This window comes from Nomascus leucogenys, chromosome 18 (assembly GCF_006542625.1).
Source record: "Nomascus leucogenys isolate Asia chromosome 18, Asia_NLE_v1, whole genome shotgun sequence".
NCBI classification, from domain to species: Eukaryota; Metazoa; Chordata; class Mammalia; order Primates; family Hylobatidae; genus Nomascus; species Nomascus leucogenys.
In genome coordinates this window covers 63,579,783-63,723,961 of record NC_044398.1, presented here as the reverse complement: position 1 = coordinate 63,723,961, position 144,179 = coordinate 63,579,783, and the positions used below count along the sequence as shown (strand labels likewise).

Below are 144,179 nucleotides of genomic sequence, written 5' to 3'. Positions count from 1 at the left end.
CATAATTCATAGCATCTGAAGTTACTGCCCAATATCTTCTGTGAAGAAGCTCTGAAAACTTTTGAAATCTAGTGCTTAGTGGAGTATTCTACACATAGTGCACACCTAATGAGTATGCAATAAAGCTGGTGATAAAAACATAGGAGATTTACTATCCCCACCTTATTAAAATGCATGTGAGATTTTTAGCAGGTGAATACTATCAGGAATGTGTTTCTTTAGCAGATAAACGACTTTCTTTGCATTTTTTCTTTCCTGTTGATGTGCAGACTACTGAATACCAGCTAAGCAAACATAGAAAAAAAATTTTATGTCACCTTTCTTGTAAAAAGTTGTAAAATACATACGAAACTAGATGTCAAAGAGAAAAGAGGATTCTGTTTTAAATTCTCCCCAATAGTGACGACAACCTTTTAACACTATGCTTTTTTAGTTTTTTTAATATCATCATCTCATTTCCTCCAAAGAACACTTAGTAACTCCTTTAACTTGACATGTGTCTTCTTATCTTCACAAAAATATTAAAGGTAACCCTGAAATTTCTTTATCGTCTCAAAAGCCCAAAGGACTTTTGGGCAGCTGGATGTGTTATAACTTACATATGACCAGCTTTGTCCTGAACACACTTTAAAAATATCCAAACTACTCCTCTACCTCATTAAAATTAAATTCTCTACGAATAAATAATTGATAATTATGGTTTTAATATTCTGGTTACATTTGTCACATATATCATAATATCTAGCAAAGGTAAGTTTAGCTTTATCTAAAGGACAGCGACTCACTTCAGTGTTTATTTTAATGTTAGACCTCTCTACATTCAACGTTTTGCAACCCAACTTTTTCTATCTCACTCAAGATAAAAATAAATTGAACTAACCTGGGGGACAGAGGGAGCTTTCCCAGCAACTACTCTCATTTATTCCTATTGTCTCTGCATAGTAATTATTAATTCCTCTCTCATTCCAAGAAGTGTTGGGATAATTAATATTCATCCTTACCATACAACTACATCAAAATGTTGATGTTTCTCTAAATACTTTTGATGTTGATGTTTCTCTAAATACTTTTAAAGTGATCTGTTGAAGTTGTTTTCAAAGTTAATCATCCAACCTGGCTTATCAGGATATTTTTTTCATAATTAGATCTCACTTTAGATCAAAATAATATTATAAAACGTTATCACCCATTTAAAAATAAAGTAGCCTAAATCATTTTCAGTTGTTTCTAATAACCAAGTACACTTTCAGAAAAACAAATATTTATTGCTGAGAATTTCAAAACATGTAGCAACTAAACTCAAAAGGAACTACAGCAGCAGTAGAAATAGAAATAGTAGTAATAACAGTCATAGCCACAGTTAAATAAGTACCATACATTATTTAGTATTTTCCAGTTATTGTGTGAATATCATATTTATATATAGATAATCTCATAGATGGATAATCTTCATATCAATCCTGAAAAGAGTGATATAATCCTCATTTTATAGATGAGAAACTGGAACTTGGGGCTTGATTATTTTAGGTAACTTGACCAGGTCTCACTACTAGCAAATTGCAAAGCAGAGACTCAAGGCCTCCATTTGAATTCATTCCGAAACTCATGGTCCTCAACACTGAGCTATACTTCCTCTTTAGTCTCTTATTCCAAGAAGATTATCAAATGTATGGATAAACTTGGTAATTTCTGGGAATACTGGTGATACAGTATGGCTGGAATAGAAGATAATGAAAGGGTGCGTGCTATAGAAAAGAGGTTTGTGTCCCTTCAAATTTCATATGTTGAAATATAGTCCCCAGTGTGGTGGTATTTGCATATGAGACTCTGGGAAGTGATTTGGTCATGAGGATGGAGACCTCATAAATGAGATTTGGGACCTTATAAAAGAGACCCTAGAGAACTCCCTTGCCCCTTCCTCCGTGTGAAGTTATAGTGAGAAGATGGCCTTCTATGAAAAAGGAAGTGAGCCCCCACTAGACATTCAATATGTTGGAGCCTTGATCTTGGACTTCTCAGTCTAGCACTGTGAGAAATAATTTTCTGTTGTGTATAAGCTAGCTAGTCTATGGTGATTTTATAGCAGCCTAAAGAGACTAAGACAAGGAAGTATAAGACAGGCAACATGGAGCTTCCTTATAAAAGATCTCATGAGTCAAGTTCAGAAATTTTTATACTATCCTGTATATAATAAGGATTTAATGGAGCTTTTCAAACAGAGTAGTGAAAAGATCAAATTATTTTCAGAAACACAAGTTTGGGAGAAGAAAAGGGAGAAGATTAGAGAGATACTAAATATAGTAAGCCTAGTTAGGATGCTAGTTCTAGAAAAAAGATAACAAGATCCTGAATAAAACCACTGATAGAACAAGATGAAAGAAACTTATAAAAGAGATTTTTAGGAGACAGACAAGGCTTTAGGACTTACTGGCTGAAGTAAACAGAGAGGAATAAGAAGGGAAGGGTGATTCAGGTATGGCTTGGGTTCCTGAGCAAAAGGTGGTATTACCGACCAAGAGAATGTGGATCCGTTGCAGGTCAGATCCTTTTGGGGGCAAGATGGTTTTAGAGTTGAGTTTAATAATTGTTAAGTTTGTAGCTTTTAGTTTCTATATCAGATTGACAAGGCAAGATTTGAGGGGAAGTCTGGAAGTGCTGTAATAGAAAAGATCATGAATTAAAACAGTTTGAAAACTTGAGTACAACAAGTAATTAAGGCTTAAACAAGAATGTGAAAATCAGGCTGTGAAATTTAATACCAACCTTCACCTATCTGAACTACTATTTTGTGTCACAGACTTTATAATAATTCTTTGCTGTTCCACTTAGAAGTAGAAAAATGATCTAACTTTTTTCTATTTTACCTGATATAAAATATAGAGGATGCTACTCAACATCCAGCAGCGTTAGTGCATTGACCCTTTAGAGCCAGAAATAGTATGCTTTATGTTAACTGTTGAGTATTACTGTGATTTGTTTTATCAGTTTTTAAAGCCACTTTAACATTTCAAATAATAATAGTAACCTTATGACTCTACCATGGCTATCCTTACATTTTTACATTTGTGTGTTATGGTATAGCTTCCCCAGAGGAGTAATATTTAGAGTAGGAACAAACATAAAGCAAATGAGGCTGATTTGTTTTTTCTAATCATTTTTTATCGTTTTAAAAAGGCGTGGTTGGGGGGAAAAGTAAAGGCTTCTCATGTATTAGCATCAGATGGATTTGATACCAAGCATTGTACTCTTTTTCACCTCAGTGCTGCTCATATTCTGTACATATTCAATTGCTGGCAACAGGCAATAGTGGATGCTGGGAAACTGTAATTCCAGGTGTGTGTTTTATGGCTTTATTGTAGTAAGTATATGGCTTAGCTGAGCTAATCTCTCAGATTTAAGTTTATGTTTGCTTAAAATGCTGACATTTCAAATAATCATGTAAAATTTGGAAGTTATAGCTTGTAAGAATGTAATCATAGGTGCAAGGATAGAGACAACTAGGTCTATTGTCAGATATCTGTTAGTTTATTGATCTTCACAAATACAGAAAAAAATGACAGCTGTCATTTAAAGGTAATCTAAAATGGAAAACTTAATAAGAGTTCTGTTCCTTCTGTTCCATGTATTAAGAAAGTATGTACAAAAAAAATGAAAACAGGAACATATACAGGACTTAAGTGATAAACTCATAGCATTGTGGTCTACTCTGGTTGTCTTTTTATAATTAATTCTGATCATATTATCCAGAAATAGATTCAGATGTGTAAACAGAATTGATCTGATAACAATATTATCTTTAAGGCATTTTCAATACAAAGAAAATGAGCTATTTACTTTAAATCTATGTTTCTGTCACTGTATCTACACAGTGTGGTATAATAAAAATAAAACCTGTTGAGAATTCAGTTACTGCAATACATCTGATTCATATTCTTGAGTTTCAATTTTGTTAACTATTATGATAGATTTTAAAATAGAAGATTCTTAAAAATCGTACAAGTGAGTCATACATGAACCAACCCAGTGGAAATTAAGCTTTTTGTATAAATTGTGTTCCGTTGTTAATATTGGATCTGAAATAAAACACAATTACACTTTTCCAAATTATTTTCTCTCACATTTGGAATTCATCTGTGGAAACAAAGATTTCTATGCAGTCATGGAAGACCTTGAGAAAAGTGTCGAGAAACTTCTACAAAACACTAAATTGACTGCATTTTAACAACCTACACCCAGCAAAAGCCTAGGGAAGCCTGAAACTCTACTCTGATGGAATGGAGATAGCACTCAGATCATCGAGTTTGTGAATAATTAATGGATTGGTGTAGAAATAATTAAAATCTCTTCCTAATCTGAGATGTGTGGGAAGAAAAATCTCCATTATGGTATTTTCTATCTTCTTCCATCAGGGTCATGACATTATTAGGATTTCCATATACTGAAACAGACTGATAATGAGTTCTATTTGTTCTAAAGCTGAATCTGTTTTAATAAGGTTTACTTTTAGACTGTATTTTTGTTTGACACTTATTCTATATATGTATATATATATACTTCTTATAAAATATTTCAGTATCTTTGATCACATGAGAGTATTATCTCAATACAATTTATTTTGTTCATTTGGATGCCATGTATTGTCTACTCTGTGTGAGGCATATTAGATATAGTGAAATGCAAAGTAAATTCCTGCTGTCTATGATTTAACTGTCAAGAAGGGAAGATTGTGCAAGTCTTCAACTGTTCAATTATGATTGATTGTGCAAATCAATCATAATTGAATAATAAAAATATAACAATAGGGATACATGAAATTTTTAGTTATTCTGGGAAAGGGAATAAATAACTGCCTAGGAATAGAGAAAAGCTCAGTGAGTAGTTAACATTTGAGATGAGTTTTTGAAGGTTAAATAGGAGTTTTCAGGAGAAGAAGTCAGAAAAGCGTAATCCAAACTGACTATATGGAAGCAATAGAGATACAAAGGAATGTGGTCCATTTATTATTTAGGGTAAATGCTGAGTGCTATTACAAGAAGGTTTAGAAATGCAACCAGGCACCACCGGTGGCTCATGCCTGTAATTCTAACACTTTGGGAGGCTGAGGCAGGAGAATTGCTAGAGCTCGGGAGTTCAAGACCAGCTTGGGCAACAAAGGGAAATATCATCTCTACAAAATTAGCCAAGTGCGGTGGTACATGCCTGTACTTCCAGCTACTTGGGAGGCTGAGGTGGAAGGATGGCTTGAGCTTGGGAGGCAGAGGTTGCAGTGAGCCAAGATCGTGCCGCTTCACTCCAGCCTGGGTGGCAGAGCCAGACCCTGCCTCCAAAAATAAATAAATAAATAAATAAAAATAAATTTAAAAATGTAAAATTTAAAAATTTAAAAAATAGATACGCATATAAGTAAAAAGAGAAATTCACTTCTCGTTTACATAAAATGGTGGCTTTTTTCCACACAATGATTTGGAATTAGGCTCCTTTCTTTATGGGTTTTTCTGTGTCTTCAGGTGTGGTTGCTTTCCACATCCGCCCAACAGAAGGGGCAAGATATCTTAAAGGGTCATATCTACTAGCCCAGAAATGGCACACTAAACACCCATTTATATTCCATCAGCTAGAGCTCAGTCATATGGCCACAATTACTCACACAGAGTAGACAACACATGGCTTCCAAATGAACATAGTAAGTTGTACTGAGTGAGATACAGTCTCTTGTGACCAAAGTCACTGAAATGTTTTTGTAGGAATGGAATATATATTGAGTAAGTGTCAAACAAAAAATACAGTCTAAAAGTAAACTTCTAGGGGAGGCTGGGAACTATAATGTAGCTTAACTACTATAAAAAAAACTCTTGGTGATTTTTTGCAGTAATCTTTCCTTCTTGCTTATGTCACGACAGTGAAAGTTGTCAAAGAGGCTTTGTTGCTTGCAGTCATTTAAGGATCAGCTTTTTTTCCATATGATGCTTCAACAATATCCTAGGACCTCAAAGCTTCTGTGTGATCCTCTACAGTGGCCAGAAGACAAAAGGAGAGAGAATTATTTGAGGCACGAGGCCTGAAAGTTGTAGACAACCCCTTCAATCACATCCTGTGAACAGAGCTTAGTCATATGACTCCACTAGCCTCTGCTTTCCCCAGCTCCAGCTCCAAGATGGGGAAATCCTTCACCAACTTCAAGTGCAAGAAGGACTTTCATCCCACCTCTAAATCTAATATCAAAAAAATATGGAGGGAAGAATAGAAAATATCATATGGTAAGAAGAAATAAGAAGAATTAATGCAACAATATCTTTAAGAACAAGAATCGTACGATAACAGCTTGGTTATGGGATATGAATCTGTAAAGAATGGTCTTGATTTCATGTATGAAGCCCCACCAGGAGTTTAAAAAGTAGACAAAGAGAAAGAAGAAACAGAGGAGAGACGGGATACAAATTTGAATGGCAGAAAGGAGCACTACAAGAAAAATATGCCAAAGATGACATGAACATCAGAGATCAACCCTTTGGTATTCAGGTTTGAAATGTGAGGGGCATTAAATGTCACAAATGGGGTCATGTCAACACAGTTCAAGAATACCCTTTGTTGGGTCTTTCCGGAATCAATGCAAGCTCAGTTCCCAGTGATGGTTCAGGGCCATCAATGCACCCCCTCAGAGCCAATAGAGGAAATGAGAAACAGTGGATTTGCCCTGAAATGTAATGTACTACGGAGAAACTTGACCACAAATGATCCATCACAGGAGTTTGCTGTAAGTGAGGCTGAAGAAGATCCAGAAGTTGAATTTTTAAAGTTATTAACAACCAAACGAAAGCAGAAACTCCTCAGGAAATTAGATAAACTGGAGAAGAAACAAAGAAAAAGAGATAGAAAAAAAGAAAAAGTTTCAGAAGAGCTGAAGTACACACAAAAAACATAAAAACAAATCCTCTTCTTCCTCCTCCTCCTCCTCCTCTTCCCCTACTGAAACTTCAGAAAGCAGTAGAGTGAGAGTGACATTAAAGAAAAAAATATATTGAAAAGAAGAAAAGAAAGAAAAGCAAAAGCTCATAGGGCATAACAACAGTGATTCTGAAGAGACGGACAACCCTAAAAAGAGAAAACTTTATGAAGAACTTTCTAGCAGTTACCCTAACCAGGAAAAAAGCCAAGGAAAGGCCTGAGTTCTTAAAACACGAGAGTTCTAGGGAGAATGGCAAATGGAGCCATTCCGATTCTGACAAAAAGTCCAGAAGCCATAATCATGGCCCAGAGAAGAAAGTCTCTGAAAGAAAGGAGGGGAGCAGCAGAAGCCATGGCAGAGAAGATAGGAGCTGGGGAAGCCAAAGCAGAAGTTCTGTAGCTATAAACAAAGAGAGATAAGAAAACAGCCACAGCTAAGTCCCAGTGAAGAGTGTAGTAGAAGAAATGACACCAGAAGCCATGGCACAGATATATACAGAGAAGAAAAAATGTACAGAGTACCCAGGAGATACGCATACTAAAGTGACACAAAGAGAATGAAGCAGAATGAGAGAATAAAGAGAGACTCTACGTGATGATTATCTGGGAATAAAAATATCTCCACTTTTTAATGAATACCTTTATCATGGGCTAAATGATGTACTATTTCTTTCTAATTAATAAAGCTCTATTTTAAAAAAAAAGAGGCTGGAAAGTAACGTCTAGCTGTTTGCAAATTAAAATAGATATTTGTGTACAAGCCAGTCTTTGACTTTTATTCTCCACACATGGAACACGCTTGCCACTTCCGTAAAAGAGACAGCCAATGTCTCATCCAGTCTCTGCCCCTAGCTCAGAGTCTAGAACCTTTAGGAGCTATGCAGTCCTCAAGCACAAATGCCATGTCTGGTAGTGCTATATGAACTGTAAGTCGTGTTTATTTGATCCCCTTTTTCACCAAAAAGTATATGTATGTTATATGTATACACAGAGTGGAGCAGAATAACTACGATAACCATGCCCATTTGAAGAATGGCAGAATGGAAGTAGTCATTTGGCTGTAATGGCTATGAAATCTTGTTGGGCCAGCTTGGTGAATGAAGGTTATTTTCCTGACACTTGGTAGAGTTTCCAAATTAGACCCTGACTCTGTTTTCTGGGAGTAACCCTTCATTTCCCATTATTCTCCACTGGGGATGTTGCCATCCTTTGGGGATGCTCAGCTTTTACAGCTCATTTAGTTCTGGAGAAAGCTTGATGAACTGAAATGTGTTTAATAGCTTGAATATTCAAAGGTTTTTTTTTCTTTGACATTGTCTCATTGGCAACAGAAGTCCCTCAAAATTTTAGTGGGTTTCTGATTTATTTGCTTCAAGTCACTTTCATATGACAGTAACCATACTTAAAGTATTTTTCTAGACCTAGTTTTATCTCTGCTTGCTCATCCTCAAACCTCTTCTCTCAACTTGATAGGGTATCATGATGGCAGCTGGATAGACCTTCATGGAAAGGTACCTTTAATTTGACTTTCTAAAATGTGGCTGAGTAAATCACTTCAACTGAAAAGTCTCACTTGAGTCTTCAGTGCTCAAAGCCATTTTCTCGATCTCATCTTTTATGTCTCTTATTTTGGAGTTCAGAATCAATTGGCTTTCCCACTTTAAAAAAGCCTCTAAATTCCTCCTGTTCCTTTTTTGCTACAAATAAACCACTTATTTCTTGTGATCTCTTTCTTGCAATGCTTTTCGAAACTCATCCAATAGCAACCTATACTCATGAATAATGTTCTGTTTTTCAAGCTCTCTTCATTGTTATATGTGCATGCTTGTGGTCTGCCTTTCTAGTTATCATATTTTATTTTTACCAAATATTTTGCCATAGTAAAGGATGGATCTCAACTGTCAGCCTTTTATACCTGCTTCTTTGTAGCTCATTGCCCAACCACTCAGCCAATGACACATTCTTTAGGTTTTATTGCAGCAGCAACACCCCTCGATATCTGTGTTAATGTGGCAGGCTAAAAGTTATTAGAATCAACAATAAAATATCAACGGATTATCACATACACACACAAGACATCATTCTTGTTTACATCACAGTACAATGGAAATTGAGGGTGGAGGAGCTGCTTCATGTAATCATTTAGGGATCCAAGTGCCTGTGATCTCATGGCTCTATCATCCCTCAGAGGCTCAGAGTCCTCCACTGTATAGTTCACATCTGGCCTGCAGATATTGTATTGTTTACATCTGGATGCCAGGAAAGAAAGGGAGTGTGGAGAAGTAAGTCGGGCTTTAAGGATTAGGCATGGAAATGGCACATATCACATCTATATATGTTCTGCTACCCACACTCAGAAACATAGCGCCACTTAATACAGAGGATTAGATCATACAGTCTAAATGGGTATATGGAGAAAGATAACACAGATATTGTTTACAGTTGGCAAGTTTCTGCCACAACAAAAAAGAAAATGGATTTGTGGTGAGCAACTGGCAATGTCTGCATTAGCTTATTTCCAGGATGCTGTACTACTTAGAAGTTGAGCCTTGTGGGTTTTGCACCAATGGAGTTACTACTATAATTCAGACCCATCAGCTGTGCCTAAGAGTGGAAGGAGATTTAAAAAAAAAATAAGTCAAGCCATTGAAGGCCTTTTATGCCATGGTAGAGAATTTGCTTTCCATTCTATAGTAACTGAGAATTTTTTTTGAGATCTCGTTTGTTCATAATAGAGTGACACAATCAAATTTTCGTTATTAAACTACAGCTCTAGAAATGTAAAAGAAAGAAGGAAACTAACATTAATTGGACATTATTTAGTGCCAAAAATTACCTAGGTTTGATTTCATTTAACTCCAGCAGCAACCTTATAAATTAGATAATTTTATTGTGACCCATTTCTACAAGTGAGGAAAGTTCATAAAGCTTTATCTTTTGTCTTACAATAAGTCTCAATGCTGATATGCCAATTGAGAAATATCTGACTCCAGAATCTATGTTTTTTTCAATAGACAAGCAGATTAATTGGAGGTGATACTAAAAACATAAAAGCCTTTTAGAAAATTGTTTCAGCATCTCATGCAAGTAAAGAAGAGAGTATGTACTAGGCCAGCAGTGTGGGGACAGAAAAAAACAGCAACCCATTTGGGACATAACTTGAAAGCATAATAGACAAAGCCTGGGCATCTATTGAATCTGAGAGGCAATGGGGAGGTAAGAATTAAGAATATCTCTAGTCTCTTGCTTAGGAAAAAGGACAGTGAAGAGCAGAAGCATGTTTATCAAGCTGAAAAAAAAAGATCTTAAAATAAGAAAGGAGTCAAAGTGGAAAGTTTACTACTGTGCTATGGAATTTAAGGAAGATTGTTAGCGAATTCTCGAATATCTTCAATGTCTCCAAATTGTCCCTTCACCTTCTTGCTTAAATAAAAACGCAGATGCCTTCTGTGAACCTCATTTTCCTTGAAACCCCTGAAGTAAATTCTGATTTTCCGCTCACAGTTCTTGGACCAGTAAATAAAGTAAGTGTCCTTGTTTCTCACAGTGGGATCCCAGATCATTTCCCTCCCTCTTCCCTGAAAGAAAAAACAAAAAGCTTTAAATTCCATATCTTCAGAGTAGTTCACTACTAGCCCTGCTTATTACTGTCATCTACTGTTACCTGATGTATTAAGCAGCTTTTGCTGCTAATGCTGCATGACAAACAATCTCAAAACTTAACAGTTTACAGAAACAATCATTTATGTTCCACCTACTGGTCTGTGGATTGGCTTTAGCTGGACGGGAATGAGCTAAACTCACTTGGGCTTAGAACCAGGTTATAGATTAGTTTCAGATCTGCTTCACATGTCTTCACATTCCAAATCCCAGGCTGAACGAGCAGCCACCATCCCAGCATGCAGTTCTAACAACAGAGGTCAGTAGGAGCTCAAGAGGACTGGCTACATCCTGTAATAGCCTTTAAAGCCTCTGTTCAGAACTGGCACATTTTCACTTATCGCTACATTCACTTGGCCAAAGAAAGTGACATGGCCAAGCCTAATATTTACTAAACAATAATAAAATCTAATAAAATCTGCCACAGTGGGTCATGATCATTGATTAAACATTTTATCTCTTGGATCCCCAAAGCCCTCTTATGTTGATTTCTTTTATTATGCATTAGGTCCTGGGATACATGTGCAGAATATGCAGGTTTGTTACAAAGGTATAAACGTGCCATGGTGGTTTGCTGCACCCATCAACCTGTCATCTATGTTAGGCATTTTTCCTAATGCTGTCCCTCCCCTAGACCCCCATCCCCCAACAGGCCCCAATGCATGATGTTCCCCGCCCTGTGCCCATGTGTTCTCATTGTTCAACTCACACTTATGAGTGAGAACATGCAGTGTTTGGTTTTCTGTTCCTGTGTTAGTTTGCTGAGAGTGATGGTTTCCAGCTTCATCCATGTCCCTGCAAAGGACATGAACTCATCCTTTTTTATGGCTGCATAGTATTCCATGGTGTATATGTGCCACATTTTCTTTATCCAGCCTATCATTGATGGGCATCTGGGTTGGTTCCAAGTCTTTGCTATTGTGAACAGTGCTGCAATAAACATATGTGTGCATGTGTCTTTATAGTAGAATGATTTATAATCCTTTGGGTATATACCCAGTAATAGGATTGCTGGGTCAAATGGTGTTTCTGGTTCTAGATCCTTGATGTTGATTTTTAAAGTAATGGTATGGGCTATATAATTATCCTTTCAAAATGATAATTTCAAAACTGAGGTCTATCAGTTCTTTAGACTACTCTCTTCCTTTGGAATTCATTCATTCCCATAATAAATCTCTAGACCCACTACAAAATAACAATTTCAATTTCAAGCTTCCTATTCTTCAACAACTTCTTTCTATATACATTTTCTCTGTATACATATATACATGTATACATATTCTCTCATCTCCTCCCATAATTCCTGCTTACTACTTTCAATATCTTGTGTTGGGCAGAATAATGACCCCCAAAGATGTCAATGTCCTAATTCCCACTGTTACATGACAAAGGGAAATTTAAATATTAGACAGAATTAAGTTTACTAATTAGCAAATCTTAAAATATGAAGATTATCCTGGAATATCCAGATGGGCTTATTGTAATCACAAGAGACTAAATGAGGAAGGCAGAAGAGTAAGAACCAGAGAAAGATGTGAACAGACATTGCTGGCTTTGAAGATGAAAGGGGGCCATGAACAGGGAATGGGGGAAACCACTAGAAACTGGAAAAAATACAAAAATATATTTTTTCCCTAGAGCTTTCAGAAAGAAACTCAACTTTATCGTCACCCTGATTTTAGCCCAGTGGGACACATTTTGGAGTTCTGACATCCGGGATTGTAAAATAATAAATTTGCATTTTTATAAACTATTACATTTGTGGTAACTTGCTACACAAACAATAGGAAACTAATAGACATCCCAACTCAAAACTCCTTTAACCCCAGAAAAACAATACTTTGATATTACCACATTTTTACTGTCCCTCACTTTCCTTAGGGCTTCATTTTATTCACGCAATTCATCAGCTTAGATTCTACGGCCAGACATTATAATAACCCTGCTCTGTTGCTTTGTGGTACCTCACTCAGTAAAACTGAAAACACTATCTCTCAGCCCACTCTAAGTCTGCACTCACATGTCAGAATGTGACAATGACAGTGATTATGCAGAACACAATCACCTTAAATTCACTGCGTCTTTCATCAAGAGGGTCTCCAATACTGTCCAGCTAAAATATTGTTATTTCCCTAATGCATTCACTAATCCACTTTCTGAATAACTACTTTATATCTATTTCTCCTGAAAACTCCCACACCAATTCCCGCATTACATTAGGTCAATGACCTTGTTTCATTAAATAAAAGGAAACAATCTGAATGTTACATCCACACTATCCCACCTTCCCACCTGTGTGCCCTGTGTTTTTTCTCCTATTGCTATGGAGGGTATGACTGTGCTTTTAGCTAAAGCCACATCTTTCACTTGTACTCTATGCCTTGTCTTCTTTAACCCACTCGAGGATATCAATCAGGAAGTTCTCCAGTCTCTCTCAAGTCTTAATTTTCTCTCTCTACAACCATTTCACATGAACATAATATCATTTCTTCTGTATTAAAAATATTTACTTGCCCCCCAGCCTTATCCAAGGCCTCCCATGTCCTTTCTCTTAGCTAAACTTCTCAAAAGTCTTGCCTACAATCATCGTCCTCTATTTCTTATCTCAAATCTCTCCTGCATTCTTTCTTGAACTCATGCCATTATTTTCCTCAAACACTAAAAAACAATAGGTTTTGTTAAGTCACCAATGGCCCTGTATTCCAAAGTCCAAAGATAGTTATCAACCCTCATTTTGTTTGACCTATTAATAGCATTTGATTCTTCAGATACCTCTTTCTTCTTTAAAGTAATTTTTTCACTTGGATTCCAGATCACCATCTTTTTCTGGTGTTCCCCTTTTCTCAGGGAGAGCTCCCTCTCTATCTCCTTTGTTGTTTTCATATTCCTAATCTCTAGAGTGTAGTGTCTCATATCGAACTCATGGGACTTCTCTATTCATGCTCACTCTCTTAGTGATCTCATGCAATCTCTAAGACACCAAGCTGAAAATGTTCAAATTTACATGTCTACCCAGGAACTCTCCCCTGAACTCCAGCCTCTTATATGCAAGACTATCTACACGACATCACAATTTGGATTTTTAATAATAATTTCAAACAAAATATTCCTCTTGACTCTCCCTTTCCCTGATACAAGCACACACATACATGCACACACACCCCAAATATGTTTCTTTTGAACTCTTTACATATCACATCTCAATAGTAATTCCATTCTCATGGTTTCTTGGCCAAAACTTTGTGTGGTAATATCAATTCTTCCCTTTTGTTAATATCCATATTCTGTTGTTTCTACTTTCAGAATATGTTCAGATTGTGACCATTTCTCCTTTATGTCTACTGCAATCTCCCTGGTCAGAGCTTGCTTGGACAGGGCAGTAACCAACTAACTGTCCTAAGTTTGGCAGCCATCAACTGGCTTCTCATTCTACTCCATGAGAGTCAAAGTCAATGATTTTGATTGCTTCCCCAAAGCCAAGTCTAGCCCATTTGAGCCTTTGTACAAAACATTATAAACTTCTCCCTCCTCTAGTGAATTCAGCTGCATCTACCTAGCACATGGCAGAATAAGTCTTTCCCATCTACCCAATTTATGCTTGTGACTCTTCTCCCCATCCCCACCTCACCAGAACTCACTTAGTCTTTTCCTCACTTTACATACATAGCGTAGTATTTGGTTTTTTTTTTTTTGTTTTTGTTTTTTGTTTTTGGTTATTTTCTCTCTCTTCCTTCTAGAATGCAAGGCCCATGAGGATATATATGTTTCTCTGTCTTGTTTAATACTCTATTCCTAGTGCCTAAAAAAAAAGTCTGATACATAGCAGGTGCTCAATTATGTTTCTTGAATTAATGACTTGAATTAATTGTATCTCCTGAGCAAGAAAACCTAACATAGTTGAAATATAATGAATAAGAGCACTCCAAATATTTAGAATGAGAAAACTTTTCCATCAAGACAAAGAAGCACACTGAGAAGGAATAAATATAATAAAATATGTGACTTGATTCCAGCTCCCCAAACTCAAAATAAATCAATTGCTTCATGAGGTAGCATAAATCAGGCCAATAATTATTAAAGTCATCAAATTACTTCTAAAATATATTATACAAAGACTATGTATATGTTATTGTGTATATGTTTGATGGGGAAGTGAAAAAGGGAAAGAGACACTAACTAATTTAGTTTTACCTTCAAAGATCAGACGCTTTTTGGAATTCACTCCAACTGATAGACTAGCACAAACATTTGGGAGACCTCAGACTAAAGAAAACTTTAAAAAATGCTCAGTTTTATTCTTGTTTATCTTTTCTCTGATTGCTGTGAATTTCTCACAAAGTAGAAAAACACAAGTACTGGAAATATATGTCGACAGCTCAAAAATCAAAGCAACTAGTGTTCATTTTGAGAAACAAAAAATAACCCCTGCCATATCATTTTCTAAAATCTAAAATTTGAGCTATATTTGCTTTACTAAAATTTTATTCCTGTGCATCAGGGGATCTTTCTGGTGCTTAATTCCTTTTTAGATGGTCACTTCACAGAATATTTTAGTAAATTCACTTAGAAAAATCTATGCTTTCAGCCGGGCATGGTGGCTCACACCTGTAATTCCAGCACTTTGGGAGGCTGAGGTGGGAGGATCACCTGAGGTCGGGAGTTCGAGACCAGCTTGAGCAACATGGAGAAACCCTGTCTCTACGAAAAATACAAAAATTAGCCAGATATGGTGGCATGTGCCGGTAATCCCAGCTACTCAGGAGGCTGAGGCAGAAGAATTGCTTGAACCCAGGAGGCAGAGGTTGCAGTGAGCTGAGATTGTGCCACTGCACTCCGGCCTGGGTGACAAAAGCAAAACTCCATCCAAAAAAAGAAATAAAATCTATGCTTTATGCTTTCGGTGCTCTTCTATTTTCACCACATAGGAAGTATCCTGTCTTCTTGAATGTGTTTACAACCTGAATATGTCCAGTACACTGGAACTTCATGAATCAAAAGGCAAAACTATCCAGTTACACAATAGTATGCATAATTTATCAGATCAGCTTCTTCCTATGGAGATAGTCGTAGATTCTCTGTTCTATACTGTCAATTCCCAGGTTTGTATTATTGGCCATTGTGTTATTACTTGCTGAAATGAATTTTAAAAGTATGACTCTTTATCCTATGACATTATAGTCCAACTGCAAAAATACCAATTGGCATGAACAGCATGCTCTGGCTGTTTATTCACATGGCACAGCCTGCTCTGGCCAGGTCTTTTCCTTGCCCTTTCCATTTGTCTAACATTTGTCCTCTTCTACTAGCCAACCTGCATAAAATTAATTACTTAGAAATGGCCAAATGATGTTCAGATTACATAGAGAGAAACCCAGTAATTGTTTTTCTACTTAAAATTGTTCATTGGACAAACACATTAGAAAAGACATTATAGGGATAACTGGCAAAATTTACGAGTGGATAGAGTATTGGAAGACATCAAGAAATTATTATTTTCAGATGTGATAATATTATTTTAGATGTATGTGTTCTTATTTTTGTAAAGATGCACATTAGAAGTACTTAGAGATAAAATGTAATGATGTATGTAATTTATTTCACAATAATTAAGCAAATAAAAATGAAATTATAAAGTGAAAAAGCTGTCAATGTCTGAAGTATCACTGATGATTTACGTTAACACTTATATTGGCATATATTATTCCTGTTATTAAAAAAATTACTAAGTAGCAGTTATTGAGTGCTTATTATGTGCCAGGCACTCTGGTAAGTATTTTATATGCACTATCACATTGAATTATCCAACAAACTTATTTGTTGGGTAATAATATTTTCCTTTTAAAAATGAGAATATTACCTCATAAAAATTAAGTTATTGTCCAATGTGACAGTGTTTAAAATATCTTACACAGAAGCAAAAATATATTCTGTCAAGATAAGGCAAATTAAAATAATTGAAGAAAAATAAATGAAGAAAATTTAGTAATAGGAAAATAAAGTAGAGCCAATAGTGAGTTTGGCAAGATAATTTAAGGCCTTAAAGTGGTATACACTTGTGAAATAAACTCCATAAATTTGATTCTAAGTTTATCAGCAAACCACACAAAGAAGAAAGTACTACTAGTTACAAAATTCACAGCATTCTGAAAGTTAAGGAAAAATGTTTAGTAAAAGCCTAATTATCACTGTTTCCAAGATGAGCTCAGAGAACAGTTTCTATTGGTTCTGAGGACACAGGTTAATAAATAGAAAAGATCCTTTGGACCAGTGATATTCAAACTTCATTGTTCATAATAATTATCTACATTTTTGCATTAATAAACTTTTTTAGAGCAGTTTTAGGCTCACAATAAAATGGAACAGAATGTCCATTTTACTTTTTCCAGAATGTCATATAGTTGAAATCATACATTATGTAGCCTTTTCAGATTGGCTTCTTTCACTTAGTTATATGCATTTAAATTTCCTCTGCATTAATCAAATAATTTTATGTATAGAATTCCAGGCTTCACTACCAAAAATTATGATTTAGTAAGTTTGAGATAAGGCCAAGGAATGTGCATTCCAGAGGATTCTAATACAAAGGTACATTATCAGTTTTTGAGAAACACTGTTCTAAATGTCCTAATAATAATTAACACATGATGCTGTTTCCTATAGAGTCAGTCATGCTCACGGCAATATGCCAAATGCAATCAAGCAAAATAAATGATGTGTTACATTTATATATAACATAATACAGTTTCAGGGCATAATTTTCTGATAATGTGGCTATTTAATGATAGATTTTAGAGTATCTGGGTGTGGAAACTAGGGCCCAAAGGATAAAATGAGAAGGGCACATGTGCCTTGTGTGGCCAGCACAGTGTGTTACAAACAAGAAAATCACATTTGATAAATGTCCTTGGAAATTATTCATGCTCTTGATATATATTTTGTATGTATATGTACATGTATATGTATATATGTATGTATATGTATATGTATAGAAATACAGACTCATCTACCTTTACTTGAGTGGGCCCCTAAAGGCCTTTGGGCTTGCAACCTCAATTATAGCAATGGTTTTCAGATTGTTCATTGCACAGCTGTGGGTTCCACTAAAGACAACAGGGTTCAACAGGAGTCCCTGGGGTAAACTCTTCTTTAAATCCATTTTATTTACTGGACTGTGTGAAAAGTCCCATTTGATAAAAAGGTTCTGCTACTTTAAAAGATGTTTGAAAAATATAGATTTAGTTGAAAGAATGGATGATACAATCTTTATGCAGTCTTCTATAACTACTGTTTATCTCAGCCAAGTTTTTGGAAGCTATTGACAGATAGCAAGGTCAAGAGTATGTTCTTAGGAAGGATCTTGCATATAGTCGCTTTTACTGTGGGAGTTGAGTGCAGTGCAATACGCTTCAATAGGCAGTTTCGCTGGGAGTAGGCTGCCATTCTCTTGTAAAAATTAAGAATCCTGTAAAGGATGTGTAGCTGACTAGGTGAGGGCTGCTCACCTCTAAAGAGAGCCAGGTAATACCTATTGGTAAGAATAAAGTTATTATCAAGCAGCAATTCCAAGTTTGCTCTTCCATAGCAACAAGTGAGCAAAGAAGCCTTCACAATTCCAAGCTATGAAGCATGACTGCAACTTAAATCATATAAAAATGCCCAATAAGCCATGAATAGTACAAGATGAACCTCCAGGTAGTAACTGCTGCCTGCCAAAAGTTAAATTAAAATCTTGCCTGATATGATAATTTTCATTTTGGAATATTTTAATTGTAGCTCCTCTTTCTGCCAGGAAACAGGTAGTAGGAGCTACTTTCTCTTAAGACCCCCATTCTGTCCTGGTAATAAACTAATTCATTTTCATACAACAAAATGCTTATCTTTCAATTATCTCTATCTGGGGATATTCACTTAAAGATGTAAAATATTTGTAGAGTGTGTCAAAAAGTGGGGAAGAGAGAGAGAGAGACTGACCAGGACACATCTCTATTTTCTTTCCTCTGGAAGGCATTAATAGGCTATTCTGATTGACTTGGATTTCATTAGTAGTACTGTATTACAATGTAAATCTTTATACATTGTTAATCGTTGATACTAATCAGTGAGATATAATCCTTAGTAATCTTTATCCACAGATTTAAAGGCTGAAAAAACATCAATGAAGGCTATAGTCTTCGATTACTATGGAAATGTTTGGTGATAAAGTGATATCAAATGTAACAGAGGTTAGTCCTGGAATAGCAATACATACACACAGCCTATCATTCCTACAAAATGTTGGCCTGAGATATCCAGAGGTTTACTAAGCAAGAAAATAGCATATATTTTACATTGAAATCTTAATGGATCCATAACTTGTGTGAAATAAAGAGCTACCTTTTAAAAAACGAGGATGATTTACATTCAGAGTTATACCAAATAAGAAAAATAGTGATAAAAGCAACACAGTTATGAAACATCCTTAAATAGTCATTAAAGAAAGAACACCACCACCATCACCAGCACCCCCCACCCACGCTGCACATATGAAATGCTGCTTGCCTCAATCTTATTGTTTCAACTCAGCTACTACGTAAGTAACAATCAGAGTGTAGCCAAGAATCTGGCAATTGGTATGCCATACTGAGAAAATTAAATCACTCCTTTGTGAATTTGTATCTGAGCTTCAACAGCTTACTCACCAAGTTCGTGTTTGGATGACACGAATCCTTATCTGTCTTCCTAACTATATATAGCCACTAAGTTTGGGTTTTTTCCTACAAAACTATTTGTAACTAAATTACATAGTAAACATGTACATTTTTACATTTAATCAGACCCTGAGTTATTGCTTCCAGTTTTTACCTTTCTCCGGAGTTTACTAATCTGGTTGGAAGTTTTTCAGCTGCCAAAAGTTCGTCAAAAGCAAATACTAAACAAAAATTTCCTAGTTTCCTGGGATAAAATGAGTTTAGGTTATTGACTCTCTATAGTGGTGAAAGAAGAGAATCTACCTCAAGTTCCTAGAGTTTTCAGTGGTCTTCACCGAAGAATAGCAGTAAATCTCAAATACGACCTGAAAGCACCTGTCCCTCTTAGTAGTGTCGGTGCCCCATCCCTGTCTTTCTCAATTCAAATCTGTATACAGAGAGAACCAAGACTGTGAAAAAAATGTGCTAATTAAAATTATGCTCAAAACCACCCGAACCCCTTCATCTGTTCTGTCTTAGATAGGTCAGTGTCAATATTTTTTGTTTCTCAAAATAATAGAAGAATATTCTTGCCAAGTGTTTAGCACACTGTAGTTATTCAATAACTATGTGTTGATTAATTAAGTCGCTGAATACATGAAAAAACTGCAGTTAATCTGATTGTCCACAATCCAGTGTATGCAAGATTTTCTTATATTTTAGGGGAAAAAGACAAATTCATATTCCTAAACTTCACAAAACCCAAAACATTGTTTGGAAAGCAAAAGGCAAAACTAAGAACAAATGAATAAACTCTTTGGTGTAGGTGTTTTTGTAAAAAGAAAACAAAAGTTTAAACAGATTTCCTAGGGGTATTAAAGCCTCATACACACATTTTGTTTCCAGTTTTATGTTTGTTAGTGATTTCTTTTTTGTTTGTGTTCATTTTTGTATTTTTCCTGATTCACTTTGGGTTGGAGACTATCTGACATTTGAAGATATATTCTTTCTGCCATCGTAATAGTCAGGTATTCAGTATGAGCTAGATTTATGTTATGGAGTTTAACTCCTTCATCAAACATATAAGGAAATTAAAAATGTAAGAAAGTGATTTGTTCCAGGTCACTGAATTTATTAGTAAGAAAATTATTGATTTATTCCACCCTATCAATAGTTTAGTGCTTTCTATTTTCTCGTGATTTTTAAACTTTTTAGTAAAACTATTTTTATTAAAACTGTTTTTTCCCTTCATGGTTAATAGAGAAGTTTCACTTGATTTAACCTCTTAGTGCAATGACTCTGTGAAATAGGGGTATGTTCTGGTAGCATAAATCTATTGCTGTAGAGAATTATAATTTATTTCAAAATTTTCATGCCAGTCACCAGTATTGTGTTCACTGCATTGCTCAGGTTTCTTTCCATTATAAACTACAATCATAATAATAATAACTACAACAATAATCATAAGCCTATCTTAAACTAACTTAAGTACACAAATGAATGGATTAACTCATGCACCTAATAAAGCTAGATCAGGTGCAGCTGGATCCAGGGAACCAGAGCCATTGGGTCTAAAACTCCTGTCCTATAACTTTAGCAATCCTAGCAGAATCTGAAAAAATAGCTCCTGCTTGGTTTGTATTCTGATCCCTGCACTTGTCACTGTGGGCGGGAGATGACTTACTCAGACTAACCAGTCCTGGATCACATGCAAATCCCTGTCACTGGAGGAAAGAATTTCACCCACTCAAACTACGTAGAACCCCCCAATAAGGAGGGGCTTCATTGTCAAAAGAATGAGGAGGTGTGCTGAGTAGGAAAACACACACACATGTGCACACACATACATACACACACAAAGGTGTCTATCCCGGTCCCTTTTCAAATTTTTTCAATATGGCTCAGTCTAAATTATCAAACTTATATGGTTTTGAAAAAGAATGCAGTCAATATTCCTGGGCAGAATACGCATTATCTTCTGCTGACAGAAAAACTACAGGCCCGAGGTTCTAATTTCCACTGACATTAATGGCTTTCTAGAAACATTCATTTACACTGGCTATGATTTACTATACCAGCACTAATAGCTCTTTAAGATTCTTTTAATTGTTAAAACACATCTAACTATGCAATATTAGAAAATCAACCAAACGTTGACTCAGCTAAACTCTAAAATATTATGGGGAAAAATCTGCAATAACTGGTTCTCTTTACTTAAACAACGTATCTTTTATGTTCATTTTAAGGTCCTAAATATAGTTATGTATAAGCAAATGATATTTATTTACTTAGTGATTATATCCTGATGAATTAAGAAACAAGTATTTTCTTGCAGGGAGAAACCTGCCACCAAACAAGCAACCACAACAAAAAGATTACAACTGAAAATTTGGGGCATATTTATACAACTATGTTGAAAATTCTAATACTGTCTTGAAGGGACGATACAGAGATACAAATTTACATGGCTTAAAATTAAATGAATTCTTCAATGTGAAAGCTCTCTTAGAAGCAGCATAAATAATAACTCTTTTTTAGCTCTTCAAAGGAAATAAAATTTAATCTGTCTCTCCATTGGATGTCAGTATTGTACTACTAAAATATCACTGCCAGCTTTACCTTGGGAAAAAAAAAATGAACTGGACACCTTACTGATGGACTCAAAAGTCAAACTGTTTTACATAATTTTACCTACAACTCAATTAGTTATATCATTGTTGCTGCCTGGTGTATATGACTTTGTGATATTCTCTTTCAGCAGCTACAAAGTCCTGTTGGTTCAGAAATGAATGCATTTGAAAAACGACTTGAAAATGTCACTACCACTTTGAATAACCTTCAAAACTGCTTACAGGAGGTCAGTACTCTCTCTAGGTTGGTGTACAAGTGAGGATGATTAATTTTTTAAAAGGATAATAATTCAATTTTAAAAGACACACAGTTACTCACCTTGTGTGCAATAGCCTATTTGTACATTTTGGAGGTGGTTGGCAGGAAGTTACACAATGATTTCTAAAGCTGCAAACGGAGGTATATAGCATATCATAATATATTTATTAAGGACTAATGCAAACCACATTGAGTTATAGGAAGGAAAATGTATTCCCCAGTGCTTAGAATTTACTGAACATGAAGAATTCGAATGAGATTGTTTAGTGAGAAGGGGAGGAATTTCCATGCCTACTTCCCCAAACAAATAAATCACTGCTTATATCCTGGGAATGTTTCCAAATAGTCTATGTTTAATGATATAAGGAGTATTTATAACCGAGTTTATATTCACATGTCTTTTCTGTCTTACTTTTCAAATGTATACTTCAGACTGAGGCTGCGAATACCAAATATATGTTCACGATAGAATACTAGGGTATCAAGGTCAGTTGTCCTTGCATTGTTCTTTTACGTTTTAAGACAACAGCAGCGTTGCTCCACTGAATAGTTACCCTGTATTCATCCACAAACAGCCCAGAATAATCCATAGAACAGCATAAGAGTAACTTTGAAATCATTCTTATTCCATTGCAGAAAAAAAAGGATCAGTGGACTAAACAGAAAAAAGAAGACTTCCTGTCTTAGATCGGCCATCTGTTCAGGCCATTTCATTGAACACTTTTTTTGTTGTTTTTGTTTCTGAGTCAGTGTCTAGTTGCTAATTGGTAAATGCTAAAAGCCTCACAAAATATGTGCTTGGAAAAAGTGCTACATTGTAAAAGTGAAGCTGGATTTTCAGAGTCCTTGCATGGTACATCTGAGATCAAACATATTTAGGAGAGATTTGAACACAATTACATTGAAATGAGAAAAGGAGTAAGTAAAATGTAAAAAAAAAAAGCAGATACTTAAACTTGATGAAAGGAGGTTTGAATGTCAATTAGTTTATCAGGTGATAAAACGTATTAAAAATTATAGCCATTTATTCAGCTAATATTCATCAAAGTCAGGATGGGGAAAGCACGCAAAAGTGTAAAACCTAAGCAAGAAGAAAAATGTCGCCCTAAACAAGATAAGGGTCCTGCTGAACATAAAACTTTATGTGACAAAGAAAACATCACCACAATAGAGTGAAGAAAGCCTTATATAATAAGCAGTACTGGGATAATTATTTAAAATTTGGGAGCAAATTAATTGAGGTAAATATTTTACATCAAACACAAGTAAATGTAAGTGGATTAAAAGATAAAGTTTTAAAAATGAAATAGCATACAACTAATAGAAACTAGACCCAAATATTTTCAATATCCTGGAAGAGACAGAGGTGCCTTTGTACATTTGAAAACAAGAGGAGAACTTATAAAGGAAAAGATAGATAAGAAAAAAATTAAACTATCATGCAAAAACAGTAAAAGGCAAATAATACAGTAGGAGATATATCTGCCAAAATTTTCAAAGTTTGTATACATCCTGAAGACAAATTTTAAATAGCAACAGAAAACACATACAGATATCTTTTTCTATTAAAGAAATGAAAATTCAAATCAAAATGAGATACAGACTTCACTTAGCAAACAAGCAAAACAAGAAAAAACAAGTTTACTTCATAATAATGATGCATGGTAGAAAAACAAGCACTAGTGATATTGTAAACTATTAAGTCTTTTTGGAAAGCAGTTTGGCAATGCCTACCAGAAGCTATGAGGTACTCTTACACTTTCATCAATTCAATTTCAGTTCTAGGACTCTATCTTAATAAAACAATGTGAATATTGCAGAATTAACAAACACAAAGATATTCCTGAAAGCATGTTTTCAAAACAGTCAACAACTATGTTTAGCTGATGTGATTATGCTCCATTTCTGTGTATAAGCACCACACTTGTTCTGATTAGGTGAATTTCAGTAATATATGAAAACATATTATATATAGTAATATATGGTAACATATATAGTGATATATAGTAAATATGTACATATAGTAATATATGGAAATATATTTGGAAATATATGAGAATATTTAAATGAAATTCAAGAGAAAACTTGTGTATATATTTTCCTTTTATGATAACCTATCATTATTTATATTTTTAAATGACTGAATAGACATGTCCTTATAATTACTAGCAGCAAATTTTGTTAACCTAGGCTTATTTTATATGCGTTTTAAGCAAAATAACATCACAAACAATGAAGTCTGATTTTTGCTAGGTTTTCAGGAGCAAAATTATCTATACTTTTAACAAATCAACTCAGACCTTTAGTCAGCATGGTTCAGTGCCACAAATGTGCTGGAGACTGCTAGGGAAAAGATACCACAAAATAAATTTTATCAATACAAAATTTTTTGCTGAGCACATAGTTGGTACTCAGTAAATATTTTTTGAATTAATAAAAATAACTGACTATAACATTTTGATCATGTATGTCAAATATTTTATTGTTCATTTACAGTGTGATTAACACAATAGAGCTTATCTGCTGTAAAGAAAACATATTTCCCCTGAGAAACTATACTAGTTTACATTGTTATGTACTCTCTTATTTCTCTGTCAGTTTACAGGCTAAGTCAACATGGCAAAGTGCAGGCTAAACATTTAATTTAGTCAATATAGACACGATAATGTAGGTAAATTAGGCTACGACAAATTGAGTCTGGATTTAAACACTAATTAAATTAACTGGATAATTAACAAAATTCCAATTTCACTTGTAATTTGTAAACAGAGTCTTAGAAATATAATTGTGACACTTTCCCCCTACTCCTTGGTAGAATTTTGTTCCAAAGAGTAAATAAAGCATATAGATGATCATATGAAAATCAAAGAATGTTTGGATTCAAAGAGAGCCTGGGGTTTAATCCAATATATTCATTCTGAAAATAAGTTTCAGGCTTAATGATATCAAATAATTTGCCCCAATTTCTGCTTGTATATATATGTCTGAAGACAAGCTTTGACAGTCCCCAGCACGTTTGTGCTGCTGAAACATGCTGACTAAAGGTCTGAGTTGATTTGTTAAAAGTATAAATAATTTTGTTCCTGAAAACCTAGCAAAAATTAGACTTCATTGTTTGTGATGTTATTTTGCTTAAAACACATATAAAATAAGCCTAGGTTAACAAAATTTGCTGCTACTAAGTATAACGACATGTCTATTCAGTCATTTAAAAATGTGAATAATGATATTTTATCATAAATAGAAATAAATACACAGGTTGTCTCTTGGCTTTCTTTTAAATTTTCTTAAAAGTCCATATATTACTGAAATTCACCTAATCAGAACAAGTGTGGTGCTTATACACAGAAATGGAGCATATTCACATCAGCTAAACATAATTGCATGAAGAAATATATTCATAATATAAGCTACAGTTTTAAATTTTATTCTCTACACAAATTTCTCAGAATTAAAATGTAAAAATATTTACTGAAGGTTGTTTCTCTCTTTTCTGCCTACCCTTTGTTCTTAACCATTTTAATATATTTTTGCTGAAGCCAAAAATTACCAAATTTCTCCATTTTATTCAATCTCCAACTTATCTCAATGTCTCTCAAGATATATACATTGACATCTTAAAACTTTGTAAACAGTGAATAAAGAAATCTACATTTCACCACTAGATGTCATCAAAGATCTGTTCATCAAACATCAGCCATCCAGCTTTTGGCCATTTGACCTCTGCTGGAAAAATTATTCTATTTCTTAGCATCATCAGGAAACGATAATTTTAGTAAAATAGTCTATCTAATTCCTCAGTGTTTAAATAATGAGTTTCCATATGCAACAATATCTTAAAATACATAAAAACAACCCAAATGTATGTTAATAGAGAAGTTACATTATCATTTCAAAACTCCTAATAGATCTGATTAATAGGCATTGCCAGTGTGAAAGTAATTTTATAATTTATATATATATTTATCAGAAATATATATGCATGTAATTTCTCTGCCATTTTTATTGGAAAATAAGTATAAGTTGTCCTCTTTCACTCTAAGAAAACTCACCAGTTGCGAGGATTATAACACTATTAGCAGTTGAAACTGTTCATATCATTTGTAACTATTATTATCAGCCCCAAGATGGAGAATCTGATAATTGATTTTACATATTTAATTAGCTTAAATAATTTTAATATATACTCTTCATTTATTGTATTTATTCCCACAAGAAATAATAATGAAATAATTTGCTTCATATAGTTTTATGGTAGAATTCCTTTAAAAAGCAAAGTTTCATGCAACATGTATAATTTTATCTGAAAAACCCAATCTAATAATCTATTTTTATTGCTTAGAGTAAGTAAGTTGATGCTCATCTGAATTGGCATACTTCCAAACTGAAAGAGATCAGGAAGGAAAAATTGATAATAAAATAAATAATGAATATATTCTCTTCAATAGAGACTTTTTCTTCATAAGGTGCTATCAAATATCACTTTGGGTATTAAATATGTTCCCTGAATGTGCTTTGTAGTATCTTTTTTTTTCAAGATAAAATGTAATATAATTGGAACCATTTTGATTAAGCATTTTTACTCTTCTTTTGAACACACATTAATTATACTTTGCTTTCTAGGACCTGAATGATGTTTTTATTGCAAATTTCCCAACTTAAAGATAATCTCTATGTTTTGGAGAATACATTGACTATGACCAGGATGGAACATTTAAATTCATACACTCAATCGCCAACTCAATCCTTCCGAGGAAAAGAAAAGAAATCATGTATTCCAAGTCTGTCATATATAATGCTGACTCAAAATTATGATATTTCTGATAGGTTCATCATTGGTTACACTAATAATTTGCTTTAGTATGATATTCAGAAATGGGTGGGCATGGTATATATGTAGTTCACTGCATATCTTCAGATATATTTCCTGTCACACATTAGATATTCTGTATGCATCTGTTGAAGAAATGAATAAATGCATGAATAATACATGGCAGTAATCATGAGAAGAGAGACTGGCTTTTTCTATTAATCTCTAATTCTGCAAGTAGTACCTATGCCACTTGTAATATTAATGATAGTAATATATTGGCAAATTTTAACATAGGGACATATCTTATTTTTGCAGCTTATACTTGCAGGTAAGCAGAGATTATTATAAACAATTCAGGAGTGAAGAAAATAAGACAATTGACGAACTACTCACAGCAACCTGAGATAAATTGAGAAACTAAGTTACTGTTTTTAACAAACCTTTCTTAGAAACTTTCATGTGATATTCCATATTCCTTATAACCCCAGTATTTTATAGTATTCAAGTCCATGTTTACAAAATGTAGGGGTTGGCAGAAATTGTCATGCTTTTATATTGTTAACCTATATTTAAGGAAAGGATATCTATAAAATTCAGTTTTATCAACAGAGAGGATATATGAATTGCCCTGGGTTACTCTCACACTTTATTGGGAACATCCCTTCCTAAACATTTACTTATTCAACAATATTTATTTAGCAAGTGCCATGTGCCAGGCATTGCTCTGGTCACTGAGGACTCAGCATTCAAAGATCTCTGCCTTCGTGGAGATTGCCTTCTCAGTGAGAGAAGTAAACATAAAACAAGTAAAGAAAGAAATACATAAGTAACATGATTTTAGATAACAGTGAGAGTTATTAAGAAAGGGTGATCCGATCATAAACCACTGGAGAAGACCAACTTAAATTGGTTAATCAGGAAAGGCCTCTCTGAACAAAAGAGGCCTGAAGGAGAAGAAAGGGCATCCACATGAAAAACTGAAGAAACGGTATTCCAGGAAAAGTGAACAGCACTGCAAAGGCCTCTCAAAGGAAACTGGCTTAGCATACTTGAGAAAAAAAAAAGGTGCAGTAAGGCTGAAGTGTAGTGAGTAAAGACAAATGTGGTAGAATATCAGATTGAAAATACAGACAGTGGCAAGAACAGGTAGACACCCGTACGCCTCGGTGGGATGCTTAGAAAACCCAAGCGTTTTGAGAGAGAAGTGAAATGACAGGTTATATGGTTTTTGAAGAGGGCTTTGGTTGTTGAGTAGAAACTTAATATTAGAAAGCCAAGGATGGAAGGTGGGAGATCCTCTAGGAGCTTTGTGCAGTAGGCCAGGCAAGAGATGAGCATGGCTGGGGGTGGCAAGAGATGAAGTGTTTTAGGAAAACTTATAGGGGTAAAACCAATAGGACTTAATTATTTGATTGTATGTGAAGACTGAGAAAAATACAGCAGTTGAGATGTGTAAGTAACTGGAAAAATATTGGTATCATTTACAACATGGAAAAGTCTTGGGGGAAATTATGGATTCTGTTACGGTATTTTAAATTTGAAATCCTTATTAGACTTAAAACAGAGATGACAAGTATTTAAGTTGAGAACTCGAGAGATAGATGAGAGGTAGAGATATAAATTTGGGACGTTAATGTACATATAATAATCAAAGCCATGAGGCTCTGCGAGATTATACAGGGAGGAAATTAAGACAGACAAGAGAAGTGGGCCCAGCCCTGAGCCCTGCTCTATTTATAGGTCAGGCAGCAGAGGCACAGCCAGAAATCAAAACTGAAACAGTCATTGAAATAGGAGGGGGAACAAGAGAGTACCTATTTTAAAAACAGTAACAGCTTTCATTTTTTGAGAAATATCACGTGCTAGGCACATTTAATACTGTTTATGTATTAGTATTAACTCCTCCATCCTCACAACAGCCACATGATGTAGGTAAACATAGGTACTTACCTTCTTTTATAGAAGAGGAGACTAAGAAAGAGAAAAATTAAGAAAAGCATTTTAAGAAAGAGGAAACTATGTCAAACATGCTGCGAGGTTGAGCTTGACTAAGACAGACATAAAAATGAACCTTTTATTTGGCAAGAGAGGTCATTGGTGACTTCAGAAAAAACAGGCTCAATAGGATGAATGTGAGAGTTCCACAAAAGTGTGCTTTATAAAAAATAGTAGTACCTTATTGAGAAGTTTTGCTATAAAAGAGAAAGAGAAAACATAAATTTGTTGGAAGGAGACACTATATTAAGAATTTGTTTTCAAGATATGAGACATACCAAGAAATATTTTTATTCTTCTGACTATTATCCTATATATGGAGATAAATTACATAGGAAAGATAGTGATTAATTACTGTGGCAAAACCTTGAAAAACAGGAATGTGATCCAAACTATAAATGGAGAGGAACTAACTTTTTGTGGGTGCTGAGACATTGTATATTTTAACAGGAATCCGGGCAAAAAGAATATAGGTACTGAAACAGGGAGGGTGGGTAGGTTTGATGGTGAGTGTAAGAGGATGTTCATGACTATTTCTATAGTCTGAAAGAAATATGATGGTCATCATTTGAATACGAGAGGGAAGAGTGTAGAAAGACTAATGGAAAAGGTTGGGTGCAGTGGCTCAGACCTGTTATCTCAGCACTTTGTGAGGCCAACGTGGAGAATTGCTTGAGGACAGCAGTTCGAGATTAGCCTTAGCAACATAATGAGACACTCATCTCTAAAAAATGGTTAAAAAAAAAAAAAGTTGGGCATGGTGGCACATGCTGGTAGTACCAGCTATTCAGGAGGCTGAAGCAGGAGGATCACTTGAGACCAGGAGGTTAAGGCTGCCCTGCACTATGATTGCACCACTTTATTCCAGCCTGGGTGACAGAGTAAGACTCTGTCTCAACAACAACAATTAAAAAAAAGATTAATGAATTAATGAAAGAGAATTTAAAAATAGCAAATCTATTAAGAAAGGGAAAGAGATGGATAGCAGTGTTGAGAGGCCATTTAAGATTGCAGTCATAGGTATAATGAGAAAACCAGTCAGCACTGTGGAGTTCTCTAGCAATATTCAGCTGTTCTGGTGCAGATGTACAGTAGGCAGATAGTTGGGTTTTCCCAGGGAATTTTGATGAAGAGCCACACCTGGGAGTTGGTGCAGTGATTAGCCCAATGTATAACATTTAGAAGTGTGCCTTTGCTGAACTAAAGTGAGATTTTCTTGTCTTGAATACCTGATTCTGAGCAGGAAAAGTTACATTTTGTAGGCATGATGCTTATAGAGCCATGACTCTCCCAAAGTCTGGCATTAGAGTAGTGTTGTATTTAACAAAGTTTGGGATTTCAATTTTAACTAATATTACACGAAATGAACCACAGCAAATTATTTTTTCTTATTCTCTACCACTCTTAAAACTCCAGGGGGTCTTCCATTTCTTCTGGCCTAATAGGACTGTTTTGTTCATGCCACATGGTATTTTATATTTAGTCAAAATTTATTTTAGGGTTCTCAAATGATTACCTGTTGCTTCATTTCTTGAGTACTTAAAGTAATTCTTTTTATGTTTTTCATTGTTACCATGGCTCTTTTATCAGAGAGTTGGATGAAACTACCTTTGAGAATATTAATTGCACTAGAAATCTCAGTCTGGGCCTTTTCCACACATTACACCTTCAAAAAACTCTTGTTGTCAAACTTATCATTAGACAATAGGGTCTTTGTGCCAAAGACCATGTCTTTTTCGGCCTGGTCTCCCACAACACATAGTCCTGTGCCTAGCACAGGGTGGGTGCTCAGTACATGTGTCTCCGAATGAACAAATACGCGTATTATCCTGCTGAGAAGTCTAAATAACATACACAGACAAGCACTAAGCAAGAAGAGAGAAGAAAATGAAACATTAACATGTGAAAATAGGTAGGTTTTTGATTCTGTTTACAACAAAATGAGCACGGAATTAAATATTCTGTTCCAGATTACTTGGTGAGATGATTATAAAGTGATAATTTAGACCTACAATTGTTTGCATGGACATACTACACCAAAAATGTGACTATTCATTTTCTCACATCTCTTGGACCAGGGTTACTGATTGTGTTGTTTTCTTTATAAAAGCTGTTCCAGAACCAGCATCAACAGATACTAAAGACATAGATTCTGCAACATTGAAAGAGAAATCCAAGATAATTGTTTCATTCATAAAGAATATTACAGGTAAGTTTCACGATTTAATAACAAAGTGGAATATCCAAGCATATCATCTGAAAATGATTTAATAAGTATGAAGTAGTCTCTCCACATTACTTGCCTTATTCTAACTAATATTTATCCTTTAAATATTGTCAAATACTATTATTATATAATGACTGTGTGTTGCCTGCTTTTGACAGGGATACAGGTTATTATTTTGAGCTTTCTCTATTGCATTAAAATAACATATTTGTATGTGTTTCTGGTTTGGTTTTTAAAAATAACATCCTTGTTGAGCTCTAATTCACATCGCATATATTTTAACACATAGGTTATATATGTCATATAAAATCAGTGAATTTATGCTTTAATTTGTAAGGGCAACAAGAAAGAAAGGCAACTACTTAACAAAGATTCAGAAATAAGTTTATCTATGAAGGATCGAGAACAACTATTCCACTAGACTTTCTCCATAGGAGAATCAATTATTTAGTAAATCTCATAGCCTCTATTGAAAATATCCTGTGCCAGACACTGAGGATAAGTCACTGAGCCTGACAGACGTGGTTCCTGATGTGGAAGAATTTACAGCCCAGAAGGGGAGGGGGGAAATATATGTATATGCTAAGTACTCAGAGAAAGCTAGCAAGGGGGTCTTATTTGGGTCAGAGTGGCCAAGAGTTAACAGTTAAATATATTTTGTCTCATCTTACATAAATTTAGCTTTATTTCTACCACAAATTCTCATCCTAAATCCTAACATATACAGATACAGAAGCAGTAGAATAAATAATGAACCAAAATGCTTCTTTTGTTCATTCAGCAAACATTTTGTGTACTTCCCATATCTTAGATCTCTACTAGGTGCTTGGAATGAAAATTAAAAAGTCGCTGACATGGTTTCTTCTGTGGATAAACTAATGTGTGAGCAATTATAAAGAGCCATGAGCACAGAAAACCAGAAGAAAACTTGGGAGCAGGAAGCATAACTCAGACTGAGAAGTCTTTCTCTAAAAGAGAGTATTAGGGTTATGATTTGAAGAGGAAACATTTGGTCAAGGCAAGGGTGAGGACAGAAGTGGGAAGAGGTGAGAAAAAAGATGGTAGGTAGTGGGAACTCAAGAGAGAAACAGATACTAAAGCATATGTTTATTAAAAATAGCATAATACATATGAGAAATTGCAAATGACTATATTGAGCAGGTAGGAAGTGTAGAAAGTAAAAAGAAATGAGTTTGGAGATGCAATTAAGCACCAAATAATGAAGGGTGCTATGTGCCAGTCTAGGTTTTATCTTACTGTGACTAGGGAACTACTTAAAGACCTTGAGTAATTATAAATAGAATGATCACATTTGCATGTGTACACAGATAATTCAATAAGTGGAAGGAAAATAGGTTGCAAGAAAGACAGCCTGGAAACAGAGCAAACAATTAGGGAACAGTGGCAATAAGCCAGGAAAAACATGCTAACCAGCTGCATGAAGGCAACAGCAACAGAGCAGATACTCAAAAGATATCAGGGAGGTAAACTAACAAGACTTCGTTACTGGTCGAAGATGGTTGGTGTGGAAGGCATCTAAGGTGACACAAGGATTTATTGGCTTGAGTGGTGGTATTAATTCTGGTGTCACTATTTAAGAAAGGAAATGAGGAAGAGGATGAGATTAGGGAAACAGGGACAAGCATAGACTGATATTATTGAGTGTATTATATGTGCCAGCCACTGTTCTTCTGCCACAGTTTTAATGCATCTTTATTTGCTGCTGAATTTCAAACATGAATCTCCAACCAGGCTTTCTTGAGTTCCAGATTTGTATATCAAAATGCCTCCTAGATATTTTCACTTGGATATCTTGAAAAATGAGATTAGATTTAGGCACTAAAGAGAATATGTGTGTGTTGTTAATTTTTGCTATATTATTTTTTTCACTGAAAGTATAGAAAATAAGAAAAATAGAGGTATGGATACAAATAAGTTAGGACAAGTGGCAGCAAGATGAAGAAACATCTTTGGGAATTATTTCTTTCAGTAAGTAAAAAGAGATAACCTGCTGAAACCAATGGAGGTAAATTGGCAAATTAAAAAAAAAAAAACTGAGGGGAAAATGGTGAAGGTTTGAAATAGGTACGGACAAAAGAGAGGGAGCCAAAATGGAACATATAAAATGGTGTGCAGGTATCATTGACAGTTCAACTAAGATGAGGACCTTGACCTGTGGAATTTCAATTTTAGTAGCACCAATCCATGTGGCTATTTGATTTCTGTAAAATTTCTTATGAGTCCAGGTACAGGAGTGGAGAACACAGGTGGTTATCCAGGATTGGACTTTTGCTTCGTGAGTGTAGCAGGAAAGTAGAGTCAAGTTTTGTGGGTGTAGACAATAACTGCTTAAGTTAGAGATCAAAGGCCCAGAGTGATTATCAAATAAAATGTATCCAGGAGGAATCTTTCAGATTGGCAGGGAAAAAAAAGGAGCAGTTATGAGCTGAACATCAAGACAGTGTAGTGGGAATGGGAACTGGAATGTTAAGAGGCTAAGAACACAGAGGAAATTTTAGAGCAGAGTATTTCAGAAGTGGGGAGACCCTGGGTGATGCAAAGACCCAGGTTTGGAATGGAGTTGCTGACTGAAGAGGAAGGAAGGAAAAGTCGAGGGCTTGGACAAAACCAAGGGAATCTGATATTAATTTGTCAGATGGCCCACCCAGTATTGGAAGGACTTTCAAGGCCACTAGTCCAACCTCCTTAAACAGAAAAGTATATTAAAGTGTGACCTTCAATAAATGTTGGCCACAGAGCAGGCATCCTGAGCATGAAATAGTCACCCATCATAGAACATCCTATGCAAATGATTTAGCTTAAGTTCTCTAAAGCAAGTATAAGTCAGTGATAACTTTCTGTTTTTTAAGTATTATTTGCATACAGTAGTTTGTGTTTCTTACTTTTGTTTTTAGAAGAAAATGGTTGACATGATTTGAAGGGAAGGAGCTTTTGATTCCCTCTTGGACAAAAGAACTTCAGCAAAAATCCTAGAGGGAGAAGCAATAGGGGATGTAACAAATATTCTCTTAGAGTTGACATCTAAATGACTTTTCATTGTAGAGGCATGGAACCAATCTAAATTCTCCCACTTCATCTTGTGTTACCTATCAGACAGTTAAATCCTATTGTTTTAATCCTCATATAAATGTAGCTCTGGGCTTAATATGGAAACATTTTTTGAATATGGATTTAAAAAAAAATCTGTTTGCAGTTTTTAATTTATTTGATTGTACCATCATCTGCCTCTAGTGGAAGAAAATTCAAGGCTGTTTGCTTTCCTGGCCTCCTTTTCTCACTTTCTCTCCAAAATGAATCAGGATCAAGGAAGAAAAATCATTTCTTTCATCCCTAAGGAGGAGTAGTATTGGTTATTGCCAGCTTCTAGGATATAATAGACTCAGTGAGCTAGAACAATCTAATCAAATCTCTGTAAAAGGGGTTAGAAGGTACTGTATCTGCAGGGGCTCCACACACAAACCTGAAACTTTTCCTAATTCTATTACTTTACAGTCTGTGTTATTTACCTGTTGGTAGAGAAAAGATAATGAATCTGAGAGCTATTAAATTAATAGTCAAATGTCATGATTACTTATTTTACCACATTTCATTATTGCTCTCGCTTCAGCCATACAGAAGTTTGGTTTACCTATCCCTTTCCTTTCAAACATTTGGGAAGCTTTAGAAACCATACTTGGTATAATTCTGGGATGTGGGTTTGGTATTTGGAATGCATACTTTTGTGAAATGAAGACTAATAAAAATAGAGTAATAACTACTCAAGCAAAACCAAAAATTGCAGGAAGAAGCAAGTGCTAATTGAATAATGTGTATGGCTACAGTTAAAATCTCTAAAAAATATAATACATGACATTTGGTTATTATATTTCTTGTGTAGTAACTCCTTAATGTAGTGAGTTCTCTTTCTGTACCAAAGACAACATTACATAGTAACCATGCACACCTATTTAATTCATGACTGCCTAGATAATTGTAATATTATACTTACTCTGTCACTGTTATTTCTTTTTTTTTTTTTTTTTTTTGAGATAGAGTCTCACTTTGTTGCCCAGGCTGGAGTGCAGTGGTGCGATCTCAGCTCACCACAACCTCTGCCTCCCAGGTTCAAGCGATTCTACTGTCTCAGCCTCTCAAGTAGCTGGGATCACAGGCACCCACCACCGTGCCCAGCTAATTTTGTACTTTTAGTAGAGATGAGGTTTCACCATGTTGGCCAGGCTGGACTCGAACTCCTGACCTCAGGTGATCAGCCCGCTTCGGCCTCCCAAAGTGCTGGGATTACAGGTGTGAGCCACTGCACCCGGACTGTCACTGTTATCTTGAACATGCTGTCAGTCAGTACTCCTAGGCATTTATATTTATTTACTATGTTAAGTAAAAAATGGTTTATAAATTGTTGCAACTGCTGGATTCTTTTATTACCAGATCATATTCCTTTTCATATTTTAAGAAGAAAAAATTCTCATTTCTCTTCTGCAAACTAGCTAAGAAGAAGCTGTACACACTAAAACTGTTTTGCAGATTTCCCAAGCCAAGAACAAGTAAACTTGAGTGCTATCCTTTTGTGTATCTACAATACAGCTCGAATAGACAGCCTTTACATTACATCAAATCATCTGTAACACAAGAAGCTTAACACCAGCTGTTTTGAAAGTTGTGCCATATGGCCAGGTATCGAACACTCAGGAACATAAACAGGTATCTTGGGGAAAGTTACTGAATAGTTAATGCAAAGCAGATTGTGTTACAGTAATAAACTAAAGAGCCAAAAGTAAGACTGAGGTCAGTTAGGAAAGTTTTTTGTTGGTTTGTTTGTTTTTGCTTAGCATAGTGGTCACATCTGTTCATCATGTATACTCCTATCAGAGCAAACTACCTGCAGTTCCCCAATGTGCCACACTCTTCCATAACTCAATGCCTTTGACCATAGGGTCATGCCTTCCAAAAATTATCTCTATGTATTTCTTTACCTGGTGAGCTTCTATTTTTTCTTTTTGACTCAACTGAAACAATCCCCAGGTGGAAACTTCTCTCACTCTCCTCTGTTTCAATAGCACATTGTCTGTACCTATATTACAATATATATTCCCTTGCTTATTGAAACTGCTTACTTGCTGGTTTTGTCCCCTGGAAGTCAGAAACTATGGCTTCTTCATCCCTACATTTCCAGTATTACATACAGAGCCTGGCACTTCGGAAACAGAAAACAATGTTTGTTTGTGTTTTAATAAAGGCAGTACTTAGAGCAGTGAGATCAAGAGAATAATAAGAATACTGACAAAGGAATATTATTTGGTGGTGTTATAAATGAAGAAACATATGATTTTGTATAAACTAATAAATTTTACTAGCTTAGGAGTGTAAGAGATATCAGTATGTTCAGAATTATTAGCAAAATAAGTAGGTCTCTTTTGATATAATATTAAGAAATATTAGACAGAAGGTAGCAAATGAATGTAAACAAGGGAAGTGCAAAGACTGTGATAAAAAGGCCATTAAAATGTAGCCAGATGGAAGTTCTTATAACAGTTTTAGGAGAGAAAGAAGATCCAATGAATATATCAAAAACTACACTACCAGTGAAGAATAATATTCCATTACAGTGCTTATGTTAAGGAATGAGGCAAACAGAAAATGAAAACACTAGATTAGGTATAAAACGTCATGAGAATACAGATCACAGAAGAAAAATTATTAAAGTAAATGATCAGATAATTCAAGTAGAATGAAGAAAAGAGGTAAACTGGATGTTGAAAGAAAGGAAAGGAGCAACTGAAGTGGTAAAGCGATGTGCAGTGAAAGCCAAGGTGGAAGCAAAAAATGATCTAGGTATGTTTGAGGACTGGAAAGAAGACCAGCCCCAGGACAAAATGCTGTTCTGAAAGGTGTAGATGTTTGGGTTAACATTGAAAATTTGAGGTGAAATATACCAAACTTTGTTATTTTCATAGACCTTGAAGTCTTTTTCTATGGGCTGACAACAAAGCAAATGGTTATTTAACTTACAATGAAATCCAGAGCCCTCTAGGAGCAGAGACACCCCAACAAGAACAAGTGGAGCTATTTGATGCTGATAATAACAAGATGTACTCCTACCTGGAACTAGTAAGAAAATTTGGGCTGACTGGTAAGAGGATTCAAGGGCCGGAATATCAATAATGTTCAAGTGACAAGTAGTCCTGAACAATGTTCTGCATTACAGCCCAAAATTAACAGGCAGCCCACATTTTCAATTGTTAGTTTATAACTGAAATCCAAAACAAAAGTTTATAGAAAAACCTGGAAAGTAGCAATAAACATGGCATCTCAAGCCATACACAAGGATAATTAGAGTTTTAAAAACTGACAATCATTGCTTAATTGCACGAATAAATGGGTTATTTGCAGGCTATGGAAAAGCATATTATTGCATATTGTTTAGTCTCCTTTTGTACTTGATAATAGGATTTTAGGATGACACTGTTAATACTGTTAATTTTTTTTTTTTTTTTTGAGACAGAGTCCTGCTCTGTTGCCCAGGCCGGAGTGCAGTGGTGCGATCTCGGCTCACTGCAAACTCTGCCTCCCGGGTTCACGCTATTCTCCTGTCTCAGCCACCCGAGTAGCTGGGACTACAGGCGCCCGCCACCATGCCCGGCTTATTTTTGTATTTTTTTAGTAGAGACGGGGTTTCACCATGTTAGCCAGGATGGTCTCGATCTCCTGACTTGGTGATCTGCCTGCCTCGGCCTCCCAAAGTGCTGGGATTACAGGCGTGAGCCACCACGCCCAGCCAATACTGTTAAACTTTAAAGCCTGAGTATTATAAAGTGGTGATGTAAGGCTACTACTCATTTAACAGAAATAAGAAATTAAAGCAACAGAAATAAGAAACTAAAGCAACAGAAATAAGAAATTAAAGCAACATAAATCGCATGAAATCTTAAGGAATCTAAAATACCTTTTAAAATTGTACTATTTCCCCCATCTGCTTCTTTTCTATTTAGTTTTCACAGAATATGTTGTGCAATTTGAACAGATTTACTGTACCTATCTAGGGGCAGTTTCTTAACCAGTGAGGAAGAGCAAACATACTAGACCTGGCATCTGAAAGCTGGTAGATGAATAGAACACACAACTATAAAATAAAATTCCGTGTCACCTAATGCTAAATTTATTTATGATTGGAGAACAAAAAAAATTTAAATTTCTGTCATTTACCTCTGATATAAGAAACGATAGCCAGCAGAGAGATGTTCTGCACCTTCCGTCTTGATATGCACAAACATGTGAGTTGATGCCACCTACACTTCCAGTGGTATAGCCATATTCTCAGGTAGGACACCCATTTATGTTGAAATTTGCATCACTAGAACATGCATGACATAATGTGGTCCATATGCTTATAGATTCCTAGATATTGGCAAAGTCTTGCACTTGCCAAATTCCACTGACATCTTTGTGTCTTACATTCAAGACTTTTAAAGGTTTTTGCTTGATTTTTGCTCCTTCCCACCTTATCTCTGATGAAATAATAATTTAAAGAAAGATGGATGACCATTCCAAAATATAGATTGCATAGTTGGGGACCCACCTATCCAATTCAGATAAGCTTCTCCAGAACATCACTGAAACACACCAGATGGAATAAAAATACAGTTTGAAAAGTATGAGAGGAATTCTGAGGTAGTTTTTGATCTGTAACCACTCACTGCTGCTTCCTTCCCAGGTTGCCCTTGCCTTTGCTATCCACACCTTTCTGTTCGTTGTTACAGGAAAGACAATTACTGCTGCAATCCTAGCTTCAGATACATTTTTGAGTACCTGCCACCTATCTGTCTTGGGCTTTTATCGTGCCCTAGTGAACAGATGGCTGCAGTTCTAGCACATTTTAACATTAGAGATGTGAGTGATGTTACAGAATCAGAGACAGTACTCATTTCCTGGTACCAAAGGATCCTGTTAGGAGCATCAAGAATGAATGTTTGAGACAGGCGTCCACAGGGGAAAGCCAACGTCTCTATTTGTACAAGGTAGTCGTCCAAAAATTTTAGCTGACCAAGTTGGGGATAAGAAGATTATATGTGGCTTGATAGTTTAGTGATCATTGAGCTATGCCCCAAACAGTTCATTCAGTGCCACATCCAGAGCGTCACACAGTGCCCTGAGGGTGTGCAAACTCATTCAGTGGTAGCCCTCCTCCCAATGCCCATAAGAAGCACCATATGCACATCCATTGTTTTTGATTTTACATACTAAATGGCATTCATCTAGTACAGATAAAACATTTTTTTAAAAAAACAGCTAGATATTTTCTTAGTTTGCTTTTGTAAATTACAATGTTTGAGTTTATTTTATTTCCACGTTGTTAAAAAACAAAAGCATCTGGCTGGGCACAGTGGCTCACAGCTGTAATCCCAGCACTTTGGGATGCTGAGGCGGGTAGATCACTGGAGGTGAGGAATTTGAGAGGAGCCTGGGCCTGGCCAACATGGTGAAATCCCGTCTCTACTAAAAATACAAAAATTAGCTGGGCGTGGTGGTGCATGTCTGTAGTCCCAGCTACTCAGGAGGCTGAGGCAGGAAAATCGCTTGAACCTGGGAGGAGGAGGTTGCAGTGAGCTGAGATTGTGCCCTCCAGCCTGGGTAACAGAGTGAGACTCTGTCTCAAAAAAAAAAAAAAAAATCATTGGATACACATTAGATAGATAGGCACAATCTATGCACCATAAACTTGAAAAGGATAGGGCAGCTTGGAAAATACCTAAGGGTAATAGAAAACCCAAGAGAGGAAACTGAAAGCTTGGAAGCAAGAAGATGGGAGAGAACAGGTAAGGAAGGTTGTGTCATGTCAGTAGTACGAAATCTGGACCTGAAGTATGGCATGTTCAAACTCAAAATTAATTGTGCTTTCTCAGATGGTGCAACTGGTGTATCCATTCTCTTGGATTCATACAATTTATTCAGAGGTACCCAAAGTAAATTTCTTTCTTGCCTTCATCTTTGAGATTGCAAATAAGTCATTTGCCAGTTGTAAGAAAAATGTTATTTATACTATAATCTAAGTGTAGTTTAAATTTCTAAATCTCAAAATGTTTTCCATTTTAGAGTAAGAAGATGGAAATACAAGAAAGAATACATTCAAAGCAGCAACTTGATTTTATTTTGTAACATTTTCATCCTATTTATTCCTAATATTTTAGCAAGAAGTGTTATGGAGGGTACATCTGACCAAGTTTCTAAACTTACTAGTCCTTTTGAATTTTATTTAGTTTAAAAAAGCTAGTTTTTGTTTCTTAAAAGACTTCAAAAAGTTCATAATACTGTCATTCTTTTAAAAAAATTGAGAGACCATTTTAAATTTTTAAAAAATCAAATTTCAAAAGAATTACGAGGATAATTTAAATGCTAACTACACACATAAATATATATAAATGGTATTAATAATACATATTTTTGTTCAACTTAATATATGTCTTTAGCATTTGTTTTTTCTACTAAAAATACAAAAATTAGCTGGGGATGGTAGCACACGCCTGTAATCCCAGCTACCTAGGAGACCGAGACAGGAGAATTGCTTGAACCTGGGAGGCGGAGGTTGCAGTGAGCTGGGATTGCGCCACTGCGCTCCAGCCTGGGCTACTGAGTGAGGCTCTGTCTCCAAACTAATTAATTAAGTAAATATTAAATTGACACAGTGGAACTGAAGTCACCTCTGCTATCAGGAATATGGAATAATCATTGCACAAAATAGGGTTACTGAAAAGTTAAAACTAATTGTAGATAGAAACTAACACAGAAATAAAATACTTTCAATTCTATAAAATTCAGCAAGAACTTCAGGTTTTATTGGCTAATAAATGAAAAACCTGAGATAATATATTACCTGAGATTAATGTTGATGTTGGACTTCTTTGAGTAGACAGACATTATTATAATTGTTTTCTTTGAATAACATAATTCTACAAGTAGTTCTGATTTTTCAGTCTGAATTTGGATTATATACTACTATATTGAAAATAATCTGCTGGTTTTATTTATAATAAGGAAGATCACTAATCTTGCAGGATACAGTATAAATGAATTATCTCTTACATCATGTCTGCCTTACCCAAAAGTGAAGGTATCAGTCATAAAAGTATTGTGTTCCTTTGGTTTCCATATTTTAAAAGCTAGGAGTCTTGGTACCAATACCTCTTACCTGCCCTGCTAACCCCAACTCAGCAACCCAAACACCCAAGTGATCGGGGATTTTTAACACTTGCAGGACTGGTAGAAAAATGACAATATGAATACTTTAATTGTGTGGACATCTAAGTCCCTTCTGATTAAATTTGTTGGAAAAATGTTTTTGCTGTCAAAAGTATCAGTAGTATCTTCACATGAAATACATGTCTTCAAAAGCTGGCTAAAATGTTACCATCTTGGAAACATGATAAGCAGCTCTTTAATGCACATTTTGGAGAAGTTTCAATAATAGAACTCCTATAATTCTCAAACTTCATTATATGAAATGTAAAATGTTTCTATTTCAGACTGTTTTTGATTATATCAACTGCAAATAACCATTCTCTAATGTGATTTTATATTTACAAGCTGGTTGAATTACTTAGAAGCTAGAATGAAATATGAATTATACTTTCAGTAAAACAGATTGTTGGATTATCCCTTGAGGTTTTTCTTCAACTTATTTTGGTTCTTTCATTTATAAACCTTTTATTTTTGAAGTGGAGTCACTCAGTTTTAGTAGCATTTGGGACTGAGCCAGTAGCTGAGTTTTGAAGGGAATCTCTAGCTTCAATCATAAACTATTACTTTAACCCAAACATTAGCTCTTTTCAACCCTGGACATCCAAATCCTGCCCCTGTGTCTATGTGGAGGGATATTAGAAGCTGCCACTCTAGAGGAAAAATGTCTTAATTCTCATTTGTGTTTGACATGATGATAACCAGTTATGGGAATATTTTAATAGTTGCAGAAACTCTTTCTAAATAATAAATGAATAAATACTTTCTTGAAAACTTTACTTTATTATAGAATCTAGCCCAAGTGTGGAAAATTTAAAAATCACCCTATTTACCAAAACTGTCTAACAATAATCTTACTAGAAACAAAAAACAACAACGATCAGTAAATACCTACACTTAACATTCTTAATTCTGGAACAGAATTTTAAGATCCATGTTGATGTCCTTGTAAGGTAAATCCCTCTGTTTAACAGTAAAAAAAAAAGTCTCACATTTAACACATTTTTCCAACACTCATAAATACATACAAAATTTGGGAGACCTGTCTTAGAAACACGTTTAAAATGAATATATATAATATTATGAAATAAAATCTGAATAAAAATTTTATTCCAACAACACTTCTCTATTTTAAATCATGTTTATTATTTAAGTTTTTATCACAGTGGAGATTAACTTATGCTTAATCATCCAATCAGTGCCTACTGTCAACTTAATCAAATTCCAAAAAAGTAAAATCAACTCATTCATACACTCTAAGTCCTCTTACTATCCCACCATTCATTGCCTGTGTCTTTTTTCCCTTTTAACGGCAACATCGTAATAAGATTGTGAAAAGGTATAACTAATAGGTTTCTATGTATGTATAATACCATTTCTTCAAGTATTCAGAGAGCAGTACATTTGTCTGCATTGTACATTAGAAAACTACTTGTGATATTATTTCTAAGTGCAGGAGAGCAGCTCCTGGTGGGAGAGTAATGAAGTTGTTTGTCATAGTGTATGCCAAAGATTTACAGCACTCTAGAATTTTCACAACTCTTCCATGTTAGTGAATGACATTAGGTAAATGTTGTATTTGCCTACTCTCAGCTATCAGATGTGGGATTTCAAACTACAAACAAATAAAGCATACACTCAACCAACAAGGGTAGTGCAAGTGCTAAGTAAACAGAATGACATGGAATAAATTCATAGTTGCCAACTAGAGAATGCTTCAGCAGGGAGGCCCTGATTTTATGATGTCTGTGACTTGCATCCCTGTTCTCAAATGAATACTGTCACTGTTCCATGTCAGCCACAATGACCGGAAAAGGCTGCTGGGGTGAGGGCTGAGGGAATGAGGAAGATAGGAACTCATTTTCACAAACATGTGGTTCAATTTATCTGTGACGTCTGTATATAGTGTAAAGTCTGATTTGTTAACAAGATCTCAAACCTCTCCAGAAAAAGCAGGTACCAATATGGAAAACTGCAAATGTTCCATTTAAAAGAATTAAATGTTGGCACCTATGTAATATAGATTGTGTGGCCCAGACAATAAAAGGGATCAGAAGATGGTTTTTTAAAAGTAAAACTTTGGAAATGTAACACCTGAACATTCAAAAGTTACATTATAGAAAAGCCATCAGTTACATAAACATTCAACAATACAATGGTGCTGTTTAAAAATGCCCTAGAAGCAATAATCTTCAGTACTTTGAATAAAGTCAGAATTTCATTGCTTTGTCTTAATTATGCATTTAACATATTGTTACTCATTAAAATGAAATAGAAAAAATTATAAAATTCTTCCAGAGGAAAATTATTGGTAGTGGGAAAACAAAAGTAAAATGTGAAAACCATTGTATACATTTACTTAATTATATGTTTTTCCCCCAGAAGTGGCCATACTCTATCAGAAAAGAAAAGCAATAAAAACAACAACAACAAAAAAAAAATAACTAAAACAAAAAATACAAAAAACTGTGCCATTTCTTTTTTTTTTTTCTTCTTCTGCATCCAGTTTTTTGGGGAAAATGGTCTTTCATAGTAGTGTTCTGAGTTCACACATATTAAATGCTAGAAAAGAAACATCTGGATCCTGACTATCCTTTTACTTTATTCTTGGGTGTGTTGTACCCTCAACAAATGTAACAAGCAGCCAGTAAAAATTCTCTTAATTAGGACGCACACACACACACACACACACACACACGTTATTAAGAAAAATGAAACCATTCCTGATCTGGGACACACACATATCAAGATTTAAAACTAAGGTCTGACACAGTCACTTAATTGATTTAAATAATTAAGGCTTCTAAAAGGTTCAGTGCCAAAACTCTCTACATCAGTATTTGAATAAAATACATTTCTGCATTTTAGGTTTGTGCTTTTTACAGCCATCTTAATTCCACAGAATTGCATTAGTAGATCTCATAAGGGCATGTTAGAATTGTTTACTGATGTTTTACCTTTAGTAGCTGTTAGACTAAATAATAGCAATAAAAATTCAATGAGTGAACCAATTTATTTCTATCACCTGGGCTGTTGGCTCATTTCACTTTCTTTTCATGTTTAATATGGCCATTTCTTTTGTACTTGCCATTGAGGATTCCATTGTGGTAATGTCCATTAACTGTGCTATGCTTATTTCTAGACCACAGACTTTTGATTTTTCTGTAGATAAATTTTGTCACCCAAGACAAGAGAAAGTATAACATGGCAGCACCAAGCAAAAGCACAAAGGCAATATCCAGTAAAAAATACTGACAAAAGGAGATTTGATGGACAGCGGCACGTAGGTGATGGGCTCCATTGTGACGAATAATATAATCTATCCAATAGATAGTTCGATTGACAGGGTGACCAGGTTGATCCTTGTGAATTTCCGAAAGCTTCTGGGCCCTCTGACGGTAGCTATGGAGAGGGGACAAAACACAGAATGATGATGTTTATAATAAAGTTCTATATTTATGCATATCTTCATTTAAAAAGGGGAAATAATTAAAACAACTATTCTTTGTAAGTACCTTGCATGTACAAGCACTGTGTTAAGTGCTTTAAACACATTATCTTATGTTAACCCAATAAAATGTATTTTAAATTGGTGAGAAAAATGAAAATCAGAGACTAAGTAACTTGATTATGTTACAAAGTGAAGACCCAGAATTTTCTGACTCCAAACCCTATGCTGTTTCCACACTACATTACATGTAGTTCTTCTCTCCACATACTTTTAAACAGTATAAATCAACAAGTTTCAACCAGGATGGAAACTAAATTTATTAGATTCTAAAAGAAAGATGGAGAAAAAGACACAGAACTTCATTCTACCACTTTTTTAAGCAATAATATTTAATTTTGTTTTAATTTAAAATAACGTTAAATATGGGGTGAAGATATATTAAAGAGATAAAGAGTTGGGAAACACCATGAAGTCAGATTTGATGTTATATGCAGTATATATGTATAGGTAATGTATGCATGTATATATGTATAAAGAAAACACCCTCTTAAATGATTAAAAGACCAAGGAAAATGGGGAATCACCAAGTGATAAAATATAAGCATTTTATTTTAATCTAAAAACATGTGACTGCGCATTCGTGTGCCAATCTTTGACAAACGGCTAAAGCCTCCTTGCATGAATTCATGACTGAAATTTGTATTGTTTAGACACAAGAAATAATTTCCACCTCAAGAGATACAAAATCTATCATGGTGGATATAGCACTACTGAGTTGTGCATTATAGAAGAACAAAAGATTGGACATGTGTGAAGACCTGATAAACTCAGAGAAGAGTGTAAACTAAATCATAAAAGTGGGAGAGTGAGAATATGCCCAGAACAAATTCATTTGGAAAAAGTATGAAGTTTAGTTAGAAATTAGATTGGAAGAAGATGAGTCTTCCCCATGGGTATTCTGAATGACAAGATATAATAGCTTCTTTCTTAGAACCAAAGAGCCATTAGATCAGGGAGACTGGCTGTTAAAGCAGAGGGAAGATACTCGTGATGGAAAGTCCGTTAAAAAGACCTCAATAATGGCCAATGAGAGACTGACTAAAAAAATGGTGGTGGGATTAGACAGAAAAAGGGAAGGGAAATGGTGTAGTAGAAGAGTTGGCAGGAGTTGGTAAGTGTGGATTAAATGTGAAGGTAAAGGGAGAGATCATATGTAACTGCAGTGTTTCCATCTTGAATGACTCACATGGCAGAGTTAATTAACAGGACACAGTAACACAGAACACGGGGCATGCTGCTGGAAATGATTACAGTTTGGGATGTAATGAAAGGAAAGGGCCACAGAGCCACTAGAAATGTGAGGATGGAGCTATGAGATTACAAAGCCTAATGAAAAATCTACTCAGATATTTATGAGTTGATTTGATGAGCCTTTATTTTTTATTATTTGACTCTAGACCTAAACATTAAGTTTTAACAATTATGCAACTAAATTTGAGAGGCAGTGAACAGAAGGTTGTTAGGAGTGAGAGAAAAAACAAATGAAGGCTATTACATAAGAATATGTAATTAACAGGCATGTTTTCTGTCTCATCAATGCCTCATAAGAAAATTACGACCAGATAATAAATCTAGTTGTATTAAAAGTATAAAAACCTCACCAAATATTAAAAGGCCATCCTCAGTTGCTTTGTAATTTATCATAATTTCTAACTGATGGCAAAAGGGAAACTAGAAAGTTTCTACTACTCCATTTTATGAGAAAATGCTTATGGGGCAAAGGAGTATCTTTAAAATACAAAAATGAAATGTGACATCTTAGAAAATAAAATCCAATCTTTTATTTTAACAAAGATGGAAAACGAGGATAAAAACAATCTTAAGTCTTCAGGTACCTTAATGTCACTGTGTATATAACCCTTTCTCTAGTGATGATTAAACAGATTAAACAGATGCTTTAATGGGAAATCTGACTTCTTGTACTCTTGAATAAATTATTAACTCATATGGAACTCCAATATGTTCACTTGGTCCTAGATAACTAGTTATCAGAAAAGCTCTTGATATCTGACTCAGCTTATCTGAACAGGGACTTTCATCAGTCAGAATCTTAGTCCCACCTAGGAGTAGACTTATAAAGCTGTATTGCTTACTAACCGATTTCATTTTGTATGACTATTCTGTTCAGAGGAGGTCCATGGATCAACTGGAAAGGAATATTGGAGAATTCACAGATAAATTTTTGAGGGGCAGGTATTTTCCATGCTGAAACTTGTCTCAAATTTAGTGTAGTGGCACTGTCCCATGAGCATAGTTTATTTTACAACTCAAAATTCCTTCCAGTAAGAATATGAATATTGCAAAAAAATAGTGTGATTAAAATGGTCACTCCAGACACCTCTAAGTTATTCCAAGGGATCTCTTAGATAAAGCCTCTTTTAATAAAACAATTACCTTGTAAGAGGTTCACATGTACATTAAATTTTACAAAAGTATAAATATCTTCTAATAAAAGTTGACCACAGGTTGGGTATGTGCTAAGTTAATAATGATCAACTCTCCATCTTTCTAACTTATTTTGTAATAATAAAAGCTCCACACTCAAAAGAATCCTCCCAAACAAACAAAAAAGCAATAGGCTTTTATTAAATGAATCCAAAGCATTAGGAAGTAGAGATGTAAGATGTGTAATTTTACTGAAGTTGTGGCTTAAAAAAAGGAATACTTCTTGGGGTTTTTGTTGTTGTTGTTATTTCTTCTAAAAAAAGAGAAAACGGAATACATGTGCAGAATGTGCAGGTTTGTTACATAGGTATACATGTGCCTTGGTGGTTTGCTATACCTATTGACCCATCTGCTAAGTTCCCTCCCCTCACCCTCCATCCCCAACAGGCCCTGGTGTGTGTTCTTCCCCCTCTCTGTGTCCATATGTTCTCATTGTTCAAGTCCCACTTATGAGTGAGAACATGCGGTATTTGGTTTTCTGTTCCTGTGTAATGTGCTGAGGATGATGGCTTCCAGCTTCATCCATGTTCCTGGAAAGAACATTACCTCTTTCCTTTTTAATGCTGTATAGTATTTCATGGTGTATATATACCACATTTTATTTATCCAGTCTATCACTGATGGGCATTTGGGTTGGTTCTATGTGTTTGCTATTATAATTGGATTGCAATAAACATACATGTGCTTGTGTCTTTATAGCTGAATGATTTATATTCCTTTGAGTATATACCCAGTACTGGGATTGCTGGGTCAAATGGTATTTCTGGTTCTAGATCCTTGAGGAATTGCCATACTGTCTTCCACAATGGTTAAACTAATTTACATTCCCACCAACAGCATAAAGCATTCCTATTTCTCCACAGCCTCACCAGCATCTATTGTTTCCTGACTTTTTAATAATCACCATTCTGACTGGAGTGAGATGGTATCTCACTGTGGTTTTGATTTGCATTTCTCTGATGATCAGTGATGTTGAGCTTTTTTACATATGTTTGTTGGCTGCGTAAGTGTCTTCTTTTGAGAAGTGTCTGTTCATATCCTCTGCCCATTTTTTAATGGGGTTGTTTACTTCTTGTAAATATGTTTAAGTTCCCTGTGAATTCTAGATACCAGACCTTTGTCAGATGGGTAGATTGCAAAAATTTTCTCCCATTCTGTAGGTTGCCTTTCACTCTGATGATAGTTTCTTTTGCTGTGCAGAAGCTTTAGTTTAATGAAATCCCATTTGTCAATTTTGGCTTTTGTTGCAACTGCTTTTGGTGTTTTAGTCATGAAGTCTTTGCCCATGCCTATGTCCTGAATGGTATTTCCTAGGTTTTCTTCTAGGGTTTTTATGGTTTGGGGTTTTACATTTAAGTCTTTAATCCATCTTGAGTTAGTTTTTATATAAGGTGTAAGGAAGGGGTCCAGTTTCAGTTTTCTGCATATGGCCAGCCAGTTTTCTCAGCACCATTTACTGAATAGGAGATCCTTTCCCCATTGCTTGTTTTTGGCAGGTTTGTAGAAGATCAGATGGTTGTAGATGTGTGGTGTAATTTCTGAGGTCTCTGTTCTGCTCCATTGGTCTATATGTCTGTTTTGGTACCAGTACCATGCTATTTTAGTTACTGCAATCTTGTAGTATAGTTTGAAGTCAGGTAGCGTAATGCCTCCTGCTTTGTTTTTTTGTTTTTCGTTGTTTGTTTTTGCTTAGGATTGTCTTGGCTATAGGGGATCTTCTTTGATTCCGTATGAAATTTAAAATAGTTTTTTCTAATTCTGTGAATAATGTAAATGGTAGTTTGATGGGAATAGCATTCAATCTATACATTACTTTGGGCAGTATAGCCATTTTCACAATATTCATTTTTCCTATCCATGAGAATGGAATGTTTTCAATTTGTTTGTGTCCTCTCTTATTTCCTTGAGCAGTGGTTTGTAGTTCTCCTTGAAGAGGTCCTTCACATCCCTTGATAGCTGTATTCCTAGGTATTTTATTCTATTTGTAGTGATTGCTGAATGGGAGTTCATTCATGATTTGGCTCTCTGCTTGCCTATTGTTGGTGTAAAGGAATGCCTGTGATTTTTGCACAGTGATTTTGTATCCTGAGACTTTGCTCAAGTTCCTTTCAGTTCAATAAATTTTTGGGCTGAGACGATGCGGTTTTCTAAATATAAAACCATGTCATCTGCAAACAGAGACAATTTGACTTTCTCTCTTCCTATTTGAATACCCTTTATTTCTTTCTCTTGCTTGATTGCCCTGGCCAGAACTTCCAATACTATGTTGAATAGGAGTGGTGAGAGAGGGCATCCTTGTCTTGTGCTGGTTTCCAAAGGGAATGCTTCCAGCTTTTGCCCATTCAGTATGATACTGGCTGTAGGTTTGTCATAAATACCTCTTATTATTTTGAGATATGTTCCATCAAGACCTAGTTTATTAAGAGTTTTTTACATGAAGGGGTACTGAATTTTATCAAAGGCTTTTCTGCATCTATTGAGATAATCATGTGTTTTTTTGTCTTTGGTTCTGTTTATGTGATAGATTACCTTCATAGATTTACATATGTTGAACCAGCCTTGCATCCCAGGGATGAAACCAACTTGATCATAGTGGATAAGCTTTTTTTTTTTTTGAGACAGAGTCTTGCTCTGTCGCCCAGGCTGGAGTGCAGTGGTGCGATCTCGGCTCACTGCAAGTTCCCCCTCCCAGGTTCACGCTATTATCCTGCCTCAGCCTCCCCAGTAGCTGGGACTACAGGTGCCCACCACCATGCCCAGCTAATTTTTTGTATTTTTAGTAGAGACGGGGTTTCACCATGTTAGCCAGGATGGTCTCGATCTCCTGACCTTGTGATCCACCCGCCTCATGCTGCTGGATTCGGTTTGCCAGTATTTTATTGAAGATTTTCACATCGATGTTCATCAGAGATATTGGCCTGAAGTTTTCTTTTTGTGTTGTGTCTCTTCCCAGTTCTGGTATCAGGATAATGCTGGCTTCATAAAAGGAATACTTCTTTTACAGTATTAGTTACTTGGTTTAAACTAGAATATCTCGGACACAATATTAGTGAAGCAAACCAATATTTTCAATAATTATCACCTGTTAAATGTGGAATATTATCACATTTGAAACAAAGATAAATGACTTCAGTTTATATAATGACTTTTAGCAAAGGACATGCTACACAAATCATTGGCATTTTTACATTGACTAAGACATCTTTCCATGTACAAAATCCTTTCAGTTAAATATTTAAGGTTTTCAAGTTACATGCAATTAACTCATCTGATATGTATACTTTTGGGAATGATATAAATTTATTCACTGCATTGAATAACTCTTAAATTAAGCACTTACATATCTTCAATATTCTATAGCTGGAATTTAATTGCCATGTGACCTAAGATTGTAACTTGTTCTTGCTCTAATTCAGCCTGGTTCATGCCTCACAAAACACGGCTGGACTAACTTCCTGTGAATAACCTAGATTTTTGCTCTTTCCTTTTTATCTGACCCAATCTCAGCAGTTCTGCAACTGTTTCCCCATAATTCTGCTTAGGGCTATATTTTACAAACTTTCCTGAAAGACTGCAGATAGATACATACATACACACACATATATGATACATGTATAATGTATATGTATGTGTGCATATATATATATATGAAATAACTCCATGTTTTGAAAAGCACACCTTTAAAGAAAAACTATAGATAACAGAAGAAGGGATATACTTAGGCAACCCTAGTTATGGAACACATTGCTCCAATGGCAGAGCTGTATCCGACACTGGATCCTTTAAGAGTCCAGAGCATGAAGGTCACCCCTGAGCTCACATAAAGGCAGCATAATGAACTTCAGTTGAATTCAGCATTTTATATGCAAGCTGCACCCTTTTATATGAAATAATTTTTCTTATTATTGGTTGTTCCTTAGAATGTGGCAGTGTTTCTCAAGTGTTAAGCCATATCCCCTAGGCATAAAAAGAAAAAGCTTATACGCTTCTAATATTTAATGCTATTGGAAATGCAAGATAAATTAAATATAATGTCTACACATGAAGAAAACTGCTGCTTTGTTTTAAAATTACACAGGCCAGTTCTTCACCCTTTGAGACTGATTTGTGAACTAGCTTAACTCAGGACCCATCGATAATTTAAAAAGCAAAATAAAGATTCTGATTAATCATTCACCTGTGTAAATAAATCTCTGTATTTCTGCAATACTCAGTGCTAGGGAAACCCAGCAACACCAGGCTTACCATGCAGTACAAAGAGCACTGTCTTGGGAATCAGACAGTCCTGGCTTCTAATTTTGACTACAATTGCTGTGTAAGCCAAATTACTTAAGTTCTATGAATATCGAGTGCCTTGCCTCTATAATGTGGATAATAAAAACTGTGATATACAGCTGTTATAAGTATGAAAATGAAATAAAGTACATAACATTTGACACAATGTAGATATCCAAAGATTATTCCCATTGCAGTTTCTCCCTGTTTGGAAGATCCTTGTAGAATATTATCTGGTGTCATAACATAGTGGTCAAATGACTGCTGTTTTCATTTTCTAAATTATAGAAAACATGCATAAAGCATTATCACAGGAATCTAAAGGATATTTCCATAATTTGATAATTTATTGAAAATAATTGGCTACTGACAATATACTGTGGTATGTACGTTCATCAGCTTTAATGTTAATTGAAACCTTACCTGGGATTATTGATAACTTTCACTAGTGCTTCATAGAGCTCTTTTTCAGTAACTGTCTTCCATTCTAGTAATATCCCCATGCCTTTTGCCTGTACTCTGGTCATAGTATCATAATGGTCTCCAAAGAGTGGAATTCCCACTACAGGCACACCATGATACATAGTTTCAAAAATACTGTTCAAACCACCGTGGCTCAGGAAGGCTTTAATCTTTGAATGCCCTGAAGAAAGATGAAAAAGAAAACAACTTACAACATTATTACTCTACAGAAGAGATTTTCCCAGAAATTTATTAAAAATCGACACTACAGTAAACATGCATTTCAGATAAAGGATTCCTAAAGGTGTAATTTCACTGATTCCTGCTCTACACCAATTAAAATATTTGTTATATACATAATTGTCAGATTTTGATATATCAATTAAAAGCCATTTTTAGGTAGTTGAAATGTACATTACTATTTTTAACACAAACTTTGCACGACTAACAACACATATTTAAATGGCCAATAATTATTATGAAGCCAACGAAAGCAAGAAATGCCAAACAATACCAGAGTGAAAAAATAGACATCCACCTTCTGGCTACTCAAATGTTTATCAATATTAAAGTCAAAAACACTTTTTAAAAAAAATGTAAAAAAGGGCTGGATTCCAGAAGTCCATGAAGAGTTTGTGTGCTTCTCCAAAAAGAAATGTTGTAATCACTATTTACAACATTCAAGTTCTATCAGCATTAATATTTCACAATTTTAGGGTTTAATTTTACATTTATGTGCTCAAACATGTAGAGATAAACATTTATAATCATTTATAAGACATGAGACATCACATAACATTTAGTTGTTATAAGAATAAAAGAGATAATTTGTCAAAATTAATATGGAAGTTCAAAACCAAGATTTGTTCTCCTGGTAAATGGCCTACATTTCCATAAAAGGGATTAAAAGTTGGCATTAGAGTTGTAAAAACAAAACAAAACAAAAACATTGTATTTAGGATATATGTTATTGGCCACAAAGAAATTATAGCTAGCCAAAATGTCGATCTTTTAAAATACACATGTGCCAGGTACAAAATTAATATGTGTGGGAACCATGGTCTCAGTGGTGCTCCCAGAGCTCTTCCATTCTGAAGTCTAGTGGAATTGGTTAGTCAGTGTCTCTAGCCCTTACCCACAAGTGGCTTTTCTGACTCTTAGGTCCAACTAAAGGATCTGCCCTAGAAGTGGATTTCAAACTTTATTTTTAGCAAAAACCCCTCTCTTTGAACAAAACCTAGAACCAGGCCCAACAGTAAAATAAAGCAGAGCTGCTGTGTAAAAAGGAGGGGTGGCTACGAGGGGCGGGGAATGACATTGATTTGGTTCCTACTTCTCATCCCGGAAGAATCTTTTGATCATAGTTAGAAGCTATTAGAGGACTCACAAGGATTATGCCTATTGTTAAAAAAGATACTGATCTTGAAAAAGTCAGAGAGCTGACACTGAGAAGCCTAGAGCAGCTATCGACTTGAGAGTTTTCAGGCCTGGACCTTGCATTAGAGCCTCACAGTCAAAAAAAAGAAAAAAAGAAAAAAAAAACGATAACAAATGGAAAACCCACACACAATAAAAGTTTAGATGTTCATACATAACAGTGTCACACTGTCGCACTGAGATAGTTGATAGGTTATCTTACTTAAACTTCCTGCTTCTTTCCTATCTTCTAAGGAATCTAAGTCATAATAGTAAAGCCATAAAAGATTTAAAAATAAAAAAAATACAAGGATCAAGAAAGGTAAATTGCCTTGTATTCTTTTTTCTTCAGTTTTAGCATTTATAGAATAGTATTATAATAAGCTAGACGAAAATAAATTATATACATAAATAAAATTCTTTACTGGTTTTCAGTTAAATTATCTAGATTCAAACACACTTAAAAGATATGCATACACTAATTATTATTTTAATTTTGAGAATCAAAATCCCCAAGATTAAATAATATAAAATGCTTCAAAAATGCCCAATGATTTAGGACTAAACAGAGCAGATAATCCAATTAAAGTTAAAATAAATTGACTGTTCCCGTGGTCTTCTGCTTCTCTTTGGTTTCAGACAAATGAATAACTTCTAATTTCTCTTGGTTCTCAGACCATCTGTAATAGACCTGTAACCTAAATCTACAGTCTTATTGTTTTAACTGTTCTACTTTCACCTGATTACTCTAATTAGGTATATCTTTTTTTTTTTTTTTTTTTTTTTTTTTTTTTTGAGATGGAGTCTCGCTCTGTCGCCCAGGCTGGAGTGCAGTGGCGCAATCTCGGCTCACTGCAAGCTCTGCCTCCCGGGTTCACGCCATTCTCCTGCCTCAGCCTCTCCGAGTAGCTGGGACTACAGGCGCCTGCCACCACGCCCGGCTAATTTTTTGTATTTTTAGTAGAGACGGGGTTTCACCGTGGTCTCGATCTCCTGACCTCGTGATCCGCCCACCTCGGCCTCCCAAAGTGCTGGGATTACAAGCGTGAGCCACCGCGCCCGGCGGTATAATCTTATTCACTACTAATTTATATAGTTCATTAAGTACATAATTTCCAGATAATTAAAATTGATGGCTGGTCTAAAAATTTTAATATAGAGGCTCAAAGGTTCACATTTTGCAAAATGTTTTCCAATAAATAAAGAGTTAAAATTTTGGCCTCAAATTTAAGACTTGAGATACTGGATAAAAAACATAATAACTCTACCATATACTACACACATACTGTATGAACCTCTCAAGTAAAAAAAAAAAAAAAAAAAAAGTCACATTTATGTAATTAAAACCTAACAGCCAAGTAAGTAACCACACATCACTGACTTACCAAGCAGGTCATTTTGTGGTAACCATTCTATGAGTTTAGTGTTGCTTCCTAGATTCTTTGGTTTGGGTCCAGAAAACCTAAAATGTACACCAGACAATTAGTCTTTTAAAAATCAAACCTTACTCATAGTATGGGCTCTCTGATTAAAGTATGAGATTTAAAATAAATGTTTGATGATCTTTTGTTGATATTCTTAAGAATGAAACCATGCTTTGGTAACAACAAATATTTGATTAAGTTTCTTTTTAATAAAAACTTTCACTGGTTGGAGGAAAAACAAGAAATAATTTGCTTACATAGAGATCTATTTTCCATTGGTTCCTCATGCCTATACACATACAGAGATGGGAAAAACAAACAAACAAACAAAAAACAAACAAATAAACCTACACTAGACGTTATTCCCCACAAGCAGCCAGAAGCTGGAACAAGAAGGGGCAAGGAGGGCTGCCACTGCTATGGCAGTCAATATCCCTAAATCCTTAACACCCTGAGTCTGAGGGAAGGCACAAGTATTGAAAAAAATCAGAAACTTCTCTTCTTTAGCTTCACCAGAAATAAAAGTTTTGTGGGGCAAAGCACATAATTAGGTTGTTTCCTGCCTGATCTTTAAAAGATAAAACATAAATATGCTTAACAACTAAAAGGGTGACAAAATAGTCTGAATGGAGTAGACATAAACTGTCCTAAATGAAGCAGAAGAGGTACTTTCTAGAGTTAAGCCTAACAGAGGAAACCCAATGGGACTGGAATCTGAAGAGAAAAGTCCTGAACAGTTAGAATAAAATAAATATCATTGCATAGTTCAGCCAGGAGAAGTGGGAGCTAATCCTTACTCATATGTTATAAAGGGAAAATCTCTATTACTCAAAGCCTACTTGCAATGGCTTGAGGGGCACTTTCTTCCATTCATGGTAGTAACTATGAGACTAACATTGTATCCCTAGAGTTCAACAGTGGTAGTACGTGTTCAATAAATACACGCTAAATAAAGTGTTCATGTCTGATATTTCACCACTGGGTTGGAAATTCCAAAGACAGTCACATGTTGGCAATGCCTTCCAAAAGCAGCTGGGGTCAATCTATGGTTCTGTCTTAAACTGTGTTAAATGGTAAGTGATTGTGTTTTTAAACGCTGGGTTTCTTAAATAAAATAAATCAAAAACATATGTAAAGGAGACAAAGTGGGAGCCCAAAAGAGTCCACGGTATTTTAGGTATTCGTTAATCCATCATTTTCTTCCTCATTTCAAAACTGATTTGAAGGAGTATATAAAAAGGCATGCAATTAAAACTAATTTTTAAAATCATAATAAATAATAAAAGAGTAAACGAGGGTAGAACGCTGAGAGAAACATTAAGTATGCATCTGACACAAAGAAAAGTCATTCTGAATCATATCTTCTTTCTGTGCTATAGGTCAGAGGTTTCTTTATCCATCATAGAGCCTTATGAATTAATTCCTAGATTTCAGTACGCTAAGAAACAAAATGAAAGTCAAGGGCATCTTGCTAATCTTGTCAGGGAAACAATGTGCTGTGCTTTACTGGGACCTGTGGACTAAACAAGGAGATATTGAATGTCAAGAGCAAAGAAACAATCTACATTGTTACCTTACCTCCAAATCACTTTTTGAGGCAATCTCCCCAGAGCTCCTGCCAGTTTGTTAGCAATGTCTTCTGACAGATACTTGACACCAGCTCCAAAAGACACCAAGACAAAGCCATGTTCATTAGCACCATTTACCCATCTTTGGAGATCCTGTAAATCAAAACATGGCAGTAAGTTTTACGAAGACCAATCTAGTTTATAATTGGTGTTATTAACAGCCCAGTTAAAAAAAACACCTTTTAAGTAATTTTCTTAAACAATTAGAAAGTAAAGGATACGATATTTTCTTCTAAATAACTGCTTTTGTTTACAACATTTCATCTGATAATGCTAACTGAAATGAGGATATATGGTTTATTTGGTAAGATCAATAAGTAACAAAAACAACTTAAAAAATCAGTAGCTAAAGGCTTAAAATCTCAGAAAAAGGGCAAAAATTGGAAATGACAACTGATGCATGGTCAGAAAAAAATTTGTATGCAGACACAAGCAAAATATGTGGATTAAACATATGAAAAATCAATCATACTGGCAAAAATTTGTTAATGCATCATTTACAAATTTTTGCCAGTATGATTGATTTGCATTGAAAATCAAATCAGTTCATTTTAAGAAATACCATCCTTACTTCATTTTATTCTATAGGCACAAGCTTGTTTTTAATGATGTCATCCCTTTGAATAAATCTTTGCCAAAGACACCCAGCTTCAGTTTCCCATAGGAAAACAGATAGAGACATGGCACATTGAGGAACACATTAATTCCACTGTAAGAATGACACACTTGCTGTCCATTGATGACTCCTATGCCATAATGCAGTATGAAAGCAGAAGCCTGACTCATTGTGTGTTCATAATGTGTAGAGTGAGCTGCCACAGTTATATCTCACAGACCCTGCAGGTCTCTTGCTCAGTAAGAATGAGTTATTGCCATGGCTGTGTCAGCCATGCTTCTGCATTTCGCACCACTTTGTAGCATAACCTGATTTGTAGCTAAGGAGTACTGCACAATAAGAAGTATCATCACGGCCAGGCACGGTGGCTCACACCTGTAATCCTAGCACTTTGGGAGGCCGAGGCGGGGCGCATCATGAGGTCAGGAGATGGAGACTATCCTGGCTAACACGGTGAAACCCCGTCTCTACTAAAAATACAAAACAAAAAAAAAAATTAGCTGGGTGTGGTGGCGGGCACCTGTAGTCCCAGCTACTCGAAAGGCTGAGGCAGGAGAACCTGGGAGGCGGAGCTTGCAATGAGCCAAGATTGCGCCACTGCACTCCAGCCTGGGCGACAGAGCAAGATGCTGTCTCAAAAAAAAAAAAAAAAAAAAAAAAAAAAAAAAAAAAAAAAAAAAAACAAAAACAAAAAAAAAAAAAAAACAGGGTCACAATGGCATCACTGCACAGCTTAATTAAGTATTTAATGGAACATTAAGCCTAAGTTTTCCTTCCTTTCCCTTTTTCCCTTTTCTATTCATTTTATCACCTAAAGAGATTTGTATTAACTTTCTCTATTGCACTCAGCAGGGGACAGGAGACCACATTTTATGTCCCTCAAAAATTAGCGAATAATGTCACTGCATGACGGAGAGTGATGACAGAAAGGAGGTACATCCTTCTAGCTACTGAATGAGTAAAATAGGCTACCATTATTTGGTAGGGAAGAAAACCTTACCAAAACATCGTATTTTCCAGGAAGCTCTATTTATAAATACAGATAATCTTTGACTTATGATTTTTCAACTTTATGATGCTGTGAAAGCGATACTCCTTCAGTAGAGACTGTACTTCAAATTTTGCATTTTGATCTTTTCCAAGGCTTGTCATATGCCTGGGACAGTGACAGTGAGCTGTAGCTCTTAGTCAGCACTGCAGTCATGAGGGTGCATGGCCAAACACAACTGTATACTGTCTTGGCAGATGATTTTCTCCAAGTGTAGGCTAATGGAATTGTTCTGAGTACGTTTAAGGTAGGCTAGGCTATGACGTTGGTATGTTAGGTGTATTAAACACATTTTGACTTAAAATATTTTCAACTTATGATAGGTTTATCAGGACAGATCCCCACTGTAAGTCAAAGAACATATGTATATAAAAGAAATAGAGACTATATCAATTTTGAATTAAAACTTTTATATTCTGCTACATTTACCAAGTATATGTAAGATGCTGAAAATTTAAGTGTTATCCGTAGGTTGAAAGTAATAAACAAGAGCAGAATGATTTAAAATTTTATGTACAGTCCTAAGTTAGATGCACTTAAATATAAATGCTACACAGTAAAATTATATGAATACATATGGTGTACGTAAGCACCATATATAGCCTCTACTGATACATAAAAGAGTAGAAAAAATTATATTCATCATGTTTCCTTCAGGAAAAAAACTCAGTACTTTTAGAAGATATTATTCCACTTGGCTTAGAAGGAAGAGTGGGAATCAAGGTGACATGCAAACTCCTATTTCCTGAGTTAGAGATGAAAGGCTAGAGCAGAGATAGTGAGCAAGTGGATGCCTTACTGTCCCTCAATGTAACCCCTCCCCATGATCTCTAATCTTCAGCCTAAATTCACAGAACATTTGGTGTGATGGATGCTTTATGAGAACATTGAGGGGGTTGGATTTTGGATTCGGTTGACAAGCAGGTGATTCTGCAGTCATGAACAGATGCAAGAGCCAGAAGTTGAAGCAATCTTAAATTTGCTGAACTCACGGCAAAACTTTGATATTGGAACTTCATGAAAAGTATACTGATATCTTCCAGTGGTTTGGGAGGCCCTCAGGATATCTTAGCCATATATAAAAATACAGGATTTTTTGGAATGTAAGACCCAGTTATAAAAGGCAAATTTATTTAATAACAACTCTTAGAAAACAAACTCCATGGTAAATGTGTTCAACACACACACACGCACACACACACAAATCCAAACTCCAGAAATGTAACATTTTTAGAAGTAAAAGTACTTCTGCTCCTGGTCAAATATCTTCTGCTCCTGGTCAAATACCAAATTTTAAAACTGGACTAAATAATTCATTTATAATAGCAACAAAACTCATAAAGACCTAAGAATAAACCTAACAGAAATATACCAAATATACCAAATATACACGAAGAAAACATGAAAACTTTCCTAAAGGACGAAGAACGAAGGAAACCTGAATAAATGGGGACAATGGAACATGATGACAGAGACAATCAGCTATTGATTGAAGAAAAAATATGAGGTTCTATCCCTCCACTAGTAGAAGTCAAAGAGGGATTAAAAGTTAAATTGGATTATAATTTTTTTTTTTTTTTTTTTTTTTTTTTTTTTTGAGACAGAGTCTCGCTCAGTCACCCAGGCTGGAGTGCAGTGGCGCGATCTCGGGTCACTGCAGGCTCCGCCTCCTGGGTTCACACCTTTCTCCTGCCTCAGCCTCCAGAATAGCTGGGACTATAGGCGCCCCCACTAGGCCTGGCTAATTTTTTGTATTTTTACTAGAGACGGGGTTTCACCGTGTTAGCCAGGATGGTCTCGATCTCCTGAGCTCGTGATCCGCCCGTCTTGGCCTCCCAAAGTGCTGGGATTACAAGTGCAAGCCACCACGCCCGGCCTAAAAGTTAAATTGAATTATAATTTTAAAAAGACACTTTAAAAATCAACAAAATAATTAATAGACTGGCAGAAATATTACAATACACCTAATAAAGGATTAATACTAAAATAAAATGGGGGAATAAAACCACAAACACCAGAAAACCAGAAAGCACCCCATTCACAGACGACAACTAAATGGCATAAACATTAAAAGAACCTTTGTTTCACATGAATAATCAGAGAAACAAGTTCAAATTGTTTTCATATTGTCTATATAGTACTCTGTTGATACTTAATATTTCATTAATATTTAATTCATTTTAAAGAATAGAACCTAGAATTTACCCTTTAGATACTATTTTTTTGTAATTTTCTTGTAACTGTTTTTGTTTGTTTGCTGGAAGGATAAATGTCTTTTCTTAAATGACCTCTGGGTTTACTGTTATTAGCAAGCTTTTCCCACTTCAAGATTATCTTTTAAATGGTCCATATTTTCTTTTCATAATTTTACAGCATCATTTCTTTAATGTTTTAATCTTTTATCCAATGAGAATTTATTTTGAAGGAAAGAATAACAGTGACATCCATCTTTATTTTTAACCAAACGGTTAGCCAGTCTTCTCAACATTAGTTATTTAATATCTCATCATCTCAATTATTTGAAATGCCACCCTCACAGTCTGTTTCTGAATTCTATTCTGTTCCAATGATCTATCCATCTCTGTGCCAGTACCAAAGAATTTTATTTTACATTTTTATATTTGCAATGTTAGATTTTATTACTTTTCATTTTGGGGATTCTGTCAGTTACTCTTATACTTAGCATATTTTTTAAGGATCCATCTTTTTGATAACTCACAAATGGCCATTTACTACCAGTACTACTACTTCTTAAGTAAGTTATGAATATTTGTGCATAAGCCACAGAATAGGCCTTCCATTTCACTCAATACAGGAATTTAGAAATTGCATCGTCTTGTACAGTAGACCAGCACTGCATGCACATTTCTCCACTAGATGGCAGGAGAGGAATGGAGCGACATCTGGGCTCAACCTGCTTACATGCCCAATCCCAGACTACCTCTATGGGTACAGGGGAACCTACACCAAGGGGAAAAACTGACATTTTCAAATTGAAAAGAAAATGATCACAATAAGGCACAAAATACCGAACTGGAAATCATCAACACCCATAGGCACTCCCCTCACTATATCAGAATGAATAATTCCATTCCTATGCAATTTAAGTAACAGATACCTACCTATACTTAGCTATAAAGTAATTTTCTATGTCTTTTGAAAAGACAACCTCACAATAAAAATAATCATTTTATCTTCTTGTAGGATTAAGTCATCTGTTTGAAGTCTTTTATGGGAAAAGGTAGCATAATAAGGAAATATGAATAATATACATTCTATTTCCTATAATCAGTTGCTATATGTTAAGTATTTGCATTTATTTTAATGATCGTGATCCGGATAGACACTGATTTGTTTCTAGTATTGCCAGATTTCTTATCTTAGAGTAATTATATACCAAACGCCTTGACTGGACCACAGGAAGAATGAAGTAGTGAGGAGTGTGTTGTCCTCCCATGTCCCTCCATGTGGTGCTGTCCAGCTTAAGCCAGTAAAGCAGCCTGGCTCTGTGAGGCTGGAGATGGGGCAGAACAGAAGCTAAGTAATGCACCAGAGTCAGACTCGGGGAGCAACTACTCCCAAAGTATAAAATTTTCATTATTTTCAGGTAATGTTTTGATATTAGGGATGCCAAACAATGGAAGATGGTGAAAAAATATTCAAAGAAGTGGAACGCAAGATCTTGAAACTTTTAAAGTTGGGTAATGCCTTCTTAAAAATATACTCATTCCCCTATCCGAAAACAAATTTTTTTTACTCATTGTGGCCAATGTAAAACACATCCCAATGCAAGAAAATCATAAGTAGCTTCTTAAAAAATGAGCTTCAGAAACAGTGCAAGAATAATTAAAAGTTGAATGGTGCAAGCCCACCTCCATCCTTGCTATCCTGGATTCTGAGGACATCAGAGTCTTTTAGACCTCTAGAGAGGATAACAGGTCTGAGGTGTGGGGACACACTAGGCTGTCATGTTTGCACTCCAGATCTCTCTTGATACCAGCCTGCAACCCAAACCCACTCTTTTCTCTCCTCCAAGAATGGGAGCCTTGAGAAGGGGCCAGCACAGTGGAGAAACCTATAACACTGCATCCTTTGTTGGCCCCATCCATTCTGAGGAAAAGAATGCCTGGACTGTGAGAGAATCCTACACAGAGATGATAATGGGAGATGAGGGGGGTGGGTGTTGGAGTTCCTTTTCTTATTCCCAACACCAACATCAATAGGCCTCTTTTCCCATTTAATGTTTCTTATATAAAGAATGCTCTGCTTTGGTCAGGTGGGTTGCAAAGAATTTCATTCTGCAAAATTTAGTAGGTAAAATGACAGTGAACATTTTGATAGAAAATGCTCTTAAAAAATCTTGGGATATCAGATGTGATCTCTGACTACTGCTAATATAGTTAACCAAGACTTATTAAACAACAACAACAAACAACACTGAAAATATAAAGGTCACCATTCAAAATAAAAATGCACCAATCATTGTTTTCACTGATTTGTTTGGCAAGAGGCTTGCTTCAAACCCCAATTCCACAATTTGCTGTATGATCTTAATGATGCCACCTATTCCCTCTGAGGCCCAGCTTCCTCATCTCTAAAAATACTTATGATACTTTACAAGGACATTGCAGAAATTAAATGAGATTAAATATATAAAAGTGCTTTGTCAACTAAAAATTATGCTGTTCTTTTCCCTGGCCATGATATCTGATAAGTAATACACAGATTATGGAATGAAATGATATCCACATTGAGAAAAGGAAAAAAAAAAGGTCATTCTGCACCAAGATATTTTCTCTCAGTTATATTTGTTCACTATGTTTTAGATTTTTCAGAATAAAGCTGTTTAAAACACATAAATGAAAAGTAGTACAAAAAATGTTTACATGCAGCATCAAATCTAGTTTTCAGTTTTTCAGAAAACTCAAATGATTTCCCAGATCATCTAGAAAGGTATAAACTACAATTACCCCATAGAAGCAATAGAGAGATCAATGTCAAGGCAATGGTTCTATTTTCAAAATCTCAAAAGATGCCTTCAACACAGTGAAAGTTCAGGAGAATGAAATAAGCGCCCAGAAGGGTGTATTCATTTCCACTGAGATTCTGCAGTATCGGTTTTTCTTCATTGTGAGCTTGATTAATTTTGCCAGTACAGTTACAATTAAAAGAAGTAAGCAAAATTTGAAACCCTGATTTGACTTTGAAAAGTTAAATTTTCAAGGTTCTTAAAACCTTCAAGGAACTGAACACAAGCAGCAGGGACATCCCGAGGATATGATGACAGCAAGGTACTGAGGAGATATGGAAAGTTAACCACGAGATAGAAAAAAAAGGACAGAAATAATAAACGGAGGTGAAACTTTCACCAGAAAAAAAAAAACGCTAGGGAAATGACATCTAAATCTTTCTTATGTTACAAAAGAAAATTGATTAATGGACTTGGAAACCCACCTAATTTGCTGGGTCACTATTTGATAAATGATTATTTGATAGCCATGACCAGCTGCTATGTACTATATCTGACACTTAGGACATATCAAAGAATAAATAAACAAAATGTTCTGCCTTCAGAGAGTTTATATTTTTTAATGAGGCCGTACCTACAGTAAGTAGATACGGGGAAATGAAGAGCAGATAAAGTATTGAAACTTGGCCTCAGATTCATCAGGTACCAATATTTTATCTACTCTTCACTCCCCCAAATACAGCCTGCCTTGGGTGCCTGAAACTTCCCCCTCACGGCACAGTTCCTTACCAAGATCGCAACAAAGTATCACCTCTATTGTTCTCCCCTGCGAGACCTGTTCTTTGAACAGGGCACCTACCACACTTCTTGTAGCATGTGAGTTTATGCACAAGACTTTTCTTCTCCTAGGTGTAAGATGCAGTAGGTGCTCAATACTTATTTCTTTTAATAAATCAAGAAAGCTAATAGTAATCTAAGTCTTTGAAAGGATAAACAACAAGTACACTGCTTTATTTTGCCATTCAGTTAACAGGATAAATAACACTGTCTTTTCCCTAGAACTTAAAACAAACTATTGAGCACTTTAAAGAAATGTCTCCTTTTAAAAATCAAGCTTAGCTACTAAATTATGTGACCTACATAAACAAAAGAAAGGCAGTCTTGCTAGGTAATCTGTCTGCCTTCTTTCTTTCCAGAAAAAAAAAAAAGAAAAAGAAACCCAACTTTTTTCATGATAATCAGTATTATGCCATAAACACACACAGATTTACATAGCTTCCAATTCTGACTACCAAGGAAAAATTAGTAGTGTGACAGCAAAGAAGTCTTGTACGTAATGCCTTAATCAAACGATCAAAGTGGACATCATCAATAATGAAGCAAGTAAAAATCACATACCACCTAATCAGATGCAACATGCAGAATATAGCATCCCTTCTGTGATATTCCTGTAAGGATGCATAACCTGAATCCAATTATGAGGAACATATGATAAACCCAAATTGAGGGACATTCTATACAACAGGCCGATATCCTTCAACAACATCAAAATAATGAGAATCTAAGAAACACTGAATAAGTGTTCAAGGAGAAGGAGCCTAAAGACATAGCAAATAAAGGCCACTGATAATTCTGAACTGGATCCTTTCCTTATTAAGGACATTATTAGTGGATCTCACAAAACTTCACTGAGGTGTAAAACTTAGATGGTAGTAATATATCATTGTTAATTTCCTTATTTTTATGGTTTCTATTGTGATTATGCAGAAAAATGTCCTCGTGTGCTATATATATATATATATATACATACAAAATGTATATCAATGTATATGCAGAAAAATGTCCTCCTGTGCTATATGTATATACAAAATGTTTATCAATGTTTTGGAGGGTGACAGAGTATCATATAGAAATCTTATTGTCAGATGGTTCTGGTAAAAAAGAACTTTGAACTGAGTTTGCAAATTTCCTGCAGACTTAATACTATTTTAAAAATAATCTATTGGGGGATTGTTATATTACAAAAGAAAAATTAAATAAAAAGAATACAGCTTTCAATTTAACAATTCCACATGAGAAACATGGTTTACTATCAACAAGCATTACTACCAAGTAACAAACACCACCACCTAGAATAAGCCCCTGTAACCAATAATCTTCATTTCAAAACAAATTATGTGGACTTCTTTTTGTCTCTAAAAGCTTCCCCTTACTCCAAACCCCTCAGATGCATGCATGGTCTGCAACAATATGCATATCCAGCATTGCAGACCCTTGCTATTCCCAAATAAACTGTTTTAGAGAAAAAACACACAAAACAAACAAAAACAAATATCCCAGGATTCTGGATGATGCAAACTAAATAAATAAAATTTTATTGTGGAAAAATCTAGATAATCGATTAAATTTTATTTTTAAATTTAAACTTCCCTCCAACAATTTAAGCATCTGAATAACATAATGAGCTGCAAATTACTTTACAAAAAAAAAAAAAAACAAAATAAAAAAAACTAGGTACCGGGAATTGGTAAGCGTTCTACTTTGTAAAAACAATGTAGGGAAATATAAATTATCAGTCATACTTGAAAATTATAAAGCCATTGCAAAAGACATAGGAATTATATTGTGTGGCAGACTGTATGCTCCCATAAACAGCTAAATTAGTATTTCCAGTCCCACATGTGTTTTCAGAAAGTCCCCATCAAGAGGTGCTATGCCTACACTGTACAAACTTGGGCAGGTGAGCTTTGGCTGACTCGTGACTTCTCTGGTCAATTGATCACGGAAGTAATCCTATGTGACTTCTAAGGTTAGATCATAACAAAAGATACACTTGACACCTACTTCTCTCTCTCTTGCAAAACTCACCCTTCTTTTCCAAACACTATGCTATATCAGTAAAGAAGGCAACATGAAGACAAGGGAAGGTGTTGTAGCTAATAGCTCAACTAAAGTCTCAGCCAATAGCTAATTTTAACTGCCAAACATGAGATTGAACAAGCCTGAGGATGATTCCAGCCTCTAGCTCTCAAGTGTTCTAGCCAATTCCCCAGACAGTATAGAGCACAGAAAAGTTGTTCCTGCTATTCTGTCTGAATTCCTCACCTGTAGGTATAATAGATGGTTGCTTAAACGTTACTAGGGTAGATTTTGCAGCTCTAGGGGCTGAAATGTCTCAATGCATGTTCACTTGGTTTCTTTCTCAGGAATCATAAATGGGATCTGAAAAACAGCACTAAGAGATCCACATGAGGTCCCTAACATTTTTTTTTCTCATAAAGATCAGGGAGAATAGAACATAACCAACAGTCACTGAATACCTACTTTGTGACTTTAAACCCATTAAGTTATCTCTTCTAAGAAAATACGAGAGTGGATAAAGTTGAGGCCCAATAATACCAAATAACCTACTTCTAATCCATTAACCTATGGTCTTCATTAATACTCCAAAAAAGAAAATGTAATACTTACTACACGTCCAAATTAATTCCCAAAATAATTCTGGTAGCTATATTCCCTTTTGAAGTCCACTGATATTACCAACAAAGACAGAGTGCACTGCAGATCTTGTTTAACCTGCATGCATATTCATCAATAATTCAGTATCAGTTAACAAACTTTTACTGGTCACCTTCTATGTGCCAGGCACTAGGTGTCAGGAATATAAGAGAGCAAGATATGGTTTCCTCCTCAGAAGTTCACAGCCCATTTCAGATTCATGAGCTTCATTAACAGCACATTAATACTGCCTCTGCCTACTTCCTCCCTGAAGACTGGGGAAATAAAGAGCCTGAAAATAAATAATAAATTTTCCAAAAATGCACTTATATTAAATCTCTGTAAATTATAGCCCAGTTTTCTCTTGATTTCAGAGTTGAATTTCTAAAGGAACAGTTTAGTGACAGGCAATTAAAGGTCGCACACCAACATTTCCAAACCAATTAGAAATACATTTATAATCAGTTAAATTATATGTCAAAAATTCATTGGCAACTAAAGAATCCCTTCTTAAAGAAAATTTCTCTTTTTCTAATGTAATACTGATATTTAGCATTTCTAGATTATACATCTATATAGAGAAAGACAGTAAGTGCAGGACTTGGCTAAAACAGGTCAAATTCACATAATTTCCAGGGTAAATCACTCAAATAGATCCTTCCAGGTCAATGACAGTATCAAAGTATACTTGAGTCAGCTTCTCTCAAATGCCTAATGTAGTATGTATAAAGCTAGGCAAAGACCACAATATGCAATAAGGTCATATCCTATGACTATAACCTCATGGATATTTCCATTAGCTCTAGTGTTTCTATCTTATGAGCATGAATAGCATATATGTTCAAGGGAAGAGAAGTCTTTAACTTTTATGGGGTAAGTGATTATATAGACTAGAAAACTAGGAACTTGATCACGCCTTCTCCTTCATCTGACTCCCCACTTTTCATAATCTATTTCTACAACTATTCAGGAAGTAAACTCGTTTGCAAAAATGTCAATGATCCAGAAGGGTACGGGCAATGGTGCATTAATCCTGGGATGAGTGACTTAGTCATCTCAAGGAAAGATTTTGTATCTTGGGCAGAAACATGCAGAGCCATGATACAGTGCCTGCTAGACTGTGTACACTTCCATGTGCTACCTTATATAAAAACAATTTAAAAATAAATCTTATTCTTTTCCTACATAAACAATGAGATTAGAATAAGACAAAAATCCTAACTGGACCCAGCAAAGACTCCAATGTTAGAATAAACATCAGTTATCAAACATAGCTATTTGGGGTTGCCATGACCCTCAGCCTCCCCTAAAGGAACTGACCTGCCAAGAGCACTCTTTCGTCTCATTATATTATATACAGCCAATTCTGTGGAACTAAAATTTGGATTTATGTGCTCTTCTCATCCTTCAGTACCATGACTTCTTTCCATTAATACAATTTGTCACTATGCTCACAGAGAAGTCTGTAATAGAAGTATATCTTTGAATAAGCAGCCCAAAATGTACTTTCTCACCAATTTCTTATCTTAACTCCTAGACCCACTCATAAAAGTGCACTTCCCAATGCCAACCAGTTTATTTTAAAAGTCCTATTAAAATACTCTCCATTCAATGCCAATGCTCAAGTTCTCTACACTAGTTACTTAAAAAAAAATACCCACGAGAAAAATCTTGAAATTTTCATTGGTCCAACTACCAGCTGACATCCAAGGTCCTTCTGTTTCTTACTTCCTACTTTGATCAACACTACATGGTTCTACATTCCCTTAGCTTATCCCTTCCCTGACCACTCTGGTGACTTTATTCTCTCTGATTTCCTTTGTTAGAAATACTTCCATCTATTGAAATTCAACAGGTCCTTCAAGCTCAGCTCAAATGCTAACTTCAACAGATCCTTCCAGGTCAGTTGAAATGTCACTTACTATATCAATTCATGTCTAATTATGCCAAATTTAAGAATTTATCTTCTTTGAGAGTAATTTATAGCTTCTTTGGTTCTGTTCATATTTGAACGTGTGATAAAATTATTTGTATACATATGTCTTTTTTTTGCAGACTATAAATTCCTCTAATTTCAAGGCATCCAAAATAGTGTATTCCCCATAATTTGTGTACACTCAATAGTCATCTGATAGCTTATAATTTTCATTGTTTGCTAAATCAAATCCATAAAAAATCCATCAACTCATAAGAGTTTATGCCAATAATTCATTTGTAAATCTTTTCAGAAATCTATGCACATTTTCCCAAAATGTTATTGTTATACATGATAATTTAGGATAAAGTTACACTTCAGTATTTCAGGTATATTTTGGATGGACGATTACTTCAAAAGCCATCTGGAAGATAATTTAAGGTCCTGGGTACCACAAATTAATATTCTCTACTTCTAATCCTGGGTGTCAGAGAATGACAGACTCTCTGCATATGCTTAACAGTGAGCATGTTAAAGAGCTTATGAATCTAAGATATGTTTGTAACAGAAAGGGCGGAAAACCCATATCAGTGTAGTTCAGCAAGAGGGCAGAAGTGGTGTATATGTGGAAAACTAGTTTTTCTTGCTTTTAATCTTGAAATTGCCTTAAATTTCACATAAAATTAAAATGAGATGTGAGACTTCTATATTTATAAAAGAGAAACATGTATAAAGAAAAAAGCTTAAGTAATACTAGAAAATAACACTTGAAGTATTCCCAATTGTGGAAAAATGGAAAGAGCCAATCGTAACTTGTCAAGTCTTTTCAAATCAAACTGCATATTTTCTTGGTGTACTTTATTTTACTACGTAACTTCACAGGAAAATTGGTAACAGACATACTCACTAGAATGAAAATTGAAAAAAATGTGGAAGTAATTTTTCCCCGCTAAATTAACAGCTACAAGGAAAAACTATGCTGGGAAAGGTCTCAAATATCTTGTCAAGTTCTAAAAACCTGAGTCTAAGATTAGGCAATTGGAGAACACAAGTACAGAAGGAATGTTAAGTAAAGCAGAGATAAGATCTTTCCAGGATCAATCAAGTAAGGAGTTTTTGAAAAGGTGAGTTTCAGGTAGGAAGTCTATATTAGAGACAGGAAATGGCAGGATGAAAAAGGACGTTTTGGGCAAAGGAAATGACATGTTCTATGAAAAAAAAAAGGTGTTGCAGGATAGAAAAAAACTTGCATATCTGCAGAATCAAAACCTTTGTATGAAAAAGCAAGAAAGAAATATATCAGTGAAAGAGTAGGTGCAAAAGTTTTTTTTGTTTGTTTGTTTTGTTTTTAAACAAAGCCCTGAATTTATGAGTTCGTTTTGGATTCCTGTAACCTGAAGACTGATTGTGACAAACTGAATATGCCACAAAATAGATTAAAAACCAATGACCAAAAGTCAGAAACATCCCCAAGAAAACAATTCTTTCTAAGGAATGGGAAATCATAGTCACAATATTGGACTAAGTATCTCATAAAATATAAGAATACATATATTACACTTTAAATAAAAATTGACAAATCAACTTTAATATATTTGTTAGTTGTAGTAATAGACTGCTTCAAAAGATATGAGGCTTTAAAAAATAGCTCACACCCACTATGGCTAGTGTTCCATTATTGGAATGCTATGTATGTGGGAGTTATTTATATCCTACTGCTCAAGTCATCACCAAGTTCTGATTTTCCACTCATGCAAAAATTCAGAAAATTGCAACCTCCGGCATAAATGGGTTAAATAGATACAAATGTGGAAAAATTCTTTAATAAGTGCTATTTGCAAAACGTTCCAGGAAGATAACATGCAGATAAGATGCTACGAAAAGGTCTCCAAGGCCAGCCAATTGCCAGGCATTCTGAAATAATGCAACTCCAAAGGCAACAAATGTGACTACACAGCTGGAGTCACTGCAAAAGATTTAGCACCTGAGGAGAGGAGAATCAATGATCCTAATACACTTGACGTCCTCAGGGCAATTGCAGAATCGCCATGTGAGCCCAGGGTGGGTAAAATCTCTGCATACCAACAAAAGTGGTTAAAAAACCCACTGATCCAAAACATTGCTGCTTTTAATTAGCAGCTCTCATACAATTTTATATCAGTGTTTATTGAATTTAAATAATCACATATAAATCAGTACTTCTCAAAGTGGAAAAACACCAAAGTGTACCAAGGAATTAATACTATAAAGACATAAGATGAAATTTTAATTTTAATTCATAAAGTTTAAGGGTTTTTTTTTTAAATAAGAAGACAAACATAGGTAGATCACTGTGGAAGACACTTCCTCCACTTCCTTAGTAACAACTTCCAACCTTTAGCTGGGCATACTGCAGCCCAGCTAAAGACTACATTTTCTAGTCTTAGCTGAAGGTAAGTGTGGACACATAACCAGCCAATGTTCTGGTGAATGAGATGTAACAAAAATGCACCATTTGGTGGCTAGAATGCAGCAGCCATCTTGAACGTGGGGTTGAGTGTTGCACAGGAGGATAGTAGAGCAGAGTGTTGAAGGAGCCTGGGTCCCTACTGATTCTCAGCATTGTCATACCACCCTGGACTGCTTATCTCAGAACTTCCTTTATGAACACAAAAATAAACTTCCACTGTGTATAGCTACTTACTTTTTCTCAATTATGTGTGTTAAAACATAATCCTAATTGATGCAACCACAAAGAAGAATACAAAACAGGAGACTTCAAATAAATCAATAAATGTTCACGCTTCTGATTGACTGTAAATATGGCTAGGCCAGTATCACTCAGATAGGCAAACTGATTCCTCTGTGGTGTGCAGGTTTGAGAAGGACTGCAATGTAAATTATTAGTATAATACTAATCTGTGTCATTTGAGTTGCTTTAAAACTAGAATACTCTACCCACGCTACATTGGCAACCTCTAGTACCCTACGGATCAGAAATTGCATATCCAATATGCAATCCAGTATTATCCCCAGCATCATTAATTTTAAAGAAAAGCTAAAATCATATTGTGTTAGTAATTTATTTTCCAGCTGAGGAAACTGAAGCAAGATATTAACTGCTAGGAGGTAATCAGAAGCAGAGTTAGAATTAAGCTCCAGTTCTATGTTCTAGTCCAGGGCCCTCCATCCTAAAATATTAGCATGGCCTTATACTCTGTGAAATAATCTAGGCTATTTAAAGTTCCTCAGAAGAATAAAGTCAGTAAATTGAAGCAATTCATATGTTTTTACAAATTTGCTCAATGGTAAGAAATTACGTTATATTATATTCCCCAAAGTTACATTTCTTTTTCTTCCCTTATGCCATATATTTGAAGGGACAAACAATGATTTACATAAAGAAATCTTAACCAATTTCGCAACTGGTAAACACTTTGTAGTTGCTGGTCATTCTTTTCTTTCCTTTAAAAGAATTTGTTTTATTGCATAGGCATTAATCTACCCTAAGCTCTGCAACTGAAGTTTTAAAAACATGTCAACAGCTTGTTCCTCATAAATATATTCTTATTTAATTATAATCCATGACAAAATTGAAATAAATTATATACACCCGAAGTCTCATTTTTGTGCCATAATGGCAAGATTTAAAAAATAATGCCTTTCCCCAAAACTATTACAATACAGCCTAAATAACATTCATTAAGTATCCTGAATCTGATTTGACTAAAACAAAATAAATAATAGATTTTCTGTATGTCTGAGATGACATATTAATGATACTACTGAACATACATGCTCATGCTCACAGTATTTACAACCCCTCCTTCCTCACCACAGGCAAGAAGTGCATACTCTTCATTTCTCATATGCTTTTGAGTATTAATAAGGCACATAAATGTTATCACATACTGATCTGCTCAGAGTAAGCTCAAATATGTTGGAATGGCATTCTATCGTATACAATGAAGAGACATAAAGGGAATCAAGACAAGAAATCTTTTATTATATATGAAAAGTCAACTAGGCAAAGGACCTCAGAAGGCAGGCTGAATTAAGTGGATTTTAGAGTCTTCAGGAAATAAGAAAATCTCTCTGGCAAACAGTGCACCGAACTGATATCAACTAAACGTAAGAATAAGCAAGAACACGACATTGTCCGTGAATTGGAATATCCATCTATGTTCACAAAATGTCTTCCACAGTTATGTTAATTAACAATCAAGAACAAGGACAAAGCAATAAAAGGATATAAGGGAGAGGGCCTTGGTGATGCCTAAGAGCCAGTAGCCTGAGTTCAAATTCTGTCTTCTACTCCTCACTGGCTGTGTAATCTTTGCAAATTCCAGTACCCTAGGGTCACTTAGCCTCCTTGGACCTCATGCTAATCTGAAAATGGAGACACAAGCAGTCCTTACCTTCTAGGGATGTTATGAGGCTTGAAAGAGCTAATTCTGGTGGCTCATGCCTGTAATCCCAACACTTTGGGAGACAGAGGTGGGCGGATCATTTGAGATCAAGAGTTCGAGACCAGTCTGGCCAATGTGGTGAAACCCCACCTCTACTAAAAATACAAAAAAATTAGCTGGGCATGGTGGCAGCTGAGTAGTCTCAGCTACTCTGGAGGCTGAGGCAGGAGAATCAGTTGAACCTGGGAGACTGAGGCTGCAGTGAGCTGAGATAGCACCACTGCACTCCAGCCTGGGTGACAGAGTGAGACACACACACACACACACACACACACACAAAAGCTAATTCATGTAAATTGTTTAGAATGGTAACTGGTATATAAAAGCATTCAATGAGCATTGGCTATTATTATTTAACTGTCATTCTAAGTAATGACATAAAAGAAAATCAGAAATTATTACTATAGATCCTCAGGAAGGAAGCAGTTGACATCTTTTATAACATCTCAGGCAATACTACTGGAGACTACTTACAAATTAAAGTTATAATTGATACATTTTATAAAATCTCTACAGATGTCAATATGACTTTCTAAAAAGAATAAATTATTTACCACTGAAATTGTCAATCTGTTTCTAGTTGTGTATACTTCTACAAACAGAATCAAACTGCTTTAGAATGAAGAGTTCAGACTAAATCCCAGTGACGGTAACATGCTTCTTTCCCTAGATCAATAGTCATGTTTCTGAATTCCAAAAGATTTAGTTCTGTCTCAATCTCTGAAACTTCACAAAAGCCTCTCCCCAATGATTGTGGAAGTACATTTCTGCAGGACTGTGACTCCAACATGAACGTGGCAGTGGCTTCAACAATTTTGACCAAATTGAAACAAAAAATACTGTCATTTCTAGGCATATCAAAAAACACTACATCATAATCATGAATTATTAGCATCACATAGCATGGAAATCTATTTCAACAGACTTGCCAATTTGCTTTCTCATCTCTGGTTTTGTGAGAGAATTAGAACTAATGCCCTATCCAAGGTGTCCATTGTGTACAATGAATTAACTTCTCTTGAATGCATCTGGAAATGGTACTATCTCTGTGTCTTTCTGCAGGGCTTAATTCTTCTGTGAAACCCCAGTTGTGAAATGCTACTTCTGGAAAATAATTTTTTTCATTAAAACAGAAATTATGCCCATGATACTCTTAATGATTATTATCATAATGATAACAACTTCACTGTTTATCACACTGTTTCTATGACATTAAGGCTGAAGTGTTTTATTATGCATATATACATATATATACAGATATACGTATGTGTATACAGATATATATATATGTTCATCTGATAGACCTTAAATTAGCAGCTTTTTTTCACATTGAATTTCAAACAAATAAATAGTTTATGTTGCTCTTTTGTTCAAATAAAGATATCTGATTCAGGGTTCTTTTAATTAGCAATGAAAATAAATTAGAATTTTTTCCCTGAAAGGCACTTTTGTTCTGTCACTAATCAATCCTATGGAAGTTTTTCTTTAAGTATCATATCACACATAAATCTTGCAAAACAGTATATCTAAGAATATCTCCTGAGCTAATTCACTTTGAAAGATCAATAAATAGATACTCTGCAATACTTCTTATTACATATAATACATCATATGGAAAAACATATTGTGTCTCTGTGCAGTTATCTATTTAATTGCTTACATCTGACTTCCTGCTTAAAAATGTACATTATTGTTTCATTCTCTCTTCTGTCCCTTCAACCTAGACAAGCTCTATCTCACAGTATGCACTCAATAAACATTTACTGAATCAACAGAGTCCTGAAATGTGTAAAATCTACCTATTTCACTAATCTATCCCTATACAACTCAGATAAATAGAAGCCATACATGTGTGTCATATCAAGGCACAAATCTAACAAATCTAGCCTTTGTGAAATTGTCTTTTCCCAGATGACATGTCAACTTAAGGTCACTGGTATATATTTGATGACTACTTCTTTAGTATAAGCAGGTTTTTCTATGATGACCATAAGAGAATTTTCCTTGTCTCTATTTCTCTTTTCATCTTGTATAAAATATTAGAAATGTTAGTACACAGTTACCATTTGTGGTATTTTTCTAACAATGTGATACATAAGCACAAAAAATATTATGTGTAATACAGCATGATGAAAAAAAATTAACTCTATAGTGTCCAAAAACAGTGGTTAGAAATACAGGCATTCAAAAAGACCTGAGCTTGATATCTCGCTATGTGACTTGAATGAAATTACTCATCTTCTCTTACCTGATAAGGAAAATGGGGTTGTCAATACTTCTTACACCTCACAGGATATCATGAGGATAAAATGAAATAGTACATGTAAATAACTCAACACTACACTTCTTCATGGTAAGCACTCACCAACCAATCACCACTGGGATTGTTTTAAAGGGAACTTGGTAGTGAAACTCTTGATGCTTATCCTCATTCAAGAAATGTTCCCAGGCTTGCTAACAACTTTTAACCAATATTTGGATTTGTTAATTTTTTTGCTCATTGAATGTTCTTCAACATAAACACAGTCTGAATTCCCCCTCAAAGATTCCTTATATTTTCCAAACCTTGAAGATGGTTAGGAAGTCTGTCTGTGAATTGCATGTGTAGAGTGTTATAATTAATTATAGTAGAAGAATATATCAGAATTAACTATAGTAGAAGAAGCTGAAAGTAGCTTTAAGGAGCTAATAACCAGATTAGGAATATTAAGACATAAAGATTTGAATGTATAACTACATGTGAAAGTAGTGCCTAAGAATGATAACTTAAGAGGCAAGTGGGCCACTTTCAGCTGTAGAGGGACCATGCAGAGATGTATGTTGACAACTCCATGCTCAACACACCCTGCAGATATGAGGCACTCAATAACCATTAACTGAAAGAGATGAAGGATAGGTGGGATTTTAATAGGCATAAAGCAAGGGATAGAACATTTTAGGCAGCAAAAGGCTTGAAAATGCATAGATCACAAATTATAAATTGTATCAATTCATCCATTCAGTGTATGATTATGAAAGGACTATAATATACCAGCCTCAGGGAGACAATGAGTGCCTACCTCAAAAGGTCCAAGTGAGGGGCCATGAATTCATCACAGTCCAAGTAGGGAAAGGTAAGTAAAAGAATCATTGCAATTCAATGTGATATGCTAAAATAGGTTATGGGATTCAGACAAAAACATCAAAGGGTCCAGGAAGCCTTCCAAATGAAGTGATGTTAAAAATGGGAAACAGATCAGTTTACCTGAAGTGAATAACTGTGAGGCATAAAATGAGAGGATACCAATGAACAGGTAGGTCTGACTGACAGCATCAGATATTCCTAATCTGGTTATTAGCTCCTTAAAGCTACTTTCAGCTCCTTCTACTATAATTAATTATAGCACTCTACACATGCAATTCACAGACTTCCTAACCATCTTCAAGGTTTGAAAAATGTAAGGAAACTTTGAGAGGGAATTCAGGCTGTGTTTATCATCATTTACACATGGGGCCCCAAAAGAACTATTTCTCAAGAGAGAAATGGCATAAGAAGTGCTGTGTTATTTGCAGATTATTCAGTCATTGTTTTCAGTGTAGATTAGATTCAGAGAAGAATGGCACCGTGGCTGAAGGGTAAAGCCTGGAAAACAGGTTACTAGGTGCTGCAGTTGTTCACACGTGAGGTCACAGCAATTTGCAGAAAATGGGAGCAGAAATAAAATGGAACAGAAAAATATAGATGACATTTCTAAGGAGGAACCACCAGTATTTGTTGAAACCAGAAAGAAAGAAGCATTGAGAGTTTGAGAAACGTGTATTTCATGTTTGATGTGTTGTGGCTTTTAAGGGATCCAAATAGCATATTAAAAAAGAATGCCTATGTTAGCCAAAGTGATTCCCTTTCTCTAACTCTTATGTAATATGCTTAGTCTTAGTTTTTCCACCACCTGAGAAACTGATGTAAAAACTACAAATGCATTTATTTGTCCAACAGATTCACTGAGTACCTACTGTGCATAATGCCAAATACATACTGTGCTCAGCACTATCAGAAGGAAATACAGTTGGAGTGATTTATCTTTGGTTTGTGAAATACGATCTAAAACAATGCCCTGAAGCTATTTAAAGGCTAACTAGTATTAGCTTCACTCAGAAAAATGTGATAATATAACATTTTTTCTAATCCCCATAAGTTTCTCTTTATCAGTACCAAATGGAAAAGCACAAAACAAGAACAACTTATTCTGGTTACTATACGGCTCTGTGCTATTTTTTTAAAGGACAGTCCTGCCTAATTATTAGTCCCAACTGTAATTCAAGTGGCTTCTTTAGGTGCACTATCATTCCCCAAACCTGTGTAACTATTAAAATTTAAACTTCTGTTTATAGTATTTCTTTCTGTTCTGAATATGAGTGCCTAATTACCTAGAAGCCACTGCCATTGACCCGCATCCAGACATTGTTTTTATAACTTAATATAAACAAAAAAGTCAGAGAGTATGTGACTGTGCATCTTAAGTCCTGGGCACTACTGTTTCATAGTTTTTACCTTGGACCTTCACCTACAATTATACAAACTAAAACAACATTAAAATAATAAGAACCAAAAAAGCCTTTGTTCTTCTTTCAAATATCTAAAAAAGCTATTTCCCATGGTGGATAAAAATAATCCTTTAAAGGAGTAGTTGTTTCTAATTTTGTTCTGATTGAGGTATGACACTAATCAGAGATCACACAGCTGATCTCAGAGACCCGTAGATAATAATTCACAAAATAAAAATACCATATTCTGCATTAAAAAGAATTTTTCTAAAATATTGTCATTACACAATTCCACCCTATTTATTTTCTATCACTTTCCCCTTAAGGGCCTTCAAAACAACAATTTTTTTGAAATACATTTTTCTCATATACCAAAAGAAAGCCAAATGACAAGCGAACAAATCCTATTGCTTACAAACTAAAACAGCTACAAGAGAGAAAGATGAAATAAATAAAATGAGCTTTTATTTACTGCAGTAATGAGTGCTAGTTTATTCAGCTGTCCATGCTGGGTGATTCAATATACAGCTGTTCATTCAAGTGAAAATATAGGAGGATTCAGGAAGCAAAATAGTCACAGCCTGAGAAGTTAGTTGGAAAAATATCAGGTTTAGCTGAGCAGTCTCATATTGGAAGAACACATCAATAAAACTCTACCCCCAAAAACTGTAATCATATGTTAATCTTGCTGCAAGCTAAGTTATAGCTACTGCTCATTGAGGGCCTAATATGTGCTGAGCATGGCAGAAAATGGTGCTTTACTCACTTTAGTATCCCATTTAAACTGCAAAACAACACTGTAAAATAGATCGTTTCCCTTAAAAATGAGAACAGAAGACTCAGAAAGTCCCACTATCTCAAAGATATAAATCGCTAAAAAAAAAAGTCAACAAAGGTTAACATACGTTGAAAAAGCTCAGCATCTTTCAGCTACACGTTGCTGCATCTGACCTTACAATTCTATTACATACATAAGGATCCTGTTAACAATTCTAACAAGAGGAGGCTGTTACTCAAGCATCTAGGTAGCACTAATTCCCATCTACTTTACAAGGATAATAAGCCCCCTTTCCTCTTTTTATTGATATTTATTTATATCCCTTTAAATTTCCAACTTAAAAACTATTGAATGTCATCTTGAAACATCTCGAATTCACTTTTAAAACTATCAGTCACGTTGGTTTTATTTTCAGCACACAGATATATCGAAAAATATAATGTCTACCAACTTTTCCTTTTTCTGTCAAAGTGTAAAAGAAAATGAGAAGATTAATTCAGGCAATAAAGAAATTTTGATCTTATAATTTATTCAAGTTTGTTTCTGTTTCAGGTTCCAAAAATCTAATAAATTTTTTTTCTGTTCCATTCTCCTCTCTCGTTTTTCTCCAGTTTACTACGGTGGTTTACTACATGGGTTACTACAGTCACTTTACTACAATGGTTAATCTCTCACTTTATGAATCAATAAATATCATCAATAGATTAGAGGTCTTCGTATCACTGTAACCCTGGCCAGATAAACGTATATGAATAAACCTGTGTCTAGCATCCAGCATCCATTAGGGTTTACAGACACCACATTTTTTTAAAAACTAACATATTATGAAAACTTTCTAGGTCTAACATTTTAAATTATGAAATAACTCTCTCATAGTTTCCATGAATTGGAGTCTATGATTGGGTCATTCAGGGCAGTTACCAAACTCAAATTTAATATAATCAAAATTCCAAGTATTGCTTTGACTGTGGGAATAAAAACAAAGTGAGACCGAACAAAGAGGGACAGATTTCTCCCACGGATGAAAGGGAAGGAATAAGCTCCTAATGATGCTCTTATTTTAGGGTAACGTTGTCTATGAAGATAGTAATGCCACCAATAGTAGAGCTTTTGTGGTTCTTTTAGCAGCAATTGATTATCAATTGATAAAGATTCATTACAAATTAATTCAGGCTTTAGCTTTAGCCTTTTTAAAGGCTATTAATTTTAACTATTAAATTTAGATATTGCTTGCCAACCTTTTTTGAACACAGCACATGCAAAAGTTTAGTAGAACTTCTCCACAGAAATACTCTATGACTGATAACAATGACTAAAATGCCACAAAGATCAGAGATTCACATAAGGTAAGACTAGCCTGTCCTTTTGGTGATAGTTTCTAAGATAGGTCCTGATATGGTTTGGCTGTGTCCCCACCCAAATCTCACCTTGAATTCTCATGTGTTATGGGAAGGACCTGGTGGGAGGTAATTGAATCATGGGGGCAAGTCTTTCCCGTGCTCTTCTCATGATAGTGAATAAGTCTCACAAGATCTGATGATTTTTAAAACAGGAGTTTTTCTGCAAAATCTCTCTCTCTGCCTGCCACCATTCATGTAAGATGTGACTTGCTCCTCCTTGCCTTCCACCATGGTTGTGAGGCTTCCCCAGCCAAATGGAACTGTGGGCTCTCCATTAAACCACTTTCCTTTGTAAACAGCCTAGTCTCAGGTATGTCTTTATCAGCAGTGTGAAAACGAACTAATACAGGTCCTTTGGTGAGATCTCCTAGCGTATGTCTTTGAATTAAATAAAATCCAGCTACCTTAGGGTATATCATATTTTTTTTTAACTTTAACACTTAAAAAAATCTCTTATTTTACTTTGGATGTCAGCTAGGGCCTACTTGAGTCAATAGCTATAAATGTATTCCTCCTGGAAAATATAATAGAAGTAGAAATCTGAGAAACTTTTTTCTTCTAAAAAGCATATTTTTACATGAAACTATCAATCTATAAGATCTTAACAGTAAAAAGGGAAATGCACTAAATATGAAACTAAACTGAAGTCAACAATTGATGTTCCCTGCACCCAATAAGGCATCCATCATCTTGATTCCAGTTCATTGCTTTCATGTGATCCCCTTCTCCTCCAGGCAAGCTCTGTTTCAGGAAGACAACGCTAGGCAACTAAGGAGAAGTAGGTTTACTGTGTGCCAAGTACTTAACACAATTTATTTTGTTTATTGTTTTACATTTCATGGATAAGTTGAAGTTGTGAGAAATTAAATCATTTTCCCAATGACTTAAAACTAGTAATAGTAAACCCAGGATTACAACACAGGTTTGCCTTGTGTTAAAACCTGTGCTCATTCTAGTACCAACGAACCTCCTTAGGTCATCTCAAAGATGGTTTCCAAAAGGCATCATGCTCAGTTGTTATGGAAAAGTCAAGAGACAATAAAAGAAGAAAAGGCAAAGCAAAATAATGGGAAAGATTACAAAACACAGATTCTTCATTACAAATTAACTAAAGGCCAGCAAGGCCACCTTTCATGGCACCGCTTTCTGGATACATAATCCCATTCCAACTCTTGGCTTCAACTATGCCTAGGTTTAATGAGAATGTGAATGTTCTTATGTTAAACAAGAGAACCAGGGACATCAGAACACCTAGAAGATGAGGCTTGTAGCGGCAGGTTCTTCGAGTATCTGACTGGAATAGGTCCTGATACTGAATATATATTTGCTGAGAGAATTGATGAATGACAGAAATGAGTGAATGGAGTCTGATAATGAGTGTGGAAGAGAGTCAGAGACTGCTATTCTTTATTTCCATTTGGGTGTTCTTTCACAAATGGAAAGGACATTGGAATCACAGTGAGCTAGAAAACTTACAGATTGCCTGAAAGATCTTTGAGGGCTTTAACGGCTATGGCATTTTATTTTGTATCTCCAGCATCTAATGGAGTCTCTTGCAGTTGATAGGTACTCAATAAATATTTTCCAAAAAGTAAAAGAAGAAGCCAATGATATAGGTATGAAGGGCTGGGCATTTTCTTTTACAAGGATAAATATTCTCTACTAAGATCCCCACTGTATTAGGAAAGTCTGTGAGAAATCCTCAGTGAGCTTGGAATGGAAGCTAGAAAATCTTCTGCAGTAAGAGATATGTAAAAATGCCAGTCAGGCCTGAGTATAAATGGGCCACAACAGACCTGCAAAACTTAGTGGAATCACAAAATGATGTAGAGAATTCATCACCCAAACAAGTATCCAGTGGGAGGAATTAAACTTTCCAATAAAGTAGAGAACATTCAGCATAACCAAAGATCAGAATGACCTAAAATGTCAGTCATGGTAGGAGGAAGGAGGTCCTTGCTCTCTGTCACAGGAGATGAGTTTAAAAGTGAGACAGTGCACAGTGTCTTACACTGGTGACCTTCAATAAATTACTATGGAAAGAAATGAAATGAGCAAAGAAAACAGATGGAGGGAGGACAGATGAATGCTCCTAAAATTTGCCTCGTCTGGAGTTTTTCGTCTTACTCCTGTTAATGAGCTTTAGTTACTGGGTTTTCCAGAGGGTCTTGATGTCAGTTACCTAGTAAACATTTTCTTAGCACAGATCCAGAAGTCAGGGATGGAAAAACTACAGTGGAACACTGTTCCTTACTCCCAGGCCCTAATGTCATACTCTTCAGCACCCTATGCTTTCCTTCATAGCACTTCTAAATGTTGAATAATGGGATTCGTAGTTTAATAAGGGCAAAAATCAAGTGTGTTCTGCTAAATCTTGTCTTCTCAGGAGCTAACACAGTCACTGGATTTAAATGAATACATGATTTACTATTTTTAAGTGTCATTTTCTGGTCTGATCATAATGATAAAAGGATATTTTTTGCTGTTTTAAGTAAATAAAACAAGTACCACATGTCATTCTAAATGTATACCATATATGTATTCTATGGTAAAGTTAATTTCAAAAAAAAATCTGCCAGAGGTTTAAAATATATTAATCTGGTAGAAAACATGTATGAGGTTACATATTTTAGCCTGTAATTCTGAAGGTTAGTTTAGCCCAAACTCTTTATTTTGCAAAAGAATAAACTGGGCCTATCATGATGAAGTAGTTCTGGAGCAGTGTCTCTGTTCTGTCAGGTTATTAAATTGTCAGTATTCATTGCTTTCAGCATGCCTGCCTCAAAAATGTACTTGCTGTTTTTAACCTTCGTAGGCTTGGAAATAAAATAGCCAAGCTGTTTAGCAGGTATATAATTGGAATAAATTAACTCGGCGTGATGAAGGCCTAAGGGCAGCTACTGTGAGTCAAGTAAATAAATGTTAGTTCCTGGACATTTTGGCATTTATTTTGGCCTCTCAAATGTCTTTGTGACTTTCTTTCTAGCTCTTGGTGTCATTCAGGTAAATGAGACCTCCAGAAAAAGTCTGTTTATTACTGGAGTTAGTAGAAGAAATGACATCAAAACTCTAGAGCTTTGGTTTTCCATTAAATGTTCTCTTAAAAATGCAGCTCATTTAAAACTAAGTGTGTACTTACTGAATTTCAGGAAATCACAACTTCATTACTTCCCAAAATGTGTATTTCTAAACAAGAACACATACTCAACAAAATATGTACAGTCTAAACAGCAACATGGGATGTGTCCGGCCTATTTTATTCTCAAATCAGAAAAGAAATAATTAAACCTACAGGAGGATGTTAAGCATCATGCCAGGCATTGTAGCATTCACTATTACCTGTGAATTCACAATGGCCGTGAGATGTGAGATGCAGATGAAAATGCTGCCTTACCTCCTTCCTCAAAGTTTGAGCCATAATCGCCCGTAGGAGTGGACCATAAAACTGGTATTAGGGGCATTCACATTGTGTCTTCCTAATCCTCTGGAACCATCACCTCTCTGACTTTTACTAACCAGATTATGCTGCTGGTATTGATTCTTCCGACTAATGCCTCACTGTTACTAGACCTCCAATTTCAGTATAAAATATTCACTACTGCTTGAAAGGTAATATGTTAAATTGCTATCAGCCATTAACACATAGTGCTGAATGAATGTCTTTTCCTTTATTCTTTGCTGCAGCTAAGTGTATCTGAGGTTTAGAAACAAAGTGGTTTAAGTTTAAGAAAATAAAAAGACAGAGAGAGAGAAGGGAATAGGGAATTTTGGAGCCTAAGCCACAATAAGGTTAACTAAGGATGCTACATTGGTTTGCGGCCACAGGGTTCCAATGTAGGGTAAAACAAAGCAGAGTGGAGAAGGCAGCGGAAAGTTTGGGGGAAGGGAGAGGGGGCAGCAGAATGCTGAAATGGAGCAGAATAGAAGAAAGTGAAAAATAGAGAAATCAAAGGCTAAATAGAAACTTAATTTTGATAAGGCTGACCATATTTTAAAGAGATTACGGATTTCTGTGAAGGGATAATATCAAGAAATTATTTCTAGTTAGTTAAAACATTTAGTTAAATATTGCCTGCTTTACACATTCAGCGCAAATGCTTATAATGAAACACTAATGCGTAAAGATTATTTATTTATGGTTCTCAAACAGAAATGGTATTGTATCAACTCCACTGGGTACGCTTTGTCCGGTTTGATTTTCTAATTAGCAATTCTTAGCATGATTAAATGCTAAATACACAGCTGTGTAAGGCTTCAGCTGGTAGTAACCAGTAGTGCCTAATACTGACTTTTTAAAGAGAATAACAAAAGTACTCAAATACTGGATATAAACCTTTTGAGGCCTTATTCCCTATTCAGCTGAAAGAAGTAATCAACATAAGCACTGATTGTATACAATATGTGAATAAAGCTTGTATCTATGTATTATTTGTCATTTCTGTTAAAAAGTTATGTGGACTAGATGGAAAATAAGCCTAGCTTAAATAATGTGTTCAGTTGAAATCACATATATAACATATTACCATGGTTTCCATTACACTGTAATTTTAAAAGACTAAAGTTATTACTAAGCAAGTCTAGAGGGATAAACTATACCATCCATATCAAAACATTATCAGAATCCCATATGTTCTGAAAAATGAGCTTTTTTGTATTCATATGAAAAGTTGTATATAATCTAGTACATAAATAACTTCTCTTTTCATTTTTACATTATCTCTTCTTGTAACATCTAATGCTTCTAAAAATTGGAAACAATAGAGACTTTTCTGTCTTCATAACAGGAAACTGACTCAAATTACATATCAGAATAAATTTCTGCTCTTTAAATTTGTAAATATCTGGTAAACAAGCCTCATTTGAAGTTTTATTTACAAAGCAAGTTACTTAAAACTTAGCTGAAATAAATGGATCTTTTTTATGAGGGGGAAAAGCATTTGAACTTTACCAAAATAAATTTGCAAAAGCTTGAAGCATTTTTCTATAATTTCAGTTTTTTCCTTAAAATGTTTCTAAATAAATATTTTACAAAATCTTTTCCACAAATTCTCTATCACAAAAAGCTGAAAGGTATAATTTTTAAAAGGTAAGAAAATTATGTATATGGCTTGATGCATTTCAAAATTCTCTTTAAGATTAAACTTGAAGAAAAAAAGTCTTTCAATAAAAATGGTAATTCAATTATATTCTCGGGGGAAAAATATGTACTTTCTGTATTGTACAAAATCAAATAATACGGTGGCTTGAATTTTTTTTTTTTTGAGACAGAGTCTCACTCTGTCACCCAGGCTGGAGTGCAGTGGCACAATCTCAGCTCACTGCAACCTCTGCCTCCGGGCTTCAAGTGATTCTCCTGCCTCAGCCTCCTGAGTAGCTGGTATTACAGGTGCGTGCCACCATGCTCAGCTAATTTTTGTATTTTGAGTAGAGATGGGGTTTGATCATGATGGCTAGGCTTGTCTCGAACTCCTGACCTCAAGTGATGGTGGCCTGAATTTTTAATCATTGGTTTTTAAAAAACAAATATTACTTGTCTTAAGGCTATTTAAAATTATTGCTCATGGTTTACTAAAAAAAAAAACAGTTTCACTAGTACACAAATTGGAAAATTGATCCTTTTCTATGCCTCTCGTTTGTCCATCCTCTGCAAGACTCCATCTTTATGAATTATCAGAGATCTGCCAACTGCACTAGAAGTGAGAACGATTTAAGAATGGAAGTCTGTATAAGGCTCAAAATTTTCTCTTTCACACCATCACTGAAGTGGAAGACACTTTAAAGACCGTCCAAGCCCTATCACTGACCCACTCACAATTTAGTGATAAAAAAAGGTAATGTGATCTTGTCAAGGACTAGATATTCACCTGGTTCCCAGTGAGTACTCTGTCACCTCTACCAATGGTCTGATGCCACAAATGTAAGTAGATTTGTTAAAGGAGAGTATAAGTTTAGTCATTTATTACTATATATCTACTTAGCAACAACTAAAATTGTCCAGTGACTCAGGACCACAGGTATACATACCCAACTAACTCATGGAAACATCCAATTCACCAACACCAATAAAGGATGGACCTATGATATCATTTTTTCTAGTTATCTTTTATCCTTTCCTAGTCATGACTTCTCAGAATTCTTGGAGACTCCTCTTCCTTCCTCCTCTTCCTTGGAGAGTCAATAAGCCACTGAATTTATTTCCATGGCTTTACTATAATCTCTTGGAAGGTAACTCCCATAACTGAATACCCAGCATTGACCTTTCCTATCAACTCCATGCTCACATGTTCAAACATCAATTTGACTTTTGAATCCCCTCACATACCCACAGGTTTCTCAAATTCACTATGCCCCCAATTAAACAATGTATTTTCCTAAAGAACTTCTTCATCCCTTACGCTTTCGCATCAAGGAAATGCCATCCACCAGTTGCTCAAGCAAGAAAACTGGGTTTTTTAGAACCGCCCATCACTCAACTTCACCCCATTCAATTCTACCTCCCAAATATACTTGGAATTATCCCACTTCTCACCATCTCTGCAGCCATCAATGCACCTCTGACCTACTGCAACATTCACTCAATTGATCTTCCCTGTCTCCTCTCTTCCCCTTTTATTGTTTTTTTTTTCCACAAAGCAAACAGAGTGATTCTTTTTTTTTTCAGACAGAGTCTCACTATATCCTCCTGGCTGGAGTGCAGTGGCGCCATCTGGGCTCACTGCAACCTCTGCCTCCTGGCTTCAAGTGATTCTCCTGTCTCAGTCTCCCGAGTAGCTGGGATTACAGGAGCACACCACCATGCTTGGCTAACTTTATTTTTAGTAGAGACGGGGTTTCACCATGTTGGTCAGGCTGGTCTCAAACTCCTGACCTCTTGATCTGCCCACTTTGGCTTCCCAAAGTGCTGGGAAGACAGGCGAAGCCACCACGCCTGGCCCAGAGTGATCCTTTCTAAAAGTAAATCCAATCATGTTAAAGCCCATCTAAAGCCTCAGAAGGAAATCCAAACCTTGGACAGTGAACAAGGCTTTGCATGGTATCATCTCTGTTCATCTCTCTAAGGTCACCTCAGTCACTCTACCCTAGCTCCATGCCATCAGCTTCTCAGCCCCCACTGATCTTTCTCAGTTCTTCAAAATGTAAAGTCCTTCCCACTTTGGGGTGGGTGTTGGTTGCCTGGAATACTCTCCTTCCATCAGCTGTCTCCACCTTCTCAGGAGGCATTACTCTGATCGCCTGAGAAGACTCCTCATTTTCTATCACTGCATTCTTTTGGCTTCTGTTACAGCAGTTTAGCTTTGGAAATATAAATCATATTAATTTGTTTACATCTTTATTATTTCCCCTATTAGACTAGAAGCAACACAAACAAAAAAACTATGGATTGCACTTAACATTGCTAGCTCAGTGCCTGGCACATATTAGGTATCCAATAAATCTGCACTCAATGTATAACTAAATGGCCATCTATCCTTTTTAAGTGTGGCCATCTCTTTGTGGTTTGTAAAACCTTTTCAATGTTATACATGTGAAAAAGTTCTAAGAGGACTTTGTAGTAAAAAAAAAAAAGTCAAGTCGGTTTATCTGTTTCTCATCATGGCCTGAAAATGGTAGTCAAGGAATTTAGTTAGCCTCAAGGTTTTAACAATATTTATCAAGTCAATTAAGTTGCTTTTCACTGATAAAAAGTCTGGAAATTTATAGTGTAATAAAAGTTTTATTCCATTTTTGCAAAATAAATTAGGCAACTGTATTGGCTTTTGCAACTTCGGATTACATTAATTCAAAACATATGTATTGAAGCCCATACTGTGCAAGCACTGTAGTGCTAGGAATGAAAGTGGGTGGGACATAAAAGTTGACTGATCTGAGATCCCTCAGTATTGCTTCCTCCATTATTTGTTTCTGAAAGATTTAAAATTCCTTAGAACCTAATGTTTTTCTTAAAGATCTGTGCAAATCAAATCTTTTTAAATGCTATCAGAAGACCTTTTCTCTAAATCTAATTCAGTATAAAATAATTCAATAGACATTTATTAAGTAGTTACTATATTCAACGAAGTGTAGAACCAAGTCAGCTTACTTTGTAAAGTTTATTTTTACTCTATCACATATCCAGGGAAGAAAAAAGCAGAAGAAAATTAAGGGAAGTTAGTATCCACCATGTGGTCTTAAGTTTCGCCTCCTGCATACACCATAATTTTTCTGAAAATCCACCCTGTCAAAGGCCACCCATATGAAATACTATATGTAAATGACCACTTTTATAGGAACTTCTTTGAAGTTTTAGGACAAAGGAAGACATGCTTGTCTGTCTCTTTTTCTCTCTCCTATCTAACAGCAGTTTCATCTCTCACAGCTCTTTCTAGAATGGATGCTCTGTTAACCAACTAATTAACTCTCTATGTTTATATTAATCAGAATTCTTGAATCTTCTCCTCAAAGTGGTTCCTACAAACAGCAATAAATGCTGCTTTACCAAAATATACCCGAAGGCCAAAAGCAAATGGTGAAGATGAATTAAAACAGGGAGAAGAGTTGAAAGTTATTAGTTCTGAGGCCCTTACCTATTACTGACATGGCTGTACATGGCCATTCTATTTAGATCTATATCTTAAAGCAAGAATTGATCATTCAACAGCATCATCTTAGTTTCACAAAATGGAACTGTAAGGTAATGAGCTGTTCAAATCTACAATGTAATCCAGGGCTTTTCTAGTTCTTGAAATCTAGATACATACCCATTTGTTTGGGTGCAATTTACACTGAAAATAACTTTCTAAAACAGAGAAAATCTTTAATTACCAGAAAAAAGATTCTCATACAAAATACATTACACAATGCTATTAAAATTTATGGATCACATGGATTGTATGAGTTTAAATTAATGGTTCTCAAATAGTGGCTGGTCCTCTGACCAACAGTATCAGCATTACCAGGTAACATGGTACAAATTATTAGACCCACCCCAGATCTACTAAGTGGCCTACAATCATGTGCTGACAAGAATTTCATGGAATTCTGATCTAAACAATACTGAAAGAGAATACAATACTGAAGGAGAATACAAAGGATACAATGGAACATTACTTTTCTTTTATTGTTGTTTTTGTTGAGATGGAGTCTCACTCTGTCACCCAGGCTGGAGTGCAGTGGCACGATCTCAGCTCACTGTGACCTCTGCCTCATGGGTTCAAGCGATTCTCCTGTTTCAGCCTCCAGAGTAGCTGGCACTATAGGCATGCACCACAACAACGCCCTGCTAATTTTTTTGTATTTTTAGTAGAGATGGGGTTTCATCATATTGGCCAGGCTGGTCTAGAACTCCTGACCTCAGGTAATCTGCCTGCCTCAGCCTCCCAAAGTGCTGGGATTACAGGTGTGAGCCACCAAGCCCTGCTGGGATATTACTTTTAATGACAAAAACCACAATTACTTTTGCACCAACCTAATAAATAATATAGGAAGAAGTCAGTATAAATATTGGGGTTGGTTGCTGAGTCTGAACCTTAGATCTTAGAAGAAATTACTAAGGCTTTTTTGGCATTTCTAGGTTACTGAGTCTAGTTCTTCAGGGTCTGAGTGTGGAGGAGATTCAGTACAATGCTGGGCTAGAAGGAGGGCAATCATGTATTTGCCTAGAGTTCTCCCCTAAACTCCCTCAAAAATGAGAATCACAGAGTCAGGAGAATGGATAGGTGTGGAGCCAGCAGAAGAGGGGCTGGAGTCCCAGTTCCTCCACTGAAAGGCCTGAAAAATCACAGTGTCCCAGAGGTTAAAGAAGCCAGCATTCTGATTAAGCTACTCCCTTAATGCTTCTTTCTACCCTAGAGAAGATATATCTATCAATTTCTGTTCATTTCTTAAGAAACTCCAGGTGATCTAAGAACCACATATCTCACACAATTGTCATCGTCCTTCTACTTCAGTAAGAAAAATAATGGAAGAAAGAAAAAAAAGATCCCCAAGATGGAAACAGAAGTACCAGTGTCAATTGCCCGAATGAAGAGAGGTGAAACCATAGATGCTCCACATCCCTCCTATATCTCTATCCACTCTCCTGAGAACCATTCTTCTCCTCGGCATGTGGAAAATAAGAAGTGATCAGTGATTCCATACTCTTGGCTCACTGTAAGTTACAAGGGTTATTACAGCAATAATAAGAGTAATAGAGTAATAACTGCCACCAACAGGTATTGTCGTGGCTCTCATATACCAAAAGTCCTCTGAAGTAAGTACTGACATGCTATCCTCATTTTAATTAGGCTGATTCCTTTATCCAAAAGAGCCATATGAAGGTAAGACTAAAAGTCAGGGCCATTTGACTAAAAAAGCCCCTGTTTTTCCACTTTGGTATTTTGTACAACAAGGAACATACCTGGAGAGGTGAAATACAGTTTTTTCATATACAAAGCCAGAAAATAGGTAGTTTGTCTTCAGTGCCACTGATTTGTCACAAGCTCATGCTTACACCACAAAATCTGAGCTCAGAAATAGATCTGACAAACCCTTTGGCAGTAGCAATTTAAATTTCATAAATAGACCTGTTTGGCTTGGAATAAGAGTATTTGTGAAGAATATCATCCCCCAAAACTAGTGTCAACAGTAATTTAATTGAGAAAATTGTCATTTCTAAAAATTATCAGTTAAAAATATTTCCCTTAAAAATATTGCCAGTGTTTGACTTAATACCTAAATGAACAATTCTCTAGGGCTTATTAAAGCTTAAAAACTTAACAATGTGTGCTGGGGTTAAAATCATGTCAGATCTTGCAATATCAATTCAAAACAAGTTTGTTTGATTCTGTTCATATATTGGATCTCCTATCATATCAGGAAATCCTTGTAAGCCCATAATGCTTATAGAAGCAGATGACAAGCTATTAAAAACTACAATGTTGCTTAGAAAATTTCTGTATCAGTGAACTGAACAGTTAAGTCATTGATAGTTTCAATAGTGCTTGATTTACTTACTTCCTGGATAGATTTCTTTAATAAGAAATTTGGTTTCTTACTACAAATTTGGTTTCTTACTACAAAATAATAAGAAAACACATGATTAACCTATAAAGCGTCTGCAAAAACATTTTACATTAATGAATTCCCTTAGAGAATTGATTTTTTCTGCCAAACTATCAATTAACAGTTCATTAAATATTAAACTTTTATTGAGTGCCAATCACTTTTCAGGCATTCAGGCTATAGAATATCAACCTTTTGAGGTACTCACATTCTGGTTAAGAGAGCCATCCAACAAACAAACAAACAAACAAACAGTAGTTAAAGTACTATCATTTCTGAACTCAGAATTAGTAACTGGAATGAAATTATTAGTCTCTTCTAAAAATTGTCATCCTCAATTTTCTGACCCCCACGTAGCTAACAACACAGCATAGTACTACTATATAGACGAACTTTACATCTCCAGCTTTAAATTTCATAAGACAACAAATTGCATATGTAATTATCAATAAAATGGCCTTAATTTTCCACATCTGCTGCAACCCTAGACCAAGTCTTTTACCCCCAAGGACCCTGGTCCCATACCCAAGCCTAGAGACTTCATTCATTAATGGTGAAATCAGCTTTCAATCACCATATGTAATAGGAAGTAATGGCTTCTATGTTAATCAAGGTATAGAAAGCCACTATTTTGTTTCTTCATTTCATTTTTCTTCTCATAAACTCACCTGCTCACAAGTGGCTAATCTAATAACTCTGTTGCTCAATCTCTCATTGTCCCCAAGATCATTCTCTGAGTAAGTCCAGCAAATAACAAAATGACAAACAGTGAATATCTCCTGGTCTAGTCCTTGGTCCCATGTGCTTTCTTATCTCTGTTTATCTGTTATCTCTCCCCAAGACTATGCTTCCTTAAATAAAAATGTCTCCACAACTGGTGAACCTAAGATGCCCTAAGACTCCTAATGTGGAAAAATAGCATCTCTGAAGAGCACCAAATGAGTGCCATGCTGCCTCAAATCATCTTTCAAGACAGCAATAGCTGGCCTGACTTTCAATACTGTCCCTGTTTATATGCATATTAGGAAGAGAGAAAAGACTATTTTCGTTCACAACTGGGTAATGGTATGGTTATCTTCTTTTCTCACCATCAGTAACATTAGTTATTCTAATTCATTAAAATAACTTAGTACCAGCTGGGGCAGTGGCTCATGCCTGTAATCCCAGCACTTTGAGAAGCCAAGATGGCCCGATCACTTGAGGTCAGGAGTTTGAGACCATCCTGGCCAACATACCGAAACCCTGTCTCTACTGAAAATATAAAAATTAACTAGGTGTGGTGACACACACCTGTAATCCCAGCTACTTGGGAGGGTGAGGCAGGAGAATTGCTTGAACCCAAGAGGCAGAGGCTGCAGTGAGTCGAGATCATGCCACTGCACTTCAGCCTGGGTGATAGAGCAAGACTCCATCTCAAAAAAAAAAAAAAACAAAAAAACTCAACAACTTAGCATGGATTTTGGGGTTGCTTAATGGCTGGGACAGTATACAGACACAAATTTAGAACAAACAGACGATAGTTATAATATTAACATTGTTGCACTAACTGAATCACCTATTTTTGGCAACTATTTCTATTTGATACAGTTCATTAAATATTAAAGTTTTATTGAGTACCAACCATTTTTCAGGCACTCAGGTTATATAGTATCAACCTTTTGAGGTACTCACATTCTAGTTAAGAGAGCCATGTAAAACAAACAAACAAACAACAACAAAAACAGTACACCAACAACAAACAGTAGTTAAAGTGCTATTAGGTGCTATAAGAGTTCAGGGCTGTAGAAGTTGAAAAGTGGCAGAGAGCAACTGCCTGGCAGCCTAGGCCATTTCAGCCAATGGGAAATCATCTAAAAAGTATCACTTGAAACATTTACTGTTTAATAACTATTAGATTCCCTGAGTAAATATGTACTATTCTTTGGTAGATTATCTGCTAATAAAATTAATAAAAATTAAAATCACTTTCCAATTAGATGTCATTATTTCATTCACATTTAATATTTAAAGGATCTATTTGGCCAGGCACGGTGGCTCACACCTGTAATCCCAGCACTTTGGGAGGCCGAGACAGGCAGATCACAAGGTCAGGAGATCGAGACCATCCTGGCTAACATGGTGAAACCCCATCTCTACTAAAAATACGAAAAATTAGCTGGGTATGGTAGCACTTGCCTGTAGTCCCAGCTACCTGGGAGGCTGAGGCAGAAGAATCACTTGAACCTGGGAGGCAGAGGTTGTAGTGAGCCGAGATCATGTCACTGCACTCCAGCCTGGGCGACAGAGCAAGAGATTCCATCTCAAAAAAAAAAAAAGAATGTATTCGAATGGGGCCTGTCTACAGACCTCCTTCTTGATCAAAGCATTTTTATTTTTTAATCTTTATCCATGTTCTCTACTGGCCTGCAATGATAGAGTAGGTAAACCACTATATGAATGTGATCCAACTCAGAATGTGATCCAACTCAGAATTCTTCCCCTTAGTCCACATCGTTTAAAGACTCCTATCAGAGGCAGCCAGGTAGTAGATGATAAGTTGTCTTTCCAGGCACATTTCTGACATGCATTTTAAAATGATTTCTACTATCAAGGCACACAATTTCTTCACTCTACACTGACACAACATTTTGTAATCAAAAGCATTTGAATTTAGGCTGATTTAGTTTATCAAATCTCTAAAGCATAAATAAGAGCCCATATGGTTTCATTTGACTTGAGTATTAAGCCCTGACAATCTTTGAGAGATATAAAATAAATAAGATTCAAAAAACTGCTGTCTCTGCATGGTTTTATCCACAATTGTAAGTAAGTAAATGACTAAAATTAGTGACAAGAGATGCAATCACCTTGAAAAAACACCTAATAAACAGCAAAACAACCCACATTACACCTGACTTTGCCACACACTATCTGTGTGGCTTTTGATGAAGTCTTTGTATCTACTATGTGAGAAATGGATGGACTATTCCCTATCTCTATTCTACCTACTTTAAAGGAAAGAATAAATAAAATGAATGGAGCCGAACTATATGCTCTCTACAGGATTTCTTTAGGATCAAACATTGTGAAAGCTTATTTAAAATGTCCTTTATAAATTTTCTCTACCCTTTCATCCCAGGTTGTGAAATTCAGTCCCACTGTCCAATCATTTACAGACATCTGGAAAACCTAATCTATGCCTAGTGTAAGATACCAGGGCAATTAACAATTAAGCTGCTATATGTGAATCATGTGTTCTATGCAGCTACTTTCTGGGCCCTCCTGTGTTACTGTCACAACAATGCCCTGTAAATAATACAGGCATTTGAGAAACTCACTAACTTTTAGAATGAAAAGGTACAGTTTATTATCTCAAATAAATCTACTAGAAAAATCTCACTGGGAACACATGTTCATAAGCATATAAAACCACATCAGAATAAGGAATACCTGAAAGAGTACTGCACATCATTCTTCAAAATACTCCCTGCTCAAAAACTATAAATAACATTCTGTAATGAAAACAGCCCTTCACAATGATAATCTAACAGACTTCCAATAATAATAATATACTTATCTATGTCCACATACTATATATAACACATGCACACATGCCATGTCTGTGCATGCAACCAAACTAATTGGCACAAAGCAAACTTTGTAAATAAAAAACACATTTCAAAAGAACCACTACAAATAGCCCAGAGGAAAAAGAAGAACTCCACAAAGAAAGTCAAGCCAGTGTCAAATGAGAAATTATGGCAAATTAAAGGATATTTTGAGTAATACCTTATGTCAAGTACCAAAAACCACTAAAAAGATGTTTTTCATGTAAAACAAAATAGTGACACTAGTAAGGACATCTGTGTGCAGAGGAATCCAAGACAGAAAAAAATGCTTGGATGGTAGAAAAAAAATTCTCACATGCTATGCATCTTTTTGAAAGGTAGAGTATTGAAAATAAAACAAAGTATTTTCCTACACTTATACTGTGTCATTCAAGTTGCTGCAACTCAAGACAAATATACAGCAGGAACTGGAAGGAAAGAAAAGGCAATCAGGACAGGACTTTTTTTTTTTTTTTTTTTTTTTAGACAGGGTCTCACTCTGACGCCTAGGCTGGAGTGTAGTGGTGTGATCTCAGCTCACTGCAGCCTCGACCTCCTGAACTCAAGTGATCCTCCCACCTCAGCCTCCTGAGTAGCTGGGACTATAGACATGCATCACCATACCTGGCTAATTTTTATTTTTTGTAGAGACAAGGTTTCACTATGTTGTCCAGACTGGTCTCGAACTCCTGGACTCAAGTGATCCTCCTGCCTTGGCCTCCCAAAGTGCTGGGATTACAGGCATGGGCCACCATGTCTGGCTCCTTTTCATCATATACTTCTTCTTCAATCAAGTGACTGAAGAAGAGAGACATCACCCAGATGAAAACCAAAGGGAGCTGGCAGAAGGGGAGTGTTCTAGCTGGGAAAAGATGATGGCCTAGAGAGAACAAGCATGATTTGTGTAACATTTTAAACGACTCAAAGGCAAAGACACACCTTGATCACCAAATCTTTTAGAAGCTGCTTCTAAAATCTGATTTTAGCTACCTTTAGGAAGGTGACTCTGCCAGAGAAGATTTGAGGATTCAAAATCAGCTTGGATAAATTCATGAATGGCTAAGATAAGCTGAGATTAATCCCTATCCTTTACAGTTGACGTCAGAGAGAACAAGCGTGCCCTCATAGCCTCCAGTGGCTGTATATATTTGAAATGCTGTGGGTGTATAGGCCATTTCTATGTTTCCATGTTACATGAAATATATCAATACATTATTTATTAAATATAACTCTAATGGCCATATTAGAAAAGCCTACAGGTCGTATATTTCTAATCACCTTATTGCCTCATGACAAAATTCAGCCATGTGATTGTCCTCATCTATATGAGAAAATCTGGATTTACTCTTCATCAAGGCCCTGACAGAATTTTTAATATGTAGTACCAGAGCTAGAAATCAACAATTTAGCAAAATTGTTTTGAGTGGCTATTTCCCATTTACACTTCCTAGTAAATGGGATCTGATGTTGAGGTTAAATTGGGAGATTCAATCTGAGGTTAGAAAACTCACTACAATAGGTATGTGTATGGCTTCTGCTAATGTGGGTTACCTAATAAAAAACAAGGATGGTGAACAGAATATCAAGGGATTTACTGTTGGCTCAACCAGTAAAAAGAATTTAAATTTGACATAGAGAACAGAGTTTCTTAAAGTGCCATTGATTCCATCATTGAAATGAAATTGCAATAGAGCATGCTTTCCTTAAAACCATTACATTTACTTACTAGCTTAAATTAACCGACTCCCTACTTTGATGGAAGTTACCACCTCACTTTCATTATTGGACATAAACTAGTGGTAATAACCTCCCAGAGAAGAACCTCTGTTCACTGACCCGAAGCTAAACATACATACCTGTAATTGTGCTATTTGGGGTAGAACAGAAGGGATTCTGTGTGTAATTAAAGATAAAATCACTTATTAAAACTAACCATTTAACTATATTCTCCTCACATACTATAACTATTACTTAATCAGAAAACTACTTCCCAGCCAGTCTATTGACCATATGGCATAGTGGTCTTTTCAGTACTACAGAAATGCTCATTCAAAGCAGGAATGTTTCCCAGGGAAGTGGTGGACCCACATGAAGGGACTTTGGAGGCCCCATGTCCTAATCATCTTTTAGGGTACAGTATATATACAATATATATAAATAACAAATCGTATCTCTTCCAAAAATCAAAATTGACTTTTACATTAAAAAAGGATTACCAAGGAATTCAGCAAACCTTACTTCTGGTAGTGGGCTGGCCGGTTTGGTTAGGATTCCTCCTACATAAACAACATTAGGCAGAGTGGGTCTTGGGAATTCCAGTGCTACGTCAGTACACAGCATCCACAGGCTGGACCCATGAACCAAATCATACATGGACTTCTCTGGCAGCAGGTTGTACTTCTGCATTATCCTTTCGTATTTGGGAAGAACCAGAAAGCTGACCCCTAATCTGGAAATGAGGTAAACACCGGTATTTTTCATCCTTTGCAGCAAGTTCATGTGGTCTGTGAGGAGTGAGTTAAACTCTGGGACATATGCTAATGGAGCAGGAGCACCCACTTCAGCAGGATACCAAAGGCCAGTTGAAAATACAGCATATTTAACCCCTAAAAGATGAGCTATCACAAATCCACACATATCATTAGGGTCCACCAGCAGCAGGTCAAACTTTTCTTTCTTCAGACCCTGGATCAGGGCATGGTTGCCAACCATCATGTCACAGTTCTTAGTATAGTGATCCAGTATGTCAAACAGTTCGATTGCTGTCAATCTCCCAGAGAAAATATTCCGCATCTTGGACTGTAGGAAAGCATCTGAGGTGGTACTGTTAAAGATCCCTGGGTAGCGCTGGAGGCTGTAATGATTAGATGGGGCGATGTCTCTGCCTTCAGAGAGGAGGAACACTGTATGGTGGCCTCTCTCGTGCAAGGCTGAGGCTAGCGTCTTGAAAATGTACATATGGCTTTCAAACATAATTGGCGGCACGATGATGATTTTGGCAGCCTTCGCTATCCCAACAGCACTCCAAAGGAGCATGAAATATGGAGTGTAAGACTTCATAGCTGTAACAACAACCAGAAAACAACTTAAAACAAAATACAATGCTCACCATTCAAAACAAGCAATCACAAAGCATTTTTCCCAAAAAATATCTGATCTAATACTTTGTCTAAAAAAAAAATCACTATTAAAAATTATCCTGATATTTGTTCTAATTACCTCTTTATTTTTGAAAGATTAATTATGTTTAAGTATAGAATTGAAAGCAAAGTTGACATAAACTGAAATATATTAAAAATGGATGTTTGGGAAGAAAATTGAATTAGTAAACTATTTTCAAACATTTGAAATAACATTTTGATAAGCTTGAATGACATATAATATATCTTTTTGGAAGAATATCTATGAAATATCTATGGAACATCTGTTCATCTTCTAATTGAATGTCAATGTTAATCCCAGGAAGAAGAGCTGACCTTTTTAATTTCCAGGTATATCAGCATGCGTCTCTTATTTAAATCATTTTAATTCAATGGTTACGTTTGCAGTTATAATCAAAGCATACCAAAGAAAGATTGTTTTAGAAAATAATTATTTTGAATGGTAGTTTGGTAATTCTGCAGAAAAGACTTTTTTCCAGAGGAAAAATGATCTTTAACATATATTTTCCCTTTACCTAAATACCATAATTGTCCTAGCAATCTATATTTATGTAATCTATGTCAATTTGCTGATGCATTTCAGGGCATTATGTAAAAGAGAAATTTTTTTTTATTATACTTTAAGTTTTAGGGTACATGTGCACAATGTGCAGGTTTGTTACATATGTATACATGTGCCATGTTGGTGTGCTGCACCCATTAACTCGTCATTTAGCATTAGGTATATCTCCTAATGCTATCCCTCCCCCTTCCCCCCACCCCACAACAGTCCCCAGAGTGTGATGTTCCCCTTCCTGTGTTCATGTGTTCTCATTGTTCCATTCCCACCCATGAGTGGGAACATGTGGTGTTTGGTTTTTTGCCCTTGCGACAGTCTGCTGAGAATGATGGTTTCCAGTTTCATCCATATCCCTACAAAGGACATGAACTCATCATTTTTTATGGCTGCATAGTATTCCATGGTGTATATGTGCCACATTTTCTTAATCCAGTCTATCACTGTTGGACATTTAGATTGATTCCAAGTCCTTGCTATTGTGAACAGTGCTGCTATAAACATACATGTGCATGTGTCTTTATAGCAGCAAGACTTATAATCCTTTGGGTATATATCCAGTAATGGGATGGCTGGGTCAAATGGTATTTCTAGCTCTACATCCCTGAGGAATCGCCACACTGACTTCCACAATGGTTGAACTAGTTTACAGTCCCACCAACAGTGTAAAAGTGTTCCTATTTCTCCACATCCTCTCCAGCACCTGTTGTTTCCTGACTTTTCATGTTAACAGATATGTGTAATAAAGTTGTCTTTTATTGTTTTTAGAGATAAATATACTATACGTGGGGATCATATAGTGTGCAAATACACCCACTAACCTATTCAATATAATGAATTCTTAGACTCTAAATTAGACCCCCAAATAGAAAAAAAGATCTAAACAATTGCTCATGCAAACTGGACACATTTCAAAAATCTCAAAATAGATTTATACACACATCACCAACACACATATAACCAAATTGATACCTATTTTTACTCCTTAGAATACATTAACCCTCCTATTTGTATCAATTCCCAACATCTAAATGCGGTATAGTTTTTAACAACTATACCTTCTCAACATTCAAACGCTGCAAGCAATGTAAAGAAATCAATAGCAGGAAACTAATAGATTCTTCCAATAACAAGACTGAACTCTAAAATACATATATTTCCAGATGCTTTTTTCCTCTCCTACTCTAAAGAAAGTTTCAAACTATTTGAAAGTTGAAATTATACCATTAAGAATAAGTAAAAGTAATGTACATTACAAACATATAATATAAATGTCACATTATTGTAAGGGCTTTAAAAATAATTAACTTTGGAGAAGATACTGATTCTATAGTAAAGTTGACTCTACAATTACAAGATCAGTGAAGAAAGAAAATTAAGGAGCTGATCTTAGAAAAACTTTCCAAATGTTTATTCTACTGTACTGCCTCACCTATGTGTCTCTCCAATGTTGCCTTCTCACAAATCTGAAGAAGGAAAAAATGAGAGATTTTACAAGGAAATATTATGAACTCCAGGGATAAGACTAATGCCAAAAGAGGTAGGTATTCCAGCAGCTACTGCTCACTGCTGTCACTTCTTGCATATTCGAGAGGTGAGTACTTGATGACGGAACAATGGTAGAAAACTGCTCTCCCCACTGGTTTCTGGATCTAGCTGAGCAGACCATAGGTACACTCTGTTCAGCTAGAGTTAAAACTAGTTTATCTATCATAAATAACTTAAAACAAAAATGATCATAGAGAACAAATCCTTTCACTGTACTTTTGTTTAATTCTTCCTTTTCAATTTTAATATTTTATTTCAGTAATTACCACAAAGTAAAAAGAAATCACATAAGTTTTAATGAACTGCTTATATTTTAGAATAGCACTGTCAAGATATAATTATCTTATATTTTAATATAATTATGTTATTATAATAGCCTATATTATTTATATTAAAGAAATCTGAAAAATACTCAATAGAAAGAAAACAAACTAAGCAATACAAATAAAATATGCAGACATATAAAATGCACCATAAACAAATATAATGACAAATGATATCTTAGAAATACAACTTGCAACATACATAATAGATATTTAACTTCCCTAAGTATTCTCCTGACTTCATTTAGTGCAGGAGAGGATTATTACCATCTGCAAATCTCGAAGTTATGTTAAATTCTCAACAACTAGGGATTGGTTAAATAGACTGTCATTCATTCACATAATGCAGCCACTAAAATAATCTTATAAAAAGAATATGGCATAAGATATTCAAGATTTAATGTTTACTGAAAATTAGGATACTAAACATTATAAATACCATGTTGCACTTTGCAAAATATATACATGTGTACACATATGGGAATGGTACTTGCCAAAATAGTATTGTTTTTCTCTGGATAGTGTGAATTATAAGGGTTTTAACTTTTTCCTTTTATATATTCACAAAGGAATCCACAGTGGGCATGTGTTACTCTTATTGAAATAAAAATAAATATTATTTTAAAGTAACATATGATGAAAAATACCTCATTCACAATAACAATAAAGTGTACAATATAGTTTTACATTACCAACATAGAATATTTGTTGGCTATAACATGGCCAGACTTCCCCTGAAGATATATACACAGGAATATTTTCTAAATGTATAGAAATACTTTTGTTTTCACAAAAGAAAATATTCTAAAAGTTAATCCTTCCCATGTTATAAATAGATTGATACATTTCTTCCAAATCCCACTGGATGATTTGTTGTGTTTTGTTCGAAATTTAATCAAAATTATACCTATGTTCATTGGAAAAATATAAAAAGAGGACAGAATACATTTTTGAAAAATAAACAGTAATGATTTGGGATATCCATATAAATATTAAAACATATTTTAAAATCCAGTAATTAAAAACTGGAATTAGCCCAAGAATTCTACATGAAATCAATGGATCAGTGTAGGAAGCCTATTGGAATTCCCTGAATAAATATAAGCATAATAGATGACAAAGGAAGTACCACAAATAGATGAAGAAAGAACAACTTATTCAATAGTGTTAAAAATTTGCTTTATATTTGAAAAATAAAATCACTATATCTTTTACCTTAAACCTTCCTTAAAATAAACTGAATAGCATAGTTTATTGCTATTCGTTTATTTTTTATTATTTATTTATTATTTATTACAAGTTTTTTACATAAATCCATTAAAAATATTTAGCTTTAAAGGATTATCTGGAAAGAGAAAAAATAAGCATAAAGCAAAGAAAACAATCGCTTTTACAAATATTAGATATAATTGTATAATCATTAATATTTTTGGAATGTTTAGAACATCTGGAGCAAGCAGAGGTTTCCAGTTTAAAATGGCAGATTAAAGCAAGTGTTTCCATTCCTTTTCTCCCGAAGCTCCATTGGAAATTTGAGTGTATAAAAGAAAATAAATACACGAGTTCTGAGAAGTGGTATGAGGCATTGACAGGGCTATAGTGTAATGACTGAACAAATGAACAAATTAGACTTGTCTCTTATAAAACCGGCAAGGATGTTATTTCTAGTAATAATGCTCAACTCTTGCAAAGGCACAGTGTAGTCTTAAGAAGTTGGTGAAAATGTAAACCGGTGTAAATGTTCTGAAATACAACTGGCATATTATTTTATAACACTACAGAAATACCAATACTTATGTACAAAAATGTCCATTGCATTCATAGCCAACAGCAAACAGCCAGAAACCACTATAAAGCCAACAGTAGATTAATTTAATTACAGTATATTTTTATGATGGAAAATTACAGAACTATCAAAAATAATGTTTGAAAATAATTTTAATATCAGAAAATACTTGTAACATAACACTAAGATCAGAAATAAAATTATGTATATGATATATACATATATGTATACATAAAGTGATTATAATGATAATGAAGTAAAGATGAAACTGATAACAGTTTTAAGGTTATGGACTTGAACAATTTTCTTTCCTTTTCTTATATTTTTCAGGATTTTCAAAGATTTCTACCAAAAGTAGGTAATTCTTATAACAGCTATCAGCTGGCACATCCCTGGAGCTGGAGCCTTTCTCTCATCCTCCCTTTGGAGTTAAGCATCTTAAAACATCAGTCTCTATTTGCTGGTCTCCACTTACTCCCCAAATGTTTACAGTCAACCTTTGAATCCACCACAATTCTAACCAAATTCTTACTGTTAAGGGCACTAACGCTTCCCAATATTCACACAAATGCCCACTTTCCACTTATCTGTTTGGACTTCCCTTTAACAGTAGCCACTAGTGATTCTCTCTTCCTCTAAATTCTCTCTTGGCTTCTGGGATACTACTGCTACTTGACTACAAGATTCTGGCAGTGGAGTAATATGCTGCCAGAATCTGGAAGAAAATCCAAAATTCAAAGAATGTACAAAAATTTGAAGACTCTACACAAACTGCATTATCAGTCTACCCTTTTTTCTTCCTATTAAAAATCATTTCTATGCTTGCTTTCAAGACAGGAAGCCAAAAGCATTTTAATAGGTGTGTCCACCACTCACCACAGGGAAGCCATTTAACATTTCAGTGTGAATTAATTTGGGCAAAACAGTAAGAATATCAGGATATTGGTGTGGTACTGTACTTAAATGTTGCACATCCAAAACGTTCATCTGTAAAAGTGATTTCTCCAAGGCCAAAGTAAGGGTTTGTTTGTTTGTTTTGTTTGAGATGGAATCTTGCTCTGTCACTCAGGCTAGAGTGCAATGGCATGATCTCAGCTCACTACAACCTTCACCTCCCAGGTTCGAGCAATTCTCCTGCCTCAGCCTCCAGAGTAGCTGGGATTACAGCCACACACCACCATGCCCAACTAATTTTTGTATTTTTTTTTTAGTAGAGACAGGGTTTCACCATGTTGGCCGAACTGGTCTCGAACTACTGACCTTGTGATCCGCCCACCTCAGCCTACCAAAGTGCTGGGATTATAGGCATGAGCGGCCCAAAGGAAGGGTTTTAAACACTTAGGGCTCCAGAAAACAAGTTAGATTAGCTATAATGCTTCTGTGCCTAGGTATCAATGGTTCATATATGCTGAAATTTGATACAGGAATACCCCAATATACTACTGAAATATTTTAAAGATGAAAATAGAATTTTATAAATCCCTTGTATTTCCCATTTTTCCAAAGAGAGTAAAGCTAAAATACCAGAGTTTAATACCATACATGGGAGCCAAGATGGCCAAACAGGAACAGCTCCAGCCTACAGCTCCCAGCATGACGGACGCAGAAGACGGGTGATTTCTGCATTTCCAACTGAGGTACTGGGTTCATCTCACTGGGGAGTGTTGGACAGTGGGTGCAGAACAGTGGCGCAATGCACCAAGCATGAGCCGAAGCAAGGTGAGGCATTGCCTCACCTGGGAAACACAAGGGGTCAGGGAATTACCTTTCCTAGTCAAAGAAAGGGGTGACAGAAGGCACTTGGAAAATCGGGTCACTCCCACCCTAACACTGTGCTTTTCCAATGGTCTTAGCAAATGGCACACCGGGAGATTATATCCCCTGCCTGGCTCAGAGGGTCCTACGCCCACGGAGCCTCTCTCATTGCTAGCCCAGCAGTCTGACATCAAACTGCAAGGCGGCCACGAGGCCAGGGGAGGGGTGCCCGCCATTGCCAAGGCTTGAGTAGGTAAACAAAGCAGCCAGGAAGCTCGAACTGTGTGGAGCCCACTGCAGCTCAAGGAGGCCTGCCTGCCTCTGTGCCTCTGTAGACTCCACCTCTGGGGGCAGGGCATAGCCAAACAAAAGGTAGCAGAAACCTCTGCAGACTTAAATGTCCCTGTCTGATAGCTTTGAAGAGAGCACATAGCTGGAAATCTGAGAACGGACAGACTGCCTCCTCAAGAGGGTCCCTGACCCCCGACTAGCCTAACTGGGAGGCACCCCCCAGTAGGGGCAGACTGACACCTCACACGGCCAGGTACTCCTCTGAGACAAAACTTCCAGAAGAACAATCAGGCAGCAACATTTGCTGTTCACCAATATCCGCTGTTCTGCAGCCTCTGCTACTGATAACCAGGCAAACAGGGTCTGGAGTGGACCTCCAGCAAACTCCAACAGACCTGCAGCTGAGGGTCCTGACTATTAGAAGGAAAACTATCAAACAGAAAGGACACCCACACCAAAACCCATCTGTACATCACCATCATCAAAGACCAAAAGTAGACAAAACAACAAAGATGGGGAAGAAACAGAGCAGAAAAACTGGAAATTCTAAAAATCAGAGCGCCTCTCCTCCTCCAAAGGAATGCAGCTCCTCACCAGCAACAGAACAAAGCTGGATGAAGAATGACTTTGACAAGTTGAGAGAAGAAGGCTTCAGATGATCAAACTACTCCGAGCTACAGGAGGAAGTTCAAACCCATGGCAAAGAAGTTAAAAACCTTGAAAAAAAATTAGACTAACTAGAATAACCAATGCAGAGAAGTCCTTCAATGACCTGATAGAGCTGAAAACCACGGCACAAGAACTATGTGACGAATACACAAGCCTCAGTAGCCGATTCGATCAACTGGAAGAAAGGGTATCAGTGATGGAAGATCAAATGAATGAAATGAAGCCTGAAGAGAAGTTTAGAGAAAAAAGAATAAAAAGAAATGAACAAAGCCTCCAGGAAATATGGGACTATGTGAAAAGACCAAATCTACGTCTGATTGGTGTATCTGAAAGTGACGGGGAGAATGGAACCAAACTGGAAAACACTCTGGAGGATATTATCCAGGAGAACTTCCCGAATCTAGCAAGGCAGGCCAACATTCAGATTCAGGAAATACAGAGAACGCCACAAAGATACTCCTCGAGAAGAGCAACTCCAAGACACATAATTGTCAGATTCACCAAAGTTGAAATGAAGGAAAAAATGTTAAGGGCAGCCAGAGAGAAAGGTCGGGTTACCCACAAAGGGAAGCCCATCAGACTAACAGCTGATCTCTTGGCAGAAACTCTACATGACAGAAGAGAGTGGGGGCCAATATTCAACATTCTTAAAGAAAAGAATTTTCAACCCAGAATTTCATATCCAGCCAAACTAAGCTTCATAAGTGAAGGAGAAATAAAATCCTTTACAGACAAGCAAATGCTGAGAGATTTTGTCACCACCAGACCTGCCCTAAAAGAGCTCCTGAAGGAAGCACTAAACATGGAAAGGAACAACCGGTACCAGGCACTGCAAAAACATGCCAAATTATAAAGACCATCAAGGCTAGGAAGAAACTGCATCAACTAACGAACAAAATAAACAGCTAACATCATAATGACAGGATCAAATTCACACAAAACAATATTAACTTTAAATGTAAATGGGCTAAATGCTCCAATTAAAAGACATACACTGGCAAATTGGACAAACAGTCAAGACCCATCAGTCTGCTGTATTCAGGAAACCCATCTCATGCGCAGAGACACACATAGGCTCAAAATAAAGGGATAGAGGAAGATCTACCAAGCAAATAGAAAACAAAAATAGGCAGGGGTTGCAATCCTAGTCTCTGATAAAACAGACTTTAAACCAAAAAGATCAAAGGAGACAAAGAAGGCCATTACATAATGGTAAAGGGATCAATTAAACAAGAAGAGCTAACTATCCTAAATATATATGCACCCAATACAGGAGCACCCAGATTCACAAAGCAAGTCCTTAGAGACCTACAAAGAGACTTAGACTCCCACACAATAATAATGGGAGATTTTAACACCTCACTGTCAACATTAGACAGATCAACAAGACAGAAAGTTAACAAGGATATCCAGGAAATGAACTCAGCTCTGCACCAAGTGGACCTAACAGACATCTACAGAACTCTCCACCCCAAATCAACAGAATATACATTCTTTTCAGCACAACACCACACCTATTCCAAAATTGACCACATAGTTGGAAGTAAAGCTCTCCTCAGCAAATGTAAAAGAACAGAAATTATAACAAACTGTCTCTCAGACCACAGTGCAATCAAACTAGAACTCAGGATTAAGAAACTCACTCAAAACCATTCAACTACATGGAAACTGAACAACCTGCTCCTGAATGACTACTGGGTACATAACAAAATGAAGGCTGAAATAAAGATGTTCTTTGAAACCAACGAGAACAAAGACACAACATACCAGAATCTTTGGGACACATTCAAAGCAGTCTGTAGAGGGAAATTTATAGCACTAAATGCCCACAAGAGAAAGCAGGAAAGATCCAAAACTGACACCCTAACATCACAAAATTAAAAGAACTAGAGAAGTAAGAGCAAACACGATCAAAAGCTAGCAGAAGGCAAGAAATAACTAAGATCAGAGCGGAACTGAAGGAAATAGAGACACAAAAAACCTTTCAAAAAAAATCAATGAATCCAGGAGCTGGTTTTTTGAAAAGATCAACAAAATTGATAGACTGCTAGCAAAACTAATAAAGAAGAAAAGAGAGAAGAATCAAATACACACAATAAAAAACGATAAAGGGGATATCACCACCGATCCCACAGAAATACAAACTACCATCAGAGAATACTATAAACACCTCTACGCAAATAAACTAGAAAATCTAGAAGAAGTGGATAAATTCCTTGACAAATACACCCTCCCAAGACTAAACCAGGAAGAAGTTGAATCTCTGAATAGACCAATAACAGGCTCTGAAATTGAGGCAATAATTAATAGCTTACCAACCAAAAAAAGTCCAGGACCAGATAGATTCACAGCTGAATTCTACCAGAAGTACAAGGAGGAGCTGGTACCATTCCTTCTGAAACTATTCCAATCAATAGAAAAAGAGGGAATCCACCCTAATTCATTTCATGAGGCCAGCATCATCCTGATACCAAAGCCTGGCAGAGACACAACCAAAAAACAGAATTTCAGACCAATATACTTGATGAACATCGATGCAAAAATCCTCAATAAAATACTGGCAAACCAAATCCAGCAGCACATCCAAAAGCTTATCCACCATGATCAAGTGGGCTTCATCCCTGGGATGCAAGGCTGGTTCAACATATGCAAATCAATAAATGTAATCCAGCATATAAACAGAGCCAATGACAAAAACCACATGATTATCTCAATAGATGCAGAAAAGGCCTTTGACAAAATTCAACAACCCCTCATGCTAAAAACTCTCAATAAATTAGGTATTGATGGGACATATCTCAAAACAATAAGAGCTATCTATGACAAACCCACAGCCAATATCATACTGAATGGGCAAAAACTGGAAGCATTGCCTTTGAAAATTGGCACAAGACAGGGATGCCCTCTCTCACCACTCCTATTCAACATAGTGTTGGAAGTGCTGGCCAAGGCAATCAGGCAGGAGAAGGAAATAAATGGTATTCAATTAGGAAAAGAGGAAGTCAAATTGTCCCTGTTTGCAGATGACATGATTGTATTTCTAGAAAACCCCATCATCTCAGCCCAAAATCTCCTTAAGCTGATAGGCAATTTCAGCAAAGTCTCAGGATACAAAATCAATGTGCAAAAATCACAAGCATTCTTATACACCAATAACAAACAGAGAGCCAAATCGTGAGTGGACTCCCATTCACAATTGCTTCAAAGAGAATAAAATACCTAGGAATCCAACTTACAAGGGATGTGAAGGACCTCTTCAAGGAGAACTACAAACCACTGCTCAATGAAATAAAAGAGGATAAAAACAAATGGAAGAACATTCCATGCTCATGGGTAGGAAGAATCAATAACGTGAAAATAGCCATACTGCCCAAGGTAATTTATGGATTCAATGCCATCCCCATAAAGCTACCAATGACTTTATTCACAGAATTGGAAAAAAACTACTTTAAAGTTCATATGGAACTAAAAAAGAGCCCACATTGCCAAGTCTATCCTAAGCCAAAAGAACAAAGCTGGAGGCATCATGCTACCTGACTTCAAACTATACTACAAGGCTACAGTAACCAAAACAGCATGGTACTGGTACTAAAACAGAGACATAGAGCAATGGAACAGAACAGAGCCCTCAAAAATAATGCCACATATCTACAACTATCTGATCTTTGACAAACCTGACAAAAACATGAAATGGGGAAAGGATTCTCTATTTAATAAATGGTGCTGGGAAAACTGGCTAGCCATATGTAGAAAGCTAAAACTGGATCCCTTCCTTATACCTTATACAAAAATTAATTCAAGATGGATTAAAGACTTAAATGTTAGACGTCAAACCATAAAAATCCTAGAAGAAAACCTAGGCAATACCATTCAGGACATAGGCATGGGCAAGGACTTCATGTCTAAAACATCAAAAGCAATGGCAACAAAAGCCAAAATTGACAAATGGGATCTAATTAAACTCAAGAGCTTCTGCACAGCAAAAGAAACTACCATCAGAGTGAACAGGCAACCTACAGAATGGGAGAATATTTTTGCAATCTACTCATCTGACAAAGGGCTAATATCCAGAATCTACAATGAACTCAAACAAATTTACAAGAAAAAAACAAACAACCCCATCAAAAAGTGGGTGAAGGATATGAACAGACACTTCTCAAAAGAAGACATTTATGCAGCCAAAAGACACATGAAAAAATGCTCATCATCACTGGCTATCAGAGAAATGCAAATCAAAACCACAATGAGATACCATCTCACACCAGTTAGAATGGCCATCATTAAAAAGTCAGGAAACAACAGGTGCTGGAGAGGATGTGGAGAAATAGGAACACTTTTACACTACTGGTGGGACTGTAAACTAGTTCAACCATTGTGGAAATCAGTGTGGTGATTCCTCAGGGATCTAGAACTAGAAATACCATTTGACCCAGCCATCCCATTACTGGGTATATACCCAAAGGATTATAAGTCATGCTGCTATAAAGACACATGCACACGTATGTTTACTGCAGCACTATTCACAATAGCAAAGACTTGGAACCAACCCAAATGGCCAACAACGATAGAATGGATTAAGAAAATGTGGCACATACACACCATGGAATACTATGCAGCCATAAAAAAGGATGAGTTCATGTCCTTTGTAGGGACATGGATGAAACTGGAAACCATCATTCTCAGCAAACTATCGCAAAGACAAAAAACCAAACACCACACGTTCTCACTCATAGGTGGGAATTGAATGATGAGAACACATGGGCACGGGAAGGGGAACATCACACACCGGGGACTGTTGTGGCGTGGGGGGAAGGGGGAGGGATAGCATTATGAGATATACCTAATGTTAAATGATGAGTTAATGGGTGCAGCACACCAACATGGCACATGTATACATATGTAACAAACCTGCACGTTGTGCACATGTACCCTAAAACTTAAAGTCTAATAAAAAAGATGAATGCTTATAAAAAAAAAACCATACGTGACTTCCAGTTACATTACTTTTTTTTTTTTAAATATGTTAACTCTTTTTATTTTGTATTTTTATTTTTAACTCAAGTTCAGGGGTATAAGTGCAGGTTTGTTACATAGGTAAACTTGTGTCACGGGGGTTTGTTGTACAGATTATTTCATCACCCAGGTATTAAGCCTACTACTCAATTATTTTTCCTGACCCTCTCCCTCCTCCCATCCTCCACCCTTGTTATTTAAAAAAAATTGGGGAATCACCTTTTACTACCACTTGAAAGAATCATTCCTCTCATTTCTCCAATTCAAGAGCTGCTCATTGTTAGTAACTCTGAACTGGAAAGCATTCATGTGGATGAACCATTGAACCATATAAAAAAAAATGACAAGCACATAAACTACATGAAATAAGTTGATTTTTGAGAGTCTATCATCTCAGAGGCTCAGCAATTCATTATTTTAAACAAGAATTAATCAAAATATCTTTGCATTAAGGGAAAAACAAAATAAGGGCTTATGGAAAATATAAAATCATGTCTGTATATGGTGAATCATATTTGGAAAAATGAAGGGGATGATTTAGTTTAAGGCAGATTATGTAATCTGAACAGCTGAGGTTCTCAGTACTTTAAAGTTTCCCTGGCATTTAGTATTATGTGGACTGCAATAATGTGAGCAAATACACCCATCAATTGCCACCAGAAACTTTGTACTATATAGAATATTGTAAGAGAAACTTCATCTCTCTTCAAAGCACCCCCTACATGTAAGCCTTGGAAAATGCCATCCAGCAAAATAAAAAATAAATAAATATAAATTCAGTAAAATAAATATTGATTATCTTTACTGGTGCTTTTAAATAAATATAAATTTTATTTTAAAAAATCTATTTTTCTGCCTTTCCCTAGTATGACTTAAGCTCCATAAAGGTAGGGATTTTAGTTAAACTTGGTAATTGCTTTATTCTCATTGCCTAACTATGTAGCAAGCACTCAACATTTATTTACTGAGTAAATGACTGCAATTATTACTTTGAACCAGGACATATAGATGAATCACATGCATCTACACTACCAGCCCCACTTTTTTCTTTAATTTTAAATAAATGAACCTTCTAATTATATGAATTGTCTTACTTTTGAACAAAATTCTGAATCAAAAGCTGTTTCCTGAGGCACTGAGGTTATTTACACAACTCAACTACAGAGAAAATTCCTGGGCTAATGTGTACTACAGGTGGAAGAAGAAAGTAGCAAGTAAAAGTACTGATTTCATTACAGCTTTTCCTTGAATCTGGGGTCTTTCATTTTACACATTCACAGTAGTGTTATAAATGACCAAGATAATTGTCATTACCTTCAGTAATAACAAGAATTATGAAAGGAAACTAGAACTTAGATGCCAGGCATAGGCACATGAGAGACAGCTGTGGCCTTTGTTCTTTCTTCCAGTAATGGTATCCCCCACTACTTCAGTTTGGCTTATAGCCAAAAACACGAAAGACAATTTTTCTCTACCTCTCTAATAGCTGGTTTTAGTCACATAAATAAGTTGTACTCAATGAGAGTGAAACAGAAGCAGAATTGCTATGTGCAATTTCTAATGTATGCCCTTGGAGTTTCACTTTTCACCTTCCTGCCAGCTGGAATGAGACATGGTAATTATTAACATCCTAGACCATACAGACAGAATTATAAACCAGAAAAGGTGTAACAACAAAGACACTTGGGTCCTGAGATTGTGAAACCATAACACCAGCCCTGCCTGCTTATGCCCAAATTATTGTGTGTGAAGCAACTAAGCTACCTTTTCTAAGTCACTGAAGCCCTAGGGGGACTCAGGAACCTGGTTTGCCTAGAACTGGGAGGGGCGGCGGGGGGGAAGTTTCCCAGGATGTGGGACTTTCAGTGCTAAAACTAGGAAAGTCTTGCGCACACGGGGACGAGCTGGTCACCCTATAGCTTTGACTTAACATACAAGTATCAACAAACAGCAGCTGTTTTTAATTGCTACATGCCTTCCCCCTGCATTACCAGCTTTCTAAACATTATCTCATTTCATATTGAGATCACATGAAGGCAAGAAAGTGGCTCCCACTTTACAGATAATAAGACTGAGAGGATAAAAACTTGACAAAGATCTAGTATCTAGTAACTTAATGTGCTCGTATCCCACCATGTGAAGAGAGAAAGAAAAGAAAGCTTAAAAAAAATTGTTAACTGTGGACAAACTGGGAAAAACTAAGCTTTATATCTACTTGGTTGTTAAATAGCCCTTGTTTTAAATATGTATCTTTCATCTGTAGGGAATCCTTGGTAATCAAGTTATTTATGATGGCTATTAGCAAGTAAACTACTAAAAGCAAAGAATCCCCTAAAATCACTAGAATGGGAACATACTGATTTGAGGTAGGAGAAGAAATAATTCAGAAAATTGAGGCCACCTGTTGTTGGTTAAAACTGCCACCTGCCCAAAAAAAAAAAAAAAAAAAAAAAAAAAGTCTGGCACCTTTAAGAGTACAATCTGGGTGAAAACCTTACACAGAGAGAACTCAGTTTGGCTGTCAGCAGTTAATAAATACAGGTAACTCTAGATTTTCAAAATCCTCCACATTACTAAATTAATGTTTTTCATTCCATCAGAAAAATTATATTTATTTGTATAGAGGCCCACAGCTTAACTGCAGAAATAAAACTGAAAAATGCTGAATGCAAAGGAAGAAGGAATTTCGTTCCATTTCACAAACTTAATGAAATAAATTAATCCAAAGTTCTCTGTCAGAAGTTTTTGGTCAAAATTTCTAACACAATCACTTTTGTTTTTAAAATATTGCTTTGCCTGATAACAAACTCATTTAAAAGAGCATAAAGAAAAATACTGTGTTACTATTCCATTCCTTAAACTAGTATGTCATCTTATGAAAAATAAGATTAATAGAAATCTCTACGAGTATTACAGAGGCAGACCTTTCTTTACACACATGAAATATGAAAGGAAGAGACCATTAGAAATACCACTCAAAAAATTCAGTTTTGCACCTGGAACATTCATAAGTGCCAAGAGGAATACAAAAGAACCTCTTCTTGAAGGAGAGGTTATAAAGAAAGTTGTTGTTGCTGTTGTACCATTCCAAGCTAGTTGCACTTACCACTTCTTCAACACAAGTATCTGCAGTTATCTCTTTTCAGACATCTACAGTACAGGTGGTGAAGCTGTAATGAGAAACTCAACCCTATTCGCTTATCAGTGATAGCTGGCTTAGGCCCACCTGGGGAGTTTCTCTGCAAACATTAAGCAGGAAGGTAAGATAAAAACAAAAATATAGTGAGAAAATAAAAATAAGATAATACGAATATCAACAGACTGCACTCAGTACCTTGTATATAGTATGTATCCAATTAATGCCTGATGATGGTGATTAAATTTAACTATTTAAAACACAAAGATATAATCACCTAATGAAGTTGTTTTCAAATTCTGGCGTCCAGAAGAATCACCTCAAGTACTTACTGAAAATACAGGTTCCAAAGTCACCTCAGCAAATAAGCTGTTACGGAGTCTAGGGAGAAACCCAAGAATCTGCATATTTAGTAAGCAGCTGGGGATATTTATGCAATTCTCCCACTGGATTGACAGATAGGGATCTAGCACTCGCTACTTATGTGCAATAAGAGAAATACAGGTAATACAATGAAGGTAATGTGGATCCAACTATCAAGACCTGAATTAAAGCTCAATTATCTTGGGAATTTAGAAAAATATAATGCACATAGCCCCAGATTCCCAGGAACTCAGAATAAACAATTCCAAACAACTTTCTGTTTAAATTTCTGTATACAAAGTACCAGCAGTCTCTCAGAAGCACATGAATATTTTTAGTACTTAATTAGTAAACAGAAATAGTAGTTCCTTTCATTTTCATTTTGTTTAATAGTCAACTTCCCCATTATTACTTAATTAAATTCTAAACTAATTTGAAGTAGTGTGTTAGAAAAGTATTATCAAGATCAATTTAGACAGATAATTAAAATAATTGTTAATGTATATATAAAATGTTGAGGTTTTTTGGACATGTATGGTACTTGGTAACCTAAGATAGTCATCTTTTCAGTTAGCTCACAGTTCAAGTAGTTTAAATTATAAAGATATCATTTTAAGTGACATATAATGAAACAAAAAATAAAATGATTGCAGCATGCATCTATGGATCCCCAAATCAGTAGCCTTTGTAATTTAGGCCAAGTCATTTAATTTATGTCCCTAATTTTCTTCACCTATCAAGTGGGGCTATGAAATTTGATAATTTAAAATATCCCTTACTAATCTAAAACTTACTGGGAAAAAAAGGGTTTAAGAATAGGTTTAACGAGATTGATATCTTTGGTTCATAAAAAGTAGTTAAGATCAAACCAATGAATTCTAAGAAACAAAACGAAAAGAAAAAGAATTTACCTTGATTTTAAATTTTAAGTTATAGAGGATCATTAATGTGAAGACACATTTTATAGGGACACTATTAAAATATAAATTGTGGCTCAGCAGACATAGGGTAGGGCCCCATCATACTTATTTATGAAACAAGCTCTCTAGTAATTTGGGACTACTGGTGCTTGGAGTGCATTTTGAGTAAGCAAGGATTTACAGCAAAACCAGGAGGCTGAATAAAGAGTAATAAAATGATCAATAACATGGTTAAGCAAATCAACAATACCAATAACCTATTGGAAAAGAAAATATTTTTAAATTAAACATAGATGAAAGGACAATTTGCTTAAAATAATAAAAGAACCTAATAGATCTAATGTGCAATTTTTTTAATGGACCTATATGTGGTAGATGGGCCAATCTTTGAACACATGGCTATAGTCCAACTGCACATAATAATCACCTGGGAAGCTTTGGAAAAATAGAGATGCCTGAAAACCTGCCATCTACAACATAGTTCAATCAAATCAGAATTTCTGGGGATGAGGCCTAGGACTAAGGGTTTTTGGCTTTTTTAAATCCTCCTCCCCTTTATTCCCTGTGATTAAAAATTAAGAAAATCTAGGCTACACTTATACAATGTCATAGCAAAGTATACCAAAATAAACAACTAATTCAACCCTGTTTTTTTTAATAAACTGAGAAATGTGTGGGTTTATCTGAACTAAGAATATTTCTTGATGCCTCAATAACCAATTAGTAAGTAAAATAAGATACGAGTTTAGGTTATAAAACTAACCTGGAAAGCATTTTAAAATCTAAACTGAATTTTTCTTTTGTCCTTAAGATGATCAGAATCTTTTCATTATGCGAGAAAAGTGAATTGACGAGATATCTGGTATCATAGAAAAGTTGGTCTCAAACTTCAGCAGGCATCACAATCACCTGGAGGTCTTGTTAAAACACACACTGTGGGGCCTGCCCTCATGGTTTCTGATTTTACAGCCCTGGGATGAGCCCAAGAATTTCCATTTCTAACAAGTTACCAGGTAACACTGATGCTTCTGTTCCAGAAACCAAATTTAGACAATAAGGATAAAAGTTTGTAATTTTTAAAAAATGCAATTTTCCTTTTTAATAAAGAAAACAGTGGTATTAAAACTTTCGTCTTGATCACATACCTCATTTTAAAAATATATATGTATACATATTTATATATATGTAAATGTGTGTCTTCCAAGTATCTATGATTATACAGGTAAGAATCTATGTCTTCCAAGTATCTATAATATATGTCTTCCAAGTATCTATAATATATGTCTTCCAAGTATCTATGATTATACAGGTAAGAATGTACAGTTTTGTGTCTTCTAATATCTTTTTATTTTTTATTTATTTTTTTAAATTATTATTATACTTTAATTTTCAGGGTACATGTGCACAATGTGCAGGTTTGTTACATATGTATCCATGTGCCATGTTGGTGTGCTGTACCCATTAACTCGTCATTTAGCATTAGGTATATCTCCTAATGCTGTCCCTCCCCCCTCTCCCCACCCCACAATAGTCCCCGGAGTCTGATGTTCCCCTTCCCGTGTCCATGTGTTCTCACTGTTCAATTCCCACCTATGATGAGAACGTGCGGTGTTAGGTTTTTCTTGTCCTTGCGACAGTCTGCTGAGAATGATGGTTTCCAGTTTCAACCATGTCCCTACAAAGGACATGAACTCATCCTTTTTTATGACTGCATAGTATTCCATGGTGTATATGTGTCACATTTTCTTAATCCACTCTATCGTTGTTGGACATTTGGGTTGGTTCCAAGTCTTTGCTATTGTGAATAGTGCCGCAATAAACATACGTGTGCATGTGTCTTTATAGCAGCATGATTTATAGTCCTTTGGATATATACCCAGTAATGGGATGGCTGGGTCAAATGGTATTTCTAGTTCTAGATCCCTGAGGAATTGCCACACTGACTTCCACAATGGTTGAACTAGTTTACAGTCCCACCAACAGTGTAAAAGTGTTCCTATTTCTCCACATCCTCTCCAGCACCTGTTGTTTCCTGACTTTTTAATGATGGCCATTCTAACTGGTGTGAGATGGTATCTCATTGTGGTTTTGATTTGCATTTCTCTGACAGCCAGTGATGATGAGCATTTTTTCATGTGTCTGTTGGCTTCATAAATGTCTTCTTTTGAGAAGTGTCTGTTCATATCCTTCACCCACTTTTTGATGGGGTTGTTTGTTTTTTTCTTGTATATTTGTTTGAGTTCATTGTAGATTATGGATGTTAGCCATTTGTCAGATGAGTAGGTTGCGAAATTTTCTCCCATTTTGTAGGGTGCCTGTTCACTCTGATGGTAGTTTCTTTTGCTGTGCAGAAGCTCTTGAGTTTAATTAGATCCCATTTGTCAATTTTGGCTTTTGTTGCCATTGCTTTTGATGTTTTAGACATGAAGTCCTTGCCCATGCCTATGTCCTGAATGGTATTGCCAAGGTTTTCTTCTAGGGTTTTTATGGTTTGAGGTCTAACATGTAAGTCTTTAATCCATCTTGAATTAATTTTTGTATAAGGTGTAAGGAAGGAATCCGGTTTCAGCTTTCTACATATGGCTAGCCAGTTTTCCCAGCACCATTTATTAAATAGGGAATCCTTCCCCCATTGCTTGTTTTTGTCAGATTTGTCAAAGATCAGATAGCTGTAGATATGTGGCATTACTTCTGAGGGCTCTGTTCTGTTCCATTGCTCTATGTCTCTGTTTTGGTACCAGTACCATGCTGTTTTGGTTACTGTAGCCTTGTAGTATAGTTTGAAGTCAGGTAGCATGATGCCTGAGCTTTGTTCTTTTGGCTTAGGATTGACTTGGCGATGTGGGCTCTTTTTTGGTTCCGTATGAACTTTAAAGTAGTTTTTTCCAATTCTGTGAAGAAAGTCATTGGTAGCTTGATGGGGATGGCATTGAATCTATAAATTACCTTGGGCAGTATGGCCATTTTCACAATATTGATTCTTCCAACCCATGAGCATGGAATGTTCTTCCATTTGTTTGTATCCTCTTTTATTTCATTGAGCAGTGGTTTGTAGTTCTCCTTGAAGAGGTCCTTCACATCCCTTGTAAGTTAGATTCCTAGGTATTTTATTCTGTTTGAAGCAATTGTGAATGGGAGTTCACTCATGATTTGGCTCTCTGTTTGTCTGTTATTGGTGTACAAGAATGCTTGTGATTTTTGTACATTGATTTTGTATCCTGAGACTTTGCTGAAGTTGCTTATCAGCTTGAGGAGATTTTGGGCTGAGACAATGGGGTTTTCTAGATATACAATTATGTCATCTGCAAACAGGGACAGTTTGACTTCCTCTTTTCCTAAATGAATACCATTTATTTCCTTCTCCTGCCTGATTGCCCTGGCCAGAACTTCCAACACTATGTTGAATAGGAGTGGTGAGAGAGGGCATCCCTGTCTTGTGCCGGTTTTCAAAGGGAATGCTTCCAGTTTTTGCCCATTCAGTATGATATTGGCTGTGGGTTTGCAATAGATAGCTCTTATTATTTTGAGATACGTCCCATAAATACCTAATTTATTGAGAGTTTTTAGCATGAAGGGTTGTTGAATTTTGTCAAAGGCCTTTTCTGCATCTATTGAGATAATCATGTGGTTTTTGTCTTTGGTTCTGTTTATATGCTGGATTACATTTATTGATTTGCGTATGTTGAACCAGCCTTGCATCCCAGGGATGAAGCCCACTTGATCATGGTGGATAAGCTTTTGAATGTGCTGCTGGATTTGGTTTGCCAGTATTTTATTGAGGATTTTTGCATCGATGTTCATCAAGGATATTGATCTGAAATTCTGTTTTTTGGTTGTGTCTCTGCCAGGCTTTGGTATCAGGATGATGCTGGTCTCATAAAATGTGTTAGGGAGGATTCCCTCTTTTTCTATTGATTGGAATAGTTTCAGAAGGAATGGTACCAGTTCCTCCTTGTAGTACCTCTGGTAGAATTCAGCTGTGAACCCATCAGGTCCTGGACTCTTTTTGATTGGTAAGCTATTGATTATTGCCACTATTTCAGAGCCTGTTATTGGTCTATTCAAAGATTCAACTTCTTCCTGGTTTAGTCTTGGGAGGGTGTATTTGTCGAGGAATTTATCCATTTCTTCTAGATTTTCTAGTTTATTTGTGTAGAGGTGTTTGTAGTATTCTCTGATGGTAGATTGTATTTCTGTGGGATCGGTGGTGATATCCCCTTTTTCATTTTTCATTGCATCTATTTGATTCTTCTCTCTTTTCTTCTTTATTAGTTTTGCTAGCAGTCTATCAATTTTGTTGATCTTTTCAAAAAACCAGCTCCTGGATTCATTGACTTTTTGAAAGGCTTTTTGTGTCTCTATTTCCTTCAGTTCTGCTCTGATCTTAGTTATTTCTTGCCTTCTGCTAGCTTTTGAATGTGTTTGCCCTTGCTTTTCTAGTTCTTTTAATTGTGATGTTAGGGTGTCAATTTTGGATCTTTCCTGCTTTCTCTTGTGGGCATTTAGTGCTATAAATTTCCCTCTACACACTGCTTTGAATGTGTCCCAGAGATTCTGGTATGTTGTGTCTTTGTTCTCGTTGGTTTCAAAGAACATCTTTATTTCTGCCTTCATTTTGTTATGTACCCAGTAGTCATTCAGGAGCAGGTTGTTCAGTTTCCATGTAGTTGAGTGGTTTTGAGTGAGTTTCTTAATCCTGAGTTCTAGTTTGATTGCACTGTGGTCTGACAGACAGTTTGTTATAATATCTGTTCTTTCATATTTGCTGAGGAGAGCTTTACTTCCAACTATGTGGTCAATTTTGGAATAGGTGTGGTGTGGTGCTGAAAAGAATGTATATTCTGTTGATTTGGGGTGGAGAGTTCTGTAGATGTCTATTAGGTCCGCTTGGTGCAGAACTGAGTTCAGTTCCTGGGTAACCTTGTTAACTTTCTGTCTTGTTGATCTGTCTAATGTTGACAGTGGGGTGTTAAAATCTCCCATTATTATTGTGTGGGAGTCTAAGTCTCTTTGTAGATCACTCAGGACTTGCTTTATGAATCTGGGTGCTCCTGTATTGGGTGCATATATATTTAGGATAGTTAGCTCTTCTTGTTTAATTGATCCCTTTACCATTATGTAATGGCCATCTTTGTCTCTTTTGATCTTTGTTGGTTTAAAGTCTATTTTATCAGAGACTAGGATTGCAACCACTGTCTTTTCTTGTTTTCCATTTGCTTGATAGATCTTCCTCCATCCCTTTATTTTGAGTCTATGTGTGTCTCTGCACATGAGATGGGTTTCCTGAATACAGCACACTGATGGGTCTTGTCTCCTTATCCAATTTGCCAGTCTGTGTCTTTTAATTGGAGCATTTAGCCCATTTACATTTAAAGTTAATATTGTTTTGTGTGAATTTGATCCTGTCATTATGATGTTAGCTGGTTATTTTGTTCATTAGTTGATGCAGTTTCTTCCTAGCCTCGATGGTCTTTAAAATTTGCCATGTTTTTGCAGTGGCTGGTACTGGTTGTTCTTTTCCATGTTTAGTGCTTCCTTCAGGAGCTCTTTTAGGGCAGGCCTGGTGGTGACAAAATCTCTCAGCATTTGCTTGTCTGTAAAGGATCTTAGTTCTCCTTCACTTATGAAGCTTAGTTTGGCTGGATATGAAATTCTGGGTTGAAAATTCTTTTCTTTAAGAATGTTGAATATTGGCCACCACTCTCTTCTGTCATGTAGAGTTTCTGCCAAGAGATCAGCTGTTAGTCTGATGGGCTTCCCTTTGTGGGTAACCCGACCTTTCTCTCTGGCTGCCCTTAACATTTTTTCCTTCATTTCAATTTTGGTGAATCTGACAATTATGTGTCTTGGAGTTGCTCTTCTTGAGGAGTATCTTTGTGGCGTTCTCTGTATTTCCTGAATCTGAATGTTGGCCTGCCTTGCTAGATTGGGGAAGTTCTCCTGGATAATATCTTGCAGAGTGTTTTCCAACTTGGTTCCATTCTCCTTGTCACTTTCAGGTACACCAATCAGACGTAGGTTTGGTCTTTTCACATGGTCCCATATTTCTTGGAGGCTTTGTTCGTTTCTTTTTATTCTTTTTTCTCTAAACTTCTCTTCTCGCTTCATTTCATTCATCTTCCATCACTGATACCCTTTCTTCCAGTTGATCGCATCAGCTATTGAGGCTTCTGCAGTCTTCACGTAGTTCTCGAAACTTGGCTTTCAGCTCCATCAGCTCCTTTAAGCACTTCTCTGCATTGGTTATTTTAGTTAAACATTTGTCTAATTTTTTTCAAAGTTTTTAACTTCTTTGCCATTGGTTTGAGTTTCCTCCTGTAGCTCAGAGTAGTTTGATCGTCTGAAGCCTTCTTCTCTCAACTCGTCAAAGTTGTTCTCCGTCCAGCTTTGTTCTGCTGCTGGTAAGGAACTACGTTCCTTTGGAGGAGGAGAGGCGCTCGGCTTTTTAGAGTTTCCAGTTTTTCTGCTCTGTTTTCTCCCCATCTTTGTAGTTTTTTCTACTTTTGGTCTTTGATGATGGTGATGTACAGATGGGTTTTTGGTGTGGGTGTCCTTTCTGTTTGTTAGTTTTCCTTCTAACAGACAGGACCCTCAGCTGCAAGTCTGTTGGAGTTTGCTAGAGGTCCACTCCAGACCCTCTTTGGCTGGGTGTCAGCAGCGGTGGCTGCAGAACAGCGGATTTTTGTGAACTGCAAATTCAGCTGTCTGATCGTTCCTCTGGAAGTTTTGTCTCAGAGAAGAACCCGGCCGAGTGAGGTGTCAGTCTGTCCCTACTGGGGGGTGCCTCCCAGTTAGGCTGCTCGGGAGTCAGGGTCCCACTTTAGGAGGCAGTCTGCCCGTTCTCAGATCTCCAGCTGTGTGCTGGGAGAACCACTACTCTCTTCAAAGCTCAGATGGAAATGCAGAAATCACCCGTCTTCTGCATCGCTCACGCTGGGAGCTGTAGACCGGAGCTGTTCCTATTCGGCCATCTTAGCTCCACCTCCTGTCTTCTAATATCTATGTGTGTGTATATATATACATGGATATATATGGCTATCTTATTACATATATATATCTAATATATAATAATTAGATATTATATATATCTATCTAATATCTATGTGTGTGTGTGTATGTGTATATATATATATATATATATGGATATATATGGCTATCTTATCCTACAGAATGAGATGTGGGTTTCTATTTCTGCAATTCCCCAAGACTAGCCTGGTACAGTTATCTCCACGCATCTGCATCATGTGATAAACATTCAGCAAACAATATGGAAATTATTTGTTTTGATTCTGATCCCATCTTTACAGAAGTGAGAAAAGTTTCATAAATCATACAACTGAGGTTATCTGAGGCTTTACAGTCTAACATGTATACATTTTATTTAAAAAAAATACAAAACAGTGATTGACATTTTAAAATGTTTTGTTAGGACTCTTCATAATTCTCTTTTACTGGGATTTTAATTAGTAGAATACAGCAAGTGAATCTGGAGAATATCCAGATCAAATTTTCATCTTCTCCTGCAATGAAACATATTCACATGTAGGAGAAACAGCTTTTCAATACAACATTACTAGAGATTCTTAAGGCTACAGTAATGTTGTAGAATCACAAAAGCTCATGGCATTATTTCCCCCACTAATTAAGATATCCTTTCTTTACTATCACTAGTTTAAATGTATTTTTAACATTTATATTAAGAGTCACAAAATAAATTTTCATGTAATGTCTCAAACATGTTTTCAGGACAAAATTGGCCAAAGACAAACAAGCAAATCAGAACAAGAAACAAAACTCTAGGTATTTTCCTATTCAATTCCTTGAAGGTCTTCACAGGTGAACAAATAACAAACTTCCCTATTTTATAAAATTCTACCATCATCACTAGAACAAGGTTGTATTAAATAGGTTGAGTATTAGATAAAAAACGGCAGTTATCTTAATCCCCAGACGTGGAAAAATTTTGATAGTTTCTGCAGAAAATCAGAATGAATTTCTTTGATGTTCCTTTACTAGCAGGTAAGAATGTACAATTTTGTGTCTTCTAAGTTTCTATGATTATAACAGATATTCACCACAATGAGGCAAGTCCAGAGAAAGTCTCTTGTATATCATTGCCATTGTCTTGTGAAAATAAGATAAATATATTTAAACATTGACACAATATGTTTGTGCCAAAATGATACCAAAATTTTAAAAACCATATATTTCCATTAAATAAATGAGTCGCAATTTAAAAACTAAAGATAGGTGATTTCAAACCCCTCATTTGTAGAGAAAGGGGCAAAGTCTCTATGGGGTGGTTGTCTTTGCATTACACAGCTAGTTCAGCTATTCGCTGGCAGAGTCGGAACTAGCATTCAGGTTTCCTAGGTCCTAATCCAGCATCTTCTATCTGTACCATATAAACACCCTCCAAAGTTGTCACTGCCATATGTCAGATAATAGTTTGACTTTTTATTGAATTCTGTGATACATGAATCAAAATAGCAGTCTTTGTAAAGCCTTGGTCATGACTTTATTAAACTTTTATACTGTAAAGCCTTAGATACTTAGACTATGAAAAAATTACAATACATTTTGGCTCTAAGACAGAAGATTTCTAGCATATATTAGGTTAATTATTAAATGAATGACTGAATTAACTCTAAATGTTACAAATACTCACTGTACAGGCCACCAGGAAATCAACATGTCTGGTTCAAAATGTCTCCCCTTCAGTCTCCCGTTGGAGGGAGTAGTAGGGGTAGAATAAGGACAGGACTGCATTTAAGTAGTATTAAAATAAGCTACATCATTTTTGCTGGCAAAAATAATGGTCAAAAGTATAAAGCATTTAGATCCCATATAGAGGCTGGACAACCAAATCCTAGTGATGGACAGATGCCTATCCCATTTCCACTCTATCCAATCCCTCCCCCACACAAATTTGTAAAGGCAATCACTAGGATTGCTCCTCTGACTTCCCTAAAAGAGACAGAAAAATTATCTCCAGAAAAGCAGAAGGGAGAGAAAAAAAGCAAGGAGAAAGCAGGACAGCAAGAGGACCTTGTTTCTGTATATGGCACATAGTTTAGAAGTTTGAAGAAAAAGTATATTCAAAGCATATATTCAGATAAAGTCTAACTGATTAAAAGAATATAATGACCTCTCAAATGCCTTCAAGAATTATTTAAAACTGGCAAATTAAACAGACAAGCATTACTTCTGATTAATAATCTTACCTAGCTTATCTCTTTTTTTTTTCTTTTTACTTTAGCTGAGGAATTTTCTTAAAATGTATTCTTTTTTTAAGAGACAAGTTCTCACTGTGTTGCCCAGGCTGGAGTGCAGTGGCTATTCACAGGCATGATCTCCACAGCACACTACAGCCTGAGCCTCAACTCCTGACCTCAAGCAATCCTCCCATCTCAGCCACCAGAGTAGCTGGACCTCAGACCTGCACCACTTCACCTGGCTTAAAATATATTCCTATTCCTATTCCTATTCCTATTGCTCTGCTCAGAGGGAGATGGAAAGGGAGATATTCTGACCAGAAGAATTCAGCAATTATCAAAGGAGGAAATAGGCACAAAGAATGGAAAAAAGAATTATTCATGGGCTGGTGCTTTGATTTAATTGCTATAAAAGGTCTATGGGGAAGTGGGGAGTTGGACAATTAGAATGCTTCCTAAGTTATCTTCCTCATGCATATAATCATTATTTTCTCCAACTATCGTTTCATGACATTAGGCATACTTACATTGAAATGTAAATACAAAATAAAAACTAAATACAGTTAATTATCACCGTGATTATTTTCTTTTATTAGCATTACCTAGAATTAGTTGTGAAAGAACATCCATCTATTAGAAGCCCCAGGTAAATTTAAAAAAGAAAACTTACTAAACCATTATAATTTTATAGTAGAGTTCCATGGAACTATTATATAATCTTTCTATATATCAAACTTTTTTTTCCATTGTGACTAAATAATGTAGCAATCCCTATAAGATATGTTGTTCCTATATAGAACACCTTGTTTAAAAAAAACAGGGGAATGTTTCAAGTTTGAATGATGCAGTTCTGGAAAAAACAACAGGAAAAAATCAGAATACGTATAGAAAATTAGGAAACTTACCCTTAACTGCCTCGTGACAAACTAAAGATACCATTCAATCATATTTGAATATCTTCTCTCTGATCAATAGTGTTTGTCCAAGGTATATGAGGAGACAAGAGACTCCACCCTCTAAGAGTTCATACTCTTCTTAGAGGGAGAATGAAACCTAATTGCTAACATCAATGTATGTACAAATCAAAGTCACAGAAAAGTGACAGAGACTGGGAAGCCACAGTCTGAGGTGGGACTTGAGTGTCAAAACCTTGGGTGAGAATTTGGAAGTGCAGAAGAAAAAAAAGGCAGGACATCTCAAGCGGGGGGATATCCTGAAATGAATGCCCCAGTGGGTAAACAGAATAGAATCCCATTGAGCAGTATGAGAAAATAAATAAGTCTGATCAGAAAGCAGCTAGAAAATAGAAAGCCTCGAAAGCCACTCTAAAAATTTTGGATCCCCATGTGAAAATAAACGCATAGTCAAATCACACTCAAAGAAGGCAAGTGGGTCAGTAAGGACAAGTGACTGATGGTTATGGGCAGTAAGAGGTAATGGAAGGCCCAGGTAATGGTGAAAATGAGTCATTTAGTACCATTGGTGAAGAAGTGATGTGGGACTACACCAAGACATCAGGAGGTGAATGGAAAGACTCAGGCAAGGGAAGAAGGTCTTCATGAAGGACATAGTGATCAAATTAGGAATAGATTAGATAAAAAGGGTAAAAAAGAGTGAATTCCACAACACCAAAATCTGTCTTTGAAGACTGAGGCAAATGGGGATGCCAGATCTGAGTTAGGAAGTTGAGCTGGGAACTCTAAGCTCTTGAGAGTATAGAAGAAATCACAATTAGAAATACAGATTTTTGAATCATCTATATATAAATAAAAATCCAGTCTATGAGCATGAATAACTACACCAAAGGAGTGAGAATAGAGAAAAGGAGAGTTGCTGAGACAAAAGATGTTAATAAAAATTCCAGGAAGGAAGAAGAGGCACAACCAAAGATCAGATGGGGAGTTATCATTACAGATGAGAAAGTGGAAGGAACTCTCAAGGAGCAGGGAAGAAGCATGGAGCAAAGGAGGAGATTACTGAGGACTACAGAGAGACTACTTAAAGGTAATTTCAGTGGGATCAAGGTTCAGCATTCCCAGAACACGAGCCAGGTGGTGAGCTATAGTTCAAGAACCTGTTCTAGGCAAGAAGCTTTAGTTTTAACATCAAATTCCCCGGACTGGATTGTCATTTTGACTTCAAAAGGTTACTTGGGACTCTATCAAGTTATGAGCTGTAAAATGCTACTACCTATAGGGCTATGCTTCAGGGGCAGAATGAGGACTAAACAGTAGAAATATATGTGTAATAGATTTGCAAACTACAATAAAGCTGTATGACTCTAACACTTTACTAGGGGAGACCAAGTAGTATCTCTAATATAAGATTAGTGTCAGAGATGGTTAACTATAACATTTTCCCACCAATATTCCTAGTAAACTTCAGCCCTGCCCTGGCAAGATGTTCCTTATTTTGGACATTGAGGACCACAGGCATGTGGGGTTTTTTTGTTTGTTTTAATTAAATTCCTTCTCAGATCAATACCATGGTTTCCTGCTATAACACACCCAGTTTACATAAAGCCCAGATGTGACACTGAAACACTATTCTTTTCTTCTTGAGCTTTTTTTTCCCTCCATTGTTTTTCCCTTCCTTCTCCCCATCTTGTCCTTATCCCCTGCTTCTAACTTACTTCCCCTTCCAGTTTCTCTCTCACTTTATCTCCATTAAGATACATTCTCACAAATGTCTACAAAGTATTTTCAAAACCAAGAGTCAGTGATTAGCATGAATATTCCTTAAAACAGTTTTACTCTTGGCCTTTATCCATACATTTGACCATTCTTCCCTCCTTTTGAATAGACAGGCAAACCTGTTTGACTAGTTTTCCCCTAAGAGCTGCTCCCCAGAATGGCTTGATGAGAACAACTCAATAGGGACAGCAGCACAAATGCAAAATCTATGTAAAACACAAGGGCCTTCTTCATAAAGAGAACCCAGAGGAAGGGCCTGCTGCGGAGCAATAACTGCCTAGTCTTAGAGCAGCTCTCTCAAAGCAGGAAGACACCACCACTGAATCACTCATTCCGTTGCTAGTAAAAAAGTTTTATTTAAGTAAAATTGAATTCTTCCTGTTGATGCCTCTCCTCTGAATAATGAATATTATGAGGATGAGGGAGAATCAGATTAAGACTTAAGTGTAGAAGTTTAAAAAATTCCAACAGATGAGACTATATTCAAGATGTGTTACAGAAGTGTGTCCAAGTTTGTTGTTGTTGTTGTTGTGTGTGTGTCTGCTTAATTAAACCCATTAAAAATTTTGAATTTGCAAAGCAGGTATTAATAAAATCAGAATAGGATTTTTTCTATGGTAAATTGCATGTTGATATTGCTTTAAATTTCAAAGTCCCTGAGAATATTTAATATATAATGTGCTTTAATGTCACTAACCACAATTTTTTTCTGTAAACTATTTCTAACATACAGAAAAATACAAAGATTAACATAACAAACATCTGTATGCCCATCACTTAATATTTAAGAAGTGTTAAATGTTTGCCCTATTTTCTTAAATTCTGTAAATGCGACTTAACTTATAAAAGCTGAGTTTATGCTCCCTTTCCTTCCTTCCTCCCTCCCTCCCTTTCCTTCCTTCCTCCCTCCCTTCCTTCCTTCCTCCCTCCCTTTCCTTCCTTCCTCCCTCCCTCCCTTCCTTCTCTTCTTCTTCCTCTTCCTCTTCTTTCTCTTTTCTTCCCTTCTCTCTTTTTCCTTCCTTCCTTCCTCTCTCTCTCTCCATCCCCCTACTCTGTCTCTCCCCACTGTCTTTCTCTCTCTCTCCTTCCCTCCCTCCCTCCCTCCCTCCCTCCGCAAACACCTAGAATAATGGCTGGCAAATAATATGTGTCCAGAATGGTTTTATAAATAAAAAGCATTGAAACTTAAAAAAAAAAAAAAAAGCTGAGTTTATATACAGCTTTTCAGGAAGCTATTACAGAACATATAGCATATTTGCACACTTGATTCTACTTTGTAAATTCATGTGCACATTATTTAAACTTAATGTTTCACTTGGAAGAAAATTAGCCCCATAATTTTTATTTATTAAAGCAAGTTATAGCTTAGTGTAATAACTAAAAAGTCATGATTTTGTGTCTTGAAATATTTTGAGTATTAAATTTCTTCAAAACAATTAAAAAGTAAAAAATGATTTCACAAATATTTTGTTGTATAATATTCCCAAATCAAGCAAATATTTACCAAATCAGATATGAATGTAAATTTCTTTAATGAACTTGACTCCTTGCAGATGCATTTCTGTTATTTATATCAAGTCAATGGAAATAGATTATACCTTCAAAATAAAATCAATATAGTGATTATTCCAAATTAAAACTTCAGATAAATAGTACAATGCTACAAGAAAACAGTATCTCTGAAATGTTCCTACTATACATCTTTCTATCTAATCTAAATGTTTTAATATTTACATAAATGTCCATCCAGAGAATACAAACTGACCTACACTGTCCTAGATGCCCTGCCATTCATAAACCAAAGGTACCATTTTTATTTTGGCTATGCACTCCTAAATACTTACCTAAGTGTGGCATTCTGTATAAGTCAATTTCAACTTCGCATCTGTTATCTCTGTAAGGGAATGCTGAGCATGACAATATATAGTCTAAAACTGAGTTGGTGAATATACAACATGGAACTAAAAGAAATCCTAAACTGAAAATCACCTGCTTAGATTACTATGCTTTACAAATAACAGGACCACAAATAATGAAGGACTAAGCACAGTGGGAAAAAAAGAAAAGCACTGAAACACAACTGCAAAATAGAGAGGTGCTGATAATGAAAAGTATGGCTAGCGATTTTCAGGTAACGAACATGATCAAATATTAAAACTATAGATATAAAATTCATTTCATCTTAAAAATATGGAATATCTAATTTTGTTTTATTCAACAAACATGTATTGGGACAACAAATTTTTATTATATGCCTTATAGCCAATTAGTAAACAATATGCACTATGTGCAATTGTTGGTTGAGTCCCAAACCAGTGCCTAGATGTAAACATTTTCTCAAATTATGCAGTAATTACAGAGTAAAAAATTTATATACATATTAAAATAGAAATCTAATTTAAAATGTTTATTCATCTCTAATATAAAGCATCACTTCATCCAAACAGAAAATCCTAGGAAAAAACTAGGTATATTTAAATATTACCATAGTAGTCTAAATTGGAAAAAAAAAAAGCAAACAAACCTCTACAAATCAGTCCTTCCCCTATTACACAGGCTAATAATTATTTTTCACGTGTTGATTTTTAAGACCCTATGAGGTACAGATGTGCCTTCGGAATCATCAAATATTAAATTACATTTTGTTAAATTTTGAAATCATCTGTATTGTTTTCTGAGTTTGTTTTCAGCTAATACTAAAATGTATAATCAATGTCCTTATAGATTACCTAAGGAACTAGAACACACTTAAAATACTAAGAGTACTTTAAACAAGACATTAGAAAACTGTAGGTTTAATTACCAGGTGCTTTTTTAAACACAATGTATATGCCACCAGACCCTCCCAACTGGTGGAAGCATGGATTGTCCTGGGGAACCCAACATCTCTGCAACGCTCTTGAGGAAACTTCCACTCTCTCTTTAAGGACTTTTGTTCAGTTGGCTCCCTCTGCTCCCTTCAAAACTTTCAATGGCTGCTATTCTACTGGCTTCTAACCAAAAAAGTCAAAAGTATGATCAAATTTTCATCTTAAAAATATATTTTCAATCACTCTCTGTGAATTCTGAGAGCAAGTACTTGTGAAAGCAAAAATCACTACGGCCCTTCTAATCACAAATCCAAGTCCTGGTTTCCATAAAACAGGTAGCATTTGTTAAACACAAACGAGTAACCTTCCAGGCATTGTGCTTGACAGATTTTATCTCATCTGATCCTCACAGTAGCCCTATAAAGTAGGTGCTTCTCCCCCCATTTGGTAAATGAGGAAATGAAACTAAATTGTGAGCTCAAGGTCACAGAGCTATTCGGGGCTCCAGAGGGCGTGGGAACCGAGACTGTCTAATACCCCCTCATTTCAGTACCTGACCTTCTCGCTTTCTGAAATTTTCTCATTTTTCAGCTGCTTTTAAAAGTTACGCCCTCCTAATTCTCCTTTTGCCTCTCTTGTTCTGTACCTTCTCATTTTTCTTTATTGCTTCCTATTTCTCTACCCAACTCTGAAATTTTAGGATCTCCCGAGGCCTCTGTTTCCCTATTAACTTTTGGTACTTGCCCTGGAAAACCTATCAACTTTCACAGTTTATAATTACCTATACACTGAAAACTCCTAAATGTTTCTGTGTGTCTATCCATTTATCTACCTACCATTTATCTACCTGCCTTTCTAGCCCAGGACCTCTGTGGTCAGAACTCACATACAATGATTCACTGGACACACATCTCCAGTTCGATTTTCTATAAGCACTTCATGTTCTACATGTCTAAAACTGAACTCTATCACTCTTGCTCTCAAATCTAGATCTCCTTTTAAGTTCCTATCCCATCCTCCTATACCACCCACTCCCAATCCTCCAACCAAATTGGTCACCTAATCTTAGAGGTTCTACCACCTGAATATCATTGTAACCAAACCCCTTTTTTTCATCCCACTGCCAACACTTTGGTACAAGGACCTCAAACTCTCTTACCAAAGCCACCCCAATATCTTCTAAACTACCATTCAAATCTCACATTCCTCAGATCCATCCTTCTAGATTGCTGTAAGAGCTGTTTTCTCATCACATAGCTCCTCTGTTTAAAACAACCTTGAACTGAAAAAAGTCCATACTCCTGAGGATGGCAAACAGCCCTCCATGATCTTGCTCCTGCCTCCAGTGATTCATCTTTTATGTCACCCTCTAAGAAACTCTCAAATCTCCTGTCCCCACAAAGAATTGACCACTTCCAAATTTCTGCTCAGGGTACTGTGTGTGTATCTTTATCACGCCACTTACAGAACAGCCAGCACTATACTGTAGATATTGAAAAGAGCCTGTTTCCTCCTTGTCTCCCCCTTTTAAACCTAGAGCCCTCCCAGGGCCTTAATTGTATGCACATCCCCAGAGCACAGTGCTTGGCACACAGTATGCTTTTAACAAATACTTGTTGAATAAAAGAATGAGTGTTTGTGAAATGCTTCAGATTAAGGAGATATGATTACCACTGTTTTCAAGATCAAATTAAACCATTTAATCATATTATTTGATTATGTACCTCCTCCATAAGTAGATTTGCAAAATAATATTTAAATAATTCATGTAACCTCAAGTATGGTTAGCAGGATTCTCAAATCATACTTCTTATTCTGGACTTCCAAGGTAGAAAAATATTAACTACACTACATTATAGTTAGTAAGTTTCAATGGCAGAAAGTAATATGTAAAATATTCTAGTATACATATTCCTGAACAAAGACAATCTGGCCTGTCATAAAAAAGTAAACTTTTCTTTAAAGGCTGCTTCAGTTTCTCAGAAACACCAAGATTTTCCAGAAGACTGAACTGTCTGAAATTAAGACACCCTCCTAAAGATCTCATACACAAATTTTTTCTATAAAAGGTACATTAAAACCTTTTATATAGAGGTCACCCTTCTGGAAACCTAAACATTTCAGCTCACGGTCCAAACCACAAATAAAGCACGTAAACAGAAAGTGTCTGTCACAAAGTCTACAGGATTTACACTCAGGCAATAGCCCACATCATTTAATGGAAAAAAAGACAACAGATAATATAGCAGCAGGGCCCACTCAGTCTGACAGCAACAGAAAGTGATAGCCCATAACAGAAAGAGGATCCAGAAAAAAAAAAAACAAAACATAAAAAGAAGCATGGTACTTCTGTCTCCATCCTAGTATTTCAACCCAGCAGGCTGAGACCATTTACTATAAACAAAAACAGCTCTATACACCTCAGCGAATAGCACTATTCAATTCTTTATGAATTCATAAAGACAACCCAACAAGAAAGAATAACTTATATCCAATATTCTCCAAGGGAACAAGGAAGACAGTAAGATTTAGAAATTGCTTGTGGGTTATAATGGCTCTTTTTTTTTAAGTTTCAGTAATAAACGGTGTGAAGAGTCAGCTACCTAGAAAATGTGCTTATGTAAATAAGTACCAATGCAGATGATGTCAAATAAATGAGAGATTATATCTTGCATAAATAACCAAAAGTTCTCACTCTCCAAGGATATCTTAGAAATTCCCAGGTGTATGTTGGAAAATCTTAGTATGAATTAAAAAGCAACAAATTGATATTATTTGATAAACAGGTGCATGATTCTAAATAGCATTTGAGGATTGAAGGTGGGATTTTTAGCAATATTTAAATAGTAATGAAGGCTGATAGTTGTTCATAAGGTGCAATAAAATGTTTTAATTTAAATTACTGGGAAATGTAAACTGTCAAAATCTTTAAACAAAAAGTAGTTTTTATCCAAAAAAATTGTCATAAGCATCTTTATTTACTGCATTGGTTTATTTATTCTAAGATGCGTAACAAACTTAAATACAACAAGCATAGTCCTCTGGAAATCTTAGATTTAAAAAGAGTTTGAATCTGTATAGTAGTATTACCTGGAAAAAGTCAGAAGTATAGTTTCTGCTCAGTTATCCCCAACCTCCTAATAGAGTATCAAGCCTTTACTAACTATCGGGGCACTATGCTTTATTGTAGTTTTTAAATACCTGTATAATACTAAGTCACACAACACTAGATGTCAACTTAACCTTGTAGGTGGCAGGCAAATCATACAATACTAGAGTGTTTTTCTCTGGCATTATCTAGAATAGTTGCTGAACACAGACACATTCCTAAAGCAAAACCTCAAACCATCAAGAGATAGTTTCTATAGGAGAAAACTAAGCTGGCTAAGATTTAATTCAAGTAACACAAAGTTCTGGTCTCCTTTACCATATAATATTAAGATGCATGACTCTAATCTTAAAATCTCCTGGGGACAAAGTATGGTTACTCTTAACACTTAAAATATTGGTTAAGGATAACTATTGGGTACTGGGCTTAACTGAGTGATGAAATAATATGTAAAACAAACCCCTGTGACATGTGTTTACCTATGTAACAACCCTTCACATGTACCCCAAAACCTAAAATAAAAGTTTTTAAAAAAGAAAAGAAAAAAGGGCACTTTCTGTCCTTCCTTCAAATGGTGGTCATTTTTTTCTGGGGATACGTCAGAAGCACGCCAATTCTGAGTGAATATAGACGTTTTTGAACATGAAATTATCAGAAATGATAACAACAATTTGGCATCTAGCCAAACTGCCTAACATTCACGTCATTGATACTGAAAAACTGGTAGTACAAGGTGACAGCCTGAGGGGACTGAAGATTTTTGGAGTATTTGGAGTAGTGTGGTTTTTTTCTAATTTTTACCAATAGGACCCCCAGAAATAAAAGACTCTATCGTCATTGCTAACACTGGCTCAGAATAAAGGTGATTCTCCAGAGCACGCCTGGTTTGATACCGCCACCCACTCCTTCCCTTGGCGACATTTTCTGCTGAGTACGCCTAGTTACCGCAATCCAGCCATTCGCGTTAGTTCTCAGAACTCTCACAGAAGTTCTTTACCTTCTCTCTTCTCCCCGCCTTGATGCTGAAAGGTGATGGGAACTCGCAGTACAGGTACAGAGGCTATTCCTTTCCTAAGGAAGTGCTGCACAATGGCAGGTTTACCGTACTCAATTTTATAAACCCTCAATTAAACCAGCGAGTTTGCAATATAGAGATTGGGTACCCCGCCCGCCTCCTCGGATTGTCCTTTTGCCCCGACGCACTGCATCTACTTGCACTCTCCGATGCGGTTTTCCTCCTTCAAATCCAAAACACACGTCCCAGGCTCCCTCGCCGCTCCTCCAGTCCATGGACGGCGCCCTTCTTTTTGCCAGCAGCGCGTCCTTCTCTCCCCGCCCGCAGGCGCTCACCTCTTCTCTAATCCCGGGGGCCCGCACAGGCTTCTCTAATGCAAGGGCACCCCGTACCATTCCCAAATCGGCGCAGGGACCCGTGAAACCCTGCCACCACTGTACACTGTCCATTGTCGAGGGTCGCGCGGGCACGCGGAAACGGCGGGCCCCGAAAAGTCTCAGCGAGCTTGTACAGCCCCAAGACATTCCCCACCCCCAACACATCCCGCTCTTGTTCCTCCTCTGGGGGAAGACGGAGTAAAGGGGAGTTGAAGAGGTCCCGAAGCTCCTCCTGGTCCCCCACCTCCATCCCTGCCCTGGCAGCTGGCTCCGGCCTCTGGGCTCGGCGGTGCCCATCCCTTCAGGGGTCAAGTACAAGGTCCTCGGCCGAATCGCCTCCCCGTTATACCCTCCCTCTGCCTTGGGCGCACAAACGCGAGAGAACCCTCGAACGGATGCCATATGGGAGAAACAGGATTGCTGGCGCTATCAGGGACCAGCCTAAAAAGATCTCCTTCACATTCCCCTCAACCCCTAGCCTTTCTCCCTACCCCGCCAACCTCCACTAACCACTTCTAACTTCCGCAGCCCAACCCTATCTGTGCTTTCTAATTCTTACCGCCCCCCACCCCCGCCCCTGGATAGCAGCCATTCACCCGGCACTCACCTCAGGGAGCAAACAACGCCCCTCTCCTCCACCCAGCCCGCCCCCCTTCCGCCCGCTGGAACGGCGTGGTCCCTCCGCTCACCTCGTCTCTTGGCTGCCCCGCGCGAGTTTGAGTGTGTGTCTGCCGCGTAATTGTATCCGGGACAGAAGGGACCTGTGTTTGTGCGCTGAATCAGGTGTCGCCGCCTTCGGTGGTTCGGAGACGTAAGGGAGGCTTCGGAGTTAGCGTGTTGGCTAAGGAGGGCTCTCTGGGTTCACAGTTGATAGCAATGCTTTAACCGTGTTCTCCCTCGGGTCCGCGGCGCGCCTGCTCGTCCACAGCTCCCAGCGGGCGGCCAGGCCCCCCGCCCCCCAGCCGCGCCCCGCCCTGCGCGCGGCGAGCAGAGCTGGAGCGCGCCGCTGTCCTTCCGTACTTGGCTCAGCGGGGCACGACACTGGCCGCCACGCGCTCAGCCTAGCATCACTCGCCTCTGACTGCGAGCGCCTCCAGCTCCCCCGGCTGGGGCATGGATGCAGACGCGCCTTCGTACCACGCGCTCGCAGGCTGGGCGAGGGGCAGCACGCTGGGATCCGGCCAGTCGCCCGCTGAGCGCGGTTGGCTTGCAGGCTGGGACTTTTCGCGAGCCCTCTGGGCGCTCGAGTTGCGAACTCTGACACCGGCACGTGGCCCCGCCCACTCTTCCCTCTCTGCGAGGCGTGTCCCGCGTCCTTTCTGCCACCACCCACGTAGTCCTTGTGCCCGCCTTTTATCATCAAGGCGGCTCAGTAAGCTCTGCTTGTTGATATCGCGCCTTTTCTCATCTTCCTACCTTTCCTGCCTCACTCATGCTGAATCCGTTCAAAAGTTATACTTGGGCAAGTGGGTGGAGGAGTTAGGAAAATTAAGAGAGGGATGCTTAGGTGAGTAGGTACCTGCACTGCCGCCAACCCAGGCTTCAATTCTGGCTCTCTTGAAGCGGAAAGCGTTAAAAAACGCGAGTTTGGGGATCTTGAAAAAAAGTAAATAGGGTTGCTGGGCTGAATTAACATCCCTCCTCTCAAGCTCCTGCTGAAAGGGCCATTCATGCTTTTCCTGGTTGAGCCTGTGGCGACTTTATTCTGACGAATCTGCCTTTGCCAGCCCCATAACCTTGCCAAGTTGGCGTCTTGTCCAGCAAGCAATTGTGCCCAAGGAAGTCTCTCTGTGGCGCCTCAGACCTGAGAGGCCGACTGTCTTTGAGCGCCTGAGGTAGATTGTGAGTTTCATGAAAACCGAGAAAGTCTTAGAGTGTGCGTGTGTGTAAGATATTTTATATATATATCATATATATATCATATATATATCATATATATATATAACGTGAACTGAATTGTTTATTGTTTATGTTTCATGTCGAGCATAAATTCCAGAAGCTAAGATGCTGCCATAGCACACAAACGTTATGCGTTTAAACGTTGGAAATCAAAAATGCCATGTCAGATCATTCTGTCCTTGTTCCAAAGTGAGATTCAGAAATAGGTTGGGATTTTCTGCCCTTAGATAAGAAAACGGAAATTATATTTTACTGTATATGTTATCAGTTAATGATAAATAAAAAAACTAATAACTGCTGTTATTGTAAAATCCGTATGCTCAAGAATGTTCACCGATGGAGAGATCTTCAAATGCCATTTCAAAAAAGAAAATGCACTTTTCTTCTTTGCAGATTAGGAATTTGAACATATTCCCTGTGCAAAATGCAGGGAATATTTTCACAGCCTTTATACCTGATTATCATACTCTCTATTTCTTATTTAAATCGCACTAGAAAACCTAAAGTAAATGAAATGTAACATAATAAAGAAAAGAGAACTTAGACATTTACTTTAAAAGCTTTATTTCTCAAGGGTCAAGCTTCAGTTTCAAGCTACTGTTTGATGATGCATATGTAAATTCTTGGTAAAAACTTGATCATTTGCAATTAAAACAACTTTTTTCTTTTATTTTATAAAAATGTTTAAAATTGTTTCGCCACATCCTTGTCCTTAAAATGGTGTAAACTGACCATTGTGTAAGGTTTTTGTCAGATTTTTGGATAGAGGAGTATATATTATGTGTAGATATGTCCATGTTTATTGTTTCTCTGATCGATCTATTGTTGTCCATGTTAAATACTGATCATTGAATTTCTCACAGCTCTACACAGCAAGGGTGTTCCATAATGTAAAACAAGTTTAGTCAATCATCGTATCAATAGTTGAAATACACTTTTGGAGTCTGAAATGATAAAAGCAAGAAATCAGTGAGGTTCACTTCACCACCCCACCCCACTTTTCCTTTTTTTAATGCTCCCACCTTTAATTGTTAACATTATTGACTAAATGGTTGAATAAATGAATAATGAAAACATTTGCTACTTCTCTTTAAGGAAGGATGCATATTTTCCATATTTAATGCATCCTTCAAGGTGTCATCCAGATTAAACAAGATTCTCCCTGTCATTTTTAGTTTATAGAATGTTGAATGGGAAAGCATAGCCTGCAGTGAGAAAGCTTCAGCCAATGTGGAGTATGGTATTAAAATTCCCTCATTATTTCTGTGGACCATATATATCAATATTCTCAACTGTTATTTTTTTCAGAAATACTTGTTATAATTATTCACCCCATATAACTTTATTGGGAAATATAAACGACCATATGTGAGATATTATATAAGCTTTGTAATCATTCACCATTAACTCTGGGATCAGACTCCCTAGAATTTGAAGAAGGAATTAATGAAATCAAGTGTAACTTAATAGTAGCATTGATAGAAATTTTAAAATCCTCTTAAAGTTTCTGCAAAGTGTGATCCCCCCTTACACTCAAGTTAAAGGAGAATGTTAACAGCCTGTCTTGTCTCTGTGGACAATGGACCTTATCTATACTCCCCAACTCCAAATTCCTCAAGTTTATTACAGGCCAGCGAGCTCCTGCACAGCTGCAGAGTCACAAGACCAATAAGTTTAGGTTGCAAGACATGTCTTTCTCAAGACATAAGAAATGTTGTAGTACTTGATTAACTGCCTTTGTTTCTCGCTTCTGTAACTTGCTTCCCGCCTCACGTAGTTCCCACCTTAAGATGTTTAAAAGTAGGAAAAGCCCTTAGTTTGGGGCTCATACTTTCTGGACATATGTCCGGCTGGGCTGGTGATCACCTTAATAGACTCTCCTGAACCTTTTTCAGTCTCTCCAGGCTTTGATTGTCTTATAACATTTCTGGGGGCTCATCCAGGATTGGAGACGGCACATTTTTCTGTCTCCTTTGCCTGTGGGCTAGAGCCCCAGGACAGGGGAGATCTGGGGTCCTTGGCGCTGCCAGGAGAGTTTCAGCCCGGAAGGAGAACTGCCCTCCCGCGTTCTGGGGCCTTCCCCCCGACAGCACAAATGGAACCAGTGGAAGGGGCTGCAGGACAGTCACAGGAGCAGCGCACAGACATCTGAAACACGGTAAAGTTTGGGCCCTAAGACAAGACCCTTCCCATAAGGACAGAAGGGGAGCCTGATCACCTCCCAGGGCATGATGACTAATCTGACCCGAGGGGGTTGGGACAATGGGAGAGGCCCACTGATTCGGACAAAACTCATGCCCTAACCGACACCAGATGCAGGTGGGGCTCGCAAGTTGGTCAGAAAGGAAAACAGTTCCAGGGACGGGGGAAGTGTGTGAAAGTGTGTGAAAGAGACAGTCTCAGGAGAGACCAATGCGGGGCGTGACATGGGGAGGCACAGATCTCTTAGTGTGGACTGTGTGCTCTGAGGCGAGTGTGGGAAAAAACAGACCTAGAACACTGCATACAGCCCATAGGACCAGCTTTATGGCTGCAGCTAGCTGTAACAGTAATTAAGGCACTCTCCTGGCTAAGCAGCATCCACCGTGGCTGCAGCTAGCTGTAATAGGAATTAAGGCACTCTCCTGGCTAAGCAGCATCTGAACTTCCTGTAATAGGACCTGGTCTGGTGGATCCAAGAGTGAAAGTGACAGTGAAAGCATGCCGTGAGGGAGGAAACGGGAGGAAAAGCATCAAAGCCTACTCCTCTAGAGTGCATGCTGAAAAACTTTTAAAAAGGTTTTAATGGTGATTAAATGGTTAAGCTAACTCCACAGAAACTGCGAACCCTTTGTGAGATAAACTGGCTATCTTTTAATGTAGGGTGGCTGGCCGAGGGGACAGTACACAAGGAGCTGTCTTTTAATGTAGGGTGGCTGGCCGAGGGGGCAGTACACAAGGAGATAATTGGCCAAGGGTTTCAGGTAGTCACCGGGCTTGGAGAATAGCCCAGGCACCCAGATCAGTTCCCATATATAGACTCCCAGCTAAGTGTAATTCAGACCCGCCCTAAGTGACTGCAGACCTGCTTTGAGACCTACTGTCAGACTCTAATGGTCTGGAAAAAACCAGGAACCATAGAAAGAGACTGCAAGTCATCAGAAAAAGAAAAAGAGTCACAGGAAAAGCAGAAAAAACCTGTCCTACAGGCCCCACCTGAAGAGTTAGAAACTCTACTCCCTATGCACCAATTTATCCATCTTTGGTAAGGCTTAGACAGGAGGCTCAGACTCAGAAGAAAGCATCCCTCAGGCAACACCACGCAGAGAGAAGTTAGAGCCCTTACCTGAAAAGCCAAGGGAGGAATTCCAGGGGGATGAGGTTGGCTATCTTAGATCAGGTCATGCCCAAGCAATGCAGATGCCCCTCTGATAAACATGGGGACAAATATATTTGAATGCACAGAATGAAGTCTAAGGGGGAGAATGGCTCTTCATTTATCAGCCCTTCTCTACTACTGATCTCTGAAATTGGAGACAACATACTCCCTCCTATACAGAAAAGCCTCAGGCTCTTATAGATTTAATGCAGTCCATTTTCCTAACTCACAATCCTACCTGGGTTGATTGCAAACAACTTCTTCTGTCATTATTTGATATGGAAGAGCACCAAAGAGTTACACAAGCCACCCTCCAGTGGCTGGAGAACAATGTGCCTGCAGGCACGGGAGATATCAGGCAGTATGCACAACAAGCACTCCTGATAGAGGCTGACCCAGGCTAGGACCCTAACCAGGCTCAAGGGCTACAAAGTTTGCAGTGGTATTGAGAGGCACTCCTAAATGGAATAAAGACTGGAGGGAAAAAGGCCACCAATATCAGAAAGGTCCCAGAGGTCCACCAGAAGCCAGATGAAAGTCCCAGTGAATTTTACGAGAGGCTGTGTGAGGCTTACCGGCTTCATATGCCATTTGACCCTGAGGCTGCTGAAAAACAGTACATGGTAAATATGGCATTTGTAGGGCAGGCCCAGGGAAATATCAGTCATAAATTGCAGAAGTTAGAAGCTCCACAGGCGTGAGTGCTACTCAGCTTACTAAAGTGGCTACAAAGGTGTACATTAACCGAGATCAGGAGGCAAAGAAGGAAGCTAATTGGAAGCTTAAGGAAAGGCAGATTTACTAGCAGCAGCCCTCATGGGAAGGGAAGCTGACTTTGCAAGGAGGTGTGGGTGCAGTCGTGAAAGAGGCCAGTCTGGACAGGGATTTAAGAGCTGGCCAAGGCTAGGAAAAGATTAATGTGAATGGTGCAAAAGGAAAGGACACTGAAAGGATGAATGTCAAGAGAATAAGGAAAATGGTCCAGACCATGATATAAGAAAGCCACTGGCTGAGGGCTACTGCACCCAGGAAAAACCCAAAACCTTCTGCACCTACTGTGGAAGGCAGGATATAAAGTGTCAGGAAAAAAAGGCTCAAATCTGCTTTAAAAGTGTCCGGTATTTAGGCTTCTGTATAAGCAAAGGGAAAAGATGGCTCAGTGGTGAATGAAAGCAGGCAGTTTATGTGTTTCCTAATCCAACCACCCGGCGCCAGATAAGAAAGTTCCTAGAGGCAGCAGGGTTCTTCTGCATTTGGACCCTAAATGTCTTGCTAATGGCAAAGCCATTATATGAAGCCACAAAGAGGGGGAAAAGGAGAGCCCCTCCTATGGGGAAAAGAGCAGGACATGGCCTTCAAAGAAATCAAGAAGGCTTTGATCCAGGCCCCGGCATTAGGACTGCCAGACATGAAAAAGCCTTTTTACCTGTATGTTCATGAAAGTTAAGGAATAGCTACAGGAGTCATGGTACAAATACTAGGGTCATGGTATTGGCCCATGGCATATTAGTCCAAAGGGCTAGACTTGATGGCTATGGGATGGCCACCCTGTTTCAAGGCATTGGCAGCCACTGTCCTGTTAGCAGAAGATGCTAACAAGCTCAAATCGGGACAAGGGTTGGTAATTAAGGTTCCCCACACGGTCATCACCCTGATGGAGCAGAGGGGGCATCGCTGGCTTTCTAACCCTAGGATGTTAAGGTATCAAGGGCTTTTGTGTGAAAACCCCTACGTAACCTTGGAGATTGTGAATACTCTAAATCCAGCCACACTGCTGCCAATAGAATGGGTAGAGCATGGAAAGCTCACATTTTGTGGCCCAGGGTATGACTGTTGTGTGGAAATACTGGATGAGGTTTTCTCAAGCCGAAAAGACATAAAGGACCAGCCCTTAAAACACCTAGATGTTGAATACTTTACTGATGGGAGCAGCTTCATATCTGAAGGTGTCAGATGGGCTGGATATGCAGTGGTAACACTGAATTCAGTATCTGAAGCCCACCCTCTGTCAGTCGGAACTTTAGCCCAAATTGCTGAGCTAATAGTTCTCACTAGAGCATTGCTCTTGGCAAAAGGAAAATCAGTAAACATCTATACTGACTCAAGGTATGCTTTTGCCACTTTGTATGCCCATGGAGCCATATATAAGGAAAGAGGGTTAACTACTGAAGGAAAGAAAATCAAAAATTAAAAGGAAATAGAGCAGCTCTTAGAAGCCATATGGGTTCCAAAAGAAGTAGCAGTCATCTATTGAAAAGGGCATCAAACAGAAGGAGGTGATGAGGCTAAAGGAAACAGAAAGGTGGACAGAGAAGCCAAAAGAGCTGCAATGACAGAGGTAACTAGGAAGGAAGAGGAAACCCTTACCATGCCTTTACTGGAGCCTCCCCTTACAGAACCCCCTAACTATTCCGCTAATGAAAAGGCTTGGTTTGAGCAGGAGAGTGGAAGTTACCAGAAAGGAGGTTGGTGGAAGTTCTCAGATGGGAGGCTCGCCATCCCAGAAGCAATAGCCCCCTCCGCCACCCCAGTTCATGAAGCATTTCCATCAAGGAACGCATATGGGGAAAACTGCATTAGAGACTCTTGTAGGATGCCATTTCTATGTGCCGCGTCTAATTGTCATCACTCGAACCATTTGTGAGCCACAGCAGAGGCCAACACAGCCCCCAGGGATTCAAAAAACTGAAGCTACACCTTGTGAAAACCTGCTTGTGGACTTTACCAAGCTGCCTCGAGTTGGAGGCTACCGGTATAGGAGACTAATGTTTGTCTGCACTTTCTCAGGGTGGGTCGAGGCATTTCCCACCAGGACAGAGAAAGATCGGGAAGTAACCAGGATCTTACTAAAGGACATTATTCCTAGATTTGGACTGCCTCTAACTTTAGAATCAGACAATGGCCTGGCATATGTGGCAGAAAATAGTACAACAGTTAATGCAGATGTTAAAAATCAAATGGAAACTGCATACAGCTTATCACCCACAGAGTTCTGGAAAAGTTGAAAAAATGAACCAGACATTCAAACAGCTGTTAAAGAAGTTTTGCCATGAAACTCATCTAAGGTCGGATCAGGTGCTCCCCATGGTCCTTCTCCGAGTCAGGTGCACCCCTACTAAATTAACTGGTATTCACCCTATGAGGTAGTATTCGGCCGACCACCTGCAATCATAACTCAGATAAAAGGGGATGAGAGCAAGACTCCGTCTCAAAAAAAAAAAAGAAATTAGGGGATTAACCTTAAGAAGGCAAATGCAAGTCTTAGGTGAGGCCATGCAGGAAACACGAGGGTGGGTAAGAAAAAGAATACCTGTTAGCCTCACAGATGCAGTACATCCCTTCCAACCTGAAGACTCTGTCTAGGTCAAATGATGAAACCCAACCACTTTAGGGCCTTTATGGGATGGCCCCCATATTGTGATCTTGTCTACCACCACTGCTGCTAAAGTTGCAGGTATCACACCTTGGGTTCATCATAGCCAGCTGAAACCAGCAGCAGCCACTGCCCAGGACCAGTGGACCAGTCAACAAAATCCAGACCACCCGACACTGGTGAAACCAAGCCACGGCTGACAAGGACAACTGCCCTGCTCCAATCACACAATCACACAATCACACTGGAAGCTGGTTGGTCCACGCACAACTGAAGCTTGAGAAAACATCAAGCCCTGCTCTAGTCACACAACTGGAAGCTGACTAGTCTACTCACCGCCGAAGCCTGAGGAAGTCAATGGTAGATAAGTAAATGTGGATTGAATTTGCAAACAATAGTTATACTCCTACTTGTACTGATTTATTTTGCTGTCATGTTATCTTTGTAAATGCTGCCAAGCTTGTTGCCCAAAAGGGTGCCCATGCATAGTATAAGTTTAATCATATTAGTAATACTGAAGCCACTGACACTTTCACCTATGGTTATAAAAGGGGAGCAGGATGACTGTCATCACTGTATGATACAAGCCTGGTCCAGAAAAGCTGTGACTAAAACTCTGTTATACCAGACCTACTATGAGTGTATAGGGACTCATACAGGAACTTGTGTCTATAACCAGACTAGTTACTCAGTCTGTGATCCTGGAAACAGGCAGCCCCAAGTATGTTATGACCCAGAGTTCTTGCCCTATGACTTCTCCTTTGAAGTCCAAATTGGCGAACCCCTAATGCCATCATGCACAAACCCCACAGAAACCGGGGTCATTAAACTTGTAAACAAAATGGAATTATTCCCTTACTTGCATAAAGGGCCTGTCTTCATACATTTTGATGGCTGCCAAGCTGCACATCTCAGTAAACTAAATAATATTGGGACCATCTGTAAAAATCTAGGACAAAAAAGAGTCAGCACAGAGCCACCAAGGCCGTAATAGGAGAGTCCAAAAAAGACTGCCCTGATTGTGATAATCAGTGGACCACACATGAATTTAATCAGCACCTATACACAGGAAGGGTTGCTCTATTTGCCAGCCAAGAGGCAAATATAGGGTGCACAACTGTAACGTGCAACCCACTCAATCTGACAATACTAAAGCCAAATATGCCTTTCTGGACTAAAGGGTATAAAGGGTTACTAATTTTTGATCAGGCGGGAGCACTCCTAGGACTTAGTATTCCTCTAGTCATCACAAAGAAAACCCAAAGGACCCAAATTCAAGTTAGCCCGATACAACAGTTTAGATTTTATAAATCTTTCAGTAAACACTTTAATCCTGAGTATCAGAAATTCAAATTCCTCCTATATCAGCTGAAAATCTGCTTGCCCAGCTAGCCAAAAGTATTGCTAATAATTTACTAGTTAATTCATGTTATGTATGTGGAGGTACTAATATGGGAGATCAGTGGCCCTGGGATGCCAGAGAATTGATGCCACAAGACAATTTTACCTTGCCTGAATTTGTTACAAAATTCAGCACATCCAAGTGTTTGGCTATTAAGGAACCCCATCGTGGCAAAATACTGTATCGCCCATTGAGGCAAGGCCTTTCAGACCCAGGTAGGGGAAACAACTTGCCAAGGTCAACAATATTTCGAAGAATCTGAGAACAGAACACAATGGAGAAGCTTTATAGACAATTCCTCTTTGTCAGATTTTAATCCCTTTTTGCAGTTCCCAACACTAAATCAATCATGGTACCAGTTAGATGCTCCAGCTGTTTAGAGAGCACCTGCAGGGTTATACTGGATCTGTGGAACAAAGGCTTATCAATTACTACCCGATAAATGGACAAGGGCATGTGTATTAGGAAAAATATAGCCATTCTTTTTCCTACTCCCACTGCAGCAAAGGGAAAATCCAAGCTATTCGGTCTATGATGAAGGCAGAAAAAGAGTCAGAAGAAATGTGTTTACAAAAATAAGTACTGTGGAAAAAATAAATACTAACATTAAAAAGGACATTGAAATGGGGAGCTGGAACAATAATGAATGGCCCCCTGAAAGAATTATCAAATACTACGGACTGGCCACCTGGGCACAGGATGGGTCATGGGGATACCATACTCCTATTTATATGTTAAACCACATCATAAGGTTGCCGGCAGTTCTGGAAATTATAGTCAATGAAACAGCCTGAGCCTTAGGCTTCCTAGCCATACAGATGATCTAGAAGAGAGATGCCATTTATCAGAACAGGCTAGCACTGGATTATCTTTTAGCTTCAGAAGGAGAAGTTTGTGGAAAACTTACTTTAACAAATTGCTGCTTACAAATTGATGACAATGGAAAAGCTACATTTGCGTCAAGCACCAAAAGGAGAGAATGAAGAAGGAATTAATGAAAT

General features: G+C 36.6%; 1 protein-coding gene and 1 pseudogene across 2 annotated transcripts; one reads left to right on the top strand and one right to left on the bottom strand.

The window, feature by feature from the left end:
* The first annotated feature begins 6,154 nt into the window (after positions 1 to 6,154).
* Positions 6,155 to 7,506, top strand: LOC100607610 (annotated as a pseudogene).
* Positions 7,507 to 42,203: 34,697 nt separating this feature from the next.
* UGT8 (UDP glycosyltransferase 8) lies at positions 42,204 to 134,708 on the bottom strand. Of its 2 annotated transcripts, none has more exons than XM_030798621.1 (6): positions 134,666 to 134,708; positions 96,645 to 97,468; positions 56,555 to 56,697; positions 54,938 to 55,014; positions 52,098 to 52,317; positions 42,204 to 44,845 (listed from the first exon to the last, which is right to left on the bottom strand). In XM_030798621.1, exons 2-6 carry the CDS (start codon positions 97,464 to 97,466, stop codon positions 44,482 to 44,484), a joined length of 1,626 nt encoding a protein of 541 aa, XP_030654481.1. In that variant the 5' UTR covers positions 97,467 to 97,468; positions 134,666 to 134,708; the 3' UTR covers positions 42,204 to 44,481. The 2 variants fall into 2 exon arrangements, with proteins under 2 accessions (XP_030654481.1, XP_003269371.1); XM_003269323.3 differs by lacking the exon at positions 134,666 to 134,708 and adding an exon at positions 133,836 to 134,372 and having other exon boundaries at positions 42,569 to 44,845.
* Between the last annotated feature and the right edge of the window lie 9,471 nt (positions 134,709 to 144,179).

Coding starts and splice junctions, on each gene's coding strand:
- UGT8 (XM_030798621.1), bottom strand. CDS start 97,466: ATGAAGTCTTACACTCCATATTTCATGCTCCTTTGGAGTGCTGTTGGG. Junction 55,015..56,554: donor CCTCAAAAAGTGATTTGGAG/GTAAGGTAACAA, acceptor TGTACATTTTAG/GTTTTCTGGACCCAAACCAA. Junction 52,318..54,937: donor ACCACAAAATGACCTGCTTG/GTAAGTCAGTGA, acceptor ATCTTTCTTCAG/GGCATTCAAAGATTAAAGCC.